This window comes from Fringilla coelebs (genome assembly GCF_963513975.1).
Source record: "Fringilla coelebs genome assembly, chromosome: 1".
NCBI lineage: Eukaryota > Metazoa > Chordata > Aves > Passeriformes > Fringillidae > Fringilla > Fringilla coelebs.
The window spans coordinates 75,345,107-75,489,285 of record NC_140028.1 but is presented as its reverse complement, the minus strand read 5'-3'; the positions used below and the strand labels follow the sequence as shown (position 1 = coordinate 75,489,285).

Sequence of the window (144,179 nt, the reverse complement as noted above, 5' to 3'; positions counted from 1 at the left end):
TGGAGAAGAATTTTCTGAACAAATAAAACTGTTTCTTGTACATAAGAGGTGGCAGAAAATGGTGCTACCTACCTGAATCAAGACTACTGTAGCCATAGGTGACCTAGGTGACTTCACTGCCATGTGGCACACACCAGACATGGCTACAAATGGCTGTTAAATAAATTAACTTTGCGTCTTAGGGGGTTTGAAAGCAAATCTTCCAGCCTAAGGAAACAAAGCAAAATACTACCTTAATGCATGTGGACACCACTAGGAAATAGCAGGATTCACTTCTTCATATCTCTTCTTTAACAGATCAGACATAAGGGAATCAAAGTTACTTCCATTTTCATACATAAGGGAATAACCCCATAATCAAACTGACAGCAGTAGCTTTTGAATGTATAACTGCATCATTTAAGCAGCAGCTGAAAGCCCCTGTTTATTAGATATACCTGCACTGTCAGTCTCAGATACATTAAGCAGAAACAATTTCTTAGCACTACTCTTTGCTCATCTTAAGGAAGATGTTGCAATGGAAATATGGACAGTAGTAACTGCTGTATAGTGGTGACTGCTGACCTCACAAGATCAATCACCTCTGTCTGCCCAAGAAAGAGCAGGAGAGGCAACACTTAGAATTTGATTGAAAAATACATATTACTTCTCTCATGAAGGTCAGAGATCAACCTTCCTAAAGAAACACTGTGAAAATACACACTCTCCTCTCTGCAACAGAACCAGTGAACATCACTTGTCTTCCAAATCAAAGACAGATAAGCCAAGCACTGTCTTTCCATTGCAGTCACCTTCAGGGATTTCTCCTTTCATATCACAGTTATGCAGGTAGCTGCTCAAGGATAAATCACTGCAGTCCATATGAGGAGGGAGAGGAAAAGCATTGCATCCTTATTTCCCTCAGTCTCAGTAGCAAAAGAATAGGTGCTGAGACTTTATTAATTATTTATGCAGCTGCCCATTAGTTCTTCTGCTCATTATTCCCCAGAATGAAATACCTCTCTCTCTGGACCAAACTCCATCTTCAATTATTCATTCAATTAGACAATTTTTTTTCTTTTGCTCATTTAAATTCTTTTTTGTTTGTTTGTTTGCGTTGAACTGCTGGAACAGCAGTGATTTGTAGATTAGATAATACTGAGTTTGAAAGTTAGCCAAGAGCAATAGGGTGACCTGCAAAGTAAATCATCCAGACTTGGAAAGGAGGATGAGCGAAGAATATTGCTATGCCTGCCTTGGCCTTTGCTTCACATCACAGCCATGCTAGTCTGATCCATTTGGATAGTGGCACCCCTAACAACTGGATAACTAGCCCAGCTGAAGTACCTGTGCAGTTTGCAGAATTCAGAAGTTACAGTGACCTCTGTATATGCAGCATATAAATCCCAGATAATTACACAAGCAACAAGTAAAATACCCAAAGAAACATGCCAGACAGTTCCCAGTGCTAAGATTCCAGGCTACAGTTCACTCTTTCATCTTCAGAAGAAATTTCTTATTTTGCTAAGAAATAAAATTAAAACTGAGCCAGCTTTTTTAAAAACTAGCTCTACAAGCATGTCCACATTTCCAGCCTGTATTACACATGCAGGGTACTTTAAATTGCCAGAGAAGCTAAATAAAATTAGAGAAGGATTTTAGTTTCATTTTAAGCCCACAAAGTCTCCACATCTTCTCTAGAAAACTCTTTGAGACTGAATTCGATACTGAACCTGTTATGCTGTTAGGGCCTCAGAAACATCACTTATGCATCTTTTTGAGGTTTTGCATGCCATCTTTAAAATAATGAAAGCATAATTTTTTTTTTTTTAATACTCAGGAAATAATTTTTCTCTCTTTCTTTCCCATTCTTTGCATGCCACTTGAAAAACCTTGTTATTCATATACAATCATTTTGTCTCCTATTTCCACTAAACAAGACATTAATACAACTAAATGTAGAATGTGAAAGTTGTGAAATGAGAAGGAAAAGCACCAAGAAAGCTAAAGACTCTCATTACAAGGACAGCTGTTAATTATGGAGATAACAGTGGTGACACCATGCCTAAGGCTCAATCAAAAGGCTTCAAAAAGGTGGATTTATTTACATGAAGTTCTGGAAATTTAAATATGTGACATATAATCAATCCTTCCTATATTATATATTTTTAAAAAATAAAAAATAAAAAAAAGAGGAACCTGTCTCATTGTCTTAGAGATTTTGTTTAGTGGTAATTTCTCACCGTGCTGGATAGCAAACAAGGCAAAATTTCTGTCTTCTGGCCTACTCTGCATCATCATGTTCTACTAAGCAGGAGTTGTTTTCCCATCCAACATGGTCCTGTGGAAACATACTAGAAGGGCTTATACTGTCTTATGCTAATGAATTCTCTGCTTTAGATCCACTGCACCCTTCAAATATGTATTTTCCAATGCTAAACACTGAGATAAATTGGCCAGATAATGCATATCAACATTCACATGACACAGAGCTCTTTGTTGACAGAGCATTACTGCTACACCCAGGGATTCAGTATTTGGAGAAGACCAATCACCAGATGAGAGAAGGCTGGCTGAAACTGAAGCTGAGGTAGGTGAAATGATAGTCACACCATCAGCAGCCTTATTTAGGGAAAAAAAAACCAAAACACCCGCAGCTTCTGGCTGACAGCTGGAATAGATCACCCTTCCTTTGTGACTGCCATGAGTATCTCCTGGGGAGAGGAAGGAGGGGGCCAGGGAGGAAGAAGTGCTGGCTGTGTAGAAGACAAAGTCTCACATTCAGCCTGTTAAATAAATATCCGACACAAACCTCATCCGCAATTCTTTGCTTTGTTTCTTCTATAAAACTGCATGTAGTAATTAAAAATAAATGGGAAAAGCCACACACAGGGCAATCCACTGCACTTCCACCTCAACAAGGTGGGAGGAAAAATCATGACAGATAGTTGGTACTCTAGTAGAAGGTGATAAAGAAATATGCAGGGCAACATGCATAGAATGCAGAAGAATAAGACAAATGAATTCAAATGCTCACTAAGTGGCCTACATTCAAATAAAATTATTTGAACCATTAATTCTACAATAAAGCAACATTAGCCAGACATTAAATGCCTAGGGATTTGTATTGGTATAAATCTGATGCAGAAAATAAGTAAAGCCAAAATAGATATATGTCTAACACTCATATCCATTAAATTGTTTCTATTTCACACAGGTTTGATTCAAATAAATCTGTCTTTAGCTTGTATCCCAGATAAATTTTTATAAATTTTAAGGTGTTATTAATATGGGTACTACTTTAAAGTTACTTTTATGCTAATAACAAACTAAAACTGCTTTACAAAAGATTCAGTGGGAGCACTAGTACATATTAAAGGCTAAGTGTGTAACTATTACACTCTCCCCCACATGGCTTGAAAAAGTATTTAAATAGACTCACTTCAAACACCAAATCACAAGCCCCATCCATTCTGACAGGACTGATGTATTTTGTGCCACTCTTTGACTAAAGCTTAAACACTAGGTTAATCACTATCACCTGGAAATTATTTTATTAAAGAGTTTTTAAGGTCTTCATCTAGTATCTTTCACTATTAGGTACTTTATGCCATTGCATAGATAAAACAGTCCAACCTTATTTGATTACAGCAGCACTCAGCTTTCATAAATAAGGAGAGAAAAGACAGAAATAATTTGCTCTAAACCCTCAGCAGATCAGGGAGTATTTCTGAAACTGCTAGTGAAGTCAAAGGGTTGTGATTGCAGTGCATTCATTTAGTTTCACTTGATTTGCGATTCTCCCTTCTCTCCTCTCACAGAAGGAGCAGTAGCTCACACAGTAACTTCTTGGAGTTGCTGAGCCCAAGGCCATCAAGAATAACAGGTCTGGGTTCTTAGTGTCTTGAGGAAACCCTCTATCTAATGTTGAGACTTGTTCCACATGCAGTGTCCAAGCAGGGTGTATGAATGTTAGTACCTCTCTCCCTCCTCAATGAGTCACAACCATGTCTACCCTACAGGAGCTCAAGAGCAGCTACTTATGTCAAGTTGCCACTTGAGACAGCTTCACAAGAACATGGTGATGTGAATTAGGAAGGTTCTCCCTCTCTCCCTGCTTTCCCCTCAGGCAGTAATTCCTTCCTACAGAGAGAGAAGGGTGCTGGAGGGAAATAACATGCCCATGAAATACTACTGCAGGCAGCACTTTAACTTCTGCATGCTCTGAGGGTGACTGATGGACATTTCAAATTCCATGTTGACAACACTTTTTATTAATTCTGATGCTGTCAATTAACCACTGCTATGACTTCAGTGGATACATGCTCACAACCTTTTAATCTGTGAGGGGTTCTGTGCTGTGGTTTCAGCTGACCATTAAAACAGCAGTCCCTTCAGAAAACCTCAAAAGACAGTCTCTTCTTCCCTTTTTAATTCCATTCTGTAAATTTAATTCCAGTTATTATGTGCATCGACAATGGCCTTTCTATGCTGTTTGTTTATAGAAAGTGACATTACTCCTTTTGAAAAAACAGGAGGTGGAATCTGTGGAAATGAATGTGCTGCAGCAGGGGACCACTTTGGAGTCAGGCTCCTTCACACAGGGCAAGCAGCTGGACAAGGAGCTTGCTGAGGGACCGAGTCCTTCACAACTGCAAACCACCAGCAGGAAGCAGCCTCTGTGTAAGGAAGTGATTAGGTATTTATATCCTTCACTGTGGCCAGTAAACAGAATTAGTGTGACTTGGACCAAGGTTTAATTATACAGGAGCTTAATGATCTAAGCTGTTGTGGGAGGAGAGCGTGGGGGAAGAGAATGAAGGGTCAACAAAGTGCATCTGTCTGTTTTCTCTCCTTCCCTCTTCAGAAATGGCGTTTACAAGGCTGCTTTTCTGGGTTTTTCAGGTGTTTTTCCCCCCTTTTAGTCCAAAGGATACTAGATTCACAACTGGCTCCTGAAGAAATGAAAAGCAAGGTGATGTACAGTCATATTTCAGAGTACAACTCCTTACCAGCCTGTGAATCACTAGGCTTAAAACACCGGCAACCTCATCTCTCAACACAAATCCTCAAACCTGCTGGGCAGGTGAGAACATCCTCTCTGAATGGCCCCGACCACACTCTGGGAGGTGACAAAGTTGCTCTGCTGCCTTGACCAACAGCACAACTAGGCTGTCTCAGTGAAGAAGCAGTGCTGATTATATTACTGCCTGCTCTAATTAGAGCTCTCAGAGAGAATGGGTCAGTTCCTCCCTGCCTGAAAGGAAACTAATCTCCTGCATACTTAACTACACTTCAGGAGCTGTAATACAATTACATTCGACTCCTTATTTTTCATACATCTTCACAAATCAGAATCATACCAAAGCAAATTGAATTGAACATTACTGTTTAGTTCCAGCTACCAGAAAAAGCTCTGAAAAACATGCACTTCAGTCTGAACATTTTGACCCTTTCTGATTTTCTTGTGCATAGAGGGAAGAGCCCATGAAAATACCCAACACTTAGCTTGCCTAGGAGTTCTCCTCAGGTCTTTTGTTGCAGCTAGCATGGCAGGGAAATAAGAACACTTGCACTATAAAACTCATATTTTGCATTTCTCAATGTAGTTAAAATCAAGGCCTTGGCTGTTCTTCCTAGACAAATGGAATGCCTGTACAGGTTCAGACCTTACGAAAGTTAATTTAGAGGGATGTCATTAGCCCCTGACATTCATTTTTAGTCTGGAAATAAGTAGCAATAACCAGAATACATGCTAAAGTAGTTAAACTCAGACTCCTGTTTTTTAGTCACAAATACTGATATTTCCGTTTTTTGTCTTTCAAGTGCTAATTGCTACACCAGCTTCCAACATGACTCCAAACTGACAGAATACACATTACTTTCATAAACAAAATATAGTGCCACCACATTAAAAAAAAGGCCCTTGCATGCACTACTTGCATTAAAATAAAATGCTTTTATGCAAATAGTTTGCAGTGCCCGAGGAGTAAAGGTGATCAACATCATAATGCCTATTGTGAAGCTGAAAAGCAACCTAACAATAACATTGATCTAAAATGTGATTTTAAGACAAACAACCTATTTTCTTTTACATGTGGACTGAGTGAGTACTGAGGTATCTCTAAACAGAAAGGTACAGCACAAAAAAATTCCTATTTATTGCTAGCCTTTTTCATCATTGGAGCTCATTATGATCCTGACTAATAAACCTCCCTGTCAGCAGGGGCAAACCACTGCTTTGTCAGCTCAATTGCCACTCACCTGACCAGAGCACAATCCTGCAATCCATCAACCCTGTCAGGACAGAGGCACCGAGCTAACAGATGGAGGGGGATTTGAGTTGTATCAATTTGCCCCGTGAATGCTCAGCCTGAGAAATTTCAAAACAGAATTGAATTACTGCTCACCTGTGCCTGTGCTGAGAGGACACGCGCTGAAGTACTTGCAAGCAATACGCAGAGCACAGATGTGCGGGCAAGGCATTGATGCATTGCTCAGGTAAAGGTTACACAGATTTAACAGCTGCATTTACAAAGCAGCTATTCAAGCACTTAAAGTGCTCCTCACCCTCTGCTGAGGCTGCAGAACACTGCTTCATGGTTCCTACACTTCTACTGAAATCAATTTATCAAAGGTGGGGTTTGCTCTTCAGAATGGCTGGTACTAGTTTTCAGCCTAATGAGGACTATCAGCCCATGTGGTTAAAAGAACTTTAAAGCTGAAGTTACCATTTTTAATGTAAAGAGATTGCTAAGAAAGCAAAATACACTATTTGAGCTATCAAGCAGATAGCATTATTTTGATAATTCAGCTGATCATCATTTAAGGGATGGATTCAAGCGCCAAGAAAAGAAAAAAACTCCGGTTATGCCACTTGAGTACACAGTCTCATACATCATCATCTGAGAGTCATTCACCATGGAAACCCAAGTTTTGTTCAGCATGATAAAGTTTGATACAGCAAAAAACCTGTTTCTCTATGCCTAAAGATAAAAAAAAAGAAATGTTGAAAATAAATAAGGGAGTTTTATTCCGTAAGAGGCTATCTATGATTTTAAGCCAGACTTTTGCAATTTATCATTCTGAACAAGACATCTTTTGCAATTAAATTGGCATTCCTTTAGGCTATGCTGTTGGTAAATATAATTTGTGAATATGCTAAGTACAATTTCTGCAGATTCCAATTTCTTCACGAGCTGAAGCAACAGAGGGGAATATCACTGATTCACCTAGCGTAAGTGCCACACCAAGAAGTCAGCCCTTAGATTTCAAGGAAAATAAATTCTTTTAAAAACCCACATTGTTTACAGGTTACCTCCTTTCATAAAGCACAGAGAGCTACCTTCTCACAGACATTGTTATATATATTTACACAGAAACCATACAACACAATTGTTATCAGTTCCAAATGTCAGCTAACCCCATAACACCACCGTAAAAAAATGATCCAAAACTGATATTCTTTACTGCCTGAAGAGCACATGCATGGGGGTTCTGTGCTAACTCTATTGTGCCTATCAATCACAGGCACCAAGAACAGGGCTTTTCAGAGTTTCTGTTCTTGCACGTAACACCACAAGTGCAAATCTGGAGGGCAATGCTTCAACACAAAGCAGTCGGCAATGTGTACATCTGGGATTTACTGTATTTCATGACTCCCATTCAACTTCAGTGAATGACAGCTTAAAAGGCTGCAGTCAAATGGATAAACACGATGATGAGAGAGATAGAGAGCTTCAAAATGGATTGCTTCATATCATGGAAAGAGTTTTTACAAACAGAAAATCCCAAAGTGAGTTATTTAACTTTGCAATAGTAAGCAACACTTGACCAATATTTCCTAACTACTGATACAGAGTCAAAAGAAAGGTTTTAACTAACACAATTATAAGGTTCTAGGCCTTCATTCAGATGCACACAACATACACTGAGCCTGTGTAAAACAAAACATATTTGCTTTGTGTTATTTGTATATTTGTGGCTTCTGGCTAAAATACTTCTACATGTACCCACTTCACAGTCCAGCAGTGTGACTGGAAGAGAGCTTATTTCAAGTGAAACTGAAACACAAAGGGAGGAGAAAGAACTTATTAAGCAGGAAATGGAATTTACCTACAAATAACTTTTTCTTAAACAGGCAAATCTGTTCAAGAACCTTAAAAAAATAGAGTCATTCAACTCTAGAAGTTGAATAAGGAAGAAAAACCAAAGGCCACTTGAAGAGAGATGCTCTGCCATTACCTGCTACAATTATTCTATTTGCAATGAACTGGAATGCTCTGCAGTAATATAATGGGAGATGATAATAATATAGTAATAAAACAGGAGACTTGGAAAATATGACTATGCTTTCAGAATACCCATCAGAATTATTTTAGGCACCATTTTTAAAGCAAAAAATAGAGATTAAAAGCAGGCCAGTGTAAAGGCTTCCATTTTTTTTTTTTTTGACAACTCATCCTTTAGATATGTTTTTCAGAATGAAGAAATTTTTCTAATTTCAAGAGTTTTATCATAACACTTTGAGAGCATCAAGTATTTGACTTTCCTTTACAAAACTATTCACCAAACTGAAACTTCACTCCTCAAAGCTGTGTGCTCTATCACACACAGGTTACTTTAACTCTGTTAGGGTGGCCTTAACAGAGTTAAGGGCCAGGGGCAGGGCCAGAAGCCCAGAGCCATCAGAAAAAAAGGATGCTGCACAGGTTAAACCACAAACAGAGAAAGAGGGTAGGATGAGAAACAGGATGTCACTGGGAGCAGTTTCTGGAGAAGAAAAAAGCACCCAGTCAGATCATCTCAAGATAAAAGTCAGTAAAACAAAGACACAAGCAGCCATTAAACCATGCACTGTCAGTGCCACTGCACACTCCTCGTGTCACACAGACCTCACAGAATCAGGGAGGTTGTCCTGCTCACCAAGTGCTTACAGCACAGGCTTTTTCCATTATTTTTCCTTTAAGCTGAAGGGGGAGGGTGGTCTGGAAACTCCTAGAGTCAAATCAGGAAGAGTGAAATCACCATGAGTACTACCCATATAGTGTGGGTCTTTTGATGTCAGCAGAACAGAATTTTCCAGGGTTTCAGACAGTTAGTCATTGGTGATAGTGCAGGACAGCAGGCTAATTACAGCACTATTTCTGCACAGCAACTTTGTCTCCTTGTAGAGCTCTGTAATGAGGCAGCTGGCACCATTTTTAAGGTACAGAAGTGAGAGACAGCTGGTTTGTGATGCCCCTAGAAGCCCAAATATCACAGGGGCCTTGGAAACCATGGTTAAGAAAGGAACAGGGTAAATTTCTGTAAGATTTCCTGTTCAGAGGATAAATGGCAATATTAAAATATATTAAGGAGAATTTCTTGATTGGGAATCCATGCTCTCAGCATGAATCCCTGCTTTGGACAACTAAGCTTTGACAATTTCAAGGGAGAAAAAGATGAGAAATTGGGAAAAAATGAACATGATGTTACACAACTCACTGCAAATCAGGTAGTGATCCAACTGTAGAGTCAACCCACTTGAAGTAATAAACTAGCAAAACATCACAGATGAAAAAAAAAAAAGATGAGTAATAGTGTTTTAACACTTATCAGCACGGAAAAGAGACCATTTTGACTTCCATTCAGGTACAGAATCCAGACATTCGTGTAGGTTCTCCATTATTTCAAGGACATCAACTACCACACAAGATATGCTCTGAAATACCTCATTGAATTGGAAACCTGACTCCTGACAAATTGGTAAGATTTTTTTCTCTTCCCCAAGAGCTTCTCCTGCCACAGTTTTCCAACTCCACGCTGCTTTCTTTGTACCAGTTCTATTCTGAGTGCTTACTCACAGGTTTCTATCAGGCTCATGGCTCTACAGCAGCCTGAATGCAGGATGCAAACTGAAGCAGGCATGTATCAGTTAAACACCAATGTTATCTGAAACTCATTGTACAGCTTTGACTACACAATGATTAGCAGGTCAGACAGCAAAAAGATAAGAATATGTCATATAGGGTTTCTTACAAAGCTAAAATTTTAAGGAAAAAACCCCATAAAACTGCTTAGCTCACATCCACAGAAATGTGAACCTGTTTACAGAAGGTTTTGACTCAACTCATGGAGAGAACTTGTCCATCAGTGAGCCCAGGTTTTTACACTTCAGCTCACAACTCAACTTCCAGCATCTTACCAAGAGAAACAACAGTTTCTCTCATCCCCTCTGCGACACATTGCACAGCAGCAGATCAGGATCACATTTAGGGTCTCAGCCTTATGGCATAGAACACTCTCCCCTTCACTCTTGCCAGGATATCTTCAGATACAGGAATCTAGGCTCTTCTTATTTCCTTCCATCAGCTCACTCTAAGATGACAGGAATTCTACTTCTTCCTCTGTACACACACCTGCCTCCTGAATTTTAAGGGGTTCTTAAGAAACAAGAAATATTCAAACTAAACAAAAAGTTTGGCCTTTGCTCATCTGGTGCTCTGCACAAGGTAGAAATTTGCTTTCATAAGTCATCTTTAACTCATAATGAAACATCTTATCTATATCTGTTTTTTCATACTTGTGATGTTCAAGGAGTACGTTAGCAGCCTGCAGAAAGGAGACTTTAATAAAGATGCGCCACAAAGATCTCTGAAATGCAGCTCGTGGGAAGGAGGGCCTTTGTTAAGAATTCAGTACATTAAAAGAATATCTTCTTACCTGTGCTGTTTTCATCTACTGGTGCATCCGTTGTGGAGGAAGGGGGTGTACAGGATAACAGAGGAAAAATATGAATCCATTTCCTTTAAATATTTTGGGGTGCATTGCAAGATAGCCCTGGTCTGCCAGACCCTGAGTGCACTAACACACCATAAATAGCTGTGAGCACTCAGCTGAGGCCACTTCACACCCCTGACCCACGAGGTCTATTCTAGCTCAGCCCTGGGCCATGACAGAGGAGTGCTGCTCTCCACAGCCATGGCTGGCCATTGAAAATCCTTAATTTGGGCTCTGCCCCACACACTGTTTTCCTGGCTCAACCTAAGCCCAGCTTTATTGCTACATTCCTGCTGGGTGATCCTAACCTAGGATCCTGCCTATGACCCTAACCCTGACCTATGGATTGACTATGGATCTATCTTTGTAACCTCATGGAATAGTTCAAAGTGTGTAGTGAAAAAGATCTGCATTTGCATGCCTCATCTCGGTAGATGTTTTTGTTTTGGTTGGGATGTTTTGTTCCTGACCCGTGGATTGACTTCCTGGTTTGACCTTCAACCTGCCTACAGCTGTGACATTGTACAATGACCCAAAGTCTTGGAATTACTCGGTCACCACCTACAGATCTGTTGGCATTACATTGCAAAGGTTCCATATTGCTGGAGTTTCGTACCTCCTGGCTGTTTCTCGTAGGCAGCTCCTCCAAGCACTGACTCCTTCTTCTTCTCACAGTAGCCAACCAACTCCAGCTCCCCCTCAACCAGCCAACCCACTCTTTTATAGCACTCTTCTTCTTCCTGGCTAAGCCTGTTAGAGTCAGGCCTGTTCCTAATCTCTAATAATTGGCCCAGCTGCCACTCCTTAGGGGTAAGATTACTTTCTATACTACCTTCATTTTCTTATATTGTATCCCCCTACACAGATCTGTCCTGCTTGGCTCTAGTGGGTACTGGAGGGTGGGCTGGGACTAGTGAGGCCCTTATCCTGCCACTCCAGGGATCACCCTTGACTTCCATCTCCCCATCCTTTAGGGAGCAGCCCTGATCTCAAAACAGTTTGTATGCACAGCACAGTACAATCAATAGACACAAAGCTTACTTTTAGAAAGACGGTCAAAAGATGATTTGCTGCCAGAATACTCTCTTTTGGGAGAGCAGAACACAGGGGCTGAGAGTCCTTTGCCTGCCTTGTTTCTTTGAGTTCAGCATTTCCTTGGTTCACTGCATGTCTAATCTTTGTGTGCTTTAGACATGCTTGGCTCAATTATTTGAAGACAACAACCATCAGAAATACAAAGTAAAATGAACTTCAGAAGCTCATGACACCAAAAGTCACACTTATTCATGTGGAGTTCGGTGCCCAAACTCTGGTTTAGTCCCAGAAATTATTACCTGTAGTGCAATAAAGGCAACTTGCTGTAGCTTACTTGGCACCCCTTTGGCTGACCCATTCCTGGAATTAGACCTTTCTGTCCAGCACCATGATTAAAACAAATTATTTCTCACCACTCCACTGGGAAATTCCATTCCTGGAATTAGACCTTTCTGTCCAGCACCATGATTAAAACAAATTATTTCTCACCACTCCACTGGGAAAGAAAGTCAGTGGATGAGAATTACCTAGAATTTACCTTGGAGAAGCTGAAGTAATTGGTATGCAGTTGGTTTTCAATTCACTTCAGTTGTTGTAAAGGTGCACAACAAATGAGGGACAGACATCTCCCCCACAAGGGGAGAGGACAGCAGCACAAGAATGGAAATAAATAAAATTCATATGCAATTAATAGTTTTTATCACTTTAAAGTAGATACAATGAACAATTTATTTCAAAACACCAAAGGGAGAGTTACTTTTACAGACTTGAGGGATCATTTGTTACAACCAGAAATAAGATTTTCATATGTCAGATCATCAGTCCCTGTCCTACTAGAACAACCACCAGGAGACCTTGACTTGTACAAATGATCACATGGGATTTTTATACAGGAGACATATATCTGCCAACTACAATATTTTCCTAAAAAAAAGAAAACTTATTTGTACATTTAGAGCTATAATGGATTCCTGAAAAATAAAAGAATTTTAATTTTTTGGAAGTATGTTTCAGGTTACATTTAAGAAGCAGGCCAATTTGGGGTGCACTTACATAAAGGGAACCCAAAATAATTTTTTAATTGTTCACCCTTTCCTAAGAGCAGATTGCTGGACTTTATAGTGGGCCTTGTTAGACAATTTAAGAAAGTGTTGCCACCACTTGCATAAGAGTTGGATAAATGATTTATTGTTCACTACAATACAAAGGTCTTCCTTTTATAAGAAACAAACAAAAAACCCCAACCAACCAAAACAAAAACATCTACCCAAATGAAGTATACAAACATAGATCTTTTTCTACATACTATATACTTTGAACTATTCCACAAGATTACAAATATACATTTGAAAAAAAATGCCATATGCAGGAAATCTACATATCAAACAATTAATTTTAGGGTAAAGATACTTAATTTTAAAATAAAAACTATGTAGATTGCTTCGCAATTTTTTAGACCTATAACTTCTATTTCTTTTTACTCTCAGATGAGGAAGCTTATTATAGAAATAAAAAAAATATTATTTTGTACAATCTCTTCCTGCACTAGTTTAAGCTTCATTACACAATATGATGAAGTCACAGTCCTGTTTTCCAAAAGAAGGCAGGAAAGACCTGACCACAGCAGAAAGAATTTTGGGATGTAGGGGGCACAGGGAAAACAACATTATAAATCCCTTAAATACTGCAAGCAAAACAGGGGGAGTGAAGTACATGTTGAGTGAAAGAAACAAGCCTCTGTTTACCGATGAAGGAGAGAGTCATCTTCTTTTTCTTGTGTAATCTGTCAGGCAAGAAATGTTTGATTTGGGCAAAAGCCAGCAGTAGAAGAAAAAAGAGTGCTACTGATCAGTATCAAATCACCTTACATGTAGACCTAGACTAAACTTAGACTGAGACTTCTTGTGCACAAAATACATGAAAACAAGGGACTGTGTGTGTCTAAGTATTAAAACATTGATGTTTTGTTCATCACACTACCAAAAGAACTTAAAGTAATTAAACTGGAAGAAGCACATCTTTGGGACACACTTCTTAATCCACCTTATCTCTACAATAAACCTGGAGTTCTTGTTCAGACTTTGTTTGGATCCCTGTAAGTTTTCTGTCTCCTTTGTTCTGCTATCACTTAGTTCTATTTTTTTTCATACTGCTGCTGGTGCAATATGAGAAACACCCTTTGAAGTTCTTGACTTGAATTCAGCATTTTCTAGATTCTAAACAGGAACAAGTTTTGTGTGATACTGTAAGGCAAACAGCCATGCTGTGTAGCTAGTAATTTAGCCAGCATCCCTCTATAACCAGCCTCTTTCCTTGGTTACCAAAAGACAAGCTACATCTTCATTATTGAGGTCTTCCTTGACCTGCATGTTTTTGCAGCTTAGATTGACTCAAAATCAATTCTATAATTCCTAATAAGTAAGAGGAGCCTCCCTTCCTGATTTAACAAGAAAAAGAAAACCTCTCCTTTCTAAAAATCATACTCAGTGCTTTCCAGCAAGATATGAGGTCTGCTGCAACGAGATTACAGCCACAGGGGTAAAAGGAATGCACAATCACTGTGAAATCCAAGCAGAATACAAGTCTTTGTACTAGCCATAATCTGGGCTTTCAGAGCAGACCACTTCACTGCAAAGCTCTTATCTCCCCAAAGATTTTATCTGTACTATGTACAGCGAAACCTTTCACAGGCATACCTAGTGATTCTACTTGTTCCCTGGAATAAGAATGATGTGGAGTCAGAAGATGCAGCTGCAGGGAAAATCACGCTGAGGATGAGTGATCTTCCTTTGGGCAACTGGATACTGGTGCTGGAAAAGAAAATGATGTACCCATCTCTGACACAGCCCCCGTGGGATGTGGGACATTCATGCAAGACAGAAATTTCAGGAGTGCTAATTTCAGACTCTCACAGGGCCCCCATCAGTCTGGTTAAAAACTCTCAACATACAGAGCTGCAAATGAAGCTGTGGAGAGGGAGGCATGCTTTGAACATGTCATATAGTATATGTGGGCTTTTGACATTCAGATTTTAAAGGCTTTTCAGATCAGACATTTCAAGTCACAAAAGAACTTTGACTTTAATTTCTCTGTGTTTTGATTATCGCCTCTAAAGTTAGGACAATACAAGTAAATGTGTAATGTACTTTAATGCAAGTATCTGTGAAAGTTAATTTTCGTGGAACCCTGTACAAAGTACACAAAAGAAATGTGCACAAAAGTCCTGCCAGCAGATGTGGCACACTGTTATAAACAGGGTCCAGCATTATTAAGGGAATGGGAATAAGAGAACCTCTGGCAGCTTTGCAACAGCTTCCCATGAGCCCTGAGTCGCCCAGACACATCTCAACATCTCAACCCTTCTATCTGCTCATGGACATCAGGGGACACAGCTGTTTCCTCTTGCCCCACCATGCTAGCTCCTTACTCAGGCCCCATCAGGAGGGAGGAGAAGAGCTTGCAAAGTCTTTCATGAAATAATAACCTTACAGGGTTATTATTTCCCCTGTTACAGGGTTATTTTCATTTGTCTGGCTATTGAAGAACTTGCCTCAGTGAAGGAATTTATATTTTTTGGGGGGGCTTAGTGGCTCTCTTCTGTGTGAAAAGTGGTTTACTGTGGACATCATGTATCAATGTATATTAAAAAAGTACTGATTTGGTCAATAATACAGGATAGATATAACCTGATATATAGATATTTCATTACTGCATCAGACACAGCAGTATCAAGCCACTCTGGGATCACAGCAGTCTTGGGAGGGCTGATTCTCAGTTTTGCCTCAGAATGAAAAATAGGATATGATGAACTAAATAAAGATTGCATCAATGCCCACAATCAAGGAACCAAACTAAAATTGTTGACAGGAATGGAAAAAGGCTGTCTGAAGAATCCCCACACCTCTATTCCTGCCCCAATGACCTCACTTACTGTAATGTTTCAGTTTAACTGCCACAGACTTTCACACACATTGCCCCAAAAAATAATCAGAAGGGTCAGAGGAAGCGAAAGTTACAAATAATGGATTATACTGGATGTCTTCACTTGGTTGTCACAGAGGCTCAGGACTATGAAACCTCTTTTACTGATAAATTCCTCCTTTAGTACATGGCACTCAGCTTGTTTAAATATAAAGCACTACATTTTCAATAGGACTGAAACTCATGCTAGGCTGTCTCAGATTTCCCTGCCAGTGCTCTCCCCAGATGAGGACTCTCAAAGAAGCAGAACCCTTATTTCTCCTTTTCAGAACTGTGTGCCATTAGACTAACCAGAGAGCCACTCCTCAGTGTCAGGCCTAAGGCCAGGACACGTCACAGAAAGAACTCAGTCACTGCAAACACGCTCTGGGTGAGTATCTTCCCACAGAATGAAAGTTTGGCCCATAAAATACAGTGGGGAGAGTTTATATCAAGAAGCTGCAGATGCAATTGTCTCAGTCTCCCCTACAAATAAGGAGCCCAGTCTCTTTTGATAGATGTCTCCAGCTTTGAGGACTCTCATCTAGTTAAAGACCAAAAACTAACCCCATCCAAGCAGAATCACAAGTAAAAACTTACTCAAGAGAATAGTGCCTTTTTAGATAGATTTATTATAAATTTTTTAGTGCAGTTGCAAACGCCACACATCAAAATTCTCAAAGTAAAAAAAAAAAAAAATTAAAAAAGGAATCGTTGCATATTTCTGAAGTACAAAGAGCCCAGTGTATTATGTTTTCACAGACTTTATGTGTATTAGTGTTAAAATTTTCCCTTCATACAGGAGATTCCAGTCCCACAGTCTTACCACTGCTGTTTGAACGGAAGCTCCAGTCTTACTCAGCATGAGCTGTTTGGTTTTGTCCAGAGGAATAAATCTAATAGGATAACATGCTCCTTGTAGACACTGGTGACACTACTGAATGTAAACATCTGCATTTATTTTACATTTTCAATAAAATTACATATGTTATTTCTGATTCATTAGACAGTAAAATACAACTAAAACAGAGCTCCATATTTAAGCAGCTTTTGCTGTATCTTAAAAAGTATTTTATTACGAAATATACCTTGTCTCTCTCTTCCTTCCCTACCAACTACTTTCTGGTATTTATCATTTCTACAATGATCATAGCCAAAATCAAATTTTTTTTTCTCATTTGTATTTTTTTTTAAGCCCAAATGCCTTTGTTTTAAAAGCCACTGGAAGGGTTCTGTTCATTAAGGCACGTGAGTCACAAACTGCAAATCAGCAATGGGGGGCTGTCTGTAAATCTCTCTCTGCCCCATATACAATGGGGTTTTAGTGCAGGCTAAAGTAAAGCAGAGACAATAAGCTGTTAAGGCTTAAGTCACTTTATACCATATAACTTGGGATCACACAGGGACAAGCCAGACAACAATATGCAAGAAAGAAACTATACAACTGTAGAATTAGTTGTGGACTGGTTGTGGAAGCAAATTCTAAATGGTGGTACTTTCTGCTGTGCCAGGTGATGGGCTAGGTTTATATTTAAGCTACCTATCCACCTGCAAGACAACCAAGAACAGCAGCCTAAAAGCCAGCCTAGAATCAATCCTACTTCTAGCATTACTTGCAAAGACAGCTATTTTGTGAAATGCTGTACACAAGCATACTCACTCTGTTGTGCAGAAATCTCCACAAGGCCTAAGGGCAATGTTTCTGGACAATGTTTGCAGAGCACTCAAGCACACAGTTCCCTGTGTCTTGGGTAACATGAGCCTTTCAATTTGATCGAGTTACTTCTCTTACAGATGGAGACATTTATAATTTGTTATTGTTATTGTTAAAACAACTGAGGTTTTGAAGGCAGGAAAAACCCTTATGGAATGAGGTTTCTGAAACATGACCAAGCCAAAGCCACCAAAAATAAGTCTGGCCTGTCTGCAAAACAAAACTCTTAGTCTGTCTCAGTCCATTCCCTGTGTTGCAGCTATGCTTCTGGCAAAATGAACTCACCTTGTCACTTAATCACAAGAGGGAAAACAACCTCGACACCCCAAGGTCAGTAGTTGAACCCCAAGTAATTCACCAGACAGTCTGGAAAACATTAGGAGAATAAGGTTTTATTCTCATTGTATTCCTATTAAAAACAAATATACACAGAAGGTGGGGTTTAGAAAAACAATCTAAACAGCACAGACTACACAAACATGCAGTGGCTTCAGCCATAGGACTCTAGGTTTATGCCAGCAGAAGTGGGGGACAACACGAGACCAGCTGACACTCTGCAAACATTTCCAGGGAGCCAGAACGTGGGAGATATTGCCCAGATGCCCATGCAAAACTTAGTGAAGGTTCAGACTATTATAGTTTCCCTCAAATGGTTAACAGCAACCTTTCTTGTTCAACTCCTCTTTCTTAAGTAACTATTGGTTAGAAGTCCATCAACAACTAATCAAACTGTGTAGTACAAAAATAATTACATCAGCAGACTTCAGAGTGGCACCTGAAAGGCACTCCAAAGACTGTCTCAAAACATTGTCCCCTTTTCCCTTACATCCAAACCCCACAAAACAGCAATTATAGGGCAACCATGATAAAGAGAAAAGGAAGGGATCTTTGAGTCTTTCTCTGAAGGATCCCACACAGGATATTTACTTGGCCAGATGATGACTGTGGAGAGAGAATTCCAGATGTGTGGGTCTCAGCTAGGAAAACCTTTCTCTTGCCTACACACCCACACATATCCACTTTATGCAACTCTTAAGCAAGCTTTGGAATGAAAAAATAAGAATTATGGGTGAAATATTTGACATGAACATACACTCTTGGCTTACACAAGCCTCTTGATGGATTGTCAAGAGTAAATATGTACCATGCAATTTTCCTTGAATAGAAGGAAATGCCAGACACTTACACAGTGATCAAGCTGCCACCGAACCTCTCTGCTCCCACTAAAGAGAGCTGTATATTTGAGACTTGTAGAGGAGGTTTGCTTGTCAGGTTTTGAGCTGTGTGCTAGTAACCATTAAGAACTCCACATTTCTCTTGCAGCTCTTAGCTGATATAATGCCTTTACTTCTCATTCCAAACATTGGGAGCAACTGAAGGAGTCGTAGAAGAGGACTGCTTGATGGCTGTTTCATACTGGATGTACCAGTGTTGACTGTGACTCTCTCACACCCTGCATGAACACCAAATCATCATTTCAGGCTTCCTCCATTTTTCTTCAAGTTAGAAACTTTGTTTGAACCTAAGAAATTACCCAGAAGATAAGTAGGACTAAGGAACTATGATTTCTATACTAATAGGAGAAAAATAAATATCGTCATGCCTCTCAGAGCTGATAAAATCTATTTGTGTTCAAAGTATTAAGAGACCATGAGAGGCAGACAGTTTTGGAAGAGAGATGACATGACTGCAGCAGTTTTTACTGTGTTGAGCTTAAATACCCTGTGAACGTAGTGGCCTTTCAGTTGGAAACACTCTGTTTATTCTTTTTGGTCTGAGAAGCCAGCATTCACAGCAGTTCACAGCAAGTCATACGACCTTCAGGAGAATGAAGAGCTGATATTTGCACTTCATCATCATAAGTCAGGAAGGATGACTCCACTTCCCGATTGCCAAATTTACCATAAATCCCAAAAATTGACTGTGAAAAACAGAAGTTCCAGGAGCTCAGGTCTTCCCGAAAATTTATCACAATGGAAAAACAAAGTAGTTTACCCTTTTCCACACCCACACTCCAAAGGAAAATAATATTCTACCTACTGATCACAGAGCTCTGCCAGCTGGTCAAGCCATTCTATTGTTCTACTCTGGATTGCTTTCCTTGCTGGGTTTTAGTTTTGGAGAAAATTCATCACTGAAAAAAAAACATGAAAATAATTTCCTTTCACTTATGTTCAGAGAATGTATATGCATAGGCCAATAGGAAATTTAGACCCAAGATTAGAGTTTAATACAACACCTTCTCAGATGGCAAGCTCAGAAGAGACAAGTCCATGTTCCACATGGTCCCCTCATTAGTCCCCTTATATAATTTTCCTTTTGTTGCTATTGTAAATTATGGAGCAATTTGGTAGGAAGCATGCATCCACAGGCACTACAGTATCTGAGTATCACACAGACTTGATAGGATGCATGGCATTCCTCAATACTTTTAATCAAATGTACCAAAAGAAAAAAAAAAAAATCACTTCCTCTGGTAGAAAATAATAAATTTGAAACATAGGCTTTGCTTTTTCAGCTTGAATACTCCAATATGTGAAGACCAGTGTCTTTGGGAGTTCCTGTTTCTGGCCACAGGGACAGAAAGTGAAGCATGCATGCTTTGTGCTTGCAGGTTTAATCCACAATAAGATTTCTACAAATAAGATTTCTACAAATGTATGCATCTTGTAATAGCCACACATCAATCCAGATTCTGTCCCTAGTTACAAGGCTGAAGCTTCCTGAAGCTTGGCTGAAGACATCCCTCAATTCCAACTAAATAAACAGCTAATTATAGCCTATAGAGATCTGTCAATATAGAGTGACAGACAGATCTGTAAAGGAAGACTTTGGGAGAAAAATAAAATCAGTGGATAAATAAATGCTCAATTTCACTTTAATTCACTTTAAAGCATTCACTTTAATTGCAAGCTGTTGACTCAGTATTTTAGTACTGCACAGCAATGGCATGTGGAGATAACAATCATAACCAAAGAAATTGACCTAAAAATGCTTTTTTTCCCCTTAAATACTGAAACTACAAAACAAAATTTGCAACTTGTTTGGAAAAGCCCCATTATTTTTTACTGATTGCTGACCTTCATGACAGTTACCTCACTGTCTCAGGAAAGGCAGCAGCACACCATCATAAAGTGTTCTGAAATTTACTGGTATAGAAGCAAAGCTTGTCAAGATGGTAACATCAGTCACCTAGATTTTAACCCCTGCCTGTTTGTTGCCTTCCTAAAGAATGCAGTTAGGCAACGACACAAGGACTTCCCAGTTTAAAATTACTATTTGCACAGTCTGATGGAAATGTAATGACAGCTCTGTCCTTCTGGTCATTGTGGTTTACCCTGTCACAGTAGTTTTGCAAGGGATGAAGGCAGTGGGGGGTAAGTGGGGAGGATGTGGCCACCCCATTAAAAAACAAAGCAGTGGGAAGCTGTTCACCTTCCTGGGGATGCTTCTCAGAAAAAGTGACAAGCTGCTGAGATTCACCATAGAGGCCAGTTTATTTCTCTCATGGAACTGGCAGATATTCAGTGCCACCCTCACCCTCTCCCCAGCCAATATTTCCCCCATGTACTGTAAGATCTTGCTGATCAAGAACAGAAATAAAGTCCAGATTTTGAATGTAAGTGTAATGCCCCCCTGCAAACAGAAAGGTGTGACTGCATCCTTGATGATTAACATGGCTGGATTCCCTTATCTCTAGATAATCATCAGGGTGAAGCACAAACTTCAAAAAGGTGAGTCAGCCACATTTTGGAACTGCCTACCTATCTCTGTCCACCATCTCAGGAGAGGGGTAGAACAATTTTCATCTTTAGACATGCCTGGCATTTTGGAGGGCAGAAACTGATCTACCACACTGATGCCACAGCCAGGCCCTGTCCCAATTATCGCTTTTGAATGAGAATGCCAGTGACACATGAGAGATGCTTTCCAGAACAGTACTGTCTATAAAAACTCACCTCAATAATGCTTAAGCTTTCTGCCCAGAACACTTGAATAATCCTGAGAGAGTTCAGGACTCAGGACCCAACTTTCAGTGAGTCCTCTTATTCTGTTAGTAAGGCATTTATTAGTGTCGCTGTTTCCTGCCCCTGGAACAAAAGTAAATCATACAAGAGACCCTAAAATCTATTAGCATTTGACATTAACTGCATCAAAATGATGCTATTTTGTCAAAGAATAACCTCTCAGCCTTGCAGCATCAGAGCCTTTTTTGGCAGCACACAAAAAATTCAGATTTCACAATGGCAAAATGGCACATTTGATTTTAGCTGCAGATAAAAGCACAACACAATTCTTCAAAATTCAGCTGCTGATGATTATTAGTATAAGCTTTTATTATTAGTATAAGCTTTCAGATTGCTAAAGAAAATGAACCTATTATCCTGTCTCTGTAGAATTGTACTATCTTCTTCACCTAAAAGAAGACATTTCTAAATATATATTTTTTTTAAAATATTTTATATTGCTGCTGAGAGATAAACAACATACAGTGCAATCTTACAATGCTACAATTGTGTTTATAATTAGTGCCATATATTTTCATTGTTGTTAAGCGTTTCAATGAATGTTATATCTAGTATTTGGGGCAGAAAGTAAAAAATTACCCTGTTTCATCAGTGAGGATTTTTGTGTAGACAGACATTATCTATCTGTCTCATTCCCTGAGCTGATAGGGTCCCCATCTCTAGAAAGATGGCCTAAAGTGTTGTGAATATGCAGATGTTTCTGTTGAAATCCTTGCCAAGCATTTTGGCAGCTATGAAATAAATGCTCAGTGTGTAATTTTTGATGGAAAGCATATCTGACAGATGGATGAGCATCTTAACTTCATTCTCTGACACTGCTTTAGCCTAAATGTTTTTATATAATTTCTCAGAATAGGAGATAAGTACTCTGAAGAACAGAACATAAGAGAACATCACAAGCAATACATGAAACAATGGTCATTCTTCTAATGATCACAGTTCAGAGGTTTCTATGCATTCATGTCTTCACTACAAGAGCAGGAGACATTATTAAGTGAAGACAGCTGACAGACTCCTAAAATTTGCCAGCTTGGTCAAAAGCTTTAAATAGCATTTATATTGTCAGCACCAACCAATAAAGTAAAATCAAATATTTTGTCTTCCTATTTGCTTTCCAAGAGCTCATTTTCACATTTTCATAAAATCCACTAGCTGCAGCACAAACGATCTTTTTTGGAGCACTTTTCAATACCGGCAGGATGTCATCATGGAGGTAAATTGCAAAATAAAAATGTAACTAATTAACTTTGACAGAGCATTTATTTGATGAAGTATCATCTTGCACATCATAGAGTCAGTTACAAGCACCTGCTGCCAGAATGAAGAAATCACAGTTAATCTCCTTAACTGTGAGGCTCCTTTAGCTTCCAGACTCCTCCTGATGCAGACTCATGGGATCCCAGCAGTGGTATCCCCATGCCCAAAGCATGCAGGCAGCAAAACCTTGCTTCCCTCCATGGCAAGACAGAGAATGGATGTATTGATTAAGAAGAACTGTTCCTGCTTAGGACATGGAAGTGTAAACAATATGGATTAATAGCAATTTGCAAAAGATTAAAAATGGGAATCACATTTAAATCTCTATTCAATTAATTAATATTTACAAAGCATGTTCAGTACCTAGAAAATCTTGGATTATTTGCCTTTGATAAAGCAGTACCAAGGGGAGAGCCCTGTGCTGGGGCCCTTCTGAAGGTCTGGCTCCCTGAGGCTGAGGGCCAGTGTGGGCTGTCCATCTCTAATGAAAGCATTCACATTTAACACTGCATCTAAAAGAATAAGTATTTTCACTTATCCTGAGATGGGAAATAAATTAATTACTCTCAGCAGATGCTGCCTGCCAACAAGGGATCTGCCAAACTAGAGCCAGGTGCTCAGAGAGGGTACAGGCAGACTAACATCCTCCCAAGTCAAATGAGAAACCTAAAATGCTGCTGCTGCACAGAGTGGACAAACACTGTGACTGGGTGGCTGAAGCTCCATGCACGCAGGGTGGGCTGAAGTCAAACCAGGTATTATTCAGTATGCAGCTGCTCTTACCCACCCACCCCCAATCCAGCTGCTTCCACCCCTGGCTGTGTATCTGAGGTTGCAGGGCTCCTATCTGCATTAAGATACCCCAGATGGGTACTGTACACTCTTTCCCAAATCCCATATCTGTTTGCTTTGGAAAGAAGACAAGCCTGCCCTGGGAAATGGTGGGCAACTGAACTAATGAACCCTCTTGTACAGTACAGAACATTTACAGAGCTCACTTGGAGCAAGTTTTCACTAACTCATAAATTTTGGGGGCCACTTTTGTGACAGTGAAGAAGAACTTCCATTTTCAGAAACCAGAGAGAACAGCCTCCCCTTGGTGGAGTACCTCTGTGTCCTATGCCCTGGACTCCACTATCTTTAAACAAAAGGTCTTGCTTGCTTTACTGCAAAAGTGCTCAAAAGTGCAGTGCTTTCTAACATTCTTCTGGCAACAACTAGATGGAAGAAAAATTTGGAACAGCTTCAGCACTTGAAGGACAACTCCAGGTCAAATGTCCCCATAGCAGTTTTAACAGCCCATGGTGTTTCCTGCATGAATGAAAAATTTCACGGACTAGAAAGACCACACTTTACATGTTCACCCATATCCTGGGAAGATCACCATCTCTGGTCCAGACAGCCACAAGAGGTCAAGCCTCCAGTCATAGCCAGGGATGCAACCAAAATTGGAAGATTACTACCAAGAACAGCTATCACAGAATTTCCCATATGCTGCGTTAGCAAACTGAACTAAAAATGTGTTTCTTCCTCAAAAAAGGAGGCTTGTTGCAGACATGAGACAAAGTTGATAATGAAAAGAGAAGTTAATTTTAAGATATTTTGTTCCTGGTTATGTGGTAAAAACATTGACAAAGCAATCAAGGTAACAGCTGATCAGGGCTGAACAAAATCTTAATGTTAAGAAAGCAAAAGCATCCCTCAGGGGAAACTAGTAAACATCTTCATTTATATTTTTTTTTTCATTTAACAACAAAATAGAAAAAACTTTAACATGGTTTATCTGTACTATTGCTTATATACCAGAAGTACACAAAGAAATTTAATTCAATACATGAGTAAAAATAAAACCAAAATATTCTTGGTTTTATCTGTTTATGCCTTCATTCCAGAGATGCCCAGATGTGTATGAGAAATAATGAAACGCTAGGAAGAAGTATCAAGCTTTTTCAGTGAATTTTGCTGGGACTGGAAGTGTCAGACCTATTGAAAAATATACAAAAATTTAGTCAAGTTTCATACAGAGCATTAATAAAGATTTCAATGAAATCTGGCACCCCTGAATGACCTAACCAGTTCTGCAGCCACATCTGGAAAAAGTGGGAATCAGACCCAGGAGTTTGATATATGTTAGTAAATATTTCTACCCTCAAAATAAACCCAGGAATTTACAGTCACAGGACTGGCTATCTTGAGAAGGAAATGTTAAAACACTTTTTTTTTTTGCTAAAGTACTGCTTGATAGAGTAGCAAAAGAGGGATCCATTTCAGAAGAATGATCCGATTAGTGTGATAAGGGGGACTACAAAGGGCAAAAAACTGGGAAATCAATCTCAGCTCCATCTCTTCAGGGCAGCTGTACACCTGTATCTCCACCTACCTCGGTGATAACATGTTGAGTACATAGAGGCCTCAGGGTGAATAATTTAAAAGGTAAATAAAATAATAAAAGTTAATGTCAAGCCCTGTTATCAAGCAGCAAGTCTGCTTGAGGATCACATATACACACACAAATACCAAAGTTTCATAATTATGGATTTCCCTCTCAATAGCTAATCTAGCCTACACAGATCAGTATCATCAGCCAGGATTTGAAAGCACATTTTGGGGATCTGATCACCATGAGCAAGTGATCAGCTCCCAATTTAATGTTATTACACATAACTACTTCTCCTCAGCCTCAAAGTTCAGCACAAAATTTCCAGAGGTTCTCAAACATAGTAAGGAACCATTCCACAGTGCTGAACTCCCTTGCCCAGTTTAGTCCATATTTTCATGCCGAGGAGAAAGACTCAAAACGCAGCAGAAGTGTGCAAAAAAAGCACCAGAAGGAACACTCGCTCTGCTAATCCTTCCACAGAAGCCACCAGCAGTGGAACATGAACGCTCAGTGACAGAGAAATCCCACAGCTCTGCATCCCCTTCCTCTCTGCTCGTGCGGATTCTCACACAGAGAGACGACTGTAGCGTGGTAACTATTAAGTGATTAATTGAAATGAAGCATGCATTACACCATAAAATAAGATTAAAAGAGTTATTTTTCTATACTGAAACTTGTAAATATCAAAACAGAGGTACCCCCCAGCGGGAACAAGCAGCAATTGCTGGCTTGCTGGTCTTAATTTGTCACAGAGACTTGCAGGCAGCACAGTGATGTGTTTGCTCTCACGCTACAAAAGCAATTATTCTTACAAAAACGAATCACTTTACATTCTGGAGCTATATAAATAATTAAGAGTCAACTAAATCTTCCGAAATTTATAAGCACAGCACTCTAGGAAATTAAAGACTCTGCACTATGCAAGAAGTTTCAGTTCAGAGCACGTATTGAAACCTCATCATTTTGTCCAAAGGATTTCTGAACCCTGAGGAGCTCAACTCAGAGCTGGAAGATCAAATGGCAGGAACCTGGGGTTGGAAAATTACCTCATGGTACTTGTAACATCTTCCACTAACAAAGCTCAGAGTTAAAAGAAATTGTTTAGGCAGTTGACATGCTGTGAATCAAAGAATGCATAAACTTTACAGGGAGATTCATCTTCAGGCAAATAGCATTGATTCTAACTTTGTATTCCCAAGGCTTCATGTCAGTCAAACAATGTTCATGGGTTTTTTTTTTTTCTATATACCTTTTATCTGCACTAAAAGCTCATAGGGATCCATTACACCTTTATGAAAACCTAATTTGAATTTTTCCAAGGCTTTTGTGTAAGTTAATAAGTAGACAGGAAACATCTGATAAAAACTGGCAGGGGTGGGGGAGGGTTGAAGACACTTTTGAATTTTTTTTCAGTTTATTGAACAATAAAATTTTTCAGGCTCAGTTGTTACAGGTCATATTTAGCTGATTTAAGCACAGCAGGCAGTCTGATACTCTGTTTGCCAGTTCATCCATTTTTTCTTGCCTGACACTCTTTAAGCTATCTGACCACCTTCAACTATTTTTTGCTAGAGGAGATAAAGCCTTGGAAAATCTTCTGAGTTCTTCAGGGATTAGAAGTTAGGCATTTGGGAATTGTAAGAGCACACAATAAACCAAATTTTATTTTCTGGGCATTTAAAAATGACAGATAGCTTCCTGCTTGAAAGAAAACCAGACTTTACTGGGAAAACACAAACTTGGAGAAACCTGCAAAAATAGTACCAGAAGAGACTGACATCCTTCAGAATATACTGGTAAAGTTCCTGATCCAGTCTGACACTGTCTACAGTGATAGAAAATTATTCCTTCTTCATCCTGAGGAATACCAGACTCAGTGGCTATCAGGTGAATGGGAAGTAAATATGCTGCCTTTGATAGATATTTGGCTTTGAGGATGCGATTAGGGCACTAGGCCATGGTGCCTGTGACATCTGCTACCTGCATGGATCAACATCTGTCCATGCTAACTGCATTCACTGCTGCCTGTTTGTTACAGAACAGCTTCAGTGCCAAAGAGGCCTGTCATCGAGAGATTGAGGGCAGACACCATCCTCACAGAATCTGTGTTTCAAAACACCTTTCACATGGTGCCTCTTCCTATCTTTTAGCAAACAAGGAAAAAGCCATCCCACCCGCCAACAAAAATAACATTCTAAACAGCAAGTACCACAGCATCCTTCAGCAAATTTACATCTATTCTTCTCATCTATTCTTAAACAGCAAGGTACCAAGGCACTGCCCACCATCAATGCAATCTTGACCCCCTGCAGATGCTTTCACATATTCTTGGACTGATGGCCCCAAAATTACTGTCTTCCCCTACATCCCCATGAGATGCTGCTGCTCCCCCATCCTACCAGGTTTCAGGCCTTTAACCTCATCACCTACTCAGGTTCAGCTCCCAGACCCTGAGGGGCAATGCTGTTACAACCAGCAAAGGAAAGATCCTTTGGGGAAAATCAATCATTTACCCTGGTGTCATGCCATAAATTCACAGCAGAAGCCACAGAGCACTGCATCACTGGTTTTACCACTGAGCTCCACCCATGCAGGCAGAAGATGAGGTTATTGCTGTCATTGCCACTGACCAAACAAGCCCTGCTCCAATTGTGAGGCTCGTTCTGATTTCCCCACTCTCCTTCACCACCACTTCCAGCAGATCCTCATTCCCTTGCACCCAGAGCACAGTGATGGGCTCCTGTGCAGCTCTCTGGTGTCACTGAGATGTCTCTGCTGTTGGGATGCATCTGGCCAGCTTGATCCAGCAGCCAAGCTTCAAGAGAGGAGCATTCCCAGCTTCCTTCCATAACAACAGAGGTTTCCCAAACACACCAAGCCCATCCCTGTCACAGGTGGTTTCTCTACTACCTCCTTTCACCTGCTCCAGTCCATAGCATGGCTGCTGGATAGAGGATGGAGAAGGCACTTTTGCTAAAAAGGACAGGAAAACATCCTGATCAACTGCTGAATGCATTGGTGAGTCTAGAAGTTGTTTACACCAAATTCCTTACAGTTCATGACCAACTGAGACAACACACTTGTTACTTTTAGTAAGAAATCCATTCAGCATACAATTTTTACTTTCAGTAGTACATGAGAAAATAAACTCTGCTTTTCTCCATTGAATATGACACATCTTTTTTGCAATTTAAGGTAGTAACATGTTAATCTGAATTCTCATAAGCAGAAAAGACTGTGCTACAGTGCCTTTTCTAAGTGTGCTAAGTGCTTCCTCTTTTTTTAGGCTTATCCTAGCACAATGGGGTTCAGCTAATAAAGAGTCTCATTCCACCCACATGCAAGAAACAGTTCTTTGACGTTATCCAGATACAAATACACTGGTTTAGATGGTAAGCTGGACTCTGAAGGACTTAAAAAACTCATTGCACTGCACCCAAAAAACCAAGCAAATAATTCAAAAGTTTGATAACTTAATTAAAAATATTTAGTTTTTATGTCCTAGGAAGAATGTGAATTCTATTAATGAATTATCCAGAATGGAAGGTAAAGCAATTTTGAGAGAATCCTGCCTAAGACATTTCATGTCCACATGCAAATGACAGCCAGTGCTGTGCCTAGTTTCTTTTGTTTCTTCACAACACTGTTTTGAAACTAGAGAAAAAATTGACAGCAAACTGTTGGAAGAAGGGTAAATGCCAATAGCTATGTCATTTATCATCCTTCGTGAAATAAAATATTTCTACACTCCTTTAACTGGTGCACAGGTGCTCTCATAGCAGACTTGAAAGGAAGTGCAAGAAAGTACTTGAACATCATATAAATCTCAAACTCATCTTTATATCATAGATTCAAAGAATCACAGAAAGCTTGGGTTGGAAGAGACCTTTAAAGGTCACCTAGTCCAGCTCCCCTGCAATGAGCAGGGACCTCTCCAACAAGATCAGAGCCCCATCAGTCCTGACCGTGACTACGGGGAAAGGGTGGCATCCACCACCTCTATGGGCAATCTGCTCCAGGGTTTCATCACCTTCATTGTAAAAAAAATATTCCTTATGTCTAATCTAAATTGACCCTTTTGTAATTTAAAACTACTACCCCTTGTCCCATCGCATTTGATAAATACAAAATTTATCACTGGAGAACTTCTGCTGAAATTAATGCTCAGGAGACACTGGCTTGAGGCATGCATATACCACAGCATTTTCAGCCCGTGAAGCACTAATAAATAATGCTTATGCATTTGCATATTACTGCACTCTCACAAACACATTGCTATCACATTAGTTTGCTACAGGTTTGTATGGCAAGACACATATTCAGGATGGACGGAGGCCCTTCTAAATAAAACTGGAGAGGGTGAAATATGGCAAGTTTATAAGTGCATATTTCTAAAATGTTTAAACATATTCTCAACAATGAATCTAACAACCGAGCTCTACACAAAAGAAAATTGAATACAAGAGTTTAAAATGCAAAATCACCATCTCCCCCCATAAGTTTTAGTTAAATGGCATTCAACTGCATCAATAATCTCTAAACAGCTCAAGTCCAGTATTGATTACTGTTTTAATAAAACACAAAGCCAAAAAGGTTGACCTTTGCAACAGTATGCTGTTTGTGGCATTGTGTGTTATTAAATTTCATATACAGCATAGCAAGGGAAATTACACGTAGACTTTTAGTGGGAATCAAACAGGCTGCAAAAAGTACATCCTAATGCTAAAAGCAAAGATGCCAAATCTAAATTTAAAAGTGGGTTCTGAATTCCAGGCAAATCCACATAAATACATTTTAATTTATCAACTAGAAATAAGTTCTGGAAAATATTTTAAATTATTACTTGCATTTTTTTCAAAATGTTTGAATGCCCAAGTTATAAGCATTAAATAAACTGTAATTTAGAAATTAGGCAAGGTAAAAACCTACACAAAACGCACTAAGATTTAAGATAAAGGATTTAATTTCTTCCATGTGGAGAAATTGCAACATTTGTGCACATTTGCTTTGACAAGGAGAAAGTTTCTCTCCCTCTGATCATGAAGCTGGAGCCTCAGCCTGATGTGAGGGATGCAATTCTCTCTGTAGAATGCAAAATTTATAAGCATTCTGGTCCCTCAGAATCCCAGATACCACGCTACAAGCCCTTGGGAGACAGATACCTTTAACTTCTGCAATGTCATATTTACATTAATGCCATCCAAAACTGAGGAAGGAGCTGTTTGGATTAATCAGCCAAGAAACAGCACAGGATCATTTCCTTAGTGAGCAGGGCTCCAGCTGGGCATCCCTGAGCATCCCCAGCAGCAGCTCGAGCCCAGCTGCTCCCACCAGCTCTCTTGCGTCAGAGCTGCTGCAGAGTCACGTGCCCCAGGCTGCATCATACAGTTTTGGGCTCAGAACACAAGCCCAGAGAACAAAGAACACTAATAAGGCCAGTGCCACAAGTGATGCATGCTCTGGGATCACCCCAGGCCATGATCCTGAGTGAGCCATGGAACAGACAGCGTTGTAAAGATGGGGGCACAGAGCCAACACTCACGGGTGCCCCGTGGCAGAAGGCACGTCCTGGATGAATCCCCCACTGCAGGTGACCAGAGACAGCACTTTGAGTCTCATCTGAAAAATAAGTCAGGCACATCTGAGAAACCCAGGTCTCCTTGTGCCACTGAAACCCAACATCATTTTTGTCCTGGTCTACCAAGAATTAATAGGAAATTTCTTCTGCTTCATCAGATGGGAAACAATTTTGCCCGAAGCTGCCGCCAGGGCGCTTGTGCCAGCCAAAAAAGAAAGACATGGGTTTCCTGCAGGGGCACCATCCTTATCATCTAACCTGACAAGCCAGCTGCCTCCAGAGTAGACTGGTCTCAGGGAAGTGGCACAGGTTAGTTGTAAAGACCATTTTTATTCATCACACAGGGATGCAGCTAAATCAGAACTGTATCAGTCAGACTGACTGATATACCCAATTCCTTTGGCTGTTTTCTGATCTTTCAGTTCAACCCTGCCAATTCACAGAATAAAACACTACATTAATATTCTTTTCCTGCAGCATTTCTGTAGTCTTTCCAGTCTGAACTGCAACAGCCTAGAAGCCATGGTCAGGCACACAACCCAAGAACCTAGTGCCCCTTGATCCTAAGGCTGATGCACAAGGAGTGATAAGGAGAGTTCCATTAACCCTTTGAGGTAAAGGTATTCTGCACAGCTCCCAGTGATTGTAGTGATTCAGGCTTTGCTGACCCCTGGGTAAGTGAAAGTGTTGTGCCTCTAGCTCTCCTTTGTCCTGTCCTTTGCAGAAAGAGATACTAGAAACAGGCTTTCTGCAGAAATTAGGTCCACAGAAAGAAGGGGATCTTCAGTTGGATCCTTACAACTGTGTGTCTGGTCAGACCCCCAGAAAAATTAGTGTGTAGAATTTATTTGTTTTTATTCCTCAACACTAAATGGGAAAGAGTATTTTTCAATTTTCTGTACAACTCACATTCTGAGCATTCCTTCAATAACATTCAGTCATAGTTTGACATTTTGATATGACATGAATTTGAAATTTTAAATATCTTATTGTTTTAACTACTGTAGTGTAAAGAGCTGGAAATGTGCATCAGACTCAGTTCCAACTTTAAAGTTAAATGTGCAAGGGGCAGCTGTTGCTGGGGGAGGAATAACTCAAGACAGAAGCAGAGTATGACTGCAGAGATGTCCTTCCACTTTACCAGATAACAGAGAGGAAAAAACAATCACCATTTGCTCTCTCTGAGCCCAAGGCCATTCAGGGACCAGAGTCATTGGCCATTCTTTAGGGTAGGAAATCCAGCTCATCTGTCCTCTTATGGGATGACTGGCTGACAAATTTTGTTACTTGCTGGTTTGAGTTTATTATACAATGAGTGATTTTAAATCACCAGATCATAAGAAAAAAAATCTTATGTAGAAGAAAAGGTTTGAAAGAGACCCAGTAGCTCCAAAAGGAAGGGATGACAGCTAAACAGCCAACAAGAGATGGAAAGCCCAAGCACAGTGATTCAAAAAACAAACCCAAGCCCTGTTTTCTCTAGCAGGTAATTAGCAGTAGCCTCAACAAGGAAAAAGAGGCATGGTTCTGAAGTAAGGCAATACCACAGCAGGGTCCTTTCAAGATTCCCACCATATATTTGCTGTCCTTTAAGCTCAGGACAGCACTGGGTTCCTAACACATTAAAGCCCATGTGCTGATCTGCACGCTGGATTTCTGACTGTGTGAGTAAAAGTACTGCTCTGATTCATTTTGCTACTTGGGGACACCTTTGGGCTTTGCCCCCATTGCTTAAGCAGCAATTACATTTCATTACCAGGCACAAGGGAGTTTTGTGATACCTTTCATCATTTCTACACTGTAACACATTGCAGCACTGTACTCTATTCATACGGACTTCTCCAGTGAGATGGCTCCATTTGAGATACTCCCAGACCAGATGATTTTTCTGTAAAAAGCAGTGAGATTATGCCTAATTATTTCCTGCTGTCCTCTCTGTCTTTTTTATTCCATTAAACAAACAGACAGTGTTTGGTATATGAGTAAGAAATGTAGTGTAACAGAAAATATGTTAGAAAGGAAATGATTACTAATCACTGCTTTTGCCCAATACAGCTAAAATGACCTATTTCCTCAGCTCATCAGCTGAGCAAACTACTGACTTCAAGATGTGAGAAACCATCCTTGTTCTTTGGTTGCAAACACAATTTTGTTTCTGTAATGAAATCAAGGAGCAAATATGACCTGGGCTGAAAGAGAAGCACACAAAAACTACAGTCTGCCCACAAAAAAAAGACATGAATGGGAAGCAGAGAGACAAACATAAACATTGTCTAACAGTTTATTTAATTGGTCTAATGATTTTAAAATATGGAACTCAAGAAAGCATAAGTTAGGTTAACACTAGCCCAGGACATTCCAGTACATGTGAGGAGGTAAAATGTAAAACTACTCTTAAAATTAAATTATACTGCTTTGAGCAGCAGGAAGATAAAAAGTTAACCACGGCCCTCAAGTGACCAATCAGATGGAAATGAATTAAAGATGTAAGGGGCATGATTCATTATCTGGTGGAATTAAAAAGTATCAATTACCTTATGAACACATGAAAAAAACCCCAAATGGATATACTTCTCTTATACTACATTAAACTACCTGGGTTTCTCAGTATTTCCAGGACTGAACATGACTTGGGGACAAATAATCACTATGTATTCTTTACAGTTTGCACTGTGAGACACACAGTGTCCAAATGTTTTGATTCAAAAAGCTTTAATTTTGGGGTGGCTTGTTTTTGCCAGGAATTAGAGGAGGTAGTTCTCAAACATCAGCTCATCTGGAATTTTCAAATGGCAAGTTAAAATCATATATTTACAAGTGGCTTTGGGGATTCCCTTTTACTTTTCTCTGACTCAAAAACAGTACTAAAGGTTTCTTTCCCTTAAATAAAGAATTTCTCTAAATTGAAACAAGAGGCACACTTTGCAAAGAAAGCATTTTAAAATAGCAAGTTTTAAAAAATATTCTTCCATAGTTTCATCTACAAGTTGTTCTCAGACCCATGGCAGGGAAGAATGAGCTCAATGACAATAAAATCTAGTCCTGACAGGAAGAAATTAGTTACTGGCAATACAGTTATCTAAAACCATACACATTCTCAGGGAGAAGGAATGTAATATTGAATTAATGCTTCAATATATATCCAACCTTGAGTTCAAAAGGCACAAGGCCTGCTTCAAAGAAAAGGACCTGCAACTTACATCTAAGTGTACATAAAAGCTATGCCTAAATTGGCAGGCAATTCAGCTCGGTGCAAGCAAACAAGTAAAACAAGGCAGATGGTGTAAGGCCAAACAAGTAAAACAAGGCAGATGGTGTAAGGCCTCTGCATCTCTCAGAGTTTCTCCTTCAAGTCCAGCTTCAGTCAGGTTGGCTGGAGGACAAATGTTCCCTCTCACTGGACACGGGTCAAAGATGTCCGATGGATGAACCACTGGTCCATCTGGAGATGATTAGCTCTCCCTTAGGATGATGAAGACTTGTGCTGTTAACCCAAAGACACTCTTAGGCAATCACAAAAAACTTCTGCTTCCCTCTTCTTAGTTCAGTCCTCTCCTGTTTTTCTCTGCTTCACTCTCGGACACCATTGTAAGTGATCTACAGGATAAAGGCAGGTTTGCTCTCCTGGAAGCATTTGAGTTTGCCCTTCTGTGTCTCACAATGATGGCTGCTCCAGCTCAAGGGCTGATAGGTGAGACAAACTCCAGCTGTAGGAGGGAAAAAACTTCCAGCACAACTGGTGCTGACTTTGCCAAAACACGTCAAGAATCAAGAACTCCTTTTCTCCAGCCCCACCCCAAAGCTTGTCATTTGCCTACCAGAGATTTTTCAGAGCTCCCCTCCTGTTGACTCTCCAAATATTTGGAATGGTACTTGGTCACGGGAACATTTTAATACAGTTGTCTTTGGGAGAGGGAAGCTTTGCAGCACTCCTCTGCTGGCCACTGGTCCTCTGAGGATCACATACAGGTATCTGACTCCTCATAGGGTTCCACCTTCCCAAAATATTTGCCAACTCTCCTTGAAGGGGGCAAGGTGAAGATAACACCATAAACCTAGATGACCCAGCAAAACTCAATTACAATGAAACCTTGAAATCATCCTGCAATTTTGAAACTTCTACAAGTTGCTCAGAAGGGGGTTGCCTTCTCATCTTTCTCCCACCTTCAGACTGGCAAAACCTCGCGGTTTGCCACGGCCCTGGGCTCAGAAGGCAGCCAGCGCCCCAGCCAGCAAGGGCTCTCCTGCAAGCTCCCTTGGGCCACAAGCATATTCCCTTGCCCAGAGCTCGGGCACAGATCTTGAAAGATGAAGATGCTACACTGTCAAACGTTAAAGGTTAATTGATTTCAGGGTTTTGACCAGAAGAGCTGTGGGTCAGACACCCTGGCTGACGCCTCGTTCAGGACTCCCACCCTTCCTGCAGCTGTACGAGTGCCCCTGCCCGAGGCCCGAAGCCCACAGCCGGGGAACGCCTTCCCGTGCCCCCGGCTGCACCAGGAGGGCGGCGGGCGTGCGGATGGGGGGAAGAAGCCCAGGGCGCCCATCGGGACCCGGCGGGGGCAAGAGGTGCCGACAGGTGCCGAGCGCGGCCCGGCCCCGCCACGGCGGCGGACGGGGGGCGCAGCGCGGCCGCTCCGGCGTCGGGAGGAGCCGCTCGGTGCCGCTCTTTCCCCCGCCGCCGCCGCCGCCGCCGCCCGTCTGCGAGCGTGTGTCAAACCCACGTGCTCCGCCGGCCCGCGCAGCCCGGAGCGGCGCCCCGCGGCCGGGCCCCGCCGCCGGCCCCGCACGGCCCCGCACCGCCGCCGGCCCCGCACGGGCACCGCCGCCCGCGGCCGCGCCGCACCGCACCGCGGCCTGCGCCATCCCCGCAGCGGCGGCGGGGGGGAGGAGGAGGAGGAGGAGGAGGAGGAGGAGGAGGAGGAGAAGGAGGGCGGTGTTTTCCTGCGCGGCGCCGCGGCCGTCGCCCCGCCGCCGGCGAGCGTCAGGCGGGGGGGGGGCCCGGCCCGGCCCTTCCCCTGGCCCCCGCGCCCCGAGGATGGCAGCGCTGCCCGCACGAGTGGCTGGCGGCGGTGTCCCTCCTCTTTTTTTTTCCGGCAGCGGCGGCGGCGGCGGCAGCGGCGGCGGATCATTGTTGTGTGGGAGGAGGGCGGCGGGGATGGACTTGATCTCTCGGGTCTCCTGCTAAGGCGGCAGCACAGCGCGCCCCGCCGCCCAGCCAGCGCCGCGCCGGGCAGGGAGGGACCGGACCGGCCCCCCGCCCGCTCCCCGGGTCTTTATTTTTAGGGGGCTCTGCTGCTCCTCTCCCTCTCCCTTATCTCCCCCCCACCCCCTCCCCGCCCGCACACACGCACAGGGACACGCACGCACCCTCCTCCGGTGCCCTTTCATCCTTCCCCCCGCCGTCCTCCCGCGCCGTCTCCTGCCGCGGCAGATGCGCCGCGGGTCACCGCGCAGCTGGGACTATGGTGAAATTTCCAGCGCTCACTAACTACTGGCCCCTGATCCGGTTCCTGGTCCCTCTCGGCATCACCAACATCGCCATCGACTTCGGGGAGCAGGTAAGGCAGTGCCTCTCCGGGGAGCGACCCTCTCCCTCCCTCCCGCCCGCCCTCCCGCAGCGCCAGGCTGGCGCGGTCGGTGCCTCCGCCGGGAAGGGAAAGGACGGAGAGCCGAGCCGAGCCGTGCCGAGCCGAGCCGTCCTGCCCCGGCTCATCGCGCCGGGCGGGGACTGCGGCCCCTGCGCCGGCGGGGGCAGCGGGCGGCCGGTGCCGGCGTCCCTGCCCCGGCGGCCGCCCGAGACCACGGGCTGCCCCCACCCCCAGGAGATGCCCGGGGAAGGATGGCAGGGTTTGGGCTGTTTTGAGGAATTTTTCCCCCTCGCATTTCTGGATTATATAATCTGAAATTACATAATGCATTGGCCGGGGGCTGGCGGTGGTTTATCCCCGCGCTGACACGGCCGCTCAGGTGCAGCAGCCCCTAGCGCAGTGCAGCGCGGCTCGGCGGCGGCTGGAGCGGGGCTCGGGGCGGGCGGCCCGGCTGCCGCCGCCCGCTGCCGGAGGGGAGCCGCGGCCCCCCCGCCCCTCGGAGCCGCCGCTGCCGCAGCGGTTCGGCCCCCGCCTTCGAGAGCCCCCGCCGCGGCATCGCGGGAGGAGCGCGGCATCCCGCGGGGAGCCGCTCCGCGCCCCTCCGGGCAGGTGAGCCTCCGGCTGCACCCCTGCCCCCGCCGGTGTTCTGTGCGCCTCAGCACTGCTGCAGTTCTGTAGCGGTGTTGGTGACCTAAGGCTGTCCCCTGGCATGGGCACCGACAAGATAGCCCGGTGTACCCGAAGCCGCTGTCAGCCTATCTCCCTGACATGCCGCCACCCCATTTCGTCCTCCCAATCCCCGCTTGCTGCGTTCGCACCGAGAACATGTTCAGGGCTTGACGTACCCACTCCCCTGCCCAAGCTAGTGCTCGTTTGCCCCTGCACTGGGGCGTGGGGAATATCTGCTCTCACGTTTTGGTATTTATGACAATCCAGGCCCTTTCTTGTGTTAGGCTGCATTATATGGGACCTGTCATTACATTTTTAGTAGGATGGCATACGCTACTACTTATTTTAAAATGTTAAGCTGGGCAGCCACACTAAGTATTGCATCCCAAATAGCTTTATCCTTGTCCAAAGTAGCTCAGTTTGGCTAAGAAGAATAGACACTTGCTTCCGTGCTTCTTGAACAAAGATATCAGAAAATTAGTGGGCACTTTCAAGCATTTGTAAAGAAGAAAGTGAAAGGAAAAATACTACAGTGGGAAAAAATAGCTAACATTAATCATATGTTTGTCATGGCTGTGTCAATCACATTTTGATTCCTAGTCCTTTAAATAAACTGCAATACTAAAAAATACAATTCCATCCTTGTCTAACAGCTATGTTCTTTACTACTAAGTCAGTCTTCTTTAAAACACACACGGGGGGGGGGGGGAGGGAAATCTAAATTTAGAAATGACAAAGGAAAAGGAGATTTAAATGCTAATAACTATGCCATGTTAATATCATATAGTAGAAGTTAAGTTGAAAGCAGTGCACTCAGCAAACTGAGTATGACAGGTGCATTCATACGGTTTGCTTCATACAAGGTCAGCTCAATTCAAGGTAAATGTCAGCCTATAAAAAAACATCCCCATGACTTCAGTGTGCTCTGAACCAGGATTTCAAAATTTGCAAGTGATTTTATAAGCGACGGTCCTTCTGTCTGACTGGGTACCAGTGACACAGGAGAGATGTTAATCTGTGAATGATACATGTAAACACTTTAACAACTTTGACAGTGTTAGGGACAAAAATATCTTAGAAAATGTGTTTTGTTTGAAAGCCAAGTCATAGGATTGGATTTTCAGGAGAGTTTGGTTTATCCCTTGTCTCAGATGGCTGCCTGGGGAGATATTTAATTGAAAAGGGAGAAATCCAGCCTCCTAGTACTCTAGCTTCTTTCGGGAGCAGAAACCAGAAAGATGGTTTTTTAGCAGCCTTACCTACATGGAAATCAGGAAACTGAAGCAGGGGCAAAGCTGCTCCATGTCTGAAGGGTTCCTCGCACAGACAAAAGGACAGTGATTTTATTTTCCTCTACGTAATACATGAAGTTACTTTTTGCACTTGTATGACATTACTGTTGGACTTAAGAGACTGAAAGTACATTGACTTGCTGAGCCAGTCACCTTTCTGCTTTACATTTTCAAAAAATGCAATCATTTTAACATGAGGGATGAATGGAAGCAACATAGAAGAATGGGTGTGCCAACAGTTAGCTCTGCAAAGGCTGCAGTACCTCCTCCTTTGAATGTATCCTGCAGATAACACAGATTTCTAAGAATGATTAGGGAAGGAAAAATTGCATGAAGGAATATTACTTGCTCTGGACAATACTGTAAAAGGGACAGGAGAACTGCAGGTCAGAAGTAAAAGATGACTGTAAAAAAATTAGGGAGAGAATGGACCTTGCCTGGCCAGGGAAAAAGATATGCATAAGAAATGCTGTAAGTCAAAAACCCTTTTGATATATGATATTCATACCTTGCTCCTTCACGTGAGGAGAGTATTTGGAAGTAGAGCATTCAAAGCAGAGCCTTCTTAGCAAAACCTTATACCATTAGATACCTCAGATTGAAAAGTGGGAAACAAAGAGAATCACATTTTTTTTTCCCTCTTACCTTGAGAGGCATATCTGGGTGTTGAGTAGTTGTAGTCTATAGCAAACATCACTAGAAAATTACCAGATCCCTGGTATGCAGCTGCCTCTAGGTTTCTTGCTAGGTTAAGGGAAATTTACAGTAAGGCTAAAGATTGTTTGCAGAACATAGGTTAAGGCTGTCACCATTGCCCCATATAAGATGCTTGGCATGGCAAGTCAGTTTAGTTTACAGGAAGTAAAAACTGCTGGCACAGTGCTTAAGAACTAATAAGCTCAGCTCCTGAAGTCACTTTCAGAACCGCTACAGCCAGTGAAGAGCCTCCTGTTGACCCTGGACTCTAATCCAACAATGCCTTAAGACAAGACTATATTACAGAGTTACTCCAATCTAGGGAGCTGACCTCATTATTCACCTCATAAAATCTCTCAGACAAATACCAGATTTTTTTTTTTCTCTACTTAAAAAAGTAGAGTCCTGATGCATGACCAGGTAAATTACCAGAAGATTAGAGAGATAAACCATTTCTAACTTACTTTCTTGATTTCCTTCTGCAACCCATTTCCAGTTTATTGACAGTGCTACATGGCTCCAAATATTTTGGCTAAATGTTCCTTCTCCACTCAAATCTGTGTCTCTCTGTGTCAGTAACGTGTGTGTCCATGTGCACACATCTATATATATTTTTTTCTCCAGTTATATGAATGCTCTCACAAATATACACAACACTGCATTTTCATCCCAAGAGTTTACTATCACCAGAAGAGAGATAGTCTTTTTTTTTGCCATTGAGAGGAGCTTTCAACTCTCAACATCTTACCCTGAGATTCACAATAATTACTGTTGTCATTAAAGCTTAGTCATTGGCAAACAAAGTTTGCATTAAAAGTTCTGGCTTCCTTGAAAAATGTTGGATGTACTTGCTTAGAAATAAATAAATAAATGCCTCCTGTGTGATGGAGAGCAACACAACCTCAAACAACTCAACCAGCAAATAACAGCGCTGCTACTCCGTGGGCTCAAAAATCCATCACCACCCACATCAGTTTTCCTTTTAACACAGTTCCAGAGCTGCTGACATATATTCTGGTGGCCTGACTTGTAACATAAATGTGCATTTGCATCAGCATTTTTACAGAGGAGAAAGCTGAGGTGTGCATGAATTCACTAACTTTGTCAGAAGCACGGACTCAACCCTAGGCAGCACTAAAGACAGCTTGCAAGCGTGGCTGGGAACTCTCCCTGATGCTCATGGGGTGGCAAAGGCCAGGCAGAGAGCAGTGTTTTGATCTCAAGGTCTGTTTGCAGTGGTCCCTTAATTATCAATGGGAAGTACAGGTTTTTTGTTTGGGTTTTTTTTAAACTTTGTAGCTATCATGTAGCCAGCCCGTGGATCATTAGTTTGTGTCGCTGTCAGTAGCTGTTGGCCGGGCAGTTCAGCCTGCCAACATAACTTATGGATGCATCTGTGGTGTTCAGTGGCTTGTGGGCCCTTGGAAACTAAAACTGAGCAAGCACAGCCCTGCTGCCTCTTTCTCCGAAGGGCACTCAGGTGCTCTGGTCCCTGCAGAGAACTTGCCATGCATTGCCCATGCTGGAGTGTTTGAGATCCAACAGACGAGCCATAAAGGAAATGCTAAATGTTTTGGATTCCAAATTATTTTGCAGTAATTGCTGTTTTTTCATGTATTTGATTTGGGTTTTTTTGTTCTGTTTTTTATTGGGGTTTTTTTGTTGTTGTTGTTGTTGTTGTTGTTTGGTTTTTTTTTACTTAAAAAAAGAAAGTTGCCAGAAAAGGAGAACAAGTCATTAATAATGTATCAAAAAGAATTAGAGAGCTTATTGTCTGCCCATGCCATTTGCAAACTTGGTAGGGGGTTAAACATTTTGATTAATGCCTTATGAAGCTTGGTTTGGGGGTAAGCATTATTGTCTGGACGTTCAAAACAAGTAATGGGAGAGTTCACATTCCCAGCTGTTCACCAGGGATTTGTGCCAAGTTGTGTAACCTTTCCATGGCACAGTTTCCCTGCCTTTGAAGTGTGCCTAGACACCTACCTGTATGTAGATGTAATGAAAATTCATGTGTCAGACGCACTCTGAGATGAAAGGTGCTGTATGAGTGCAAAGTACCCCTGTTATTGATGTTGTAAGAGGTCAGGGACTTGTTTCAATTGTGTAGGACTTTAGTACCATATAAACAAGAAAGCTAACAGCGTCCTGTAATTGGTGTACAACGTGGCTGTATGTTATTACCACGACCACATTACTAATAGGGTAGGCTGACGGAAATGTCCTATTTATTTTAAATGAATGTGAACTACACAGCTTTTTAAATTAAATTTAGATTAAATTGCGTTGAAGAAGGAAACATATACAGAGTATGCTATCAACATAAATTTTTTGTTGTTAATATTTTTCATGGCATTATTTTGAAGTAGTTTCTCTTGCAGAATTCCCAAGCTAAATGGTCAGGGAAACAGCTAGGAATGGCCACTGAAGTATATCTAATTTTTCTGTTTAGACTGAGTAAATCCAAGTGAGACCATCTACGAAGGATTAAAATCCAGATCACACACACCTGAAGTAGTAACTTTCAGGATCTATACCTCAGTGCTGTCTCCAGAGACTTTTTTGTAAGCAGTGCAGCTTTTCTTCCCTATGCATGCCAGCCTGAGCCTTCCAGCCCTGGCTCCTAAATGGTCATCTGCCAGACTCTGGGGGTTTTCTCACCAGTGCTAGATGGGCTCCAGACCACGTGGCCATCTCTTGAGACTGCCCAAGAGATTAATTAGGCTTATATGTCAGTGTCAGTGCAGCGGGCGTTACACACCAGGCGTCGCATTCGCCCCTCACGCAGAGCATTTGCTGGCATTTCGCAGCAAGCAGTGCATGCTGAGATCTGGGAAGAAGTCAGAGATCTCAGAAAACATTTGCAGATAAAAGCCAAATCTCAGCAAAGCGCTAATGTCCTTAAAGATGACAAAGACTTACTCCTGGCAGCTAAACCAATATCTATTTGCGTTTTATAGCATGCAAGGTACAAAATAAACAGGTTCTGAAGAGCACTGGGGCTATCACCACTGGAGATTTCACATGGTACTAGAAATTATGAGAACGAACCTGCACACTACTAATGAGGTGTCCATTCCCTGCAGTGCTCCATGTTGCCATACTGTAAAATACATCATCTTGAGCTAGGACCTATTTTGCTTACTTTGTCAGTACCTTCCCCTTTTTTATCCTGCTCTTTCCTTCCTTCACAAAACCACCCGGTTCCCTGCCTCCCACCTCCCATGGCTGTGTCAGCTCGGCACTAAGGACTTCTTTGGACTTTCTTATGCTTCACTGTTAAGACCAGGCAGGTTTTGTACTTGATGATAACCATTAAGCATGTCTGAAGGCATTTGCTATCTATAGAGCTGTAGAGAGCTTATTGCTAGGACAAGTTGAAAGGGGGGTGGGGGGAGGGCCGGAGAACAACAACTCCATGCAGCACCAACCAGCCACTTTTTAATGAAGTAATTTAATTAATCTCAAAACTGTAAGTTCAGATGATATTTGCCTACCAGGTTGCTGGAAAATAAAACTTTGAGGTCTGGGGGGTGGAAATTATTCTCCCTACCAGAAGTCTAGCTCATGCAGTGGGAGACAAGGAACATTTACACCTTTGCCAATCAGTCCCAGTTCCCAGTCTCTAGGCTGGAGATACTCCAGTCATAATATCATTTGATAGCCGCTGAAAAAGTGCATGGGGTAACCAAATACTTCTCATGCTTATTTCAGAGATAGGGAAATTGGCTTCTCCTCCCTATGCCAGTGAAAATCTAGAAGACTATGCTAGAAATCTAGCATCAGGAATTGAAATCAGGAGTTGAAAATACCCCAAGTCTAATTTTAAAACATGGGTTAAAAACTGAAATTTTGAAAGTGGTTTGAACCACTGTATTCTACATTGTTTTGAGAAGTCCCCGAAGTAAAACTTTTGGATGTGAAGTGGACTGACCATTTGCTTTGTTTCGGGGCTTTTCTTGTTTATTTCTTTTTGCTGCCTTTTTTCAAAGCCAAGAAAACTGATTTCTCTTCACATTTGCTTTGGTCTGAACTGATTTCTTTTTAATCATTGCTCATTTTGCTGCTGCCTGAAGAAGCTGGTTGTATACAAAGGCTTATATGACATGGCCAATCTTATGACTAAGGATAAAGTGTCTTTTTATATTCAAAGAAGGCATACACTCAAGGCTCTAGCTCTAAAAGTGCAGATTCTATCTGTTCCTATCTTGATCCTAGACAAGACATTTCTCCTTGTGTGAGTTTCGTCAGTTCTAAAATTGTGATGTGTTTCACAAGGCAGTTACAAAGTATATTCCTTCATATTTGTAAAACATGGATGTAAGTTGTTGTATAAATAGAAAATTTAAATATATCTGCCAGCTCATGCAGAAAACTCCATGCATAAAACTGAGCAATTTCAAACAGATTTTGCTTTGCAGCTACTTTGAGAAATCTGTGATGTTTTTAAATAACAGATATTACTGCTTAGCTCAATTCCAGTTTAAATGACATATCAGAGCATGCAATTCTTTTAAAAAAATGGGTAATTTGTAACTATCTTATATTTTAGCAAGCTAATTTAATCAGCCATTGCTGCCTCATGCCATTTGTACTTGGAAACCTATGGATTTTGGGGTGAGGGAAGCAGGAATGTTAATATGCAATTAGATCATCAGATTGCACTTTCTGCTTGCTTGATTTTCTACTGACATGATATTACTGTAGCTATGGCTTTAGACACCACCACTGTCTTTTCAGATAACCATTAGATAGAGAATTAAAAAAGAACCACCATAAGAGATGTAAATGGCCTGTGCACTTCAGTCCAAAACAGCAAAGCTCTGCAGTTTTCCCATGTTCTGCCTCCTTTATGGCATCACCTCTCTTTCAGATTTTCCACAGGATGTCACTACCTTGCTATAGAGTTTTTCTATGTGTGCACTTTTTCTTGGTGAGTTCCCTCCCAATGTAATGCAGAATAAAAGAGCCTGCATGAAACATTAACTAAGAATAATTCCAGGTGTAAATATGCATTTTGTTCCAAAGAGGGCTGAAGTAGAGCATTGTTACTTGCAATGGCACAGTTGATTTCCACAGCCTTTGCAAGAGCATTCTAAAAAAAGGACAAAGGAAAAATACTGGAGAGAAGGGAGGCGTTTGTTGAAAAATAAGTGCCACAAGGGTGTGAAATCTCAAGTGCCATTTTAATTATTTTCCCAAAGATGATTCAAAAAATTCACTGTTCCTGTTTTGGCTGGAGTGTTACTGTTGGTGGTCACTATTGCCCAACCTGTCCAGTTTGCTTTACTGATGTAGTGGTTCAGCAAGAGTTCAGCTTTTAGTGTGGGAAGTGAATAAACTGCAAGACCCTACTTATTATCAAATTTTTTGCTTCACATAGTATTTCTGCATTGTTAAGGCAGTTTTTTTCAAACCTTTTCAATTTTTACAGCCCAGAAAATTTTCAGTGGAGTGCAGAGAAAATTCACATGCATAAGAGCTGGAGAGCATACATGGTTTTATGTTTCTTCATTACCTGTTTCCAACTCTTTGTAAACATTCCCTAAGGTACCGGGTTCTGTAGGCTGAAAGCTCACTGAACCAAAATATGTGCCAGTCTGTTTGCTGACAAATACATTTGAAAGGCTTTTGGCTGGGAGATGGCCTGTCTTCTGGCCTTCTTACCTCTCTTTTGCACTTAAATTAGTGAATAAAGTCAGATGCAGGGTGCACCTGAACTTTAATGTCCTGACATGATTATTGCCTGTACTGGCTGAAGAATGCAGCGGTGCCTGTCAGCCGGGACTGATTTTTTTCCTTCGTCAGGTTAGATGTGCAGCTTGTGTAGTTATAAGGAGTACAACCACACCACCCAGTGTTCTTCCCTTGTTTTTTTTAAAGATGATGTTTGGCATCTACCTTCCTCAAAATGCAGGGTTTATGTCTAGATTTTATTGGGCTCTTTTTCCTGTTCACTCCCTACTCACCCCTCCTTCCTTCTACTGCATACCAATGAGCAATATCTTATTTTTGTAACCTCTGTGTTAGTATACAGTAACTGCTGTTCCTGTAACTATGGATAGTTAAGGTGAGGTAGCCTCTGATGCACCTCTGACATCTTCAGTCCTCAAGACAAAGGCTTTCCTTGCCACAACATACCAGTGTGCTCCTAGAATTTGGCAGCCTTTGATCTCAAATCTGCTGTCCTGCAGCTGGAAGACAGATACTTGAACAAGTCCATCATTGCCATTTCCTCTGTCAGCATCTTACCAATTAAAAAACCTTTAGGCCATTTGAAAAGATAATGAATTGTTAGCAGCATCTTGGAGTGGGAAGACACTTCACATTTTTGGTTCTGTTGAGAATGGAAAAAATGTCAGTTACACAAGAGGAAAGATTATAGAAGTGAAGCATTTATAGCTTGGACGGAAAAGGGAGTTTGATAACCATCTGCAGTTGTATGAACTGTGGTGTGGTCATGAAGGAGAGGAAAGGGGAAACGAGGTTGGCTAGGTCACTGCTGTGGACAAGAATGTGGACAAGAGTGGTGAGAAAGACTGGGATGGTAAACACAGTTTAAACTGAAAAGACTTCCAGATTATTTTCCAATTAAAAAGCAGAAGATTTTCCCTCTCAAACTTTACTTCCTTCTAAAATGTGGCACAAAGAGTGCTGACCTTCAGACAGGATTAGGTGGTGGTGGTGGTGGTGGTAGTTGTGTTTTACATAGGCTCAAATTCAGTGGGTTACCAAAAAAAAAGAGTGTTGTGATTGCTGTTAAGCGATCACCTGATGGACCAAACCCAAAGACCACATTTTCAAAGCCTGAGAACCACATCCTCCTCAAAGGCGTTCAGTGCACTTTAGAAGGGCGCTGTAATTGTGGGCTCTTACTAAGGTGAAAAAAAAAACTGTGAAAAACCTGCAACTCAGAGGTGAGGAATTTCTTTTACTAATAAACGCTGGTCATGATACAGTTTTCTCACGGCACCCTGTTTTTCACACGCTGCCTCTCAGATTCAGCATACAGAGAGCACTTGCTGGGGGGAGAAACAGAGCTCCCTGGCCAGCAGAAGTATTGACTGTGAATCCTGTCTTGTTCCTTTTGGAAGCATTCACTGGAGGCAGCATGCCCTTTGCTGCCCGAGTGAGCAATACACTGTGTTAGGGTCTCCCTTGCAGAGCTGAGGGGAAAAAATCCAAACAAAATGAGCTTACCAAAATGAAGGAACCTTTCCAGTAGAGAGAAGTAGAGTGTTGAAATGTCCTCAGTGTGGAAGTAAGGGAGATCTTAACTCTGCTTTTTAGCTGGAGGCTTGCTGAGTTTTTTTAAAGGCATAAGCTGTTGTGAGACAGGTCTTGGCAAGCACAGGGGAAGTTTCAGTCCTGTGGTCCCATATGGTGTGTGCCCACAGCCCTGTACCCTTTCTTGACCTTCCTCAGTTACCCTTTCTTACTGCCTTTCCAGTTCAGTTCTTTGGGTCCTTTGCTTGGTTGTCCCATGGGTGCTGGAGTGTATCAGTCACACAGACATCTCTGTGGCTTTGTTGCCAGCCTGCAGCTGCGGTGCAGCACCTCTTCCAGATTGCTACCTGGGAGCCCATCCATTTTGCCCTCACTCTGCTACTGGCTTGGGTAATTTATTCTGTCAGTCATTCCCCTTCCTCCTCCACTGTGGCATTTTGGAGATGACTTTGAACATTAGAATTATTTCCAACCCACTCAGCCCAAGAGGCCAGCTAAGAAGATGAGTTAAAACTCCCCCCAACAGAAGTGAAGAGGCCAGATGATGTACTTGACATCTCTGGTCATTTTTCTCTGCGCTTAGTAGCACATAACAACTGGTAATGTGGGCTTCCAAATTTAGTGTGACAGCACTGTCAGCTTCCCCTGTAGTTATGTTGGGTCATAACGATTTTGGAATCTTAAGCATTCACTTTAAAAGAGGAGGAAAATCCAAACCACACAACATTTTTCAGCCCATCAAAACACCAAAGGCAGTCATCCACTGAAAGCTTTATTTTGACACAGGTAAACACATTTTTCACGTGCTTCTTTAAGAAACACATGCATATGTACGTGGTGTGTTGTGAGCAGGAGACTGCCTTTATAGGAGAATTATACACCAAGGGGTGCTGAAGTACTGTCTTGATTACTACTGACTTATATGCGAGACTAAATAAATGGTCGAGGAAATAAGGAGATGGTCTGTAGCTGCTCATGTACCTGATTTGTTGCTTATAGTTTGAGCCATCTCTGGTTACATGTTGCATGTGCAAATGCTGTTTTGTTTTTGAATCCATGCTTTTGTACATGGATTTTAGCTTTTCAAAATGTGATCTTGAGAGCAGTCCTGATCACTGCGCCACTGTTCTTTATATTCTTGTGGGCAGTCATTTTGCTTCAGAGTGTTTTATTTCTAAGCATGAAAGCATGACGACCTTTCAGCATTCAGAGTCTTGTTCTTATATGAGCTTTCTGAGATGCAGTCAACGGTCTGCTGGTTAGGACATGCTCCAGCATTGTAACAGTCTTGGGAAGAGCTTTCCTCAGCAGTGCCTTCTGGATCTAATATATAAGTAGTGTGGGTTTTTTTTCTGCTAATACTGTGCAGAGGCCAGTGTTTCTCTCTTTAAGTAAATTCACAATAAATCACAGCAGGTACCTTGCTTGACATTTTCTTATTCCAGGCTTGACCTGTCTGTGAGCTTTGAGTCGCTGTCCAGAAAGGGCCAGTGTCGTTGTGGGCTAGCTTTTCCAAATCACAGCCTGCAGCTCTTGTCAGCTGCAAGCTCCTACCACGTTGTGGGTGGTTGCATCACTGAGGAGAAAATAGCTAACGAAGGCACAATCATTGCCTCAGGACTTTGCCAAGGAAGCCTCATGTGAAGTTACATATTTGTGACTTTGAGCTCCAAGGGTTTGGTCATGCTTGCAGTAATCTGCAGATGTGGGGTCTGTTGTATTCTGTGTGCATCCAGAGATTTGAAAGGGGAAATGAGTGGTAAGAAAGAGGGGTTTAGATCGAGCTGTCTGAAAGGAAAAGGCCTGACATCCTCGGCTTTAGAAATACCACCACATCCCAGAAGTCCTGGCTCATGAAAGCTTTTCACTGCACTAGAAGGGCTGAAATGCTCCAGTCAAAGCAACTGCAGGGCCATCATTTCATCACTAATATCTTGCTGAATAACAAACTAGAAACTTTTTCCTCTGTCATTCTGCTGAAAGTCTGAAGTAGACAAAGGAGGCATGCCAGTGCAAGTTTAGCTTAATGAGAAGGCCGTCAAGTTCTGTGTTGAGACCAGCATTGAGAAGAATGTTAAATCAATACTTGCCAGCTGGTGATAAAGGATAACCTGCACTTAACTGTAGAAATAGAGGAAAAAATATGACTTGCTAATATTCTTGACCTTTTTTCAAGAACAGAGAATAGGAGCAGCTCGTGAAACCATTAGATATGAATACAGTTTCTTGAGAACTCTGACTGTGGAGTGCTATGACAAGAAATAAGCAAATTGGCTGGACAGCAGATTCTGTCTGCAACCATAAGAACAAAGGATACTTGAGTTTGTTGTTTTGGGTTTTTGCACTCTTAACACACTTATAGCATTAGGGAGCCCCAAGCACTGTTCTGCTTCTCTGTTGACACAGCATAGGGTGAGGGATGCACAGTGAGGTTGGAACAATTACAAGAAAGGATTAGGAGCTTATTTGCAAGAGGTTAGTATTGCAACTTTTGGGAGTTGGTTTCAAAGGCAACTACAAGCATGAGTGTCTCTTGTTTGCTTTCCTTGAAGAATAGTGCCTCTATAGTCTCTTGACATTTAGAATCAAATACCTCAATGCTTTCCTTCTTTCTGTTTCGGCCAGATAAGATTCTATAACCTCAAATCTTCTGTGTACATCCCTTTGTTTTGCAATTCCTTTGTGAAACAAAGAAAACAACCATTGAGAAAGAGAGAAACAGGATATAAAAATAGGGAGCTGCCCTCAATTCAATTCTTTTTTTGTCTTCCACTGAATCCCTCCGTGGCAGTGCAGTGATGCAGCACCATAACCAACAGTCTGGCATCTGCAGCCTCCCAAGCTGAACTCTGATCAATCTCATCTTTTACTATCTGTTTTTGGCTCTTTGTACATATGCATTTAAGATGGGGGAGTTTTTGGTTTCAGCCCTTGGCTGGGCCTCTCTTGCAGCGCTCTAGTTGGCAGCCCTGGACAGCTCCTGTCCCTTCCCCTTGTCTTCCTGCCTCCTATTTACTGCCTTTTTTTTAATCCACAGTAGTCTGTAAGCTTCAAATACCTGCTCCTCTTCTGTCTCTTCTGCTTTTCCTTTCCTGCTTTTCCTTTTCAGGTGCCAGTCCACAGGCTGCCTCCAAGGCACATCCCCTTGCTGTTTGCAGACAAGCAGCCCACAGTAAGCACAGCAGCAAGGTGCCCACTGCCTGCCCCCAACAGATTTCTTCCTTGCAAGAGGCCTGGTTCAGCAAAAGAAATGCTTAATTAGAAATCTTCTTTGTGTTTGTGGCCTTTAAATGTGGGCCTCACTTCAGCTGTGTCATATGAGACAGCCAGACTTCAAATGCAGAATGTGAGCTTTGTAAAGCTGCAAGACTTTCATCTAGCAAAGGGCCCGTGCTTGCCCCTCCCTCCTTCAGACATGCAGTGGTGGTACAGGCAGCACCTTACCCAGCTGTTTGTGCTCCTCCTCTCACATCCCACCGTGCCAGAGCCAGGTCCAGGTCAGTCTGGTTCAGATACTTTTTCTCTAGGACTGGCATGGCACAGTGCTGGCCAGGCATGGCTGTGGCTGCTTCACCACTTGACCCGTGGCTCCCTCTCATCCTCACCCAGGTGGCCTCTTTTGAATTCCTGCTCAGCATGATGCCATGTAGGAGAAGCAGTGAAATTTTTGTCCCTGCATGCTGATGTCTGGTGGCACATGGTAAATGCCTGGTGTCCTCATTGGTGGCTTTTTTCAAAGAACCTACAAAGCAAGGTCAGAGTGATTATTCTCACTAAGTCTTAAAGCCAATTTCTGGATCAGAGACAAGAATAACATTGCCTGCATTCCCCACATGCCTGTTCATCCTGCTGTTAGGTCTCATGGCTGTGGTTAGGTCTCATTGCTCCTGAAAACAGGAATGTTTTCTTACCTGCATGGCCAGAGATAAAGCTGTTGGAGTGCTGAGACAATCTAATCTCAACAAAGCCCCTTTTGGATCAGAGAGCATTTCTGCTCTTTGGTGTATTCTTGCACAGACAATCCTTTGAGGAAACCTGGGAGAAGCATGCCAAGCTCAGTCAGTTGTACATGGGCATGGATATAAGGTGAAGAGAGATCCAGGTGTTGGGAAGGTGATTGCTGTAGGCTTCAGAGAGAAACGTCCCCATTGTGAACCTGTGCATCCTTTGAGGGACTTTTGATGTTCATGACCATTTTTAACATTATAAATATTTTTTAAATGCTATATATAATTTGTCTGCAGACATTTTCAGGTCATATCTAAACTACTAGGCTTGTTCCAAATTAGGGATGGATGGCATGAATAGCACAGTGTGAGTCAGACCCATCACATGTTCCAAATTAAACTTGTGCTGAGCCAACATTGATCTTAAGACTCTTTCTGAAATGTCTCTACCTTACAGATATTGCTGATAGTGTTTCTACAGAGGTTGATAATGAAGAAAAATATAAAGCAGAAGCACAGAGAAAAACTGTATGATGGAAGGACTCAAAACATGCAACTAGGAGAAAGCATTCTGAATAAAAAAGTTAGTGGAATTACTGCTTCAGCAGCATATAGGTTTTGCCTTGCCTAGCACACTTAAAAGTTCAAATTGCAAACCTTTAATGTTGATGAAGCAGAGTTATGTCCTAATGAATACAGATGGGTGTTTTCCTACCTAGGCATTGCAAGCTGCCTGAAGTATAACCACAAAGGGCTCCTGTTTTCTGGGGGGTGGAGGGGAAGAGGAGTTATGAGGGTAACATAAAGATTAGAAGATAGAAGGTCTTGGAGGATTTATCTGATGACCTGTCCCCCAGTAAAGGTAATGCATGCTCTAAGTGAGATTTTGCCTGGGATACTTTGCACAGTTACGGCCATACATACTTAAGGCAGGTGAGTTCAAACTTGTTCAAAAGATTAGGCAAAAGAAACCCCAGCTATTAATTTATTTTTTTTTCATCATCTTATCTGTGAAGCTGAAACTGAAAGGTTTTGGTTTCTGTAGCCCAGCAAAGAAAGGTAGAGCATGATTAAGGTGTTTGTGAGGGAGATGGGATCATGTTTTCTGATGGGAGGATGGTAGCTACCTGCAAACAAGAGGAAATTGAGTAGCAACATATGACTGTGAACAGACAATGAGTGCTTTTAAACTAGAAATGAGGAAGGCTCCCAGCTCCCAGAAGAATGAGACTCTGGAAAGAGCAGGGTCAGGAAAGCTGACCAACTTGTTTTTAAGATTGCATTAATGAAAGTCGTGCTATTGCAGGTGTGCCTGGAGCACCACAAAGGATTGACTACATCCCTGCAAGTAGTTTCCATTCCCTTTGTGAAGGGAAGGTGGTAAAAACTTCTTAATCTGAATATGCTGTGGTTCTAAAATACTTGTTTTTCAATATTTCTACCTTCTTTAAAACAGGTCATTGCTCACTTGAGATCTTCCTGTTCTCTCACAGGAATGATTCCCAAAAATGGAAAGTGTCCCCTCACTCAGGTACACAGAGGCAGGGGGCTGCTTCTGCAGGGCTGACATTGCTGCCTCTGCTGCTGCTGCTGCTGAACAAACAGAGCTCTGTTCATTTTCTGCTCCAGCAGAACGAGCAGGGGGTGGGGACTGGGACAGAAGGAGGATGAGCTTGGGGATGGAGGTTGCTCAACAGAATGAGAAAAACATAATGAGAGAAGACAATGTATATTCTGTTTCATAAAGAAATTCATTTGATTATATGTGTTAAACAAAATTTGAAAGTGTTTGCCCTTTTATTGTTGTTCACGGGACAGCTTTTCTGTTCATTTTTTCTGTTTTGCACGCTAATGATAAATCCAAGCTGATCATCTTGTCATTGCCATTGACCCTGATTTAGGACAATCTAAAAACATAAAATACCTTCCATTTTTCTCATTGCTTATGTCTTCTCCCAGCATTCCAAACAGCAAGCTGCTGTTGTGATAAGAAAATCATTTTAAAGACTGAAGCATCCAGACTGTGCTGAGAGCACTGGAAGAGACATGCTTGTCTTCTGTTGGCCACTTTGTATATTTCCATACATTTGAATTATGTTGCTTTGGTCCTTCTGAAAGCAAAGCAACCATTATTACAGTAATGAAAAAAAAATCAATTATGAGTTTACAAGACACAGTGCTTTCAAAAATGTGGCATTTTAGAAGTGCGGGCATTCAATTTGTTGGCCTCTGCATGACTGGGCTACTAAGAAGCTGTATTGGTGTTGTTCTAGTAAGTTAAAAATGTGATTTTAAAATGTTTTTGTACTGTCACTAGAACAATGCATGACAAAAGAAGAGCAAATGCTGAAAATGAGACTCTTAATTCTATGTCTGAGAGATTCTGCATTTTCATTTGGGTGAGTTGAGGCTGAGGGAAGAGAGACTTTCATTTTGCTTGGGGACTTTTTTAGTTTCTCCACATACATGTGAGTGTTTGAGCGCTGATGAAGCACAGTCCAGTTACTCTGCTGACAGCAAATGGAAGCAAAAGGCCCAGCCAGGAGGTGTGTCCTCCCTGCCCTGACCTGTGGCCATCATCTGGCCCTACTCCTTCTTCAGCCTTCCTGAGGAGGGATAGCCAGGGAGAGGGGTAGGCAAAAGGTTTGTCTCACTCTGTCCCTGCTATATGTGCAAAGAGGTGAATCCTCCTGCCTTTATAAAAGCTGTTGACTTTTTATTTTTTTTGTTTAATCAGGGCAATGTTCAAATAAAGTGGCAGATCTGTTTGCTTGCTACTTACATCCTAGACATACATCCCATCCTATACTCATATCCCATCCTAGGGAAGGTTGAAATGTTACTGCATCATAGCTGCTCCCTTTTCATCAGTATGATCAGTCCTCACTGCTGGACTAATGCATGGGAAAATGGGTGCAGATTTGGTATTTCCCTAAATATCTTCACTCCTTGAATAATCATGATGATCCCTGCAAACATAGAAGATAACAATGCCTTTAGAAAGCAGAAAACTGATTTTCTTTCTTGCCCAGTCTTTTTAAAAGGCTGGTCTTTTTCATTCACTCTTGGTAGTGAATTAGGAATTTGCTGTATCATTGTTAACTAAGGGCAATAAAGACAGTCTGGAAATAGAAAGGGCTGCAGCCTGTGCAGATAGATGTCAGCTGTTGCTCAATGTCATTATGAAACTGTGAAGTCATCAGAAATAGTCCCCACAGGGAATGTGAATATTGGGCACAATACTGCGTTTCCAAACTGAAAACAGAGAGACAGAAACCTGGGTAAAAAAAAAGGAGTATCACATGACACAAAAACAGCTCCAATACTTTTTGGCTCACTGGCAGTTATTGGCTGTCTGTAATGTCTGATACCCACAGAAAAGATACATGAAGATCCATGACCAACAAATGCATTCTTCATCCAAGCTGGCCTGTAGAGTTTCCCTGTGCTTAGTGGGAACTTTGTCCACATTAACATTAAAACCATGCAAAAACATGACCCTTGAAAGTGAACAGGAGGAGGAGATTTTGGAAAGGATAACTTATCTTGTTAATGACACCAAGGAATAAGACACTCAAGAGAAATCCAATAGCTTCAGCAGTAAAGGTCCCGTAAGCACTGTCAAGGATGAAAAGGAAAACCTTTAAGAAAAAGAGGCAATAAATTTGCTTTCCAACTCCTTTATCACCCATTACATAAAAAAGCCTGAGGGAACAAGATCTTACAATTGGAAAGAGTCTTAATGGCCCAAAACTCAGCCCAGACATTGGAACAAAAGCTATAGTCATCACATTTCTTTGCTTTCTGGACAAAGAACTTATTATGTAAAAAGCAGAATAAAACTCAAGAGCCTGGGATATGCCAATAAGCAAACATCCCTTTATTCAGACAGTAAAAAACCAGCCTGTTAACCCATCAGACCAATGTGGGTTTGAGATGGAGATCGACCAGTTTTTCACCTACAGGAAATGACACTATCTCTGCCCTTTGGAGTTTCTCTTGTGACATCAAAGCCAAAGATTCCACGACTTCCATCAGAAGTTATTGCTGTTGTAAAAGTGGGGGGTATCTGCCTGTTCATATAACATGATTCAGCTTCTTTTGCTTTGTTGAAATCACTGCTGAGTGCTTTTTCCATAGTAGTAGTGATGTTTCAGAAGAAAAAGAAAAGAAAAGAGAAGTTAGTAGTCTAAATACTTGTTATTGTATTACTGCCTGAGCAATATTTCTGTATCACTTGTTTGCCATAGACAGAGAAGTCAGCAATGAAGGAGAAGGCAGCTGGCACTCATCATTGACAGAAGAGGAGACAGTGTGTGAAAAAAGTATTTTTATTTTTACTCACAAACTCATACCAGATAATTCTAATGAAGCTGCAGGATGCCAATTGTAGAAAGCAGCAGCCAAATCTCATAGATTTTCCTGAAACTTAACGAAATAAGGCAAGGAATGTTCTTTTCTTTTAATGGTCCAATAGCCTGGTCTTTTTTTGTAACTGAAGGGTACTTCTGTGAAGAAATCCTTGGTTAAGATGCAGAGCTCCCAGGAGAGATAAGGATACCACTGCATTTGCCTTCACTGAATACCCAAGGAATGCTGTCTTTGATGCCTCCATTGGACATAACTTTTGCCCACTGGCAGAAGGCTACTGCTGGGAAGAGCAAGCTCAGACCTGAGCAAGCAAAAAGACGATTTTCAGTATACAGAAGTGTTAGATGTTTTCTGGGAATAAAGCTCAGATCAAGCTGATCCCTCATAACATTAATCCCATGAAAATGAAATTTAAGGCAGTGATTCAGGCAAGTTTCTGTTTGAAACTAAATTGAGAACTACTGTCTGTCAATAGTTCTATTTTCCACAATTTTCTCTGGTGACAAAGTTTATGTTACGTGCAGAAGAATAACAACACAAATAGCTGACTAGACCCATTCTTAACACAGTTAAAGGAGGAGGGCTAGTTGAGGCCATGAAACACGCTGCTCTGAAGCTACAGATACATTTTATCTTCCTATTTTAAAAATACAAAAAGAACCAATGTTTCAATATTGTATTGTCTCAATTGTATTTATTAAACTAATAGCAGGAATAGAAAAAAAACATTAGTCTAGCCAAATCCATTGACAGATAGTGAGCAAGCCTCAGATAGCTCAAAATTGTGGGGGCTATACAAGAGCTGTAGAGAGCAAGCAGCATCATTTGTAGTATTATGTTTTGGAAAAAAATTAGACAAAAATGTTACAGGTTATAAAATGATATAATCCTACACAAATGTACAGTTACATTAAAACAAACAAACTAACAAACCCACAAATGGTTTACTTGATTTATCTACATTTCAGTAGCTTTTTACTTCAGCCTTTTACTATAGAATTTCAGTATCTCATAGGTAGCATACATGCAGACTTAGGGATACCAGAGCAAAGCTTAAGATAAAAATTAAGTGTGCTTATACAGTGAAAGGGAATTTCTCATTATAATGTCTTGGCTGCCTTACTGCCTTACCAGAGAATTTAGACTTGAAGAAAAAACAGTTTCTGTGTTTCAAACAAGCAAATAAAGAAGTTCAGTTACAGCATTCTGTGTTTTAACACCACGTTTCATTCTAGATCACCTACACTGTAGTTACTTAGTATCTCAAGCACCCAGCATATTCTGTTTAAAAAGAAGAGAAAAAAAGAGAAAACATTAGTTTTCTTCTAATGTTCTTTCTAGTTTGCAGGAGACTGCAACTGTAATCCCGTATTTGCAGTTACAGCAGTAGTCAAAAAAGATTGTTTTCTCCAGAAACCCAAAGACCCAACTTTTCAATGGAGCTCATTGCTTCTAATGTGTGTGCTTTGCCTGCTAGCAAACATCCACCTCCAATTTCTATACAGATGCTCTTGATCACGTGTATCTGAGTCATGTTTCTTCTGGAAATATAGGCAATGAACACTCCAAATACTGAGCTGACCTGATGTACTGAATGGCCACTTATTTGCTACTTCCTGTGCTGGGGTACAGCTGATGGCAGCAATGCTGCTGTGTTCTCAGCTTAGTTGTCAGCAGTGGAGTTTTTCATAGCCTGATGGGCAATAGCATGCTAGATAAAAAAGTGATAAATATATGTTTTTCAGAAAGCCTCACAATCTTAAAGAACTTATTTTTCTTCCATCAAAACACCTCCCCATTCTCTTCCCAGGTCTCAGCCCTTCTTGCTCAATCAGCACCTAGTTTCTTCCCTTCCACAGCCAGGATCCACGGGGGATTATTTACAGTGCTGACACTCTTGCTCTCACGTGGGTCCCGAAGGCATCTCTGGCAACTTCAGCATAAGAGTGCAGCTAAGCTTGGCAGAACTGCACTGCTGAACTGGGGAGCAGTGACAAACAAGAGGACTTAGTGACACCACAGTCCCCTGCAGCTACTTCCTTTTAGAAAAAAGCTCATTAGTGTTAAAGCTAAATTTTGCTTAAGTAATTGATATACTTTTGAGGTCATCAGCTGAAGAAGTAAAAGTTCAGGACAGAAGTGCTGTAAACAAATAATATGATAATTTTAATTCACTGCTGAATGTTTGTCCCAGTTAAGAACTCTGTGTTCAGATTTTTCTTCACTGTTAGTGACTGTCAACATTTCACCTGCCCTATCTAATAGGTGCAGTTCTGTGATGCAAGTCACTTGCTCCTTTGCTCAGTTATTTCCTCCCTGCTCAATGAATAGTTGGCCAATCTAAAAATAAATGTTAGTGTGTAAATACTATGTTTGGGCTGCAGGCTGTTAGGTAGAAGCAAATTCAGCCAACCATTGTGTATGTGTGATAAAATGAAATCAGTGCATTGATTTTTCCCCTGCTTTGAACTCTAGGCCGTCTTGTATTTCTGGCTGCTGCTAGAACAATGAGGCTGTATTTGACAACAGAAGTGGACTTTAAAAGGCAAAATATAAATATTTGGAATGTGCCCAGGGGGACGAATTTTGGATCTTCCTTTTTGCAACAGCAGTCAGTCCCACTTTTTACTGAAAATTTGCCAAAATTCAAGTTAGTGTTTTTGAACTGAAGAAACAAAGCAAATGAGAAAATGTGCCACCTTGAAAACAGATCTCCTGCTGTGAATGCCGCAGTTCAGGAGCCGGGACTTGATCCTGAGTGTTCTGTGATGTCAGGGGTAGTGGAGGCTCCTGCATGACTGAGCTCTGGAGATCCCTGCAGATGTGTTGCACCAGACCTGGTACAGGGAGGTAGCTCTGGAGCTGTCATCCTGCACCTGCTCATACTGTTGAGGGGCTCATTCGGATTAAAAAGAAAAACTCAAGTAATAAATGAAGTGAAAACCCTCCTTTCCCCGGCACACCAAAGGAAAGCAGGGTGTGCCTGCCCTGAGGCCAACTGTGGCTGGTGCTGCCCCATTGCTGTGTCTGCGCTTTCCTCGCGGCGAGTGCGGGTGCGGCTGCCGTGGGCTGCAGAATCGTGTCTCACCTGTTGCTGGCTGGGGCCAGGACAACTTGTGAGCTGCACTGAGAGATTGTGAGCTCTGGGTAAGCACCTTTAATGTCCACCAGGCTCCCATTTTGTTTGTAAGCCCAGTCTCTCCTTCTGCTATCTAAATTGCCTCCACATTCCGCATTTGGCTGCAGTTGCAAGCAGTGATGTTGCAAGGGTTTCCATAGAAGGTTACTAAACCTTGATGACCCTTGGTTATCTGGAAGAACTTATCTTGCCAGCTGTTTTCAAGAGAAGAACAGATGCAGAAGGCAAAGGTAGGTCAGTGAAGGTCCCTGATTACTTTAAAGGCCCTCAAATTCCTTGGCAAACAGTGATCAAAAGGAAAAATTTCCAAAGCTGGGAATGGCAAACAGCATTTTTTGTTTTGCCTAATTCTGTTCATTTCTTGTGCAACTGTAACAGAAACTTGTGCAGAATCTCTGCACTGCATCTCAGTCATATCTGCTCCTGCATTTGCACACCACCAAATGCTCACAAAGTGGAAAGTACAGTGCTCAAACAGATGAGGATGGTTGTGTATGTGTGTGTAGGTAAAGGCACGCATGTAGGATTGGGCAGGGATAGGAATTGCTCTGACTAGACGCTTGGACCACAAGGTTCTGCTTCCTTATGTTAAAAGACTGAATTTGTGAGTGAAAGAAATACATCTTGGGGCTGCTGGAGGGAGGGAAAAAGGTTCATCCCTAAACCTACCTCAGGCCAAGGGAAAATAAAGAACTAGAGGTCCATATACAAACTCAGTTTTCTGGCAGGCAAAAAATTCTAAACTTTATAACTCTGTATCATCATCTAATAAAGAAATGATACACAAAAGTTGACTGGGCACACAGGAGCTCTGCAGTAGCAGCAAGCAGATCCAAATTTGAAAGCCTGTTTATTCATTTTTTTCTCTTTCACATGTTGATGTTATCAGTGACTTCAGAGTCAGACTTTAGGTTAGTACTTATTAATATGTAAACCTGCATGTTCAAATAGGCCATCCTCAACAGTTAACTAATTAGCAGCATGGTGTGATTTGTGCAGTGTTAACATCACTTATGAAGATGTGCTGTACTCCCTCTTGTGAGGCTTTCTTTCAGGAGGTAGAGACATTGTCTGTGTATTTCTGTCATTTTACCTAAGTTCTTATTCCATCTTGGCTTAACCTGATTTTCATAAGACCCTGGTTTGTATTTTTCTGTTAGGACAACCTACAGCTAAATTAGTGTCAGGCAAAGTTCTGTGATGTTACATATTGCCTTAGGACTCTGAAAACTCCGTCACTCAGCATAAACTGAAGAGTTGCAGCTCCAAGAATCTGGAGGCTTTCTCCCTTGATAAGTGTTTTGATTGCCACCGCAGAGCCACCAGCATGCTTGATACCACTGGGCATCGCCATTCAAGTGAAGGAAAACACTTGAAATCTTAGAGATATAACAATATTAAGCTACAACCTTTGCCAATGAAGTCTAATCCAATAAATTGTGTGAAATTTCTACTTTTAACTCCCAAGTATCATAAATACTTCTAATGGGATAACTAAATCCTCCAAGTCCATGACTTTTTCCACACCATGCAAGAACCATAAACTTCAGAAATACTTTAGGTTTGTCTTCTACTAATTTAAAAATAGAAAGCAAAAAGGCTTTCCATGTGGTTGAGTGGTGTCTTACAAGTAGTCTGCAAAGTAATCATGGTCAGTGTCAGTGTGGTCCTGGTATGATGCATAGGAGCAGATCCTTGTAGTGCTCTACTGACTTCAAAGCAGCTTTGTGTACGCCTCAAAAAATTATTTCATGGTCAGGCTTGAAAAAACTTGGTAGCAATCAAGTGTTGAATGTGGTTCAGAGGTAAAATAGCAAAAAGCCCTGAGCAAAGTGTGGGGTTCCAGTCTCAGGTGAGCACTTCCTTGTGTCACAGCCTGGGAAGCCAAAATACATATTTTTCCTAGCATCATCTGGCACGAGTTTTACTGAAACCATCTTTCTTCTTTTTTCATGCAGCCCTTTCCACAGTACTTCCTACTCATCTGTGCTTCTCTGTTCTTTCCTTCAGTACCTTCACCTCTTTCCCATTTTCCTGATGACCATTGTATATCAACTATTGAACAAGCTGCTGGCCTGATAGTGCTCTGAACTGCTCATTTGCAAGAGCTGATTTGTCTAATGTCTTCAATTCATTAATAATCTCTCTACTGACATCAGTTTCCTTTTAGTGCAATTAATTTCATCTACAGTGACTACTGCCTGGCAAAGCTTAAAGTCTTGTCTCTCCTTTTGCATTCTTTTTTCCTTGGGTCTGTATTGCACTGCTCTTTACTGCATACCCTGTCCCTTGATAGTCTCCTTCACAACTTTTGTTTATTAATTTTCTGCTTTATCATAACCATCTGTTATCTTGGACACCTCTTTTAACATTTTCCTTTGTAATCATACCTGTTGCACGGGCTTTCTTATTCATACTGCCTGATGACTGTGCTTCTGATCTCTCAGCCTGCTACAGAAGAAACCCAGCATCTGCTCGTGCGAGTCTTTGCCAATGCTGTGTTTATTACTCCCTCCAAACCACAAAATTTTTCCTCGAAATAAATATTGTCAAAAGGGAAATGAGACCAAATGGGACAGTTGGTCAAAACAATGCATCCAAATGAGCATACGTTATTTTGCAGTGTATCCCGTACCTCATTCAAATACCTCCTGGCACATGCAAAAACTGCCCAGGACACAGGGCTCTGCTGCCTTGCCCTCTGCCCAGCTGCGTGCCTCTGGAGCCCGCTGGCCGCTCTGCTCGCCCTAGCGACAGTGTTTGTGTTGACGCTGCAGTGGCAGTGCCTGGTAACAGGATCCGCTATTTACACCTACTGCAGGACGGGACTCCAGCCCTGGCCCTGCTCTCTGAGTAGGGTCTCTTGCTCCATACACTGAACCTCTGCAATTATTTAGATGAAAGAGACAAAGAGTTGAAGCCTTGTTGAAAACAGAGTAGGTCGCTGTTGATTCAAATTTTTTTAAGTTAATGCTATTCCCAAGTTTCTTTTCGTCAGTAAGGAAAACATTCCCTTTGCTGCATCTGGGTGGAATTCATGGGGATAATCAGCAATTACAAGCAGATCACAATTACTAATTCACTGCAGCATTCCTGGAACACAGTTTCCATTCCTGGATTGTTACATTGGCATTTAAATTATTAAAGCTGCATATTAACAAGTCATATGTTCTCCCTGGAGGACCTGAAATATTCTGACATTTCTATTAATGAAAATGCTTCAAAAAGTTTTTTTTAAAAAAGTTTTTATTAAGAGCCATAGGAACATGCAACCATGTTAATAGGCAGCTACATGTCCACTCAATTTAGGAAAAGATTAGCAGCCTTAAAATAAAAAAAGCTTATTGGGATGCTTCTGAGAGCATTTTTCATTTCTTCATTCAGAGATATATGTGTTTATGCAGGCTTCTCAGGTCAAAATAAGTTCTCTTGAGTTACTATTTTTAAGGAGTGCTTAAGATTAGTTCTTGATTTAGTACAAATTCTTTACAGCATTGCTCTGCAATGTGTTTTTCCAGTCTTGCTCTTTAACCCCCATACAAACAAGTGCCTTGGTTTGGATGAAAACTGAATGCAATGTCCATGTTTCTGGTGTTCTGTCCCAGCCTTCTTCCTTCCCTCCTCCGCACGGGCGGGGTTGTTGTGCTTGGCTGGCTCTTGCAGGGGCTTGAGAGGCACAGAGGGCCAGTGTCTCCCCCCGGTTCCACACCTGTGGTGCTGGGGAAGGCAGCTCCCTGTTGCCACAACACCGTGGGGGCACGAATGCCATGCATGCTGCTTCTTACTTTTTCCACCTGAATTGAGGTTTATCACTATTACTTTTTCTGCAAATGTGGAAGCCACTCCAGAAGAAGTTCGGAAATCAGTTCATTCAGTGATAGAGGACCTGGTGCAGTGTCTATTGAGGCCAAAGAAATGTTTCCATTTACCTAAGAGGAGGCTGGATGTGAGGAGGAGGAAGAGGAGGTATTCCAGAGAGGGTGCTAGGCAGCTGCTGTGCCTGCAGCCAGCGAGGCCAGCCTTCTGCTGGGCAGCTTCCAGCATCTCCAGCACCAGTGCTGGGGTTCTCCGTCTCCATTTTTAAGGAAAGAGCAATGGTTGTTCATGTGCAATATGGCGATTTGCAAAAACAAAACTATTGTGCAAGACATGACATTTATTTTACTGTGAGATTTCTTGTCACACTGTATTAATAGGGTGCACATCAAAACATAATCCACTAGTAAGGGCCTGTCTTTTGGGACAGAGGCACTGTGTGATGTCTCTTCTTCCCTCAGGACCAGGGTTGTTTTTAAGCATACTTCTATCAGGTAGTTCCTTGCCCTGAACTTTCTGGACTGTTTGTCCATGCGGTATTTTTAGTATGTGTGCCTGTTGTCCTTCCTAGGGGAAATTGCTCAAGGTTTTACACTGTGAGCTGAGGGGAGAGGTGAGTAGAAGTAGTGATGAACATCTTGATGGGATGGTTCCTGCTGTTGAATGACAAAACACATCTGAGGTGAGAAGCAAACTCTGTAGGAGAAACCAGAACAAGCTTTGTTCTCCTGCCTGCTGATGGAGAACAACCCACCATGCCTGGGTTCAGCAGTGCAAGGAGAAGGAAAAGTTTGGGAAAGTAATAAATACCCTGACCTGGCATCATCTGAGGGATTTCAGCTGCCTGCTGCTGAGTCCATAGCAGCTGGTTGCCTCATCCTTGGGAGAATTTTTGGAAAAATATCTCTCTCCTAATTGCACCGAGGAAAACCAGTAACTGGAGCACCAGCCTGACTATGCACTATAAAACCAGATCAATTTGTTTGATTTGTTTGATGTCAATTTATGAATTTCTATATGCATTTTATTATTTGGTAGAAATTCTTTGGTTTGCCCATTCAGAAGGTATCTGAAAGCTTACAGATATAACAGTGTGATTAAGTGGCATTTTTAGCAAAACAAATTAACCCTGCAGATGCTGAATGATACAGGCTTGTTATTTTTCATGTCAGTATTGTATTCAAGCAGATACAGTTCCAGATATAGTTTTCTTCTTTTAAACACCTTTACAGAAAACAGATTACTTCCCATAAATTTAGCTGCATGTTTTGTACATAGGACTCTTATCTCAAAGCACGCCTCAGATATCAGTAACTGTTTTCTGAAGTAGAATAGTAGTATTTCAAATGATCTGAATAAGGAGTAAATTTGTGTTACCAACACCAGATCATCCAGTGCCCTGCTAGTTATCCATCAGTGTCCATCCACTTGGATGTCTGTCTAGTCTAGCAACTCCTTCAGATAGCTGAGGGACTTTTGTGTAATGACTTGTCCACTATGGAGGTATTGTCTGTCTGCAACAGTGAAACTGCAGTGGACATGGCAGATCACATGCTCCCATATTGGCCAGGAGGATCATCCTATTTCTTTAAAAGCTCTTATACTGCTTAGCAAAAGTTTCCTTCAATTCAGTAAAATAATAGTTTTTAAAAATCAAGATTTATATTTGATGAACTACAGTTTTGCTAAACCTGTGTTATGCAGAGGCATGCGCAGGTCATTTTTTTGTTGACTGCACTCAATTGTCTTTCCTCATGATGGTGCCATATTCCTCCAGCCAGGGTGAAAAGCCTCCAGTCATTCTCTGAAAATATATCTAGAAATTGGATATCTAAATCCACACAGTGAAGGTCAGCATGGGGTGTTCTTTATTTCTATGCTACTACTGCATTTCCCATTATGTGGTTTGTACATATTTAAATTCTCAATGCACATTGTGAAGATACCAATACAATAGAGGTCACTTAAGTCCACAGCTGGGCAAGAAACAGGACCCACTTCTTCACTTCAGACAGCATCCTTAAGAACTCCAGGCCATGTTTTGTCTCTGTTAAACATTCTTTGGCAAGGTACTGTCATTTTTTTTTAATAGTCTTTGCTTCTTACCACTGACAACAGAATGTGGGCATCCCTCCATGTCTCTCTCTGTTACACCCGTAGTGGCTGTGGCCTCTAACTGAGACTTGGGTTTTTCTCATCAGTGAAAGAGCCACAGAGCCCTTACCCTATTAAAACAGTATTTGAATTAAAGAGAAGCAAATGTCACTTTCTGGTGGAGATCAGCCCTTACATACAGAGCTCTTATTTTGCACATGGGGCCTAATTGGTTTATATGAGGGTTACCCCTGCAATGTTTGCACCCCCCTCTCCTCCCCAGGGCCACATCATGCTAAAGGTTTTAGTTGTGACAGCCACCACTGGCATCTCACTGCCTTTCATTTAACATTATGCTTCTAAGCTGTTGTGGTGTACTCAGAAGTGGTTCAGCTTGGATGAAAGGTGCAGCTCCGTCCTCCAGGACAGCTGTCTCATGGCTGTTGTGATTTTTTTTTTTTCTCTTTTGTCACCTACCCAGTAATGAGGCTTAGTTACCCAATAGCCATCATCTGTCTGCACAGAAATGCCAGACCAAGGAGAATGAATTCTTATCCCCACAGTTGTCAAAGGATGTTCCTGCTAAGCTAAGATGTAGCATAATCAATTACATCAGTAGCTATTTCTAGGCAGAGCTACCTTTACATGTAAACTACAGCCTGAGAAGCTTGCATGGAAGGTTGTTTTTTTCCATTATAATTTGTATTTGTGCTGCTGGTGCAGGCAAATCAATTCTGGCTCCTGATTTTCTTTTATCTTCTTCTTTCTTTCTGCTATGTCAGTGCCCTCAGTTTTTCAGACAATGTGCCAAACTAGAAATTAATCCAGTGTCAGGAAAGCAGTAAGAATTACCAACAAGAAAGATTAAAGCAAGATACAGTTTGTAAACATTGGTAGCAAAGGAAGGAAATTCACTTTTTCTTCCACTTCAATCTAGCAGGTCTCTTGGGTGAATTATTCATGCTGTTTCAACTCCTGGCTGTATTTAAAAAGGTACAGCAACATCACAGCCTTGTCTGAGAGTCATTTTATTCCTACAGCCTTTCACACATACTCCAAGGGATGGCTTCTTAGGAATGACCTTTTTTTAATCCTGTGGCCTCCTTTCATGCAGCTCAATCCCTGCAACTGCAACACAAATCCTATAGAATAGCCACCGTAATGAATGTGGCTCAATTTCTGATGTTACTGTGTGCTGTGTATCTGCTCCTTTTGCTTTTTCCCCTCCCCTCAGAAGGAAAGCAAAGCATAAAGACCAGCTGGGGAGACTCTCATCGCTTCATGTCATTTTTCTAATTAGCCCTTCGGATTCTTCCAGGAGTCTCCAGGGGCTGAGCCTAATCAAAGGCTGGAGATACTGTCAGGAAGCAGTGTGTTCATTCAGAGAGTGTGCTTTCCTCCTGACACTGCTTGTACTTCCTTTCAAGTTCTTTTAAGAACCCTTTTAATTCCCTTATTGCTCTTTTAACCTCCTTGTTTTCCTGCTACTATCAAGGAGCAAAGGAATAGGAAGTCTCAGCAGTTTCTTCACATGTGATCACAGTACCGAGGGAGAAAAACTGAAAAGTAATATGACTTAGAAAGAATATCCTTCTTCAGTCCAAGGATGAAGCATCTGATTATTCAGCCTTTGAAGCAAACTGCAAAATGACAAGCCAAATTACCCTCAGGTTCCATATATTTATATTAAAGCTGTATCTTTTGAAGCATATGTGTTCAGTGTAATGCCAGTGGTATGTTAAAGTTGGGTCAGTAAGATCAGGGCTCTGAAATTATCCACAGGGTTATTTTGCAAATATCTTTTGTGCGTAGAAGTCATCTCAAATCACACTTCAGATAAATATCATCTGATATATATTCTTGTCCCAGTACTCTTAGTGACACTTTTTAATTGTGATATGAAGAAGATTTAATGGCAATTTTGAATAAGATTTTATTTAAGAAAGACCATTACCGAAATGAAGCTTTGTCCCACAAAACCAATCTGGGTCATTTCTCAGCATGCACCGAAAGCAAAAAACGACGGACTTGTCAGTCAGGGAGCACAACCACTTTGAAAGCAAACACCACTTACCAAACTTCATCAGGAAGGAGTGATGCTCCTAAGTGACTAAGCACCATCTACTCAGTTTGGTCAAGAAGCACTCAAAGATAATTCTCATGCCAATTCAGTAATGAAATTGGGAAGAAATCTGTCCATTTTTTAAAACAAAATAAAAACTTCAGGGTAAAAAACTAAAAAAAAAAAAAAAAGGTAAGCTAAAAATCATGAGTTCCTTTTGTTATTGGAGGCTGGGCATCCATTTACCCATCTGATATCTTCTTTACAAGAAATCTTCCTACTTTGTTTTCCATCCTGCTTGTTTTATTTGCACTTTGTGCCTTGTCAGGGACAAAGTATAGGAGCAGAAAACTTTTTAATAGCAATCAGCAGTCCTCTCTGACTTCCTATTTTTGTAGTACTCTCTGTTTTCTGAATTTAGGAGGACTGATGAGAACATCGGAAGAGGTGTCAACATGTGCTACAACTCTTTGCAGAAGACTGAGTTTGTTTTGCACCGAGAGATGTGTGTGCTTAGGTAATCTTTACCTAGAGGCTGCCATGTTTTTATCATCATGAGCCTTTTGCATTGACTGGCTGGCATTATTTATTTATTAAATTTTTTTTGTTGTTTTGCATTCTCTGAAAGCCTGCAGCCCATAGGAAGGACATGACATAAGTGTTTCCTCTCCTAAAACAGGCACAGGCTCTTCTGCAGTAGGAGCCAAGTTTCCTTCAGCAACAGTAGCAATTCAGTTCCACATTTTCCCCTCAGTTTTCTGCATCACAAATTTGCACGCTGAGGTTTCTTTCTCCCTGGATTTAACCTCACTCCCATCTTCACCCATCACTTTTGGCTGTGTCTGGGAGGCTCTGGTATTTAGTTGGTGCCAGTTCCCTGTTTTGTACTGTTAACCTGCTGCAGACACCTGGTTTAGGGTATCAGCTTAATATGACACAGTTTTTATGCTGCCAAAAGTGGGATTTGGTGTTGCTACAGTTACAGCTTTAAACATGAGAATTCCCAAGAAATTATCAGTTTATTCTTATCTAGCCCTATTGTGCTTTTTCCCAAAGACTATGCACTCTATGCTTTTAGATTTTTACTGGATAAACATGAATCAGCAAAGCCACATATGCTTTCAATACAGCAGAAAGTTGTTGACAGTATTTTTATTTTTTTTAAATCAAAAAAGGGCCCAAACCCAAGTTTTAGCAGGCTCAGCAACAGAGTTGTTTAAATCACCATTTTGGGGCATCCTGCCATCTTTCTCAGTGTACGCTGCCTTCCTGTTTATGCCCTTCACTCCCCCAGAACCACTGGTGGTGGGTGGGGGGGGGAATTATGCCTAATTTGAAGCCAGCCTATGGAGAAATATGTGAGATTGAAATTAGCTTTGTGGTAAATACAGATGTCCTGTTTAAAAATAAATAATTTGTCTCAGCAATGCCTTTTGGGCTTGCTGAGCTTCCAGAGAGCGTTAAGGGCTATGATAAGTTGGCATTGCTGCTGCGGTATCGTAGCAACTCCAACAAATCAAGGCTGCACCCTCAAACAATGAATCATTCATTTAGAAACCATATCTTCTCTTTCCCTTACTTGTGAAAGATTTATTCCTTTCAGGAGGAAAATTTATATCCACCGTACAGACGTAGGCTGCACAATACCTCATGGAGCGTGTACAATAGCTTTGGAAGGATTGCTCGGGGCATTGCCTTCTGCCAAGGCAGTCATTTTAAAGAAGTCTGAAAAAGGCAGCAGTGGTAGCAGTTTGGATAGCTGCCACTCTCCAAAGCTGCTTGCCTTCAACCTCTGCATTTTACCTGTCTTGCTGAAGGGAATTAATCATTATATCTTTGGGTTTAGCTGCTTCTAGTAAGGTAGGTGAATCACCTAGTGAGCCAGCAGCTGAAAGTAATGATACTGCCAAGTTAGTTACTAATGATCTGCCTCTAACAAGCATCTAAGCTGTAAGCAGGGGGAAAAAAAGTAATTATTTTCTTACTAGGAAATCCAAGCTGAGCGCATTGCTAAGAAACACATCAAAAGAGTCGGCTTAAAACACCCTAAGTCAGATTTCCTAAACTCTGCTAGACAGCTTTGAAATCTAAAATGTCCAAGAACCACTGTAAGAAGCCATCTGAATGAGAAGGCTGTGAAGAAGAAAAGTGTCCTTCCAGGTCTGTGTCCAGTTGCTCAATTATTAACAGCATCAGAGCACAGGCTTTCTTTTTCCTTTGATGTGCAGATTGAAGAGAGGACTTGGCTTAGAACATGTGAGCCAGTTTAGTTAAATACAAATACAGAAGTGAAATGCCTTTGCACAGTAAGAAGGTCTAAAATTGTTCTAGCTGTGGACTTAAGCCCTTCAGAGAAGTTATATAATGAAGTTATTTGAATAATTTAATAAATACAGGCATATGCCATACTTAGGCTTGTTGACAACAAAGTAAATAAAAAAAAATTTCTAGGACATCCAGTGTAATGCTAATTCTTGAATATTAGTTCAGGTTTTTCAGAAGTGACAAACCTCCAGATTCAGAAATTGAAAACATGTGCTTCAAAGGGTTAAAAAAATGCAAACCTTTATTTTTTTAAGCTAATAAACATATCTTTTTAGATCAGATATAGATCTTTTCCTTATTGCTTCAGGAATTCAAAGGCACTGAGGCTGTTATGTTGCCTTCTTTTCTTGAATTGGTGCATGGCAAGTTTTTCAATCCTCATTGAAGGATTTGAAAGATAAGGTGAGGGAAAACTTGGCAAAAACATTTCTTCTGGCTGACATTGTCAATAAAGAAGTTCTCCTTTCCCCTTTCTCTGCCTCCAGTGTTTTTTCAGAGCTGTGCAGGAAAACAATGATGAGTGAATAAATGGATAGTTTCATGGCAAGTACTTTCTTTTCTTCACTGGACACAGAGTGCCAGGTAATTCAATTAAAGTACTTTACATGGAAGATCTTGATATCTGCATGTGCTGGTTTTGTCTGGGATAGAGCTAAATTTCTTCATAGTAACTGGTATGGGGCCACGCTTTGGATTTGTGCTGAGAGCAGTGTTGATAATTCAAGGAAGATGTAGTTATTGCCTACCAGGGCTTGCCCAGAGTTAAGGACTGTCTGGTTTGACTCCACCAGCCAGAGTCTAGGGGTGCACAGGAAGCTGGGAGGAGACCCAGTCAGTTCAGCTGGCCCCAGCTGACACACGGGATATTCCAGACCCAATGCCATCGTGCTCGGCACACAGAGGTCTGAGGGAAAAAGAAGGGGGGTATTTGCAGTGATGTCATCTGTCTTCCCAAGTTACCTTTGTGCATGATGGAGCCCTGATTTCCTGGGGATGGCTAAGCACCTTCCTGCCCGTGGAAAGAGGCGAATGAATTGCTGGTTCTGCTTTCCTTGTGTGTGTGCCTTTTGCTTTTGCCAATAAATTGTTGTTATCTCAGCCCCTGAGTTCTCTCCCTTTACCTTTCCCATTCTCTCCCCTGTCACAGTGAGGGGGTAGAGGGATCCAGTGGCTGTGTGGGCTTGACCCAGCTGATGGTCTGGTGTCAGACCACGAGCACTGCTCCCTCACAGTGTGCAAACTTTAAACACAGCGACTATTTGTGCTTTGTTTTAACCATGAAGCAGTGGAGAAATAAAATGACCTCAGTCATTCACTGCTGTCTTAAGGAAGCATCAGGTTATCTGTTGCACGTCACTGTAGGGAGGATAGTAGACAAGTGATAGATAAGCTCTTTTGAAAAAGTTCATGGTGATACCTTTCAAAGCTATAATGTCCCTCTTTGTTCGGGCTTTTTGTTCCTATTTCAAGATGAGGGAACTAATATATGCCGAAAAAGCCATGATTGGGGTTGAACCTACTTTAAATGTAGCACTTGAAAAGGACTTCTGATGCACACAGAACTATAAAGATCTGTCTCTGGTTATAGGATCATCACTGGTATGCAACCAAATTTCAGTAGTGCATTACAGCCCTTAGTTTATTTTCTCTCTTTCTATCATCAGAAAAGACTGGAAACAGTGTTTTTGGTCATCATTATGTCTTAATTAAAGCTAAATATGTGCAGCACTGCTAGGCAAATATAGAAGAGGCACTCTCTATGCTGAAAGGTCTCTGGTCCTTGAGTAGCAAGGAGATTAGAAGAAAATATTTATACAGTATTTGCAAATAAGTGTAATCTGACTTCCAGTTCCTTAGAGTTACATGGTGTATGTGCATTATTTTCTGCTCACCATCTGGAAAAAAAGTTACTAGCTTTCTAGGGAATTGCTTGTATCCTCACTCTTCTTTGGCAAATAAGCATGAGAGGTTTGAGAGGTTAACCTCTAGCAGAAAGGTTTGTAAAATTAGGACTGTTCACTACAGAAGGAGGCAAACCACCTCATTTTCCATTTCAGATCAGCTCAAATTGTTTAGTTGAATTTCAACCTTAGTTAAATAGAACTTTGCAGTAGTGGTTTTAATCACCACTGTCTGGTTTGGCTCCCAAATTTGAAAGTGCTGTTAAAATCCATGAGAGAATTGTAGTGTTTTCTTACATGTGGATGGATTTTATTTTTTTTAATTAATGCCATCCTTTATCTCTTGGCCTCTAGTACATTACAGTGCCACCTCTGAACAGAAGACAAGAAGCACTGAACTTCTCTAGCCAAAGGCAAAAGCAATTTCTCTCTGTGGAACCCATGTGACTGCTTAGAACATTCTACTGTCTGCACTGAGAAGGAGTGAATACTCCTTTCTCTCTATCAGATACCTTCTAAAGCTGTTTATGCTTTATGTCTCTGGGGAGGAGAATGGTAGGTTTTCATTCATCATCTGCCAAATTGGCTGTATCAGAATTTCAGGTCTGGCATTTGAAGTTATGACTGCCCTCGTGCCCATGAAAAACTGAGGGCACTTTGATAGATTAAATGAAATCTTAGTCTTGATGACCTTTTCCTTGTTAGAAGAGATTGTTTTTTTGGACTATGGCCTCTGGCCTTCAAGTGTAGTATCAGATTTTTCCACTCGTGTGCTGTGAGTACTTAGTCATCAGGAAATTCACTGCCAGACAAATCATAGCTCTGCCTTTCCTGTTGTCACTTTTTAGTACCATTCTTTGAACTATTCATGTGCTGATGAGTTTTTCAGCACAAAATACAGGAGAATAAAGTTCATGATTCCTCAGTGAACTGCCCACCGCATATAGTTCTTCAAAGGACTGCAAAAATGAAGAAGATAGACTCAGTTTTTAATTACTCTGAAGAGGTCCAATTTACTTCTCCTTCCTCCAGACATTTACAGGATGTTTATCCTCACTTTAGCAGTCATTCGCTCTCAGACATGCAGATGAACACCACTCCCAGAGGGGCAAAATGAATAAACTTTGGTTCATTGACTGGTCTGTGGTAGGAAGAGGAGAAAACTGTAAGAAACCTTTCCACCTAGGTCTATTTGGCAAGAAAGAAAAAGGAAAAAAAAATACATGAGTTGCTATCTTCAGGAATTCAAACCTTCCTGCCCTGAAGTATATTAAATTTAGAAAACATATTAGTGTACCGCAAAACCCACAGGACAGATTTCAATTGACTCCACCTAGATTTTGGTGGCAAAACATCCTGGCCACATAAACCAGTGGAGCATTTTGTATGGAAATGTTGGCTTCAGCAGTTATTACTCACAAGTCAAAACAGAAAGATTTATTCCATTTTCCATTTCAGTTTTCCTCCATCTTATAACCTCATGAGGAGAGTGTCCTTCTTTTCAGATTATTCAGATGCGAATACCTTTAGAAAGTAGAAGGCAGTGAAGAATTCTTCCTGAAGCTTCTTCCTGCTGCATTTTTCACAGAGAGGCTTGTTGGAAAAGGTTTTTAGAATCAGAGAGGTTGCTTGGGATTCACCTCTGAAGCATCTGCAGCTGCTGTGGAAAACAAATGCAGCCACTTTTATGATCAGGCATTTTGGCTAAGTTTGTTCCACTATACACATTTTCTCAAAGTAACACTTCAGGGCAGGTAAATGCATTGGAAGGGACTGTGGTCTAATGTGGTGAGGCTCTGCAGCCCTGGAAGATCAAAAAGTGTAATGCAAACAAAAGAAATTCAAGCAAAATAAAATGATGAAAACACAAAGAGGGGTGGTGTTACATAAAAGAAGACTTTCCAGTGGACTGAGGGAACAAACTAATTAGGGTCTTTTTCATTCCTAGCCTATTTTTTGAGCAAGGCTCAAACCATGTGGAGGCACAGCAGCTGGCTCCTACGCCTAGCTGGTGTAGGAGGTCTCGTGCCTTTCCCTGTCTTTCTGAGGTTTAAGAAGGTGAAGAAGAACACAGATCCTGTCACACACTCTTACCAAAGCAATCTTCAGACTCTGCACCCTTACAAGCCTAAGCATCTTATTAAATGCAAAGCTCTCAAGATAGCACAAGTTGAAAAAAAAAAACCAGAAAAAAAACCCAACAACTGAGAAGTCCTTAATCAAATTTCTCATAATCTGGACTTGCAGTGCACATACACTTATCTTTATTGTATCTTTTAATATATATTTATCTGTTCTCTTTGCACATGTAGTCAAGTAAGACAGTGATACTGGTAAAATATTGGTTTAACTGATGCTAAAGGAGATAACTTGGGCATGGCTAATAAAAGGTGAAGGCAGCATGATTAAAAGAAAAAAAAATAAAAGAAGATCTGTAAGCATAACAATATTGAATGGCTCTGGCTGGTGCAATGTAAGTGCAGTTCACAGAGAAAGAAGAGCTGGGGGCTGTGGTGCTGGAGAGCACAGGAAAGTAGGGGCAATATGGTTGTGACCAACCCCTCCCTTGCAGGCTTTTGTGAAAGACTATACATTTGCCCTGTTACTTGTGAGAGAAGGGGGACATGGGGAGGCAAAGAGGAAGCTGTAACCATAGTATGGGGTGAAAAAAACAGGACTATAAAGCTGTTGGCATTTCCCAGCCACCAAGTCCAAAACCTGCCCTTTTACAACAGAGCTGTTGCACACATGCACCAGGCTTTCAGCAGCACTGAAGCATACTGCCTCAGAGACTGGCCCAGCTGTTTGGTGTTAGAAAACAGCTGGAGAGCTAAGGGAAAACACCTCTGAGATGTAACCTGGAGGACTTAAGCCAGAGCCCTCTGCTGAGGTTGTCATTTGGAGCACCCCCTGCAAAAGGAGGTGAAGCGTCCTTGTTAGAGGTCTGATGTTATACTGGAATAGGAGGTGAAATGGGACAAGCAATCCAAGCAACATTAGTACCTGCAATAATAATTTTAAAATAAGGTGTAGGCACTCCTTTGTTTTCCAGGCTGTTTCCCTACTTACAAGTGCACAAGATGAAAGGGATCATGCCACATATCTTTTTGCCCTTGTTACCTTAGGAAGGAAAGTGGTTTTCTGTTTCATTTGTTAGACACCCATCTTCTAAGCTTTAGCCAGATTGTATGCAAGGCCTGTTTATACCCATTTCTTCTAAGGCCAGCACTGTCTTCTGAATTAAGAGACACTTCTTCCCTGTTTTTTCCATCATGGTTATGTTGAAACAGAACAGCTTCTCAGCCTTCCCTTTGCTATGGAAAACAACCTCTTCTGGTTTCCACTCACTTGGTCAGGTTTCTCTATACCCCTGGATCAACTTAGTAACCTTCCACTGAATTGGGGATGCTCTGAAAGCCTCCTTGATGCTGAGGAGAAGGAAATATTTCTCATTGTCTATCAGAAATGCCTCACCAGTTCTCCAGATGCATTTGCCTTTTTCCATGTCTGCATCACCCTGCCGGTCAGTCATTTGGCAGTGTGTTTGTGCACCTAGTCCAACAGACAAGTTCCTGGCTCGTGCCAGAAATTCTTGTCATTGGTCTCCAGTGTTTGGTTTGGCATTTTCAACTTTTTATTACGCAACTCTCAAAGCTATCTGTTCCTGTGATGCTTACTAGATTTGCATCCTTAGCATATGTAATCTGCATATTCTCAGTGTTTGTGATGTGGTGAATGAAAATTAATGAAAATGCTAAAGAATATCAGCTTGATCTTCAGCACCCCACCAGTAAATTCCTTTGAGGCCTGTGCATCTCCTTTCAGGGTTGCTGATTGAATTTCTCTTTGAGCCAGCCCTGTAAGCATTTCAGAAGTCCTCTTCTAATCCATGTAATTATTCAGTCTGATGAATCCTCTCCTATGTGATACCATATCAGATGCTGTTACCTAATCAGATTGTACAAACACCAGCATGACAAATTAATTAAACCCCCTGCAATTTCATGCACTGCTTCTTTTTAAGGTTTGCAGTGTAGACCATGGACCCTGCATAGAGCTTACTGAGTATGGCTTCAGTCCTCAGCTTTGCGTGTGTTCACTGTTGTTGCATTTGCTGAAAATACAGTGGGAAGTATTCTTTTGATTTTGGGATAATGTTTATAACAGAAGAAGGAGAATATTCTACTTCCTTGGCTGTTTTCTGAAGTGTTCATCATTACTTTCTCTCCTACGTATGCACTGCTTGAAGATTTTCTCTCTCCTTTTTTGTTTCGTTTTTTGTTTTGTTTTCACTGCTGCAGTATGCAAGTTTGGTTGTTTACTGGATGGGGGCAAAGTACGTCATGTGGTCAGAATGCACTGGAGTGGCAGTGCCAGCAGTACTCCCACAGACCCGTGCAAAGGCGTCTGCAGCAGACTGGGATTTTTTTGTGAGCTGAAACCAACAGTCCTGCTTCCCACTGCCTTGGTAGCATTCCACCAGGAGATCCACCATCTCCTTGAAAATGAAATGCATGTGTATGGCCAAATAGGCTTATCTAAAGAACATTTGCAATAGGGTTGCAGCTTTGTTTCTCTCAGGTGACTTTACAATCTCCTCTGTGGTTAATATTCTTGGAGGAGATGAGCAAGTAGAGATGTGTGTCCCAAAGGAAAAGAGAAAGATGATGAATCTCTGAGCCATACCTTGCAACTCTTTCTTGGCCTGACTTCTTCAAGTTGCTTCCTCTCCAAGCATGATGAGTCTTTTCTCATAGCATCTTTCAAACCTGGCCTCTCCCACTTTTCTACATCTGCTACCACAGGCACAACTGCCTGTATATTTCTGCATGGTTTGCTGCCTTCCTGCTACCAGCAAATTGCTCCTCTCTGTCACGGCCAAGTTTGGTAAGCATATCAAATTCAACGTGCTGAGCATCCCAAAGAATCCACTGATTTATCACGAAATCAACACATCTCAGTGTTCAAAAATATTTTAAATGTTGTGAAGCATAAGAATTTGGACTGTAAAAAATGTTTCAAAACAGAATACCTCTTCTTTCTCTGACCTAGATTTCACTTTCCTCTTTCAAAATCTATTTATTCCCAACTACTTTGTTGTGATAGAAAACCTTGATCTTGTGGCATGACGGAATGCTGGCACTGAAACAACCGATAAGTGTGTGATAATACCATCAGGTTATTTCGGAGAAGAGGTTTTGGTATTTTGGTCAAGGTCCACTGTAGGCTTGCTTTGCAGTTTATTAGTTTGCTGTAGGCAGACAACCCAGCCTGAAATCAGAAAGTTGGAAGGGCCCTGGGTAAGGGCTTGCAGGGTCACAGGGACAGTGGGTCCCTCAGCAGCCTCTGCGCTGCCCCTCACTGTAGCTGTGGCACTTTGGCTTGCTTCATATGTTGCACAGTCATACAGTACCAAACCTTTTATAACTCATGGGTGCTTTAAGGTACTTCAGTTCTCCCAGTCTCTAGAGAAGAACAGTAATCCTTGTCTGAAGCAAAATTTTAAAAATTAAATAAACGAGCAGATAAATAAATGTAATTTACAATTCTTCCATCATAGTACAGTGTAAACTGTGAAATACTGCAAATAAACATTACCCTGTGATGTAAACGTGCATGGAAGGTTACAGCACTTTTGTGCCCTCAAATATCCAACATAGGACAGAAAGCAAAGAGTATTACTTGACTGAAACTTCAAGACTGTTTCATCTAACAGCTGTAAGAGACGTGCAAATTGTACAAAATGAGACTTGTGGCTTCTGTCATCACCACAGGTAGCAGGGTTGAGGTTTGTTAGCACCCTTTAAACTATGCTATCTTTGGAATAGTAAAAGCAATACCAAATTCCATAAAGCCAAGCTTAGTTGCACCATGTAGAACTGTACCATACCAGTGTAGAGTTGCACTTCATGTAGAACTGTACCATTCCTTATTTCCATTGCTGGTATAATTTCACCCGTTTAATTTTGTGAAGGTGGAAAAAAAGAGAGAAGTCTTGACAGTCACTGCATCCTTCCATGTCTTCTGGTGATACACCAGAAGCACTCAGAGAAAGCTGTTCCTCAAAGAAAAAGCACTTTCTGATTTGCACCGATTTCAGAGTCTACTGGATCAGGTCCTACCACCTGCATATAGTAGCACTTTAAACACATTTGCTTACCATTCGTGAAATATGACGAATGGTAAGCAAATGTGTTTTGAACCAGCTTATATTATCACAGTACTGGTTGGAGCCCCATCTTAAAAGGGCCTGTGGCTCTTAAAAAATTCTAACCAAAAAAAATACAGCGGCCTTTTTCAGAGGCTTTTCTCTTTATTTTGTACGTTTTAGCCCTTGTTTCTCTCCCAGAGATGTTGGCAGCTGTCCCAGTGCTGGCTGCAGGAGTGCTTTCCCAGAGCAGGCAGCAGGGATGGGCCTGGCTGAGTAACTAGCTGCCCTACCGCTTCCCTTTCCCCAGGAATTACTGCTGACTGCTGCAGCCAGTCCGCAGGCTGGAGCGTGCCCTCCGCACCCTCACTCCCCTGCCAGTCTGGACCACGGGCTGTCCCTCCACCAGTGCCTGGCTGGGAGTGTCACCGAGGTGCCCTGTTCCCGGCTGGGCTGAGTGTTGGCACTGCGGGCTTGGTGACACAGGCGGGAGGAGACCCTGCCCTGCATCCTGCCACGGCTGGCTGGGCTGTAGCAGAAAGTGTTGGGGTTCGCTGCTGTTGGCAGAACATCCATCAGTGCTGTAAATCTTTGTCCAGAGCCTGAGAGCCAAGGGGGAACACAGCTGTGCTGGCCCAAAGCGGGGCTCAGGAGCTGATCCCCATATTGGGGGTGAAATAAATGGCATGACCGAAAGAGTTTCAAACAATTCTTCTTTGTCCTATGTTGTTTGGGTTTCAAGATAAGCATGCAACAGAGCTTGGGAGTAGAATTGCCTTTTAATTTTATAATGCCTATAATTCAAGGCTCTTTGGTTATAAATCCCACCCGTTTCAAGGAGAAAAGGCTTAATACCATTGTGACAAGCATCTGCTTCCTCAAAAGCATCTTTAGTAAAACTAATCAAGATAGGCTCCTGTGGGCAAGACATCACGAAAGCTCAGTAATAGAAAGAAATACCTTATTTTCTTATTTTCCTTAAAGTCTTCTGATCAACAGGCACAGATGTATTACAGACTTTTTGAAAAAAACCAAACAAACAACATAGAATTTGATTATGTAGTTGAGTGGGCTGGTCTTCTGTTCAAAGTTAAATAAGTCATATAGCTAACAAAATAAATTAAATTCTTCACCCAGATTTGAACTGTATTTTTTGAAGAGATTGTTGAGTTACAGAATTATTACATCTCAGTTCCTACTATAAAATAAGGTTTTTGGCACCCTTGCCTGGAGTTGAGAAATCAGTCACACTGTTGCTTAAATTTGCAGTGATGGCAACAGTTCTGCTCCAGTGTAACCTCAACAAAGGATTTTCTGCAATATCAAACACTTAAAAAAGGAAGTTGAAACATAAAGTCAGAACTTCTAAAAACAGAACGCAGTAGTAGTCAGGGAGTTGCCTCAGAGACAGGGAAATATACACAGAGAGATACAATAATCGCCTCTACATCTAAGTTTATGAAAATACAGTCCTTATATTTAAGGCAATTTGGTCTTACCCCACGGCAGAGTGGGAGGCAATTTGCTGGGCTTTTAAAGCCTGTTCAGCTTTCTGTGATGAGACCCAACATGTGAGGATAACTGGAGCCCACCAGGTTCTGGCTCAGATGGCAGGCAGGGACTGTGTACAGACCTGCCCCATGCCTGAGAGGGAGCTGCCAGGGATGCATCCAAGGATGGACAAGGCCAGAGGAGGAAAGTGGAAAGGTCTAAACCATCTGGAAGTGGGCAGCAGTGAGAAGCTGTGTTCTGTGATGCCATTTACTGCTCTTTATAAAGGGCATGGTGACCTAAAGAAGGCTAAAGTTGCTGTTAGATCAACCCACCAGGGACAAACCCACTGGGGTTTGTAAGTTATCCACCAGCAACAGGCAGAGAGATACATATTCCTGGGGATTGGGCCCCAGAGCTCGCTGGGGTTGGGAGTCCTGTCCCACTTTATCACAGTAGAGTCACCAATTTCAGAGAATTCACTGCCTGCAGTAAATCTGGGGTGATCTGAAAGAAAGGCTCTTTTTGGATCATCTGACCCCCAAGTTACACTATTCAAGAAAGGTGTCGTGACATCTGCATTCACTTTACTCTGGTCACAGTCATGGATTTGACTCTTTGGACCAAAGAGTTCCAAATAGAGAGTTTAGAAAATATATATGCTGTGCAGCATCACCTGGCCTAGAAAAAGATGCTTTTACAGTTGTAGTAGGCTGATTTTGAAGACCCACCCCTTTAGGATCCCAGTTGCCAGATTACAATCCTTTGGAGGATCATCCCACAATACTTCTACAGCTCTTAAACTGCAGTTCCTAAGCTAGATCATTTCTTGAATTCCAGCAGACTATAACCTTGTTTAAGCTCCAGGTATAAATTTTCCTTTGGGACCTGTGATAAGTATGAGGAAGTTTCTTCTAGGCTGCTCAGAACAAACATAAGAGATTATCAGCAAGAACATGACCAAAGGGAGTAGCAATCAAAACCATCATGGGGCATTATCTCAAAGAAATTTTAATTTCCTTTGCAAGTATACCTTCCAGTTTTTGTTGTAAGACACAACCAGCATTGGGTGCTTCAAAATATTTCGGATGCTTGCTCCCAGTATGACTCTGCAAGGTCCGTTTGAGGACCTCATTTCCCTGATGTCAGAAAAAATTATTTGTCAAGATCAGCATGGGCTGATTTGTTCCTGACCTGCACCTGAAAATATGGTAGTCTTAGTGCCTTCCTGGCACTTAGGTCCCAGAAGTGCTCCACCAGTGGCAGTTCATATCCTAATTTCAGTTTTTCTACCCTGCAAGTAGAAAAAGCAGAGTTCTGTCGGGATTGCTGTGTGCTGTTGGCTTCATTCACGTGGCTGCAGTGTTTGCATTCTGGTACTACACACCACCCCTACAAGAGCTTCAGCATTATATTTACTCCTAGGGCATATGCCACTGCAGTGCAAGTTGGTGGCCTTAGCATCATCACATTTCAGAGGCAGTTTTGGGAGCACTTAATGCTTTTGCCCAACTGCCCTGCCGGCCATGACCAAGCAAGCCCAACAGCCATATTTTGTACTTCAGTATTCAAGATTCAGCAAAGAATAAACTGTAACCTGTTTTTCTTGTAGACAGAGAAAGGTAGTGAAATATTCACTCAGGTTACAGGCTGTGCTACGCCATGAAAGCCAGCCAGCTCAATTTTTCAACCCCCATAATGGCAAGAGTGTGACAGCTCTCTCTCCCTGACTAAGAATCTTGGCAGGATGCCCATCTGAAGCCAATTTTGTATTTTGCATTGGAGCTACTCAGAGATAAATTATAGCTGTTCTGAATTAATGTTTTACATCCTCTGTACTTCCCTGCTCATCAGCAAGAGAACAAAAAACCTCACCTATGGAGAAGATAGAAAAGAGATTGCATCTCATTTGACTTTGTGGAAATAGGGGGATAAATGACTCAGAAAGTAGAACAAGGCTGGTCTGGGGGCTAGGGAGACTGTAATGGGAGGCTGTTCTCCTGATGAAACCTCAGCACAATGTAGAGTAGTGCCATAAAAAGAGTGGCAGATAGTCTGTATTCATTGCATTTCTTACTACTTTTGAAATCCCCGAGTAAGGACACACATTATTTAAAACCAGTGACTCAGATAAAGAACCTATTAGGCAAAATTACCTGTTGCACTATGGTGTACCAGGATCAGTTTCACTTCAGCTTTGAGAATTCCTCAGTGTTTTTCCTGAACTTAAAAAGTTGGACTCTCTTACCTGTATAAAACAAATGAAAATGAGTTAGTAAGTTTTACCTGTGCAATTCAAGTTGAGGAGTTAAAGGAAGCAGGGTGGTGGAAGAATGTTCATTGCAACTGAAAGAATCTGTTTTAGCAAGAAGGGATCACTGCATCAGGAATACAAGAATGAGAACAGATGTTAGTAAAGACAGTTTTAAGTTTAGAGTTAAGTTTGGTGGCTAAGAGAGCATTGAGTTTGTCAGGGGTGTCATGGTGACAAAATTCTGCTGCTGAAGGAGTCTGTAGAAATGCTGTTGGCAAAACCCAATTTAAGAATTATTGTGGCAACATTAGCAGTTCCTCAGTGGAGGAAGCCATCCATAGTATGTCTGGTCACCTCTTTAGCTGGAAGATGGTTTTTTGTTTGGTTGGTTCTTATGTTGTTTTTTTTTTTTTAATTTGTGTTTTGTGAACCTAGGAGTAGACACCTTTGAAATTAGATTGAGCATCAAACCGTAACACATATTTGGCATGTTATCAAGAACACTCACAAATTGACTTGTGACTGCACTTCTGATAAAGACTCACCCTTGCTGGACATATAGAAATCAAAGTCACAAGACTTGCTACAACTCCATGGGTGCTTCCAAGGCTCTCTTTCTCTGTGGAGAAGACTGCCTAGGTACTGCTTAGAGAATTCTGAGTAGAAGCACTAGCCAGGGATTTGCTGAAGGTATTAGGCAAGGAATTATTGCCAGGCATTTAAAGATTGCTCCAGTGGACCCCTGTCTCTGTGGCCTATGTGTCCCAGTATATTCAGAAAGAATGTTTTTTTTGACTCTCTCTATAAACTTATGTGTTACCAAGAGGTTAATGTAATACATTTTCCAAATCTCCCCCTTTTCATTGACTCCAGTAAGGACAGAGCATACCTAGCCTGATTGCATTTCAAATGAACTGGCATTTCACCTTATTTCATTGTCACAGAAAGCCATTTATTATAAGAGCAGCAATTTGGCTCCCAGCTGCCATGAGATAACATAAGCAGCAGTAATCAGGATCTCCCATGGCATCCCACTCTTCTAGGTCAGGAGGGTATTTCAGCCTTGCTTGTGTAGAAATATTACTGTGCTTCCCCTTGTGAAAGAGGGGGTGTTTGAAGAAGAGTGCATGATTTCTAGAGAAACTTGTTTGTTACTTGTGCTCCATATCCCGCCGTTTGGAAAAACCCATGTGCAATAATTTCATTGTGGGTTGGCTTGTTGACTTTGTGTCATTGGATACTGAGAGAACCAGCCGAGCTATTTTTAAAAGGAAATGTTAGCCAGTCCTGTCAACAACACCTGCAGGAACCAGGCAAGGAGTCCAAGGTTCTGAAAACTTAGGATGAGGACAGAGAAGGCTAGATTTTCTGAGGGAAAATTTTACTTTGGGGAAAGACTACGTCTTCTCCTTTCTGTCTTCCTTTACCCCATGTCTTTACCACCTACTTTCCATTTATTTTCAACAGACACATTCAATAAAATTCTAGAGGCCAAATTACTGATTTAGTGGGACTTCCACTTTCTGCAGATACTGAAGTATTGCAAAGTTCTGTAAGAACTGGAAATACTTTAAAGTGTTTCTTGCACTAGCTTTAGAGAAATGAAACCACTGCCACTATCTGCAATTTGTTTTCAAGTCCACTGAGTAACTTACATCTCGTCCTAATAAAGCTGCTACAAAGAATAAGAATGGAAGGGAAAAATAAAACAGATACAAATGAAAGGTTTTCCTACTGTTGCGGACTTTATTTATGATGGGTGTTTCCGGCAGAGGAAACACCGAGTTTGTATTTAGGCTGGTGATCTGGGTGCCCTCTATTTGTTGCTTCTAAGCAATTAAGACATGAGCTATTCTGGCAGCTCTACCCTTGCAGTCACAGGCACTCACACCTAACAAACTCAGCTTTGTGTAGCCGAAACTGTGCTTTGCCCAGCCGACAGCGTGCTGGAGGGAGCAGCTGCTTAATGACAGCCCTTAACCAGCCGTGCTCCCTGCTCCCGACACAACAGCTGAGCAAAACAGCAGACCTCAAATATGTTCTGCTCGGCTGAGGATGGGCAAAGCCCTGGAACATAAGTCACAAGTCCCTGCTGGGCCACATGGGCAGATAAATGCTTCCAGGGTAAGCTAATGGACAGCAGATAATTGCATGGTGCACTACGTACGTGTCAAGGTGGGGCTGTACTGCGTGTTTGGGGACAGCTGGCCAAGCTCCAGCTTTCAAAGTCAGGCACAGAAGCCTTGTTTCATGGTTATGTGCATTTTTTGTGATCACAGTAGCTTTGTATTTTGTAGATTGTTCAGGGGTTTTTGATGTACTGCAGTACTTAGGCTTCTTCCTAAGCCCAGTCTTGGACAAGTCGAGAATTTTATGCATTTGCTCAGCAGGCTCCTTACCTCTCCTGTCTGCAGTGAGAGAGAGAACATTTACTCATGCTGAGTGAACAAAACCTGCAGACTTGCTTTGGTTTGCTTTAGCCTTTCCTGATGTGCAAGAAATGTTAATTAAATAGCAGAAACTCACTCGCTTCATGTATTTTGCCTAGCTCCACTGACAGCAGAGGAGTTGCAGTTTGTGAGGTACGCTTACTTTGGTCTGCTGCTGGCTACTGATGAATTTGAGCCACATTAGGAGAGAGAAGGACAAAGAGCAGATAACAAAAGTTAGCTCCCCCTAATTATCACACTTTTGACTTCTGAGTAACAAATTTATTCTTCTTCTTTACATGAAACCCCCAAATACATGTTTGCATGGCCATACTCCAGTGAAGAACCCACCTCTCCCAGCTGACTACCAGCTCTGGCAAAATCAGTAATTCAAAACAGCAGCAGCAGCAGTAGGGTAATCTCTAGAGCAGCCATTAATTGGTAGGATATTATATGTGGTGATAATAAAAGGTCTTGCTGTAGTATTGATGGCCTTGAATTTGTTTGCTGGCTTTCACACAGTTTGCTGGGTGTAATTAATACATCCCTTAAAATCCATGCAGAAAGGGAATTGAGGGGATATGTCAATTATTTGTCTTCCACGTAGGAGGACATGGGCTCTGAATCATTAAAAAAGAGTGGAAAGTGTATAGAAATAAGAAAAATTAAGCAATAAATTTTACTGATCTTGCCTTTAGGGTCCTTTCCAGAGGAGGCAAAATAGGAGAATCAATCACCTCACGATTTCTGAGAGAAAGAATACATAGTAGGGTACTGTAGCTTCAGTCTGGGGAAAGAGAAATACTTTGCCCTTTGCTTTGAGCAAACATGGGTAGTGTTCTTGTCTCCTGGCTCCTTAAGGACTTGAACCTGTTTGGTCTCTGCTGTGAGTTGATGCTTGACTTTCACTGCTCTAAGCTTGATGCCCAGGAGCACACAGCACAGCTGAAGTATAGGCAAATTTCTGTGCAGTTAAAGTAGTTTAACAAGTTTTATTGACCCTGTACAACTTATATTTTGCAGGTGCTTGGCCGAGTTTTGCTCTGGCTTAAAGGCATTTTTGACAGTTTCTGCCAAATTTCAGAAATTTTCACCAAATGCGTCAATTTTTTTTATAATTTGAAAAATTTAAGGAAAATGTTTTTAAAAATCTACAAAGCCAGAGACAAACCCCATTAATTTTCCAAAATCCTTCAGCTGGAAAAAGTACTTTTGCAAGATAGATATGTTGAAGTGTTTGCTTGGATTTCTTTTCCCCCTATTGGAGTATTTTAATTTTTTTTGAGGGGAAAAATGGATTCACACTACATACAGGATCTTGTAATTATGTGTGTCAGGTGATCTTATTTGAAAAAACATTACTTAAGAAAGCTGCTTATGTGAAAACATGTGAAAGCAGAGTCCTGGCTTCACATGCAAGGCATGAATGTAGAAATACAAAAGAAACAAACACAACATCTAAATTACTGAAAAATACTGAGCAGGAGGGGTGGAAATTAGAAGACAAGTGGAGCTAAATATATTCTTGCCATGAGGTAAAAACCTAGGTGGTTTGATGTGGAGGACAAGATCTTTGGTGAAAGTGAGGAGAAGTGGTACTGAACAATGAAACAAAAGATCTTTCAGGGGGAGAAAGGAACGCGTGGGAAGCGGAGTTAGGCTGATGCTAGCAAACTTTAATGTGCAAGGGAGGCAGATGTGGACCTTCAGATGCCAGCTTTGGTGACATGTTAAAGTTCAGGATGAGAGTGGCCTCTGAGGTGGGTGTCTAGGGAAGGTGTGGGGCCTCCACAGCATCTCCCAGATGTTCAGCCTGGGGCAGCGCTCTAAGCTTCAAGCTTCCAACCTGAACCCATCCATGCACTTTGGAGTCTAGTGAGGTGTAGACACGGAGAAAAGGGCACTCTGCATTTCAGGGTGGGAGCCATGAGCAGTTCTGAGTTAGTTCTGCTGAGACTGAGTTAGTGCTAATAAAAAGGCAACATGCCAGAGTTGTGAGAGACTGACAGGTGCGGGACCTGCATGGATTAGATTGGCTGTGTGCATACGAACGAGCCTTAGAACAATCCTTGCAGAGATTTAATTTATAAACATGAGAAAAAGTGATTTTATGAAATTAGCAAGTGATAGTAAATCAGCTTACTTTTTACTTTGGGGACATAATGTGTGCAAGAGAACAGAGCCTACTTCTGTGGGAAATTAAAAACAAAAGAAGGAGAGCTGCTGTAGATACTGTATTGTGATTAGGGCAAATACTCTTTGTGTGTAGATCCATATGATATGCATTTGTATCCTCCCCAGTGTTTTCTAGCACTTAAAAGTAATCAAAATGGAATTTGGTGAAGAAATGATAGCTATTCCACTGGGCATTCTGAAGAGACAGGGAACCAACCTCCTCCTAGTTTTCTCTGTCTCAATTTATGTCTCTATTTTATTTGTCTGTACTCCTAGACTTAGAAACAGCTTTTGAGAGGAGAATGAGTCTTTGGCATGAAGAACATCTGAAGACAAATAACTTCAGCCAAGACTTTGCCATGCTTATGCAACATAATCCCAAATGCTTCTCACCTTTGTGGATTAGCTCCAGGGAAACCTGAATGAAAAGCTTGCACACTGCTTTGGGAACAAAGCATTCTCTTGCATGTTTCCCCTTGAAAACATTTTTGACAATTGATTAGCATCAGTCAGAGGATACCAGGAAAGTCACAATGCAGAGGAATATCTCTGATGTTGATTTTGTCCTGTTCCCCTAGAAGCACTGCTTGCCTAAAAAAGGCCAGGAAAAGTTAAAGCTTATGGTCTCACCTCAGGAGTCATGTTTCTCTGCAGACATCAGTGGAAATGGCAGTGGTTTAGGTCTCCTTTATGCTGGTGTCAGGCATCCCTGTTCCACAGAAGGATGTGTGTCCTGAAGGGCTTCCCACAGTCATGGCTCATAGCTCTCTTGGCTTCAGGATCAGTGTTCTCCAAATCCCATAGGGAGGCAACCATCTGCAGCAGCTGATTCACCTCTCCAAGATTGCTCCCTGTCATAAATATTCTGGAACTTTGTCAAATGTAATTTGAAATGAGCCACTTTTTGGCTTCACTGAGTCTGGTTTCTTTCCTGCGGTCCTGCACCACTATCATCTGTGGTTTCTGTATTATTCTCTGCCTCATTGTGCTGTAACCTGTTTTTCATGAGCCCGTACACAAGCAGTAGGTGCCCTAGGGCAGTGTGCCATGGCTGCTCCTCCCGCTCCCAGACGTGTTCTCCTCTGCCTAATTTTTGAACTGGGAAGGATTTTCCATTTTCACTGAGGTGACTGTTGCCACTGCTGCTGTAGTTATTCCTGCATCTCCTGGCTGTGCCTATTTAAAGGCACAGTTCTCTGATGCATCCCAGGTCAAGTGAGAGCTGCAAGTGCTCTAGAACTCTGTTATTTTGGATTTAGGGTATTTATTTAAAGTTCTCCCAGGACACACAGCCTGGACATTGGGCGGCAAATGGCTAATGTCAACAAGGGAAACTGAGATCCTGATCATGGTCACAGGCATTTCTGTTAGAGTAAGAACCTTGCAGAAATGTTCATTTTTGCTTTTCTTTGCTGCTCAGGAAGGTGAATGGCATTCCAGTTTCCATTGCAACCAATGGCATTCTAGTTTTCATGGTCTGATTTTTGTTTCACGTGGTATGCGAGTTTTCTTCTTCTATGCCATATTCTCGTTGCTTAAGCAGGCAGAGTAAATTGGACTGACATTTTTTTGTACACTAACTTTTTTTAAAAGATAAAATGTGACACTTGCCCTGCATTGTGAATTAAAAAGCAGCAATCAACAGAAGAATTTCAGCTGTCATTTTCAGGTCAGTCCTAAAGCTCTTCCAAGGACATCCTCTCCAGAGACAGGCCACATACCACAGGGATGCTGAGGTGTTCTTCTCTCAGGACAGGCATTTTGTCTTCCTTCAGATGGTGTTCAGAGCTCTGGTCTTTTGCTGAGGACTTGGATCATTTCTCTGGGTTGAACCAATGTCAGCACTTAGAGTACTGTGGACAGGGGTGACTGGCTGTTCTCCCACAGCCAGCTTTAGTAGGGAGAGCAGGGGGAAAGTGAAGTATTTTAATAGTGGGCTAATAGGAATTGACCTCAGATGGCATTTCAGACATCTGACACATGAGCTACAACAGATGCTGACCCAAAATCAGAGATACTGAATTAGGGCAAAAGCATTGCAGAACAAAACTAAACAAACATCACCTCTTCCCAAAAGACCCAAAAGAATAAACACTCTTCAATCGTAATCCTCAAGATATAAGGTCTGACTCCCTCTACCCTTGCAGGGCTCCCTTCATACAGTATGGGTAATCTTCTTGAGCCCAAATAAATGTGTGTGTGTGTTATTTTACCCCAGTTTTCTCTCACTTTTATACCTGTGTCCACGGAAGTCTTACACAGACCTGTGTCAGAGGTAAAAACTACCTGTTTATCTCAGATTGCCTGTGGGGGCTCCTGTGTTTATGAGAAACCCATCCAGAAGCAGAGATGCAGCTGCAATAGCACTCAGGTAACACCTACAGAGCGATTCAATTATGCCATGTTTTCAGAGCATCAGATCTGTCAGGTGTCTGTCCTTCTGGCAGCGCAGCTCCTGCAGCGGTGACAGCGGGAGGCAGAACAGCCAGAGCCAGCTGGTACATTTGATGCAGAAGATTTCAATGTGACAGGATTCAGTAAATGAAAACTCAGCCAAGAGTCATCAGGAGAGAGATTATTTGACACAGGAGATAGACTGTCCCCTACATCAGCTTGCTCTTTAACTGGATACTTTGGTTCTCTTCGTTTTCTTAGGGAATACCATGTAGGAAGAAAGATTCATGCAGGGAAGGGTAACACGTTACAAATGTTTGCTTAACCAAACATACATTTGGCCAAGATACTGCCAAACTGAGCAGGTTTTTGATGTCACCTGTAAGAAGATAACTAGTTTGGACAGACTTGAAAACATCTCAGGCAGAGTCCCAGTTTCAAACAAGCCATAGGAACATGCCAGCTTTCAGTATGTCACATTCTGCTTTTCTGAAATAAGCAACATTGAGCATTGACAAAAATTACATTTCTTGGATTTTGCATCCTCCTGTTTAAAACACATGCACTGAGGTCGAGTATTGACTGCACAATCAGTATTTAACTTCAAATGAAGTAGAAAATGTTGCATAGTTAGATACAGACTAGTGAAATGTAGGTAGTGTGTAGGTAATAATCAGTTTTAAAAGCTGAAGAAAACTTGTACAGCAGATGTTGCTTTCCTGGTGGATTTAAAAAAAAAAAAATTATACTTTTGAATCAATGCTATGTAAAATAGCCAGTAGTCTCTGGGAAGGGAGGATCATGTGAATAATGGGCAAACCCTATCGAGCCAGCTTAAGAGACAGCCTTTGAATTTTTGGCAACAGAGGTGTGTAGCCCTAGATTGGAACCAAACCTTTTCTGCCAACATTAGTGAATAGTGCTAAAAGTTCATGCAAAATAGGACAAGTTAGACCCTTGACATTTTCCTCACAATTGTTGCTTTTCAAATCACTGTCTTTGCCTGCAAACGTCTGTTGGATTCATCCATTATGCATGTCCTAGAAATTTGATAAGGATCTCATAGGTTCCTTCTAAGAGGCTAAAGCCAGCTGCAGTGCCCAATTGTAAGGACGTGGTTACTGGCTTGCAATGTTGTTAAGTGTATTTGATATTCCTCTGACTTGAATCTTCTGGATGGGAATTTAAAAATGATGGTCCTCTCTTATTTTAGTGAACATTAAAGACAGCCCACAATTATTCATGAAAAAAAGGTTTGAAGGGTTGTTAGCGATCCTCTAGCAAAGATTTCATCTTTCTAGTGGTAACAAATGTGTTATAGAAGACATTGCACAGAAGTAACAGTGCATCTTGGTGCTTGCTTTTTTGAGAAGTGTTTTAGGACTATGACTTACTTCATCTAACCTGTCCATGTGTCTACCAGACTGTGCTTTGCCTGGAATTGTTCTGTGAGGTTTTTTTCTGTTATTTCTAGAAGTGCCAGCAATATCTATGGTTTGTTTTAATCACATTTGATGAATTGCACTTTACTGTGACATTTTCACCTACCACTGTATTAGATTAGCGGTCCATTAAGAGCTCAGGCAAAGGTGATGTCACCAACATCTGTCTGTCTTCCAGCATCTGGATTGCCTAGTTATCCCATCAAGTATGGTATGAATAAGCCAGTTCAAAGTAGGATGACACCCAAAATGTGTGTGATCAAGCTAACATGCTGTGTTAAATATTGTCATTAGTATTATTGCTACCTAGTTCTGTGTGACTTCACCAACAAGCTGCACAAATCTTTGTAGAAGTGTGCTTTCTTTTGATACCAATGCTACTGATGAAGTTTCCTTATTGATTTCTGTTCACACAAAAAGGGTTCATAATAGAGTCAGATTAAAAAATGGAGGCCTTGCCCTGGTTTATATTGCCTTCCTTTATGACAGATTTAATTGGAAATCTAACAGGAAATTAGACTGGAAGTTTGCCAAGTGCATGGCTGGCATGCCATGAAAGATTAAGTATCTGTGTCTTTCATACTGCACACCAAAGCAGCTTTATCAGTTATTTGGGATTTCTTGTGAATTTTAGGATATCAAATATGGCATCAACAGCTTCAGCAGCAAAAATATTTGGAGGTGCATTGGGTAGAAAATCTATGCAAGTTTTCATAAGGAGTTTAAAAATTGAGGATGAAGAGTTTTATATTGACATCTTAAAGTGAAAAAGGAAAAGGATACAGAAGCTAAACCATATCTAAACACAGCCCTATTGACTGTTCATTTCCTAAGGATCTTTCCAAAGAAGCATTTAGAAGAGTTGCTTTTTCAGGGCTAGCCTCTAGAGCATTTCATCATGTCAGCAACACGTTCCACAGGAGTAAAATTAATGGCAACATATCTCTTCCACAAGTCCCTTTTGGATTTTGCCAGTTTACCTTACCTGGTACACAGGGTGTCTCCAGGGAAGATTACTCAGAAGCTATCTACTTGGCTGTCATTTGTTCATTCAAAAGAGATCAGTAAAACCAGAAAGTGAGTGAAAGAGGAGGGCTCAAGTCCTTCTGTCTGTCCTACTTAGATGGAAAAACTTAGTTACCCCGGGGCCAGAGTCATATGGAGCTGTTTTCACTGGCATGAGGTCCGTGCTAGCAAAGGTTTCTCTCTGCAGAGGGATCATAGTGCCATGCCTTTTGACAAAAAGTTATTTCTTAAAGCCATGTTTATCCTTGAGCCCTTCAGAAGTGGATTACCATCCTCCACAGACTCTGGTATTCTGGAGTTGTACAAAGCAGGAAGAAAGCACTTGTGCTTGTGAAACTGCTGAAAATAATTCAGCTGTTTACATGTGATGAGAAGTTTTTAAACTAGCCTGCCTGATATTGGTTAGATGTTCTCTTTAAATTGAAGCTGCCAGAAATATTTCATTCTTGATAGAAGAAAAGGAACCTTTTATTTGGCATATTTTAAGGCTACTTGTCTATTACTGGCAGCAGCAATTGGGACATTAGGCATCTTTTTAGCAAGTTTAAATTAGAATGTTGTAACTCTGTATACACCTTGAAACTGATTACTGTCACAAGTATCATCACAAAAGACAACTATGCTTGACTCTTCATTTCAGAGGCCACAGTCTTTCACAAATTGTTTCACAAATTGTTTGAATACACTTCCATGCACACACGAGTGCTTTTGGCATCAGCAGATTTAATATAATTTGAATTGATATCGATGCAATAGATGGAATTATCTATATCCCAGGAAAAGTTGCACATAGCAGCTGCAGCTATTCCGTATCTAACACATGATGCTTTCAGGAAGGAACAAACTGAAGTAAGACAGAGGAGAATATTTGGAGTTTCAGGCATTCAGGTCAGAGCACATTAAAAGAGAGAGATTTGGCAGACATCAAAAGTGGAGAAGTTTGTATTTTCTACAGCTTTTTGCTCTGTTGACAGTGCAGCTTTAGTTTCAAAATTTAAGACTGTCTTATAGAAAGAGTGGAAAAGAGCAGTAGGAAAAAGGCTCATTTCTACTTTAGGGATGCAGGTTCTTTTCAAGTTAATAGAAGTTTCTTGCTTGTATGATCTTTGGAAGGGCAAATAAAATCAAATAACGGCAATAAAAAGCTTGTGCTTACATTTGAATTGGAAGGACTTTGCCACAATTACCTGATGATACTCTAGCTGGTTTGTTCATTCAGATAAAGTGGCATTTGAGCTGTGTGTCAGTGAGGTTTGGGTGGTGGCTTGGAGAGATGTTCCTGGTTGGCCTCACTGCCGTGGTCCTGTCAACACACATCAGCTGTAACTCCCAGGAATAAATACTTGTTAAAACAAAATCATATTTCATCCTTCATGCTTTTTGAATCTAGTACTGTTTCAACAGTTTGCTGGGTGTACCGGATGATTGATGCTGTCACACTGCAGATAAAATTTGTCATTCTGTCATTTTTATTCAATACTTTAGAAGCATTTTGGTTCAAGCTGGAATCTGAAGGAATGTTACACATCTTTTTTACAGCTCACCTTAGTTATAAAAATAATCCATCTAATTCTCAGTAATTAATTGGCAGACATTTCCTAAACATAGACCTAGAATAAATTAGTAAGTTAGTTGTTCCTGAATATGTCTTGAAAGATATGTGCTGTAGTTATTTTTCAATTTCCTACAAGAGGATATAAATTAATATGGTATGAAATACAAACACACAAATTTGTATATACACAAATATATGTCAACTACATGAAAGGAGATCAGTTATGTTTATGTGCATATTTGGCCTCATTAAACAATGAAAGTTAGAGATTACTATCAGCTATTTGCAGCAATTACATGGGATATTGTGAAAAGCTTGTTACATGGAAAAATTTTTTTAGCTCCTCAACTTTGAGCGTTTGTTAGAGCTTTTGCCTGTAAAGATGAGCTGCAAGGACTATGCTCCATTGAAATCATGGCTGAAACCTCAGAGCAATATTTCAGTGTTTTTTGTTATCCATGACTGTTATCAGGTCATAAAATTACTCTAAAAAGGAAAGAGACTGATTTCTGGTATGGCAGAAGTTCCATTATATACTTCAGAAATAGATACTTACCTTATCTTTGAGTCTACTTGACTTGAATTTAGTCTATATTGAATTATTTTGCTGTGTCACAGGTCACAAGTTAATGCTGCTGAATCCAAAGAAATAAAGTCCAGCTTGGGGTGAAAACAATGACAGCTAAATTTGCTTGTTCCTTCATAAACTAGATGCAGGAGATTGTGTTTGGTAGCCTCCCACATGCTCTAAATCATTTGCTCTTTCTGTGTTTCAACAGGCATTGAACAGGGGCATTGCTGCTGTCAAGGAAGATGCTGTGGAAATGTTGGCCAGCTATGGGCTGGCATACTCCCTGATGAAGTTCTTCACGGGGCCAATGAGTGACTTCAAAAATGTAGGTCTGGTGTTTGTGAACAGCAAGAGAGACAGGACCAAAGCAGTTTTGTGCATGGTTGTGGCTGGCGCTGTAGCTGCTGTATTTCATACTTTAATAGGTAAGGTCACTTCATGTCCAGTTAATATGACTTTTAATTTGTTTCCCTCACCCATTCTTCAAACTGCTTAAGCTGTAGGCTTAATATTTCATTTTGTAAGTACAAGAGGAGATGCAGAAGAGATGAGCTCTCTTGGGCTGGTATCTTGCCTATCCACGCAATTTTTATTGCATTTTAAACAGGCTATTAAGGAGCAGATTCCAAGCACGGGGCTCTCCTGCCTGGAAACAAAACATGCTGCTGATCTCTTTCAGTCAGGTGTGTGAGCAAAACATTGATGAGGTTGACAGGTTGCCTGAAGCTGATAGCTCAGTGTTACTGTGAGGTAGTAATGATCAGTTAGCAGTACCTGCTGGGTTGGTTTGGCAGGACTTCAAGGTGTGCTTGGTAGGGCTGTTTGTCATTCTTGATGGCATTGTTGGTGTACTCCTTCTGCATCTATTCCTTTGCTACTTATCTCACAGTACAAAACTCTCAGCAGGCAGGAGCCAGCATCCTCATTAAACTATCTGTTAGTACTCTCTACTGCTGCTAGGCATCATCCACTTCTGTTGAATAATTATCCTGTGAGGAAGAGGTTAGTAAGAGCAATTTATACCAAACTGAGACCAACTCCCTGAGTGTACTCTGAAACAAAGAAAATACACAAGCAGACACAAACTGAACATTTAAAAAGGCAGCCACAGGATTTGCCAGGTTTTGAGAGACTACAAAAATGGGATATCGGCTCAAGCATCAGCTACAGCAATAAAAGCCATTTAACTTGGAAGATTTCCTACTTCATCCTCTCCAAGAACCCCACGAGATTCTCTGCACCTCCTGGCTCATTCTACAGAGCTGAAACCTCTGGACCATAGCAACGAGGAACAGGAGATTCTGGATGAAGAAGCAGAGAGTGCACTGCATTGAGCAGGTAAAATCCTGAAAAGCTGAGAGTTGTAAGGGATGGGAAGGAGGAGGTGACTGTGACAGCCTATGGAGGCATGTGTTGGTTGACAGGCATTGGATTGGATCGGCACCCGCAGGGTGTCATTCCATCCCAGAGAAATGGGAAATGCAAGTGTAAAGGCAATATCCTGAATTGCTGTGAAATCTCAGAGTGGCCTCAAAGGGAGCATTCATTATCAGGCTGTTGTTATCTCAAGGGCAACATGTGCTGCAGTTCATCATATGGAATGGAATGGAATGGAATGGAATGGAATAGAATAGAATGGAATGGAATGGAATGGAATGGAATGGAATGGAATAGAATAGAATAGAATAGAATAGAATAGAATAGAATAGAATAGAATAGAATAGAATAGAATAGAATAGAATAGAATAGAATAGAATAGGACTATTTCAGTTCCTGCCTGAGTAGGTTCAAGATCCATCTGGTAAACACAAATGCCCCCAGCTCTTACCCTTTTACTGGCTGCCAGCTATACTCACAAGCTCTGTGTGCCTCCCAAGCACTACAGTTTGTTTTGACCCTCATATCTCTTATTCCACCAGTGGTATGCGAGCCCTGTGCCCTGTAACATTTAGCTTTGCTCCATGTTACAGTCATAAAAAATGTTTACAGTTATGGCTCACTAGCCAGGGATTAGATATTGCTAATTTTATAAGCTGAATCCATGCATTCCAGTTAATATAATTCACTGATTTCGATTGGTCACTTCTTAAACATGTTTACATTTGGAGCTCTTTTATTGAGTCAGTGTTATAAATTTTGGCCCATTTGTACATTTGGCTCTCATATTTCTTTGCTTGGAATATTTCTTCATCCCCCAGAGCTGCTCTTCTAGTTGCTCACTTGCTTTTCTGCCAGCGCTGGTCAAAGTTTTTGTCTTTGCCAGCTGGATAAAAAGTTATTTTCTAGTCATACAGTATTTTATTTTAAGCTAGAATAGATTTTAAGAAAGTTTTAAGTGTAACTATCAGATTTCCAGGTGAAAGACAACTGGATTTTCCATATGGGACGTCTTATTGAAAGGAGGTGTTTGGAACAAAGGTTGGAAAACCTGTCAGCTAAGTTTCTTTGCCTTTGCCTGGAAGTAGAGCCCTGCTGAGTTCAGAACCTCTGAAATGCACTCGGCAGACACTGTGAAAAAAAAGAGGCTGTGCTTACCATGCTTTAAAGCCCTGAATTAAAGGACTGCACACAATCTTTCAGCTTTTTATGGTGACAGACTGCAAAATATTTTTTGGTATTTTAACTTGTCTATGCCTGAAAATATGCAAAGGCCACAGCAGAGACTGGCAGAGCGCCTGAGGGAATGGAGTTAGATTCTAGCACCAATTGCCTGGGTGATGTTGCCAAATTTTATGTTCCAAGTTTCCTTTGAACCTGTTTCAAGTCCTGATTATTTTGCTCTGACCCACAGATACACAGCCTGCCTAGCAGGAAGAAGAGAAGGAGTCCAGTGACAGGCAGCCTCCTAGGACCTGCAAGTGCTCCCCAGCAGCTGCAAGCCTATCCCAGGCTGTCTACAACAGACACAAATACGGGTCACTGGTGCCTGGTGGATGAAAAAGAGAAACAAATAACACTTAGGGGACTAATTTTTTTCCACATGCCATAAATATAGGGCTAAGGAAGATGACATGTCTATCTGCCATGGACTGTCAAAGCCCAGGAAGAAACAGAAAACACAAAGCCCAATGAAATAAGGAGTACCAAAAGGAAGAAAACAAGTGGTGATAGAAACACGGTGACCACAATGAATCACCACATCTCCAACTGTGATAGAGACTATTTGCAGTCTACACACAAAGCTCCTCACAAACAGTGGCCTCTAATCATGGAAAATATCAAACCAGACCAGGTTTCACCCACCTGACTCATGCTTCATTGCTTCAGCACCAACTTCCCACTGTTGCTTCCCCCCTGGGGCTCACACAATCCTCTGTGCCAGTGCCTGGCTGAGCTAAACCACTTGAACTCACAGCTGCAAGCTCTGGGTGCCTCAGGCATCACCCAGCCACATCCTTATGAAGGTCTGCAAAGTCCTCACCAGCAGCTCCTGTCACTCCCCTGTACAGGCAGCAGTAACAACTGAGAACCAAGTTGCCCAAAGGGAGTCAAAGCCACGTTCTCATCCTCCTTCCAACGCTCTTGGCAGTTCAGTATTCCTGGACTGGCTGTTTCAGGTGTCAGCTGGAATACAGTATTCTGCCTTCCTTCCCCGGGCTACTTTGAGGGCAGCTCCTGCCCCAAGTTAGTCTGCTGGTGGGAAGGTCCCTATGGAGCCAGGGTCTGAAGTGTCCTGGTATTCAGAGACTGGCTCTTTGGTAGCTCTAAGAGAAGGGATTCAAGACGCTAAGCCTGTCTCTGCATATTTTTGACATCTTACTAAATGGCCAGCTTGACAGAGGAGAAAAGTCATTTATATAACTTTATGCTAACATGATGCATTTCTTAGTGTTGCTGGTAAGCCCTCCATACTAAGTGAGCCTTTTAACATCAGTGTCATGAAGAATATGCAGCTCCGTGTCTGGAAGTAAATGGTGCCACTTCCTCTGAGAGTTTTTTCTTTGTGATTTAAGTATGACATGCTCAGTAGCAGTCAGCTCCAAAATAACTACAGTACAGGTATTTGAGATTGCTGGCATCATTAAGAGTGTGTTGTTTTAAGGGTGTCTGAAGTTTGTGTGGTAGTAATTGGCTTGCTAGAGAAATTGGTGTAGGGACCTGGAGATCCAATTAGGTATACAGTTTTCAGTGTCACTTCTTGACCTTCTGGGTCTCAAAACTCAACTGGAAAAACCAAAAGCAAGAATTCCTTAGCTTCTGTAGCAAATCTGATCCTTAGACATAGCAAAACAAATGAGGTATCAGAGAAGAGTAAACAGGCAGCTTGTCTTGGACTTGGACTTTTCTGTTTTAGTTGAAATGATGCAAGAAGTGGGAAGCACCATCTGCTTTAGATTCATGTAATACTCTCTGGCTTTGTTGTCTGTGTTATTAATTTTGTACCATTCTTCATAATAAGTTTGTAAGGTTGGCCAAGGTTAAGTTCTAATTGCATCAGCAATTGCTTGATTCATGGCTCAGTGACACATGCCTGTATGTTTGTCAGTGAATCTCAGCTTGCTAAATCCTTCTTTGTGAGGACAGAAACATTCATGGACATCAGTGAAAATGATTGTGTGCTTTCACTGACATATAAAATAGTTGACTATTTTGAAAATAATGTTTTAAGTTTAACCATTATGAATTTAAAACCAAAATCACATTAAAAAGGGCTGTTAAACTTTTTTTTTTGATGGGGAGAGAAAAAAAATGTTTCAAGCTTACAGAGCTCAGTGCTGATATTCCCTAGAAACCTTAAATATGTGGTGCTATGAGTTGTAATGGTATAAATGCCTTGAGGGTGCCCTGCCAGTAAACTATGACTCTGTTCTTTAAAGTGAGAGTAGTTCAGCTTTTGACCCTCTGATTCTGTGAATTTTTCTGTAAGAGTAAATTTTAGGTAAAAAAAAAAAAACAAACCAAAAAACAAACCCACAGTGGCCTTTAGAGACAAAAATGTTACTGCTTACTCACATTCTAAACACTTTAAAAGTCTCATTTAAAGCAGATGAAGGACAGGGAGAGCAGGGAAGGGTGCCTTCTGCAGCGTGCCGAGCTTCTGGCAGTGCCCTGCTGGAGGTGGCCCCTCTGCAGAAGCAGGTTCCTCAGCACATGGACTGCCATTCTCAGTCCCATGTGGAGGATAAGGTGGTGTGTTACCTGCACTGGTTTTGAAGTTTTTGTGCAGAAGTGTAAAGCACACTCAATGGAACCTCAGAGAAGTTCAGTGAATCTGACCTTCCCACATGGCTTGCTCCACAGGCCTTCCAGAGTTCTTCCCTTCATTGAAATAAGTTGGTTGAGGAACATCCATGTACTGCCCTGCCATAAAAGCAGCTTTCCACAAGGACTTACCAGGCAAAAAACCCTTTGCAGCTGAGAGTTTTCAAAACACCAAGTGAAGACTGGTGCATGGCTATTCGTGCAAAAATATCAAGAGGCTGTGCTTGATGTTTGAACTGCAACAAGCACTTGAGCACTTAAGGGACTAAACTGCCTTCTTAGGACTGAAGAAAAGTTGGAGTCCTGGTTTAAAATTCTTCCCCAACCCTCTTGAAAGGAAACAAGGCTGGGAGTGCATCAGGAAGATGGCTAAGCTACTTGGGATTTACTGAGTGAATTTGGAGACTGAGTCTAACAGTTACAGTTCAGGTGAAAGACATGTAGATAGGGATCAGCATAGGAAAAGGAGGAGATTTTAACATTTTTAGCATCTTTTGGGCAGTCCTGGTTATCTGGAATGAGGCTTGTGCTTGTTCACACTGCTGTCATACCACCTTCTTTTATTTTGCTATCTTGTTTACACTATCTTATTTGGACTCAAATAGTCTTTTCAGTTCTGTTAATCATTTAACTGCTGTATCTCTAAGCCATCACAAAACAATGACAACTTAAACTCCTCTTTAGATGCTTCCAAATATTGTTTACAAGTTGTGAAAGGCAGTTTTAGGCTAAGAGGATTGAATTTGATGACTAATGTTAGCATTTGTCAATCCAGTTATGAGACCTGCATTCATGAAAAGGATCTCTTTCCTGAAATACCCTGTATGAAGATTTGTACAAAGATAATAGGGTTGTTATAAATGGAAAATTAGATAGATGTTCACGTTTGAAATAGGTAACTTAGAAAATACACAAGTAGGAAATAAGGTTCCCCAGACACAAATAACTCTGCCATTGCTTGCCTTGGGGGAGATTGGCCTTACAGCCTAATAATTCTTTTAACATCAATTGCAAGTGTATAGAGGAAATCAAGTAATGATGTGCAGGTCTAGAGCATAGTTTATAAAAGGTTAAAACTGATTTGTATTATTTACCTCTGCATATTAAATTTGTCTCCCTAGTTCAGACTCCAGTCCCAGCCTTTGTTATTCCTGGTTATTGGGAGGACTTCAGGGTTTTTAAAACAGCTGGATAACATGGATACAAACAGAACTGTAAACAGTTCTGCAGAGAGCTGTGTGGGAACTTCCCCTGTCTGTGCAGCCTTCAGCCCAACACTCTGAGAAGAGAGGCCTGGAAAAAGAGAGTTGTCCAGCACTGAAATTGTCCTGGATTGAAACAGGACGGTGAAGAACACACTGGCAGGTAGAAGTGGAAACCCCCAATTTCCAGAGGTGCCCTGTTCTGACCTGTGGCTCTGGAGGTGCTGGCTCTAGATAAGGAAGGAACCTAAGGCAGGTCAGGGCTGCCCAGGGACTGCACAGCAAAGCACAGTGTCCTGACAGGTCCTGGCAGAGCTGGTCATTAGCAGAGTAAGGGAGAGACATAATGAGAGTGATTTGTTGCATGCCCTCACAAATCACAGCATCCTTTTACAGCTTTGGGCAGGTTTACAGGTAATGTCAGGAGAATGCAGTGATAATAGATGGTTTCAGCATTTATAAGGCACTATATCCCATGAAATACACAATGCCTGGTGAAAAAGCTTTTCCAACAAAGAGCCTTGATTTAATGAAGGAGCAGTAGATTTTCTGGAGTACCAGTGTGTTCATTTAGCAAACAGATGTGGCACTTACTATACTCATCTCCCAGTCCAGCCATTTGTTATCACGCCTCTGCCAAAGGTTACTTTAAAAAGAACCATGAGAGCACTTCTTAGTCATAAACAGCAGCTGGTGAGGCTGCAATATCTGAAGCCCTTGCAGCTGCTTGCTAAGTGGATGTGTGTCTGAGCTCCAAGGAATTACAGCCTTTCAGGTACTTCTGAATGTCTCACCCAACAGTCCATATGCAACCTTTGTTTTTCATTCTTATCTTGTTTCTTTACAGCATATAGTGATTTGGGGTATTACATTATTAATAAGCTGCACCATGTGGATGAATCAGTGGGAAGTAAAACTCGGAGGGCCTTCCTTTATCTTGCTGCCTTCCCTTTTATGGATGCCATGGTGAGTGTCTGATTCAGAACTGAAATTTAATGTTAATGTTATGTTTTTGTGGCCTTAGTTCACAAACTTTGTTACCTGATGGGAAACTGAAGTATGCAGAAGTAAGGTGTGTCCTTGGCAAGCAGTAATTCTGTACGTACCTAGACTCATCTCCTGCTACATGGAGAAATCGTCTGAGTGGACTTCAAACATCCAGAGATCATGACAAATGTCAGAAACCTCAGCTGCCCTGTCAGAGTTACAGGATGTGCCTGTTGGAAAGCACTGGTCACCTTGTGATGAGCTGCACTTGTTGTCTGTATGTGACCTCATTCTGGTTTGTAGTGAAAGACTTGGATTCGCCATGCATTCCCAGACCTGCAGTGCTCACAAGGAATACAATCAATAATTTCTCAAAGCAAATTTGTCAAAAATATGTTTCTTACCATCAGTTTTTGCAAGCACAGGTAACTCCAGTATATCTCAAATGCTTGGTCAAGAGAGCTGCTGCTTCCCAGATCACCAGTTTCATTGCTTGTGGCCTGCACAACAGGAAAATGTGGCAGCTCTCTTTAATGCCTCTACCTGTGTGTAAAACTGGGAAAGGAGAACCTTCTCATGCCAATGCCTCCACCAGTTTCTCACCACTTTGTCTGCTTGAAGCTGACAATAAAAAAGAACTGGGATTTCTTTTCCAGACTCAGTATAACTCAGTGGGCCAATGAATATTACACTTCAGAGGTGCATCCAGTGGGTGCATTTATTAGATTTATCAAATTTATGAGATTTACTATGATAATTCATCCTGTGCAGCATCTGATTTGTGAAGGGCTGCTTTCTTACAGGATGTGCTCAGAAATGTCTGTACAGTCTGTAAATTTATCCCTGTTCTCCCTGCCAGCCTGACAACAAGGAACTCGATGGGCCAGTACTTTCTCTGCATTAATGGCTTAAGGTTTGTAAGGTTCAACCAGCTACTGCTGCAGGTTGTAGCAACCAGAAAACAGCATTCTTGGACCTGAAATCATTCACTATATCATAATCACTTTCCAAACTTTTCTATCTTTTTTTCAGGCATGGACCCATGCTGGGATTCTGCTGAAACACAAGTACAGTTTCCTAGTGGGATGTGCCTCCATCTCAGATGTCATAGCTCAGGTAAAGGCTCCTCATAGAAGTCACTGTTCCCATTGGGTTATGGAGCAGATGCTTTCCTAAACAGGAACTCTCTAGGACAGTCTCTCTGTGCCTTCTCTCTCTTCCATAAGCAAGACACCAGAGGAGGGAATCTTGTGTGCTGCCCTCTGACTGTTCATCATGTGAAGGCTATTTGCTGGCAGCTGGGGTTTAGGACAGTCTCACTTGACTGGATCAAGTCAGTTCCCAGGGCTATTTGCCTTAGGGTCATGTCCTGGAGCACTTCCACAGCCCTGTTCCATAATGGCTGAGAAATAAGTTCTGTATGTACACGTGTACATCTGGGGAAAAGGAAGGTCAGGCAAAGAGACCACGGGCTGCTACCAATCCTGAGGCTGAGAGAGTGCTTTGAAATAGATCTTTCTCTCTCTGTACATTCTCCCCAGCACTTTGCACAGTTCCAGTGAAATACTGACTTGGAGGTGAAGGCAGGATTCTGCACATGGTGTCTAATCCAAGGAAATGCATTGTAAGCCACCTTGTGAGTACTTGTTACTGCTCCAGAAGGTGAAGGCTCAGAAGTGCTCCAGAAGGGGTCTGTGGTGATAAGCCCTGGGTGATTCAGAGAAGACAAAATGGTTTTTGAGCTTTCAAAAGGGAGGTGTTAACTATCCTGTTGCTTTGTATCAGGCACAGTGAAAAAACAGCATTCATACACTGTGTTGTAGCATTTAAGAAGCAATATACAGCCCTCATTTGAAAACATATAAAAATATTTAGAAATTAAGAGTCCCAGCAATTATAAACAGTTGCTGTAGTGCCCCATTACCAGCTGTATGGTGTAATGTCTGGGTAAGAAAGAGCATAGAAGAGTAAAACATCGAAGGAAATACGAAGTCAGTGGCACTTAGTTCAATTTTCCGTAGCGTTTTCCTTCCACTAAACATAAGGAAACCATAAACCAAGTTGAACTGTTCAGTCAGTCACTACTCTGTGTTTGTCAGGGCTGCCCCACTGCAGCAGTGCACTAAATCCCCAGAGATAATACCAATTACTGCAAATGACCTTAACCCTCAGGGTCTGCTCTTGTCCCGATGTGACCTACAAAGTTCCCTGGCCCTGGCTGTCAGGCCAGGCACAGCTAAATACAGAAACAAATTCTTATTTTGGCTGTGCCCTTTCCACAGCGGTTGGGGAGGGGATGCCAGGGTTGTGAAGAATAAGACACCTGTCATCTTCTCTCAGCAGAATACTACACAGAGCAGGAGCAAATCCTGAACACAAAACGTTGTGGCTGTCCTAGCCCAGAACTCTACACCTACATATGCACCCCACACAGGCAGTAGGGGCACAGGCAGTAGCCACTTTCTCTTTTTTTCTTTTCTTTTTATTTTCTTCTTTTTCTTTCTTTCATTTTTCTGTCATCAGCTTGATGTGCACACTCTTTGTGACTGACTTTATTTCTATCTACTGAAAAGCAATGTTTTTGTAGCTTTGAAAACCCTCACAAGCACTGTGGCCTGCCTCAGGGGCATTTGCAGAGTGGGGTTTTTCTTAACTAATTCTACAGCTCTAGCAGTGAAGGAGAGAACCTGCACCTGAACAATGTGTATTTTATTTCTTGTAACTCACTTGAATGCCAGTATGTCCTGGCAGGATTGTCTTGGTTCTGCTCTTCACAGCACCAAACACAGTTGGCTTTCCAGTCGTGCCCCCCATCCTGAGTCATTTAGAATTTTACAGGCATTTCATCCACTCTGTACTTAACAAAGAGAATAACATCATATTAATCAGTTCCTTTACATTTTATGGATTAAGCATTTAGTCTTAAGAGGCTGAATTATGAACTGTTCATTAGCTGAAAGTTTCCATTTGATTTACATTAATGTGGCTCTCAGCTGAAAAGCAAATAATGAAATAGTGAAATTTCACTTGAAAGAGCTGAAAATTAGGTTGACATAAGACTTCCTGCTCCTAAATGTTGAAGTGAAAAAAAAAAACCCAAAAAAAAAAAAAACCAAAACACGACAGTAGGGCTTAGAAGCTGACCCTAGGAGCATGTCTCCAGCCTCAGCCTGTATCAGAACAGCACATTCTCCTGGGAAGGGTGACTCTCAGCCACATGCTTGCTGACAGACCCTGCCAGACTTTCATGCCAGCCTTCTCCTATTTATGGGTTCTAGTCTGACACCTGCCCAAACTTCAAGTCCTGTGTCATAGAAGATGAAGTTAACTCCTGTTCTTCTCAGGCACATGACCAAATACTGGGGGCTCCTGGCTAAAGTTTCTGTAGAACTGTAACCCTGCAAGTTGTTGCTTAGTAGGAATCAGCCAGGAATCAGCCAGGAGGTTTGTTGGCCCTGCAGAAACACCCAGACAAATTGTTAATCATCTGTTTGTTTTCTCTGCAGGTTGTTTTTGTAGCCATTTTGCTTCACAGTCACTTGGAGTGCAGGGAGCCTCTCTTGATCCCAATCTTGTCCTTGTACATGGGAGCACTTGTCCGGTGTACCACGCTCTGCCTGGGATACTACAGGAACATACATGATGTTATTCCTGACAGAAGTGGGCCTGAAATGGGGGTATGTCTTCGTGCTGGTGGTTTTTGGAACTCAATAGTTTTACATGGGGTTTTTTAGTCTTGTGATACTGCATTAAACCACTGTGCATGAAGGGCCTTCTCTCTGTCCTGCAGGTAAACACATTTTCAGTTAAAGAGGCGTGGAACCAATTATTCCAGCAGCAGCACATGTGACACAATGCCTTCCATAGATTGGATGTGTCTGCTGAGGACCTCTGTACTGAGCTGCAAGACAGCACAGCATGAACTAAGTGAACACCTTAGTTCATATGGAAGAAGATATCAAAATTTCTCTTTTTCTTCAAATGTCATATTGTTTTTCATGGAGCTTTGTCTGCTAGTCAGAACAAATTATGCAGATAGATACCTTATGCATTATTTATTGAGATCCATGACACATCTTCTTTTGAATCAGTATTGCTACCATGAGTGAAAATATTTTAGACTCCTCATATTGAAAATTATTGAAATTAATGTACCAAACTGACAATGGATGGGAAAAGCAGAAAACCTTTCTCCGTGCTTTTGGTCCTGTGCTGCATGTTTTTTCCCAAACTCACTTCATTTTTGTTTTACCCTGTGTTGCAGGGAGAAGCTACAATAAGGAAGATGCTGAGTTTCTGGTGGCCTTTGGCATTAATTTTGGCAACTCAGCGAATAAGTAGGCCCATTGTCAACCTTTTTGTCTCCCGGGACCTAGGCGGTAGTTCTGCAGCCACAGAGGTAAGAGAGGCAGTGCTCTCCTTTCCTGCAAATGATCATTTCCATGGCATTACCTCTATGCCTCTCTCCTCAGCCAAGCTGACAAGAAAAAATTGTCTTAAGTATATTTCTCTTTAGTGCTCTTTTTATGCTTGAAAAGAAGATTGCTCAGACTCTCACCATGAGCCCTTCTGCCAGGTCTACTGGGACCTCACCCTCAACAAGTCTAGTAGAATTCTTTTGCTGAACAGTGCCTGCATCCCAGGCTTTCATGCTCTACACATAAGGACATATAGTTGGTAGCATTTAGATCCCAGAAATTTTAGGACAGTTGACAGTAGTCCCATGTCGTACTCTTTCCTGTCATGTATATTTTATGGCTGTGCAAACTGAAGTGAAACTACTGTTAGCAGTCAGTGCATCACACAGAACAGTGTAGAGACATAACAGAGCACATATTAAAAAAAATCTGCCTCCTGGCTGGAATATGAAATGCACCCTGTTTCTCTTGAGGAATTTCAGATTACTCTAGAAGTCTCCTACAGATTTCTGATTGTGATGTAGAGCCTTTACCAATGCTCCCCACAAGCTGACCCATGCTCCTAGGAAGTCTGGGGGACTTCTGCTGCCAGTTTCGTGTGAGGATGTCTGGATGCATATAGCCATAGGATAAGCAATGCTGTAAGATACTAAATTAAAAGCAAAGTTCAAAGAACTGCTGTTAATTTGCCATACATGATATGGTGTATTTCACTCACTCAGGAGGTGCCAGAGGCTGCAAATAAACAGCTGTGAGAAAAGAACTTGGGAAACTTTACACTTTTACATATGTGATTCAGGGGTCAGTCTATGTGTTAACAGTGACCTTTGTACAAGGGGAGCCAAAAATTTGCAAAGGTCAGTTTTACATTTCTTGGTGACTTTCAATTTTAGATGCATCACATTCCATGGCTAGCCAGTTCCATTTTGCTGCTATTAGGATGACTCCAAATACATGTCACAGCTGGGGATTTACTGGCAGTTTTACACTAACAGTAATGGTCACATCCCAACTTTCTCTGATTTCTGAAATAATTGCCTTTGCAAAGGGAGGTGCTGACAACACAGATTACATCAGTGTCTGGAGCATCTCTATCCACAGGACTTCTACAGGTCCCCTATTCAATAATAGCAGCAGCTTTCACTGTGGGCAGGGAGTCCCTGTGAAGGACTAGGCTGTAACATGTTCATGAGGACCACAAATCCACTTGCACTGTCTAGTTCTTTCTGCCTTTGTTTGGACTGCCAGCACAGTTGTGGTGCTTGGGCTGCCCCTTTGCTGGTGGCTTTCATAGGGGCCTTTCTCATCTGTCAAACACAGGTGCTAGACATTTAGGAAAACTTTCATGTATGTATGTTGGAATAACACTAACTGAGGAAAAACACTGGAAAAAAATCACTACTGAAAACTTGATAGTTTCATCCAAGCAGAATTTAGCAAACACAATGTGGTAGTGAAATACTTTTTCCTTTAACAGGTACTGTGTCTTTGCAGTCTTTTTGGATTTAACGATGAAAATAAGCAAAACAGCTTCTATATTCCTTACTCGATATAACCTAGTTAGGTTTCATACAGATGGAAATTCTGATGAAAATACAGTAATGGGAGGGTGTGCAATTAAAAAGGGTACTATCTTAAAATTCCAATTTGTTTTATTTGAACCAATTACTTTTTCAAGGTACATTAAACATTATTAATGCTATTATTAGCAGGGAAGGATCTATACCACTCTCTTCCTCCCTGTGGATATCACCACGTTCCACTCACTTTTCAAACAGCACAGGGAACAAATTAGCTTGCTACATGCTCCTGTGTTTGTATAGATCTTTTAAACAAGCAAAGATAGCAGTTACATTTATAATGGGAAAATGGGCTCAGATAATCAAGAAAGTGTATTTTGAAAGTTTGGGAGTGAAACAGAAACAGCAGTAGTTAAAAAAGTTCTTTCTTAACACTACCATTGCCAGATGTAAAATGAATCAGAAATATGTGGATTGTAACAGATCTGAACTTGCAGACAAAAGGCACCCAAGTACTTTGATTTCTAGATGCATACTTCAGCTCTGAGTGCTAGAAAATTTGGAGTGACAGTAGATTTACAAGTAGCCACAGGAAGAGCTCCTAAACACCCTTCCTACGTGAAGGACATGTATTTGGACCTTTTCTTCAGCAGCCAGAAAAATCACCACAATATTTCATACATTAATATGGGGGGGAGCTTATGTCTTTGATAAACCTCTTGGACTGTACTCATGGAAGAGTAAAATGGCAGGGAATTGTTAAAATTTCAGGTAGTGAATTTTTTTAAATAATATAATAATAATAATAATGATAATAATGATAATAATGATAATGATAATAATAATAATAATAATAATAATAATAATAATAATAATAATAATAATAATAATAATAATGAAAAAAATCTTATAATAAAAATGTTCACCTGGAATTGTTTTTGTCTGGTGTTCATTGAGGAGCACCAAAGTGGGCAGAGGTAGATTTTTTTGGTCTTGTTAAGTGCCTCCAAGCCTCCAAGCAGTCATATTGATGTCCAACCTCAGTCAGCCACTGAGATCCAATGATTTATATATAGTCTGCCTTACTTGAAGCTATTTTATTTATGGATAACCAAGTAAAATGTATATAAATTGAAATGATGTGGTATGATCCAAAACAACTGTGAGCTGCAAGGCATTCTGCTGCTTAGGTATCTGTAGTCAAAATAACTCAGGAGCAATATGGGAGGAAGGTGTTGGCCTGGTAAGGGGTGCACCACAGCTCAACTATTATCTCAAAATGACAAAGTTGACTTAGGTAACTTCATGGCCCAAAAAAAAATTCATAAGCTTAAAATGGCAGGCCAAATGATGGCCATTTTGATGGTCTTCCTGAAACAAAAATCTTCCAGTGCCTGGTCTGGTTTTGCATTGTGCCAAGGTCAATGTGGTGATACTGGTGGGCAGTAGCAGCCTGTGTTAGTTTCACCGTTGTGTTTGAAGATTTGAAGTTCACGTTTCTCTGTCTCTATTCGTAGGCAGTGGCGATTTTGACAGCTACATATCCAGTGGGACACATGCCCTATGGCTGGCTGACAGAGATCAGAGCTGTGTACCCTGCTTTTGACAAGGTGAGTGTCCCTGTTAGGGCTGTCATCAATACCTCTTGTGGGGTTTTGCATGTGTGGTTCTCCTAGTTCTCCCTGTTTGTTGTTCCACTGATAGGTTTTCTTAAAATCTAGTTAAAATTAATTGGCTTCCTGTGGCTTCAAGCTGTTGTCTGATTTATGATTTTAACCTTAGCTCTGTGTTACAAGGTATTAAGCTGCCTTTTGGATAGATAGGTGCTGTAATTTTAGGGATTAAAAAAAGTTCTTGCTATGAGGCAGCTACTCAGGTAATGGAGTGATTTCTCAGAAAGTGTCATCACTGAATGAGCAAGCTCACGTCTCCCCTCCAGATTTTGTGGTATCTCTCAAGTGGCTTTGGATTCATTTGCTTATGCTAATATTTAGCAAAGGGTTTTTCACAGACTGACACTAACAGAGATAACAGACATTCTTTTAGTTGTACTGATTTTGCTGACCAAGGCTATGAAGATTTTTGTTGGTAAATCATGTAATTATGTAAGAATGCAAGGACTGCTCCTGGAACTGAGCACAGAGCAAAAAATTAATTTTGTTTAGTCTCTTTTTTTCCTCTGATTTATGACTGGTACTCACTAGTCCATATATTGTGCAAAGAACAGTCCTGTCCTGTGACTCCAGAATTCAAATGCCAGATCATCTCCTTCCCTTTATTTACCAATTAGTAACTAAACTTTCTGGTTTCAAATACTCATGAAAAATGTTTGTTTTCTCTGGAATGTATTTAAGTGGAGCAAGCCCTGTTTAATGTCACCCACCATATTTCTGAGGAGAATTTAAAACCAGCGCAGAGTCAAATCAATCATAACCTCCTAACCTGCCTGTGTACAACTAAATTGACCTGTCAGATAAAATATCACATGTAGGCTTTCTCGGAGGCCACGCTGCTGAAAAGGAACTGCAGATGCACACCCAGTGAACTGCAAGATAAAAATAGTTTGGGACAGGAAACTCAGGAGCTGCTAACCTCATTTGATCCAAGCCACAATCAAATGCACTGTTCCCAAGCAGGAGTAACAGCAATTAAGACTCCTAAATTCAGGTCTCATTTCGCTGGTGGGAGATACACTGACAACTGCAGTGGTGACAGGATTAGACCATGATTTGTCCATTTGTTTGTTTCAGTTAAATGCCTTCTCACAGGGCTCTTGTGGCACAATGTGAAGAAGAAAATGCTAGGGTAAGGCACAGATGGGTACAGTTTATCTAACTGCTGGAAAAGCACTCATGGGAATTTTAGTTCCATGTTTGAAGAGCAATTTGTAATAAAATGTACAAAATGAGGTAGCAGCAGTATAAAGGGTGTCTCATCCTGGAAACCATATGTGTTTCCTTCACTGTACTTTTCAGGCAATAAATACCAAACCTGAAACCCACAGTGGGTTTTTGAAGATTGCTGTGAGAATTGCTTTTCCCTTAGTCATGCATCACCTGGTGTCACTGTGCCTTCCAAAAGCTTTGTTTTTGTAACATAAGTCTTTCTCAGAAGAGTCCAGATAGAAACAGTTTTTTATTTCTGGATCCCGTAAGGTGTCCATTGTGATTTTCAGAAGCCAAAACAGTGTGTTTGCCTGCAAACTCCCATTTTCTTTTGTCAGTTATTCAGGAGGCTGGCAATGCTGATGGCCATCAGAAGCACACTGACTGATGGGATTTGAGATGCCCCTCTTCAGGGGTTCTACTGGAGAAGTCATTGTTTTCTTCACAAGGGAAATCATTATCTCTCTTCACATTTGTAAGAGAGATGCAGGGTCCTACTTCAGTCTTCAATGAGACTTTGTGTCCAAAGCAGCCCCATGGCTAGCAATTGCATTCAAGTTAAGGGTTACTACTGACATTTTGGAAGAGAGCAGGCATATGCTAGTTCTGTGCTGTGCTCTCTGTGCTGTTTTATATGGTGACAGTGCCATTGCTCCTAATGGACCCTGCCACCTGACTCAGTGCAACACCAGTTTTGAGATTTGTGAATGCTCTTTATCTGATGACTAGATGGGAGTTCTTTTTGCTCCATAGTGTTTTGTTCTGAGGACTAAATAGTGTGGAAGAGTTATGACCAAAGAGTATGTGGTCAAGAGTTGAAGCAAAGGGCAGAGTATGCAAGGGCAAGGATAGCAGCAGTGAGCTACAAACAAATGAGAAAACTTTTTCTTTGCAGCCCTTTTGGATGCCTTGTTTTGGGTGTGCTTTATTTCCTCTTTGTTATTTTAGGCTTGTTAGAAAGTTGAGCCATGCAGCAAAAAATTCATTTATACCGTGGTGAGTGATGTAAGCAAAGCTTATCCTCATATCTGTGAAAACTAACAGCAAAGCAAAGCATTGCTTCAGAAACACAATTAATGGTAATAGATGCATGAAAAAATGTTGATAGGGAGTTTTCATAGCCTGTTCCCAAAAAGGTCAGATGGAGTGGCTTCCTGTTTAAGGTCTGGGTTGCCTCCATCTTCAAGCACCCAAACTTCCAAGCAGGTATTTAGGCAGGAACGTGGGGCTATCTAGGTGCAATTGCTGCAATGATCAAACAAAGACTTAAATTGCAAAATTCCATCAAGCACCTGAATGTGTGTGGAATAGTGTGCTGTTCACAGTGCTCCACTCCCCAAATGTGCCTGCAATAGTTCTATTTCTCCTACAAGTGACTCCAGTAGAGAAGGCTGATTCTGTGACAGGTGCTGCTGCCCTACCCAAGTTACACCTAGGGTGTATAAATGTACATCTCATGGTAGAGGTTTTATCAGCAGGTGCACAAACTTGAGTATCTCAAACAGTCCCAGAGTAAATGCAATATATGACCTAACAGCCTCTTCCTTTAGGACTCCTAATGGTAACCTGCTTTGATATCCCCTCTTCTCCTTTCACAGACCATTTCATTTGGTTTTATGCATTCCCCCAGGGCAATTTTAAATCTTCAGCTTCATTTGCTCTATTAGACATTTGGAAGAAGGCTTTTGTTGTTTTAGATAAAACTTTGCTGCCATGTGAGTACAGAGCCCATGTTCAAGGTAGAACATCTAATAGTCCTAATTATGTTCTGTTCATTAAACTGCATTAATGGAGCCAGCTGTTCTAGAAGCTTTGTTTATATTACCTGCTTGTCTAATTGGATCAGTAAGGATGCTTGCATTCTTGATTTGGTACCAATTTGTGGTAAAAGGGAATCAAATCCAGTTTTTCCTGTGAAAACATATTACAAACATTAAAATAAGGGTTAAAAAAAATCATGTGGTGTTTTCTTAGAAAGAGCTACCAAAGCTGAATTTATTAAATAGGACTTATTCTTTGGAAAAATAGGGAGATTACTCAGCCTTCAGTGACTGTAGCAGCAGTTGCTGTCAGTTTAGGCAGAAAATGTTCTGTAGTGGTACAAAGTACTCAGAAAGCTCTAGGTTATAAAGCAAACAAGCCAAGTCAGACACAGACAGGCACAGACAGTCAGGTCTAGCACATGACCCTGGTGCCAGCAGCTCCTGGTAGTCTGGAGCTAATGCTCACTCTCTCTCTCTCTTGCCCTAGAATAACCCCAGCAATAAACTGGTGAACACCAACAGCACCGTCACAGCCACACATATCAAGAAGTTCACTTTTGTCTGCATGGCGTTGTCCTTAACGGTAAGAAACCTTTCTTCAGCTCAGTGGTTTTTGTCTCAACCAGAAAATTGCCTCCTCTTCCTAATGCTAAAAGCACTAGCAGTTTAAGAAAGGTGAGTTATCTTGCCTTGGTCTTGTGAAGCTGTGTTGCTTTTATCTGGAGAAGGGAGTGTGATCATAGTGTTGGAGTAACAAGAAAATCAGCTGTCATTAGCTCAGGCTAGATATCTAAAAGTTGGAGTTACTCCATTTCATTTTCACTACTTTTCATTTCAAATCAGCCTCCCATGCAAAAAGATATCAGAGACCTGCTTTTCTTTTAATCTCCTTATGTTTCTTTTTTTAAATGAACAAAACTTCAGGTAACCAATGTGTCAGGAAGACAAGAGAATGCATTTGTGTCACATGCAGTGGGATGGCAGCCTGTCCCTGAGAATTTTTCATTTACTGTGAATGGTGAGAAAGGCAGCATGGATTGACCCTGCAGTAGCTGCTCCCTGCTGCTTCTCCTGGCACTGGGTTTTCATGTGGGGATACTTTGATGCACATTTGTTCTGTTTGCTCTCAAAATTAACTAAAAAGGGCAGTCTCAGAGATGATACTGATACTGACTAAAGGATCTAAATCATCCCCATTTCATGGGGATGATTTTCAGGGAGAAATTTTGCTGAGCCTGCCATGTTTCAAAATGAACAATTTGCACACATAAATACAGTGCATTTTCCCCAAGAACACTGTTTCTGCAGTCTTCTTAGCAACAAACAGGCAGTTGTGGAAGAAAACTGCAGCTGGTGGGAATCATAGCAAATAATGGAGCAGATGACCAGGGTGAATCCAATGTCTGTTTCTAAAAAGGATGGATTTATATTAGTGCTTAGGGCCAGGACATTGTCTCAACACAGTACCTGCACTAGAAGGACAAAAGAAAAGGAGAACCTAGAAAAGAAGCTTTCCATAGAACAAGTCCTTAATTGTGCTAGAAAAGTACTTTGGAAATGTGGCAATTGTTTTAGGATACAATGCTCAAAGTCCTACAATTGAATCTACTCCTACCCAAGACAGGTTCACTGTTTACCCTCATCATTGCATACTTTCCATGGGGTACCTGGCTGCTTTGGAACTCTTCTCCCTGCATTCACAAATTTACTATTGAGTATGGGAGCGCTGACAGAATTCCTTTGTCCCCTTCATTTTAGTGTAGAACCTTTATGTCTGGGTAGGAAATGGCTTATGCACGAAGATAAACTAATTTATGTCACAGGAAATGTTACAGCACACAGCCAGAAGTATTTGTAACCATGCCCAGCCCCTTGCCACAACCTGAGAATGCGGGATACAGAACTCTGTGCTATTCCACAGTTGAAAATGAAGCAGTTCAATCCATACTCGGCGGAATTACATTTCTTTTGCTCTTTATTTCCTGTGCTTTTTCCCTAAACAGCTACAACTGGCCACCCTCAAAGACAGAATTGCATGAATCAATATGGCATCTCCTCTGTCTTTTCACTTCCTTAAGCTTGACCTCTTTCCATGTGGCTTAGAGACCAACAGCTCTTGCTCTAACTTGTATTTCCTAGAGCAAGAAACAGACACATGCCTCCACTGAATTGGTTGTTGTCTGGAGACTTTCCATGAGACCCTAGCTCTGGTTATCTACCATCACATGCCTTGAGGTTTTCTTTTGTGTCCTGTTCCAGACCAAAGTTATGTTCTCTGCAGCTGGAGCCTCCCTCAAAGTCTGTCAGAGTTGTTACAGACCCACAAAGGGGAAGCTTTCCTTGTTCTAAATTGTTCTGAGAATGCTATTTCAATCTCAGGGTTTTCTCTGAACTGACTGTATTCTTAATCCCCCATGATATTTATCAGGTTACTCTGGTTCTGATAGATTACCAGCTTTTCACATTACCATCACTATCCTCTTCAGAGTAATTTTTAATCACCTCAATTAGCTTTTGTTTTGTGACTTCCTGGGGTTTTGTATCCAAAAGTTCTCATTTTACTTTCAGGGACAGTTCTTTCATGAGATCATCATGAGAGATCTGCCTGCAGTGAAATTCCAGAAACACTTTTGAGGTCCATAGCTTTTCCTGTCCCATTTCTATTTTTGGCTGCTAGTGACAGATTCTTAGGATTGCTTGTCAACAGACAGAGCAGAAAAATAGATACGAGCTCTAAAGATTCAGTTGCATTCAAAGGCATGATCCTGCAAATGCTTCAGCACACAAACTCAGTGGAGGTTGGAATTACTCCTATTAATGTGTGCCACAGGCTCTAAGGAAGTAGACTTCAAATTTGCCTCTGTTGTGGCCAGGTGAGCTCCCATGGCCATTGGTGATAGCTGTGTTTTTGTTCAGGGGCTCTACTTCAACAAATGGGAGTCAGACTAGTGGCATCACCATTGGTACCATCTTGTTCTTTCAGGTGAGAGGGAAGGGCTCCCAGGCTGATAAGACAAAATAAATCCAGTACTTAGACATGTCATGTGAAGGAATTTTCCAGTGGATGATCTGTAGAAGGATTCCAGAAGATGTAAAGATAAAGGAAGTCCATTAACCACTCGAAAAAATAACAGTGATGCTTTAAGTACAAGCAGCAGCCCTGCAGGGAAGTACCTTCCCAATATAAATCCTTGGGAAACTTTCAATCATCAAAGACATACTGCTTCAATAGAACTGGGACAAAAATGTCCTACCTCCAGCCCAGAAGTACTGCAATCCTACTACTGCAACAGAAACACCCCGTCACTGTTGTTGGTGGTGACAGTATTAGGTCAGAGTAGAAAAAAAGGCATAGTTTTGTTAAGAAACATAACTTCCTGGTTTGTTTAAATCCTCATGGGATCTGAAAGGCTACACCTGAGCCTTTCCAGACCAACTTTGCACCATGCACATGTGTTCTGTCAAGGATGATCATAAGTACTGTCTCATGGCTTTGAAGCTGCTATTAATGCTAGGGTATTAAGGCTGCCTCTTCAAAAAATGGGAATTAGTTGTACTGCTCAGTGAAAAATGTGTAGACAAGCTGTTTTATTTAAAGGCTTTAAGTAGAAGCCATTAAACCCCTCATAGGTAAGAGAGCTGTTGTGATTAGTCACATTGATGTGGTTTTTGTTGTTAGTGGGGATTCCTTCCAAAGCCATGTTTTGTGACTGTGCAACTGAATGTGAAATTTGTGTAGCAGAGGGAAGGGACTCAGCTGTCAAATTTTTTTGTACAAATAAAGGACCATTCTGATTTTAAAAAGTAAGTCATTGTCCTGGTTTAGGGTAAATTTGGGAGAGAATTCCCAAAGGGGGGGGCCTCCAGAAAGCAAACCCACACGGCCCCTCCCCACAACCGGTTTGGGAAGAATTCCTCGGAGAGCAGTGGAAAGAACCTGTTTATTTAACAGGCACAGCACCCCCAGCACACCAAATGAACAATACTGGATGGCAGCACTGTTTCACCGCTCTGAAAAAGGTGACAAATTCAGAAAGTCTCTCTGGGTGGTCGCTCTGGTATCAGTCCCTCCGGCGCTGGGGCAGCTGCTGCAGCCACAGGGTGCAAACTCCCGGTGTTCCCAGGTCCCAGTCCGGAGCAGGCTTGAGTAGGTCCAAACAGGAAAGGAGAAACAGTCCAGGACGAAATTTGGATAGTTTAGCTAATCTAACTAAAGAGAAAAAGCAAGAAGCGAGAGCAAGCAGAAGCAAGAGCAAAGCCAAAAGCCAGGCAAAAAGCAGAAGCAGCACTCTGTTCTGCCCCGTCTGTGTGTCCCACCAGCCGTGGGGGAGCGGCTGATAAGGAGCCAAAACAAAACATTCCCTCTTCAGAGCCAGTCTTGAAGGCACAGAACACAATATCCAGCATAAACTGCACACACCAATGGGGATACAAGCATCATAACACTGGCCTAGGACAGTCATGCTTGGTAATTTGCATGCAGTTTAAAGAGTGTCCATAATGCTGTTTGCCATTATCTGTTACTTCACTGCCATTAGGCACTTTGGGAAAAATGCTTCTTTCCATATGTAAGCAGAGATACTGCTCCAAATGCCAGTGCAGCTGCCATTGCAGATCAGGCTGTTGAAGAACTGAACGTTTTGGTTCTATGCTGTTTAGATGGCCCCGCAGATCAGCCCTGAGGCTGCTGCACAGTTGTAAACTCAGGGAAGACAGACTCAAGAGAAAAGTGGTACATCTGTAGCCCTTTGGTTGTGGGATGTGTCAGCCTCAGTGCACTGCAGAAATCCCAAAATAATTTGTCTGGGTGCTAATTTACTGCATTTCTCCACTACAGCAAAGGTTTGCTCTGTCAGGGGAGAGCCCTCCCTCACATATGAGCTGTGCATAGAAGAGTGAGCTACTCAAAGGAGCCCTGCCACACACAGGGGAGTAATAGCAAACAGGCTGTGCTTTAGCAAAGGCGTTTTCTTAGAATACCGGTGGTGTCTCTGAGCTTGGATACCAGAGTGCAAGATTCTGTGATGGGGCACAGATACTGACAAATTACCTTTCTCTCTCTTTTTCTCTTTTTCTTTCTCTTTTTTTTTTCAATTTTCTCCCCATTTCCCAGCTGAGCTCTTTTTTAAGTCTCCTGTGCTGACAGAGAAGTTGCAGTCAGTTAAGATCCATTTCCCTGACTAATGTTAGCTGCTGGCAGCCCCGTGATTAGCGTTTGGTCATCCGCCTCTCTGCACTGCCAGGCTGATTTGACATCAGCTGTTAGTGCTGCTGTAGGAAAGGAAGAGAGACCTCCTTTGTGAGGGCTCAGGCTGCTTTCCTGCAGCCACTGCATCCTCGTCTGTGCGGCCACAGCCGTGCCCTCACTCGTCTGTCTGTGTGCGCGGCCGTGTGCCCTGAGCCGAGGGGCAGCCATCGGTGGTGCACTGGGAAATGGGACAGTCAGCTCTCCCAGGGGGCTGGCAGCAGCAGCATTCACATCTCAGAATCATGCTGGAAGGCAAGTCACCTCTTAGTTGAGGAGGTCTGAGCACCCTCATTAAGTGGCTGCCACTGGGGTAAAAGCAGGGCCAGCTCAGCGTGGCGGAGTCACTGCTGGTCACTGCGTGGGGAGCAGTCGGGGTGCTGGTCAGAGAAAGCAGCTTCTCAGAGAGCACTGTGAAAGCTCCCTAGCTCTCAGCACTGACAGTGACCCTGAATAGTCTGCTCTTACTTGTTCATTTACAGCAGGGAAGGAGCAATCAGTTGTTACAGCAGAACTGCAATTTGGTTCAGCTTTGTCTCCCAGCAGCATCAGCCACAATGTTTTTTGGGATACAGTTTGAAACACCAGCTCCTGTTGCTGCGTGGTTCACGTTAGCTGAAGTGTTAGCAGGACACGTGGCCAGTTTTCTTCATTTTCTCTAGTGTTCTGTGGATTACAGCAGGTTTTCCCTTCCCAATAAAACAGGCTCAAGGTGCCAGGGTGACATGCCATGTGCACCACACGATGTTCATCCATCTGTCACCAGGAGAGCTGCACAGTACCTCTAAGTTTTAACATGTGTTCTATTAGAAACAGCTCAAAGCTCTTTCCAGCTATTTAAAAGGAATTTCAACCCTGCTTTGCTTTTTTTTTAAATGAACATATGGTTATGGACAATTGGGGAAGGTAGCAGTTTTCATAAATAAACAGACTGATTAAGGGGAAAGGCTAATTGTATAAATACTGTTTTATATTTAGTTAGTAAACACTGCTTAAGAAACAAAATCCAGATGTTGTTTTGCCCTGTGATTTTTCATTCCTTCCTATTCCAAAAGAATAAAGATAAAAGATAGAGTAGAGAGAAAGTGTTAACATTTACACTCATATGCATGTGATTTATGCAAGATTTATAAATTTCAGGTTTACATGTTACAAACATACTAATGAAAATTTTAAATCTCTTAAAAAATAAAAAAAAATAACCACCACATGAAGTTTCAATGAAAGTGAAAATTCAGGCACTTAAGCTGAACAGATTAATGTGCGTTGTGTTGTGGTAACCAAATTCAAATTCCAGGTCACCTGCATTAGATTTAAATCTCAGTGAAAGCTTAAATGCAATGTGCTTAGGAGCAGACAGCTGGTCAGTTTACTGGCTTATATGCTTAACCTGAGAGTTGAGTGTGTGTGTGTGTCCATACATGTCAAAATGTCAGCTACTTTACAGTCAGGGTTGGTTTATTGACTCCTCAATTATGTTGCTCATAACTGAGGAGTCTAATGATAACTTTAAAATGTATCTAATACTAGTAAAATTATTATCTATTTTATTTGTTAGGTAATCTCTTAGAGTCTATAAATAAAAAGCTTTTTTTTTTTTTTTGTAAATAGAGTGTAGTATTTAGATTCATAACTTGTTCTTTTGATGGAGGATTAAAAAGTACTGATTTCTAAGGACTCCTGCTGATGAGCAACTGTAGTTTGAGGAGTTAGTACTGGCAAGTGTTGTTTCTTTCATTTGCTGATAGTTATCAGTCCCTTAGGAAGAGCAGCACGCAGACATTTTGTCAGCTCTCCAGTGATTATATCTTGTAGCACAGCAGCATAAACTACCATTGCTTGGCAGTTGTATTCATCTCATAGATTCATGTATAATGTATGCACTGATAAGCATGTCATCATACTCGGTCCCATTCTAAGTGAGGGTTTTATATCATATTATATTATAACCATCAGAATGTTTAAGTTGCAGCATTTAACCTGTTTGCGTGTGCATCTTTTATTTCCCCCCAACCATGGGCAAAAAAAGAGGGACAGATGCTGGGAACCCAGACTTGCAAGATTCAATAGAGGGACCCCATCTCCACCTGAAAACAGGAGGGTGAGGTCCAGAGTCAAAGGGTTTCTCTTGCTGGATCCCTGTGATGGGATCAGCTTCAGCCTGAAGAGGGGAGGAGGAAAGTCTTTGTTCCATTTGACAAGAGTTTACTGCAAGCTATCCCATTATTTTGCTAATTCTCAGTCATCAACTGCTTGGTTATATTCTGATATTAATCATCAAGCACCTAGGAGATAAAAAAAAAACCCTGATCAAGAACCAGGAAGCCAGTGGAACAGGGAAAATTCCCTATATGAAAAAATAAGAAGCCAGAGTCTTGTCCAGAAGACAAGACTCAGTAGTTGCTGCTTCCTGCTTAATTCTGTTAGAGCAAGAGTCAAACCCTGTGGAAGAGTAGCAGCTGTGTTTCATCCAGGCTGAAAAGCCTTGTCTGTTTAAAAGACAACTTGAGATGCCTGAGCTTTTCCTCTCTGCTTTGGATTTGGTTGTGCCAGAGCTGCCAAGTAGTTACTGGCTGCTGACTCTTCTGTCCAGTTTATCAGCAAGGCTCCACCAGCCAGTGAAATGTAGCACTGGCAGATAATACTGGAGTCAGAATGAATAAAGGGAGAATATTCATACCAACTCAGTGTATTATTGCAATAGCATTGCCTTATTGACTTGTTCCCTGATGCTGTGCAAACACTCTATACTCAATAGTTATTCAATTTCCAGTTGAAGTCAGCAAATCATATTTCCCAGCCTTAAGTCTGGCAGCTGATTTTTCCCATGAGGGACACCAAAGACTACAGTTTTCATAGGCCCATTTGCTCTCAAATATTCAGCCTGTAGTGTAATAAATATACCATTTCATATCCCTTTCTGCACTTACAAATAAGTTCATTTTCCACATGATAAACTATCCTGTGTGAAGCAAGCTCTTATGTGCATTAGAGTGATGTATTTGATGTTTTCAACTATGCTCTCTGCTAAATAATGAGACATAAAGCAACTCTTGACAGAAGTTAAGGGAGAAAAGTTAAAGGATTCATTGCATCTCTGCAGCAAGCCTGACTGCTGGCCTACTAGGTACCCTTAGTTTGCACTCAGGATAACATGATTTAGGCTTGCTTGTTAAAAAATGCCAAGGAACATGTTCCCATTTCACTGAAATCTTTTGAAGGTAGGAGTATCCATAGCACAAAACAACTGCATGGCAGATCCCTGCAGTGCACAGCTCCCACTGGGTCCCAGGAATCCCGTGGCATTTATCCACCCTGAATGCACTTCCTGAGCCACAGTTGCTAGAGGAGTATCACACTCTCCACTTTCTTTCCAGTTTTGGAGATGAAATACCTGGAAGGTCAAGAGACAGAAAATTGCATTCAGGGCCTGACCCGAGATTAATTTTTAGATGCCTTAAGCAGCTTCACTGTAGCCAGGGGGTATGCAAAGGAGTGTTTTAAAATAGAGTTTGCCACAAGCAGTACATGTGAACATGTTTGCACAAAAATGTGGATAGTGTTTTTCTCCTTCCTGAAAGAAAATAAGCTCAGTTACCATTACTACTGTGAAATCAGTATTAGACTGTCAGGTAGCAAGAAAATGTAGAAATACTTGAATTTATCCCCTCACCTTCGTGAATTTAAGCAAACAGGGGAGAAGGGTTGTGTGTGCTCATTTGATTAAGTTTGGTAAGGATCAGCCTAGAGAGGAGCAAAGTGATTGGCAGTTCTGACCAGTGCAAGAAACTGTTGGGGCTTTTACTCCATTGTTCCTCTTACACTCTCATAAGGCCTTTAGCCAAGTACCTGCTGCCTTATCCCCATGCTTTCAAGTGATTCAGATGATGAAAAAGGGAGCAAGAAAAAATAAAAAAATAACTGTTTCTGTTTCCTTGTGACTGATGCCATGTATTTCCACAGTGTATTGAGAGGATTGCTACCAGAAAAAAATCCCCCAGTAATTGTAACTTGGATAGCTTTGGTAGCTATAAACATTCCAAGCTGCTAATACTGGTTCTTAGTTCACAAGCTGAAATCTGAACAAAGTGGGAATTTCTGAGATCCTTAATTTAGCCCTTCTCCTCTGTGCTTTACATCTAACCTGCATGCAATGCTAAAACCTCCTCACTTCCCCATCTCAACTCTTATGGAAATGACAGCAGGCATTCTGAAGATGGCCCACTAGGACCAAAGTCTGAATTCAGAAAAGGGGCGGTACTGGAGGGGTGTGTGGTGAAATTTGAGCAAATTTAATACTAAAGACAGAGCTAAAAATGTAGTCTTTGTGCATTGATGGTGCAGAAGAGCAGCCGAACGAGTAGGTACAAAAGGAACTGAAGTTCACAAAACCTCATTTTTTCACAAATTTTTGACTCATGACCTAGGGAATAGCATCATGGTCTGAAGATGACAAGCCATACGTTTAAGTTCCTTGGCATTTCAGATACTGAACATCTTCCCTGAAACTGGGAAATGCAATGTGGTGTCCACTTAGAAACCTCATTGATCTGTTCTGTCTTGAGGATTTGGCTGCTGTAAGCATTTCTGCCTTACCAGAAGAAACAGCTGTGCCCCACCATGAACAAAAGGATCACAATGATTTCTTTCATGTGAACAAGGAAATCTGAGGATTCATCAGTGTTCGTGTGCTCAAACTAAAACATTGCACAAACTAAGTTACTTTGTAGGAATCACAAGTTTGAATTGTGGAGCAAAAAGTTTCTGATGGCAATAATGCTTTTTAGTTTTTGAAATGCTTGTGTTTTGACAAAGCACAAATGTTTTTGGCACTATGTTTTTTGGTGTTGTAGTTCCAGAAGGTCAATTACCAACCACTGCACTAGAATTTATAAATGGAAGGTTATGTAAGAGCCAACTTTCTTAAAGTGGCTTGTGTTACTGCATTAACTAGGATGAGCCTTTGCTGTCTTTTAAGGCTGACCAAGGTTATAAGATTTTTTTTGGCGGGGGGGGTTTGTGGTTTTTTAGGAAGTCTGACTGCAGAATTTTAGAGTTTTAGTTATAATTGATTTTTTTGATGCATCCCACAGTGTCAAATTGCAGATTAATACTGCCAATCCTCATTCCCCTTCCCCATAGATTACAGCAGTTAAATTTTATAGTATATTGTCCAGTTCATCCAGGTTAAAGCAGTGGTGGATCCTCTCCTGTCTAAGGTCATGCTTACAGCTCTCCTGAACTGGAATTTTTCCTGAATATCTCCTTTTCTGCTTGTGAGAATAATCAGTTAGCCCTGAAGACCTCAGAGTAGCTACTGCAGTGTATCTCCATTTCTGGTATTTGTTGCTTACTTTCAGGAATACCTTTTTGTAACAAAGAAGAGCTTAGTCATGGCTAGCAATTCTTTAAGGAACAGTACAAACCGTATTTTTCTCAGAACCAAAGTCCTGTATAGCTTTATTTAGTCTTCTCTGCAGTTCTTCCTTCTGAGTTTAAAGATAAATGGAAGAAAATGAGCCTGGCTGAGTTGGTCAGAGTGCTAACAAAGCCAAGGTTGTGGGATCAATCCTTGTATAGGTCATTCCCTTCAGCACTGGACTCAATGATCCTTGTGGGCCCCTGCCAACTAAGAATATTGTGTGATTCTGTGAAATATATTTAGGAACTTTATTTTGCTGCCACCATATCTACCTGTGACATTCTGTGTCAGAAGTTGAAGCCATTGCAGAGGCCACTGGATTTGTGTTCATTTTTTTCTTATCTTTTATTGGCTTTGTTTTGCATCTCTGCATTGCTTTGTTGTCAAAGGTTTCAAAGCAGCTTTACTAAAGTCATGGCACATTTGGACTGAGAGACAGTAAAATCCAGAGGAATAAATGTCACAACAAAAATCTGGTCATTCTTGGGGGACACAACCCCAGCTGCTGACCACACCCTGAAATTCCCTGGCTGACAGAGTTGAGTGTCCTTATCTCTTGTGAGTATACAAAGAGCATGAAAGACAGACAACTCTCCAAACTTCTCCAACTCTCTCAGATCTTACTTCACCAATGGTCTCATTACAGCCTTATTGTATTAAAAAGATCTCACAAGTCTTATCAAGAATATCCATACTTTTACAAATCAGCATTAACTTTTAGGACTTAATCTGTTTTATTTTGACTTTACTGTGTAGACCATATGAAGGTCAAGGACAGCTTTTAGAGTAATAAAAACTTACCTACTCATCCAGTGGGGCAATTTGTTTTGACTTCTTTGATTTTGCCCATCTCTTAACTCCAAGACTGTTTTTTTAATCTTCAGGCTGCTGGCACAAAAAAAAAACAATTGGAAAATGGCATATTGGTAAAGAATAACAATTGGAAAAGGGCATATTGGCAAAGAATAACAATTGGAAAAGGGCATATTGGCAGATAGTTGCTCAAGAAGCTTTTCAGCTTTTCAAGGCCAGGTTTAGTTCCCCTTTCAGTAAAAATTGTTTCAGACATGAATGGAAGCATTCCTGCCTGCACAGGAAGATGCTGGACCACCAGAGACAGACTTTATGAAATCCTCCCAAGGGCCTTGTCCTATCCATGGTACTGCATTGAGCCTTTGTCCTGGAACAAAGGTTTCTTGTTTGCTCCAGTGAGGTGGAGACTAATCTCTCCTTCATGATTGTTCAGGTTTCACACAGAGGGTCTGTTTTGCATGAGTGACTGGAGCAGGCAGAAAAGGAAGCATCAAAAATTGTCCCTGCAGCAATGTTTCTGCTCAAGCTCCATGTTCACAGTAGGAAGAGCAGCACGGGGTGCAGAAAACTTGGGACAGAAGAAAGTTACTAGGTTGGGAGATGGACAGTTTTCAAAAAGAGACCAGAAATATGACATCTTTGGTTTGTCGAGGCTTTTTAGAAGTAAAATATTCTTCTTTCTGTAAAAAAAATTAAGCAGCATAATTCATTGGGAAGATATAATAACTACCTTAAACAATTTAGTGCTCCAACCCAGCCTGGAAAGTACCACCTAAGTACTTTCAGCAGCAGCTGGGGAGAAAGCAGATGTGGCATTGTGTTAATGCTATCAGAGCATCAGGGAATTGTGCAGCTGCTGGACGTGCCTTTATTTCTAAAGAACGCAGTGCTCTGTCACTCTGGAAAGCTGGGGAGGTGGGGGGGAATTTAGATATGTATAATCCAATTATGTCAGGAGGAGATGTAAAGTTAGGGCATGTTCCCACAAGCAGGCTCTGGTTCCCCTGCCACTTGATGAATTTTATGGAGGCTGATTGCAGCTTCACAGCCCTGCACAGAACACAAAGTGCACAGAAATCTATATTGCCTGGCATGTGCCTGAGGGATCAGCACTGTCAGAGAGTGTCCTTGTGATTCAAGGCATCAGCATTATCACAAATCAGTTTCAGATGTGACTGCCCTCTGACATTTTTACTGCTCCCACATCCAGGGCTTTTTGTTTCATGGGACCCCACAATTTTTCAGGTTGGAAAGGCCTGAGGAGTTCATCAGGTCCAGCCTTTGTGCAGAGCAGTGGCTGCTGTGAAGTCAGAACAAGTTCCCTGGGGCTTTGGGCAGTCTGTTCCTGAAAACTTAACATTTCCCCCACAAGGACCCAATTTCTGACCTCTTCTGAGTTACATGGCACAGGAACACACATCATAATGTGTCTCAACAGAGCGTCAGACTGCAGCAACCTCGGCTGAGATTTGCTCTGTTGGTCAGAGCATGGTGCTGATAACACTCAGGTTGTGGGATCAGTCCCTGTGTGGGCATTCACTGAAGAGTTGGACTTGATCATCCCTCTGGGTCCCTTACAACTCAGAATATTCTGTGGTCCGTGAGTTAACGCCTCAGAGTCTCACACAATTTGGGATGATGAATTTAGGTTGGTTGCTGTGTATCAAAAATTCCTCAAAACTGCAGGTGTGGCTCTGCAAAGACTGCTGTCTGACAGGGAATACAGCAAGGATAGCACGAGTCTGCAGGCTCATTCTGGCAAGGACCAGGTCATGGTATGCAGCAAGCTTCTGTAGCCAGGCAGTGATGCTGGCCTCTGGTGTTGTATGCAACCCAGTCATTCCCCCACAGATTCCAAAGAACTTTATGATTGTTGAAGCTGTGCTTCAAAAAAAGAAAAGAAAGCAACCAATAACCTAACTGAAAAAAAAAAACCCCTTAAGTCTTTAAAGCCAACAAGGTTTTTACTTGATTATTTTCATGGTAAATTAGATACAATTTCCCATCAACAGGCCATCATGCCTTTATGATAAAACCTAGACTTCATGATTCCTTGGCCCACAATAAAACATAAAAGCCCTTCTTGGTGTAAATCAATGAGTAGCTGCATCGCCTTCCTTCATAAGAACCCTGTTGAATTCTTTCTGTATTTCTCAACTACCTGAGAGGTGCATGGTAGCTTCAGGAGGTATTAGGACTTTGTATTCTGTGCCACACCTCTGTTCAACACGGAAGCACACCTCCAGGGGAATCTGAAAAGGGGAGTAACTATTAACTTTTCTGTTGTTTCAGTATTAGTAAGCAGTTAATAGTTACAAAATATCTTTACTTATGCTCTTCATAAAAATAGAGAAGTGCAGTTTCTTTTAACAATAAGATGCTAGAGTAAGATTTTGAGTGAAAAGCTCCAGTACTATGTAGTCATTAAGAGAACTAAATTTTCAAGGTCAATGAAGGTATGGATTTGAATAGTAATAAAAACACTATTTAGGACTAACAATTTAAACAACTTTTTTCCCCAACATCTTACAAAATAGATTATTGAACAGAGAGAGAAATCCAGAATTTGACATGCATGCTAGTTAGAAACAAGATATTATCTTGACTTCAAAATTGTACCTGTGAAATCAGCTCATCTTGGGCCATACAAGCTCTGAAAGGAGAGAGAATTATGGAAGTTCTGTTTATGTCAGAAAGAGGGAGACATGGAGACAATTGGCAAATCAGGAGATCCAACCACATAAGACTCAGGCTACTTTTTGATTTGTTTTTTGCACAGTTCAAAAGGCTAAATAAATTATGTGATTTATATTCCTCCATAGCAGTAAAAGTTCCAAACTTAGCTGATACTATCCCAAAGACCTGAGGTGCAATTCAAAGCTGAGATGTGTTATAATTTTCAGAGTAGGTTTCCTCTGCCCTCACTGGGCACCATGTAGCATAAATGGTAATAAGAAATGAACAAGGCATGGGTTAAATTAATGGGCTGCAATCCTCAGTACACACATAGAACAATAACTTTAGGGTAAAACACTTGACTTGGACAGCCATTCTTCTGCAAATATATCAGGTTCAAGAAATTGTATGAAACATCTGCTGAGAGGTTTTTTGCAGGAGAAAAACAGGAACTGCATTTCATCACAGAATAACCTTTACCAGGTTAACCATCTTCCACAATAAAATCTGTTATTCCAGACTCATTCCAGGTTGGCATGTCTAACCTATTTTTAAAAACATCCATTTTGGATTCCTTAATTTCTTTCTGAGGAACATAGAGCCATACCATGTCTCTGTCATCTGCCAGTGTTTCTTCCAACTGAAGACTGCACAAAGTCTAGAAAAGTTGTACTGTTGTTCATAGCTCACTGGGATACTATTTTGTGCTTTATATTTATCAATGAATGTCTCAAAAAATAGGCAGTTTTCTACAAGTGATGAAAAGCAAATCAGTCTGGCACCCTGCAGATTGCTATACACATGACAATAGCCTTTGTTAGCATAATGTATTATAATGCATTATGTAGTGGGTCTCAGAGGTTTAGTAATCCCTGTCAGCAACCAGAATAAATGGAAATAGCTTCCAGGAGATGCAAAGCCTATGAAAAGACTGTTATTTTTCAAGAACTAGAAGCATTCAGACTCACACATGCAGCCTTTGAAACAAAATCTCATGAACAATCTTTCATCACAATCATTTGTGCAAGTCAAATGCTATAATTGTACTTAAGAGAATAAAGAGAAATTGAACTGAACACTAGCAGTTCTGTACTTTCCCTACTGAAAAAAAAAATTTGATGCATTCTCTTAGGCTTGGTGGCAGCAGAAGTTTTTAATTTTGACTTTTGAATATGCTTAGACATGGAATTTGTTAGCTGAAGATAGCCAGGTTCCACATAAAAATAGGCACACCTCTTTGAGGAGAGTGTCTAAGCCACAAGTGAGAGCATTTTCTACTTTATTGCACAACTGTATTGAAAAAAAAATCACTAATATTAGCTAACAGCATAACCTGCATGGGATGAAGGTGCACCAGGTTTACTGAACTCCTGAAGCCATAATTCCCATGCAGACTGGGAAAGGCATCTCTTACACCACACTTGACCTGCTTTTTATGCCCTTCCCTTTGGCATCTCCCAGTGACCTTTAGCAGGGAGACAGTACTAATCTAGCTGGAGCTTTGATGTGAGCTGGTACAGCTGCACTGTGAGTTGTTGATATATTTAGTAAAGTCTTTCAAATTTTACTTGTGTGGGACAGTTAAAGGCACAATACCAAAACCCTTCAGATCAGTTGAAATTACTAAAACATCTTCAAAAATGCTTAGGTAACTGTGGTTGATACTGTAATTGATAATACATACTACTGTCTTTATGCAGAACTGCTTATTCTCTCTAGCATTCCACTCTGCTGTTTACACCTTTGTTTCTTCCTATATTTTTAAAGCACTCATCACTGGTCAGTTGAAGCCCCAGCTAAATAATCAAAGTCTTTAACAAAACTATCCTTTAATATCATGCTGCACTCATCCCATAAGGCATCAGAAAATCAAATAAGCTCTGTTGCTAGAATTCTCCAAGAAAAATCCCAAAACACTGAGATGCTTTGGCCTCAGCAGTTGCCAGGTACAACACTCAACAGCCAACTGCAATTGCAGCCTGCAGCTGCAGTGCCACTCTGCGTGCACATTGCTTGCCTCTGCAGAAGCTTTCACTGTTTAGTCTTCATCTCTTGATTAGATTAAATGAAGGTATAGCTGTAACCCTAACCAAGCCATTTATTCTATATTTAACCTTGCAGACGTGCAAAGAAATGCAAGTGGGGGGAGAAAACGGTGTTAAATCAGGAGAAAGATAGGAAACATCCTATTGGTAAATCTGCTTCCTAAAATCTTTCCTGATCTGAGTCACGGGAAGTTAGCACTGTGTATTCCAGTAGAGCCAGTTGCTAATTGTCTGTGCCATGTTTTCCTGGGCTACTGTTACCATCTTCTCCAGTCTTCTGTCAGGCATCACCTTTTACCAAGGTAATGGCAAATATCCTAAAGACCACTCAGAATCACAAAAAGCTGACTTCATCCTATTTTCAGAACACGCCATCTGTAACAAACTCAGCAGCTGAAATACCTTCCTGCTTTGCATGTTTAGTGTTATTCTTTGCCTGAAGTAGAGCCTGGGTTTTTTCCACTACATTTTGTCTTTGAAACAGTAAAGTTGCAAGCACTCTAGGATTTAAATTGCAGTGGGCTTGAATCATGCAAAGCATTAATTTATTTTCCTAATGCTTTGTTCCCTCTGGGCATTGAGAATATCATCTCATAAGATTATAGAGAGGGCTCCCTTAGCAAAATGAAACTAGTTATCAGTACTGCAACCAAAAAGATGGAAGCATGCTGAGACGAAAATAGAAGGTCCTTCTGCTGCCATGCCTCCCCTCAAACTGCTTATTCTTGAGCTTATCCGTCTTTACCCACCCGCTGCTGTACAAGTGCTCTTTGAAGCCATTTACCAGCACAACTCTGCTGATCAGGGGTGGGGGGAAGACTGCAGTTTGCCCCAGCTGAGGAGGAATGACCACACAGCCCCTGGGTGTGAGACATCCTCCCTGACTGGCAAACCGACCGTACTCCGGTGGGAGCGGTGTGGAGATGGACTCTGCTCCTGTTAGGGCCAGAAGGAAACCTTTAGAGAGCAGAATTGGGTACAGTGCCTTTGGTCACTCATTTGCTTGCCTGTCTGACCATATTCAACACTTTCTAGTGGCTGTTGAAGAAGGAAAGACTGCTCTGTTTGCCTTTTGCTGGCAGTGGGCAGGCTCTGCTGTTAGCATACACATGTGGAATCTGGCAGCAGCAGCAGCTATGCTGCTCATTAGGACACTAAATGGCATTGTGCAGTGCAAGCAGTGTAAAGGTCCTTGCTTTCATGAAAACAGCGAATTATAAATGAAGAGGGGGCATCTTTGTATCTTATTTTATTTATTGGGCTTTGAAAAAATATTTGACAAAATATTCCCTGTATCACTGCTTTACAGGTCATTTGCAGAGTGCAAGTGACTGCTGTCTGCCTAAGGGTGTCTCCAGCAATGAAAGAATTCACTCTCTTGTTGTACAGTTACTTTTTAATAACTGAATTCTCACAACCCCCTCTGCTCTGGATTGTCCCCTCTGCTTCAGTCATACCCTGTACAAGTAGATTGGCTCAAGAAGTGTTCAGTTCTTTTGTCTTCTGCTCTTACCTTCCTCCACTCACTGTTCTCTGTAGAGGTGATGGAGATCCACCACAAGACAGCACCAAATTAGTCAGGTAAAACATGCAATTGTAACAAAAAAAAAAAAAAAAAGTAGTTCCTACCCTAAGAAGTGGAGAAGAAAACTGAAGATGGACCTTTATGCAGGAATGTGAAATGTTTTGTTCACCACACAGAGTCAGAACACGGCTTCTCCCACAGGCCACCCAGTGACAGGCCTTGGGAAGCTCCTGCAGTCTGGGTGCTGGGAGGCTAAGCAGAAAGAGCAATTTCTGACATCCTACCAAAGAATGAGAATGAAATCCCAGCTGGCTTAGAGGTAGTAGGACTTCAGAGACTACTTTGAAAAGTCATCTGAACATGGAGGGGGCGTGACAACTGGATTAAAAGAAAAGAGCTAGCTACTATGATACTAGATGGTAGGTTAAATTGTAACAGAGCGGTTATAGAGTCCTACAGACTCTCTTGTACAGCCAATGTGCATAATTTTCAGGGTACACAGATTTGTAACCTTACAAGAGGAGTGCCAGAGCATTTAAGATCCCCAGTTTTGCACCATTCAATCAGCTTACTTTCTTATTCACTTCCTAAGATTCACTTAACAATAAATAACAATATAAGAATAACAAGAATAATCGTTACAAGAATATTGTTACAAGAATAACAATAAGAAGCCATTTTTAATATCAAAAAATCAAATTAAATTACAAAGTAGTTCTACCTGCAGGTATGCTTTCTTATAGGGAAAGTCCTGGAAGGACTGTCAGGACTGTTCTTCAGTGAGTGCCTTGAACTGACTGTTCTTCAGTGAGTGCCCCTTCAGCTCAAATGGAAACCTCAGGACTGGCCAAAAAAATTAAACAGCATGTACTACCACTGTGCCAATTGACATGGGTTTTTCATGGAAATCTTCCTTTCCTGTATGGACTAAACAGCACACTCTTTAATGAAAATAACAAGACTTAGTGGATTTGTAGCCTGAGAGCACCATGTCTGCAGGCCTGTGCTGAACACCTTTGCCTTGCTATCAGAATCAGACTTATTGCATACCAACAGTACTCTTTTCAGCAGCAAATTTAAACCCCTAGTCTTAGATTCAGGTCAGATCTCTGGGTCTTGGAGGACTTCAAATCTTTAGTTACTGAAAAATTTGATAATTTGTTTAGGAGCACAAGTGTTTTAACCAGATCAAGTGCCGTAAAAATCTGGGGTTTTACTGTTTGAATAACAATAGTCCATTCAAGTACAACCAGTTGCAGAAACCATAAAAATTCTTTCTCTATGCATCACACTTGGTATGTGAGGAAAATAAAGAGTAGGAATTGCTTCTGAAGTTCAGGTATCTCTCTTATGTGCACGTGTATTCGAATGCAAGCTAAATATAAATCTATAGTATGTATATTTACCATTAGTAGAGTTTTCTACTCATAAGTAAACAAATATTTTAGTCCAGGGGGGCCTAGGTTTTCTTGTGCTTCCCTTCTGAAATATAAAGGTTTTTTAATTTTGTTCTTTCTAGCTCTGTTTTGTGATGTTTTGGACGCCAAACGTGTCAGAGAAGATTTTAGTTGACATAATTGGAGTAGACTTCGCTTTCGCAGAGCTGTGTGTTGTTCCTTTGCGCATCTTCTCCTTTTTTCCACTTCCAGGTAAAAAAATATAAAGCAAATAAAAGTTCTGTAAGCTCAGTGGCTCCTTCAGAGCATAAGCATTATATCATAAAAGTTAATACTTCTATCAAAGAGCAAGACAAGCTGGACAACAGTAATGAAATTGTTTCAGATTTATATCTCTGTAATTAAATGCAACATCTTTTAGTCTTTTCTGCTTATGTGAGAAGACAGTTTCATAATAAAGGTAAACTACAAATACAATAATAAATACATGTAGATACCCTTTTTGTACCTGTTACACCATGTGCCACACAGGAGCCAGATGGAATTTTTTCCTTGGTAGAACTTCTCTTTAAGAAAGAGGATAGTTTGGAGGTTTTTTAATGAAGAAAACAGAATGGACTGACTAATAAATTGGTTTTAAGAGAACAGCTTTTAGGAACAAGCGCTGTCCAGAACTGATTTTTTTTATTTCTTCATTTTCCCAAATCAGTATATTAGAGCAATTTGAACATAAGACCTTCTTCCTTTCTAGTAGGGTGCGAAGGTACCAGCAGTAAGTTTTGCAGTGGTTATTTCTGAACAGTGCTCTCTGCATGGAAAAGCTGCATATGAAATGACTGACTTTATTTTTTTACTATTCTTGCCTCTTTTTCTCCCCTCTTTATGAACAGTGACTGTCAGAGCACACTTGACTGGTTGGCTGATGACTCTGAAGAAGACATTTGTGTTGGCACCCAGCTCAGTGCTGCGGATTATCGTCCTCATCACCAGTCTCATCGTGCTGCCTTACTTAGGGTAAATCATTATTCCCCATAGAACCCCTGGATTTGCTTTCATCTTCATTCCTCTTCCCTGTCACTTGATAGCTGAATTTGCATAGCTTGGAACATTTTCTCCAAACACTGACCATGATACAAAGCCTAAATAGTGTCACTATCTGGAAAAAATACATTTATAAATTTACAAGCATGACTGCTCTAGACAGGCACAATAGTGATGTCCCTTTGGAAAAAATACACAAATGTCAAAGGGGCAAAAACGTGTCCTAAGGAGAATTTATTTCCATGTTGTTAAACTCACTGTTAAGAAAACTAATGGAACAATATCTTGTTTATAAGCTTAATAATCTATTCTAAAGCACTCTGTACAAGACTTTAAATTCTTAGTCCATAATTTGATTCAGTGTGCTTCTTTTGCTAAGCAGTATAGTCATTAAAAACAAATGAGTCCTTTAAAATACCACTTATTCTCTTAGGCAGTGTACTGTGTCTTTGAAGAAAATATTTCTATCATCAGATTGGTTATATATGCCAGTGAAAATGTAATTATGAATCATGCATTCTCACACAACAATGACTGCTTTCTTTCTATGCCTCCAACAGAGTTCATGGAGCCACTCTTGGAGTAGGGTCCCTTCTCGCTGGTTTTGTAGGAGAATCCACCATGGTTGCAATAGCAGCCTGTTACGTCTATAGGAAACAGGTAAGAATTAGTCTCTGTGGCAGCTGATGAAAGCAGGTGGTGAATACAGTGGATTTTAGTTCAGATTAAGTTTCACTTTAGCAAGGTAACTCCCCAGAATCCTCACTTTGGTTTGCTTCCCTGTCAAGTCTCAGGAGTGTGCAGCTTGGAAAGTCTTTGGGTTGAAACAAAACCAAAAGGTGCCCTCCAGCTGTTAATGGGCATCTAGGCCATGGGACATGCTGGTCTGCAGTCAGAGAGCCTCTTGCTCCTCAAAACACATGTATTGTGGATATCCTGTCCTTACCACCAGCAGTTTTGAACTGTATATTTGCTGCTGCAGTACCGCTTAGAAACTTTATGTAGGCATAGGAACTACTCATCCAAGCTTACAATAGGTGTATCTATATGTATATAGAATCACAGAATCACAGAATGATAGAATGGTTTGGCTTGGAAGAAACCTTAAAGTTCCAATGAGTTCCAAGTTCCTTCCCATGGAAGGTGGTATCTAGTGTTACACAGTGTATACATTTACACCTGTAGGTATACACTATGTAGTACATGTATCTCTGTATATATACTTTTATTTCTTTATAAAACCAGCTCTGCTGAAAATCAACAAGAAGTACAGGTGCCTATGATTTTTGCCATCTAGAGGAGTGGCTTAAAACAAGACATACTCCTGCAGCAGTTGACAATAAGATCTTATAAATAATTAAACAAGTGCTTTTTTACATACTTTAAACACTATAATCCTGCATGTGTGGAGTAGAGGATGGATTTTGAAGAAGATTCCACTAAATTAGGTCAAACACAGTGTAAATATTGGCTGGGTGACTGGGTACATTGCAGTACCTGCATGTTGTTCCCTTTCAGTTATGTGTCCAAGGAACCGTGTAGGGCACTAGGTCCAGCTCCAAGCAGAACCAGCAAGGTGTGTAAATCATTCTGTAGTACAGAGGGACTCTGTGGATGGAACCAGAAAATACAATCTATGCAGTGACTTATTTTTGTCTTCTTACAAAGTGCCAAGTAGAAATACCCACCATTTTTATTTTTGAAAAAAAAACCCCGAAACTACAGAAGATGGATTATCTAAAAGACTTATAGCCTTATATTGGAACAACCTAAAATCAGTTTTGATAAGTGTTGACAGTACAGGCCATGGCAAGACTTCCTAGTGTACAAGGTTCATAAGACAATAGAAGAATCATAATGTCTTGTCTGTCATGATTAATTTATCATGTTTGCCTTGAGAACCATAGAGTAAAACTTTAGGACACTGAAATGGTTTGTCTTGACCTTTGGTTTCACAACATCCTTGTTGCTAGTTTGTTACCATAGTAGCTCACAGAGTCTTTCTGGCCGGGGACATTGTGCCTAATTTTTCTCAGTGGCGAATGCAGGTAGTAGGAGTAATAACTGTGCCAGCCTAATTTATTCTTTATTCAGTGTGACCGTGGCAGAGCCAACCAGTAGCTCTATTACACCAGGTTATTCTGACCTGCAGTTGGAGAGCTGCAGATCAAATGTTATGTAGACACCTCTGAAATTTTGAAACTCTGGTACACCCATCTCAGCTGAATCAATAATACCTGTGGGAATATTTTGTCAGCTGTACAATTGTTTTCAGTAAAATTAGTCAGCCTGCTGAGAAATGGGTAATAAGGAACAGATGCTTCAACTTGTTTTTTAGGGGCCTGAACTCTTCTTAGCTTTACTAATCCAGGACATCCTGGATGAATCATAGGACTCTTGAATGACCTCCTGCTCCTGCTGGCCAAAAATATTCTAATATTACTTTGCTTTGGTGAGGCAAGAGATCAGAGTGGCTCAGCAACACTAAGAAAAGCCGGAATGCTCACATCTTGTAAAAGTCCTGAAGTTTGACATTTGAGAAATTAGGTTGCCACCTCGCCTCCCTCCCTAGAGAAGCTTTTCTTCTCTCACATTTTGTTTCCCTTCCTTTTTTTAAATAAAAAGTCTGTGATGCAAAAGATTCCAGATGCTCTCTTCCCTCCAGTCTTGCTGAAGCCTGTTTTGGATGTCGCTTAGCATAAGAAATGCTTGATTGCATTTATGTTAGAAAGGAGAAAACTGAGCCCCAGAAAGGCTACGGAAATCTTCTAAGTTAAGCCAAGTCATTAGAGGCAAGCCACAAACATGACACAAATATTCTAGTTTTTAATAACATACTCTAACAAACCATATCCTCACCTCACTTCTCCCAGTGTCCAAAGCTGATGGGAGTGTGTTCATGCACAATTTACTGATAGGTTTCTGGATGCTTGTTTCAATCTAGAAAAAGAAGAGGAATGAGAATGAGACAGCTGCAGAAGGTGAAGACTCTGCAATGACCGACATGCCTCACACGGAGGAAATGACAGACATCGTAGAAATGAGAGAAGAGAATGAATAATAAATGGGATGCAATTGTTCTCTGCAGGGACGATTGGAGTGACGCTTCAGCATCTTGTCGTCTCTCATACTTTTTTGTTTGTTCGTTTTTATTTTTGTAATAAAGAGGCCTTGATTTAAAAGGTTTCAGATAAATTCTCTAGCATACTGAGTATGCTCTCACTGATGAGGGACCTAAAAAGAGGTCTTTGCTTCTTTTTTCTTTTTTTTTTCCAATTGAAGTTATTTTTTCTCACTCCATGCAAGCGTAAAAGATACAATTGCATCGCTGTAGAGTCTTCCTTATTATGCATCCACCTTCTCTGGACAATCTGCATTTGTCAACCAAAGCCCTGCTCCTGTGCGCCTGTGTGTGTGCGGTCCTGCGCTCGCACGCTCGCACACGCACACCGCCGCGTGCCACTGGCTCAATGCTACTGCCATAACCCCACTCCCTCCCCTCTCTCCTTTTCCTTCCTTTTCTTTATGAGAAATGGAAAAGAAGTTTGGAATACAGAGCTTTATTTTACTTGCTTGAAAATGACTTTGCTACATAAACTAATATACTATGGTGAACTATATCTTTTCGTTTGGCCTCATCACTAGAGCTTATACTGCACAGGGTACAAGACAGGGAGGAACGTGGGAGTCTCCCCATAAAAAGTGGAGAAAAACAGGTTCCTCTCTCATGTTGAAAGTGTGTGGATGTGTATATACACACACAGGTACATGAACAGAGACATACATATATATATATATTTGTATATATATATATGCATATGATAAATAAAATACACACAGGACAAGAACTCTATTTAGTTTTCATTCCATCAGAAAGATAGTAATCTTTTGAAAAATATAAACATTTAATTCAGAATTTTCTTGAATCATTAAGTCCCACCTTACATATAATTTTCTTTAGGAAAAAAACAAGCACTTTCCTCTTGTGAAGAGGGTGATGGCCACTGATGGACTTTGACTGTATTTGAATAAAACAAAAATAAATATTGACAAGCTTTACCAAAGTTCTTGTCCACTGACCTAACTTTAATTTTTAAAGGTTGATTTGTTCTCTATAATTATTTCTGGTGCCTCTATATTAAAAAAGAATAAGATCAGATAACGTATGCAGGATACCATGCTAGATAACATTACTAGACATAGTTCCATGAAATTTTTTATATAGAGATGTACACGTACTCCCGTGTGTGTGCATGTGCATACACGCTTCTATACACATGCACGCACACGCACAGAGAAATGTATGTTTTGCTAGAATGTATTTACCTATGCAGTAGATCAAAATCCATGTGGTGAAGCTCAAGTACTGATGGTCCTCCAAGCTGGAAATCAGGGGCTTTGATGATCGGTTGGCTCTCAAGGCAGCGTTGTGTGGGAGCGAGGAGCCGTCCGCATCAGCCCTGCGGAGCTGCGCTTGAGGCTGGAGTGCGCCTTAAATGACAGCGTGAGCTCGGGTGGGAGACTCAGGTTGGGGGGAAATGAAGGCTGTGTAAGAGGCGAGGGAAGCAGGGAGGTTTTGGGTGTCACCAATGCTGCTGTGGCAGCAGTTTGTGTTTCTGTGCTCTTCTGTGTTTGGCTGCAGGGCAGCGCTTGTTACTGGTCTGTAGTAGCTTGGGTCCTTTCAGATTTAATCACGTCAGAGTCTGGAAACCATTATCCTCCATCCTAGATCCATAAATCAATTAATTTAAACCTTATTTAGTAAAAGTATATTTTTCTAAGTTGTGGAAATTATTATTTAATTGTGGACAAATTCTGTTTCTAGATTTATTTGCCAGGTAGTCCCAGCAGTCAGAGAACTGATCAAAACTAAACATTACTTTAAATGTTTTATCAGTATATGTGTATGTAGACATACACATGTGTATAAATATATATATATATTGTATATTATGTACATTTATTTTAAACTACAATACGTTTCCTATTTTTCCAAGTACAGCTAAAAATGTCTCTACAAAACTACTGAGTTGACTAGTAACCAGTTATGGCCATCATGAAAGGCATTGTATCAATGAACTTTACATTTTATTGGAAAGATTTGTACCAATTTGTTACATATGCAAATACAATAAGAAAAAACATTAGAAATTACTGTGTTAACTGGCAGATTTGCTACATCAGTTTACGGTTGATGAGCAGTGGCACTAGGAGGGTAAGACTAAAACCAGTAACCATGTTTGCTGTGTCACCACAGGGTAAATGCTTTTTGACAGTAGAGTAAAACAAATTCTTTTTAAAAAACCCTCAGACAAATTAATGTGTGCAGGATGTAAACTGTACACATTCATGAATACAGGTTCTCAAACAGTCATGTGTATATAATGTGTATATAGACAGTCAGAGCTCACAGCAGCCATTTGAGGTCTCCTCTATTCCTGTAGTTTTGGTTTCTCCAATACATTTGTCTCCAAGTCCACAAGATGCAGTTTTTCAGGAACTGTAGAGATGAAGCAGGAAAATGTTTTTTGTGTAATGTGTGCATTTCTTCTGGTACATGACTAAAATTCAGACAAGAGTACTTTTGAAGAATTTTGAGCCTTACCAGTGTAGTTTTCAAGGTAATGATTGCACCAAAAAGTAAAAATCTGAAAACAAAGGATAACACTGAGGTTTGTACTTTAGATAAAAAAATTTTTAAAAATTAATTATTGGTCATACAGAGCTAAACTAATGGCACTGTAAAAGATAAATTTTCAATTATATGTCTAATACTAGTCCTTTACTTTGCAAGATACTGAATGAGCACAGGAGTGGTGGGATTTGGGCAAGAATTGAAGCAGTGGCATAAGGACATGTGCATTGCATCTCTTTCTGCTTCCTGCAGGTCATGCATTTCTTTACATTTCTCTGCTGGATTAACACAATGTGATGACATTTCTGCAGGGAGAGGGTCCCAGCCAGCCCCTCGTGCTGGTCCCACTGGTGGGCAGGCAGGCAGGGTGCTCAGCGAGGAGGGATTTCTCCCTCTGTCCCTTGCAGACACTGGGCCTGCTCCTGGGGCTGTTGGCAGGAGCTTCTGCAACCTGCTGAAACCTCAGTTTGCCTGTTCGTGGCAAATGGAGCTGGGCTGGTGAAGCAGCCAGTGAGATGGGCTACAGGTTGGGAGTGGGCAGACATCCTCTGTGGCCAGAGCCCCAGTCAGAGCATCACTGATGGTGTCTCTGTCAGGCAGATGCTGGCACATGCCTTGTCCTGCACTTCTTCCTTTCCAAAAGTACTTCCTTGAGTTCTAGTGCAGTGGCTTAGCTGTGTCTCTCTTGTGCTGTTGCTTATGAAATGGTTTTCTATCTCTGTGGTAATTATTTTGCAATAGAAACCCATCCTGTTTCTGTGTCAGAGAGCTGGAGTCATCTCAGTGAATTCATGTGGAGACTTGGCCTTTCCAGACTGCATTACACAATCGAAATTACAATAAAAAGAGAAAAAAAGTCGATCTGCATCTTACATCTTGTATTGCAGAGCAGCTCACACAGAGGGAAATAAGGGCAGCGCACCAATAAGCTGTGGATTAATGTTCCCCAGCTTTTAATAAGTACATAAAGTTGTGTTAATGTGTCTTGAGCTTTCCTTTTTCAGAATTAAGAGAAAACATTGCAGGTTTTTCCCCCTGCCTGCCCTAAGCAGGCTCTCAGGCTCGCCAAGCACAGGACTGGATGGACAAAGCTCTGCATCTCCCGGCCGCTGCCCGAAGCCTTTTGGGTGCAGCAGCGCGTTCCCAGGCGGGGGACATCCCGCTCCCCATCCCCCGGGCACAGCCGGTCCGCGCAGGAGGGCTCAGACCCCTGCTTGTTTAGATAGAGCCGCCCTAAGTGACAGGACTGGGTAAGTAACAGAGAAGTCTTTTTGTTTTCTACTCATTTTGCTGCTAAATTTTTCCTTTGAGCAGGAGATTTATATCTGGCTCCTGCCCGGTGTTCCACCGAATCTGCAGCCAGAGAGAAGCAGCCCCAGACGGAGGCTTGGCTGATGAATGCAGCTGATTCAGGGCAGGCCACGGCCCACGAACAGAAACCTTTTGAAGGCAGGAGCGCCTTCTTTTATGGGATGGCGCCGCGTGCTTAGAAAGGAGGCAGAAAGGATGCTTTCAGTCGCGGGCAGCCAGAGGCGTCGGGCACGGCTTGTGCTGGGCTGCAGGGTGGCAGGGGAACGGAGCATCCCTCGCTTTCGGCATGCCAGACCCCTGCTGGAGGAGTGCAGGACGCTTAGGGCACGGCGAGGCGGCAGGATGGGCTCCCCTCTCAGCCAGGGCTTGTGGTTGTGGCATGGTTGGCAGAGGCTAGAGTGCAGCTGGTTGTTCCCTGGGGACAGTGGCGGTAACCCTTGGAAAGCCTTGGAATTTGTGTTTGGGTGTGTATAGGAGAGTGCTGCGCAGACAAGTTCGTTATGACCTTTGAACAGTCCCTTGGAACGAGGGCTGAAGTCTAAACATGATCTCAACGTGGGACTAACACTAAGCCATTTTTTAAAATTGCAATTTAAGCGACACAAAAGAGCAAATGAAACAGCAGACCTTATACCATTAAGCTAAAACATTATTTAGATTAGTGAGCTGGAATAGGAGATAAAGAGGACATGTGGAAAATTTTTCAGATGTTGTATATCTCTCCTAAAGGCAGCAGCATGGTGTGGAGATGAGGGAATCAAAGGGCAGAAAACACCGTTTCCCTTTCAGCTGCCCTGGAGAGGGACTGAGGATGAGCAGCAGTGTGTCTGTGTAGCACAACTTCTGAGTGTGTTGGTTTCCCAGTAGAGGAGCCTTCAGAGACAGGGGTATGAAACACCTTTGAAGATGATTCAAGCAGAAATAAACCAGCATGCAGCTTTTATAATGTGCAGTAAGGAGGCGCTACGTGTCTTCCAGTTTCTGAGTAACTGACAGGGCTGCACTGGGGAAATGCCACTTAAGTATTAATTAAACATGAGAAAATCATCATAATTTTGGTAGCAAATTGGCATGTTCCAAATAGCAGCTTAACCATAAAATGTTAGGATTCCCTTCCCTTGTTCGTGTTTGGCCTTCTACTGAGTACAGCAAACCATCTATTTTGAAGGGAATTAAGTCCTGTGGAGGAGTTGCAGTGCAGAACAGGCTGTGCAGACTTGTGGTAGAGTCCCAGGTAGGAAGAGGAGCTCTGAATTTGTTCTGTGTCCTGCAACACACTGTGTTGCAGCCTGGCAGTGCTGTGAAACAAGGCAGAATTGTCAGCTTAGCAGCAAAGCGGCTCCAAGCATGGTGGCAAGCTGCAGCAGCCCTGCAGAGCAGCAGGAGGGCATGGGATGCAGGGTAGCCCTGGCTCCAAGCTCGGGTTTAGGCAGCTTGTGTGGATTTGCTTAGGAGAGCCAAGTTCACTTGTCAGTGCATAGATGCAATCCTCAGCAAAACCCCTGCCAGACTCTCAGTAATTGGCACCTCCTGAACAAAAAGGCCAAAGACAAAGTACGGGGGCAGAGGGATGGAGCTTTAGGCTCGGCTTGGAGCACAGACTCGCACAGAAGGGCATTCTGGCTGCAGTTCTTGCAAATTAATTGTAGGCTTAGAGAATGAGCTTCAGTCTCCACATTTCATAACCGTGACATCCAATCCATCTCAGTAAAACAGAAGGATGGCAGTATATTTCTAGGTGCTCTTTGTCTGCAATCCCGAGGGGAAACTTCTCTAGTTTTACCAGACCTTGTCACTGCTCCAATCAATTTATTAGTTTTACCTCATTATTTTCTGTCATTCCAAGTCCAGTGTCTTCAGATATTTCCTCATTTTCTTCTGAAGGTTCCTGCTAGGCTTATTTTGTCTGTTGGCATTTTGAGAAGAAAAATGTAATCGTCATGCTGACTGAATGTCAACTAATGCTGTGATTAAAAAGTAGCTTACTACAAAACTCTTCTTTGATGGACTGTTTTTTACTTCACATTTGCTAAGCTGAAAAGGAGAGTCAAGAAGTAGAAGGAACTGGGGGGAATCTTTATCTAAAAATCAAGAATTAAACGAGTTAATTCAAATTAATTTCTTAACTCCAGCCACCTTGTGACTTTCTAGTGAAATCCTTTACCCAGACTATTCCAGCAAAGTTAGCAGTGCATCCCCAGAGCACCACAGAATAGTTTGAGACATGCAGGTTTTGTATATTTCACAGCTGAATGTATAATGATTTGAAAAGTCTGATTAACAGGGGTAATCCATTAGGTTTAAAACTTGTATGGACATGAGCAGCCTGGTCCAGCATCAAAGGTGGCTCTGCTTTGAATGGAGGGGGACTTAGCAAGAAAACTGCCTGCAATCCCATTACAACCAAAATTGTTCTCTGATTCAACCAGACCTAGAGAGGTCCCTTCATCTTAAAGAACTTTAGATTGCTTGCCTTTTTTTAGGCTTTCAGTTCAGGACTGAGAGACAGTGCCTTACAGGGGCCTACAATGTAGATATGTGAGCAAAAATGTTGAGCTGCACAGATTCTTTTACTGATGACAAAACTTTGGTATTGCAGAGCCAGCTTTACAGTACCCTCCCACCCTCTGGGAGCCCACAATGAAAGCAAAGCAAAAATAAGCTATTGTATCTGCAGATAAAGTATTTGAGTACTGTACTGCACTTCTCTCATTAACTCTCTAAGCAAAACTGCCTGGAAACAGCAAGCAATTGCACTCATTACCTGCTCCTCCCACCTCTCTTCATGTGCATCATTCAGCATTTTAAAAAAAGCTACCCTTTCCCATAACTCCCCTTTGTAATCAAGGTAATGCAAAATAAATGCTTACATTTATGTAATAGAATGGCTTGGCCTATCTGTAAATGAGAGCATATAAATCCCCTCTTAGGAATGGATGCAAAAATTGGAACAGCAGCTTTATCCATAATTCATTAAAAAACCCACCCACAACAGAAATGCAAAATAAAATTGCAGAACTGGAAAAAAAAATATTTTAATTAACTTTTAAGGAGGCTACTGCCTGGGTGGCAAGTAAGGTGTAGGCTCACATGCAGAAAACAGCAGAGCCTGGAACTAATGCTCATTGCTCAGTTTTGTAGTTTGCCCTCCAAAGCAAATGTAACTCTGCTTTTGTGCCTATTATGATGAACAAAAAATCCCTCCTAAGCTATAATGAAACAATTGGAAGGCTACAGGCAATAAATTAACTGGTTACTTAGATCAACTGATTTTATCCACCAAGTTTGCAGGCACCACAAATTGCAAAAGCAAAATCTTGAAAAAAGTTAAAGATACCTATTTTTGTAGATGACATTTCCTTGCTTATTACCATCATAAAGTTTTTCACTTGGTTTAATAAAATCATTTGTAATCTTTGTATATTTTTAAAAAGCAAATGCCCAGGATGCAAGGCTTAAGCTGTGTTTCAAATGGCAGAACCAGCCCCCACTATCACAGAGGCAATCAAGCTCAAATCATGTGAGGTTTTGATCTTTCAGAACATTGCTCTGTCTGCTCCCCTGTTTTAGATAATTTAGGTTATTTTGTGGTGTTACTGCCTCTGCCTTAGTTTAGTGAAGCCAAACACCTCTGGCAGGTTTGTGATAAGGGATTTGAAGCTGGGATTGCAAGTAGTGCCAAAGCCCCCTGCGCTGCCTGTGCTGTTTGACACAGAAATCAAAAGTGGACTTAACTCTCTCTGGTGGAATGGCTGAAATGAATTTCATGGGTTTGGGCAGCACAGCTTAGCAGCATTCCCTCTGAGAAAGTCTTGTTTCCCCTACAGGGGACAGAAAGCTTCTGAGAGTGCCTGAGGAAGAGCACATGTGAGTGCAGAGGACTGAGTGTGTGCATGTGGACAGACGGACAGGTGGCTGCAAATGAATGAGCTGAAGTGTCTTTTGCAAGCACCCTGCACTGTGTTACCCTGCAAGGACCATACTGGAGGGCAAAGAGAGCAAGAAGCCCTTCATTTATCATCTTTAGTGAAAGCTTCTCTGGCATTTAGAGGTTACTGGGCGTCTTAGTAGATCCCAGTTACTAGAGAAACAGGAACTTTGTAGTGCCAGGAGCACAGCAGAGAGCAAACTTCGCTGCACCTTTTGCAGTGGAGGAGCCAGTGCCACACTCTCTCCAACCTTGCACACCTGAGCAGGACCAGCCACAAGGTCAGTCTAGAAGGAAATTACAAACGTTGAGCAGAACCTAGAGTACAGAGCAGCAGCTGAGAACTGCTTTGTCTTCCCAGCAGGAAGTCATCATGGAGGAGAACCAGACCATGTAGCTCCCTGGGTAACTCCCAGGAAGTCTCAGTTCTGATGCAGGTTCTGAGCAAAGATAGATTTGGCCACATCCTGCAAGGTCAGGCTGCACCATTTGTAACATGGTACTACAAGCACAGAGAGTTCTGCAATCTCAGAGGGGTGCTATAAGGGAAACGTTCGCTAGTGCTGGTGGAAGATGCTTGGATACTAGAGGGAACAGTGTCACAGAAATGCCTAAAAATACTGAATTCATATTTGCATGTTCTAATTGTGCCTTTGGGTTCTCTAAAATTGACTTGTTTTTAGTTTTATACAAATACTTTTAGAATTGAGAGTGAGAAGTAGTGTCTGGAAGCAGTACCCTAAAAAAAGGCAACCCAAAATCTGAAGACTCTTGCTCAGGAAAGTGGGGAAAGGAAGTTTGGGAGCCTCATCTCTTCCCAGCCTAGCCCGCTGACCATGGATTATTCTGCAGGACAACATCTTATTCTGCTCTCACCAGGCTAAGAGTGCTGAAAGAGGCAAAAGCAGTAGCTAGCCACACTTGGCCAGAGTTGTCCTGAGATTAGGGTCAACCCTCTATCAACACACTTCTCTAGAGAAAAGGCCCCCTTTTTCATTTGTTCCTAAAATTTGAAGGTAAATCTGAGAACTAGACAAATACGTATTTCACCTGAGAGGTATCAGTGGGTTTTAATTTCTTTCAGAATAACTTTCAGCATCAACATCAGACTCTTTCTAAGGATAAAGCTGTCTTTATGCAAAGCAGTGTGCCTAATAGCCATCCTCGACTACTTAAACAAGTCAATTTTGCAAGGACTGTAGCTGTCAAGCCAGAGCACTGTTTGGAACTACAGTACAGGGATCCTAGATTTTAAATGAAATGTTACCTCATGCATCATTTTCTATCATACTTGTAGAATTCCAGTTAGTTTATCTCAAAATAAATGTTGCTTTCTGTAATTTGTACACATGCTAAAGCTGCTGGTATGTTTTTTTTAATGACTGTTCTGCTTTGCTTTAAACATGTGGGTTTTCTTTAAACAAAAATGAAGGTTAAAACTTTGTACATTTTTAAAACGACTGCTAAGGTCAGAAGTATAAAAGTATATGTCGCATTAAAATTGAGTGCTGTTTATGTATTTAACATAGATGTATGTTTTTGCATTGTTAAAAAGAATGATCCATGCTTTCTTTGAGGGGGATCTGTGCTCCAATATCGTCTGATAGCTTTCATATTCTAATTACTTTAATTAAAGTTCTAACACTTTGCATATGATTCATGATTCTGATTTCTTCTGTTTTATTAAATCTGATAATCTGACATGGTCTAAAATGCTCTACTCATTTGGAACAAGGAAAATATACCTCCTGGTGAGAAATTAATCCAACACTCAAATTCTTTTTGAATTACTAGCATGATGCTGCCAGCTGCAAGGTCTTAACTTGAAGTTAATGAAATCCAAAGGTATCCATAAAATGATGCAAGAAAAGCTCTTTATTTCTACAAAGCCTCCAAGTGTCGTTGATATGGAAATACCATCGTCAGAATATTTTTTCCATACCAAATCAAATACTTTCGTCATTCCTGTTAAACAGACAGAATTTAGAGGGAGACCATTATTCTCATCCGGCCGGGGCAAACTCAAGTGTCAGGAGAAGATTCATCCATCCGGCTGGTCACCAAAGTTGTCCTTATGAAGCTGCAAAAGCATTCTTAATCAAAATTGGTTTTTTTACTTTGATCACATTCCTTAAGTATTCCCAAAAGACCAAATGTGAGCCACTCAGAGCCAGTGAGAAGACTGACTTTTAGTGTTTTGACACTCGAGCAGCCACTGGGTTTAAAAGGGTCTTGGAGAGGTACCGTGGTCAGACTTTGCCCATGACCCCTGGGATCCTGGTGCCTCAGTTCTCCTCACACTGGCCCCCAGCAGAGATCCAGCCTTAGGGTCTCCTGCACCTTGCTGGCCCTTCAGTTCCTGCCTGTTTCTCCTTGTCCCCTCCCTCTGGGGCTCCACGCCCACCCTCTCATGCCCCTGGCATCTGTGAAGGGCTGGGAACTGCCGCTCTGTTTCTCCTGGACCCTGGTGAAGGGCTGGCCAGGGGACATTCGGAGAACCCCGAACTGGCTCAGTCCAGCTCCCCCATCCATGGCTGCAGAGAGGATTGCCTTATGTCTAGTCACGTTCCTGTCTGAGCCCAGAGGGCTGAGCAGGGCAGAGCACACAATCAGGGCACCTGCCCCAGCAAACGATGTGTCTCTGCCCCGCTGAGGCACGGGCTCGCGGGCTGCTGGCACGGCTGTCCCGTGCACAGAGTGGTCCCTGACCTTCCCGAGCTCTCCCTGCCCAGAGCGCTGCCCTGGCAGGAGGCCATACTGAAAAAAAAATTAATAAATAGGAAAAGAAAAGGGAGTTTGGATAGGGCTAAGAAAAAGATACTGCCCTTGTGCTGCTCATGAGGCCAGGCCAAGGGAGCAAACATCCCATGGCTCGGAAGGCTGTTTGGAACAGCTTTGAGAATTGCTGCCACACTGCTTCCTCTTGAGCAGACTGAGCAAGGCCAAACAGGGCAAACAGAGTCACATGGTGGCCAGTTTGACATTTCTCAAATGAAGCTTTCTCTTTCAGGGACTTTTAGGCTTTATTTCACTCTTCCCAAGAAAGTAAGGGCCTGATCTGAAGCAGGGAAAATGTAAGACATGCAGTGTGAGGGCAAATAGCATTATTGCTTCACCTTCTTAGCTTGTAGTCTTGAAAGTCTCCTCTCCCTCACACCCATCAGCAGCCCCTCCTCTGACCTTCATCAGTAATGATGACAACTAGCTCTTCCATTAACAATGTATATTGAAATATAATCCATTTTCTTCCCCCAAAGGGCATGCACAGACCGCAGATGAGAAAGTGCCCAACTCCAGAGAGAAACCCTCCCACTTGTGGATGGTGCTGCACAGCATTACTTTTTGTGTCCAAAAATCAGTGATGAAGTGGCAGAATGAAGCTCTGCTGGAGGTGTACAGCATCTGTGCTGCTGGGGGGAGACCTGCTCTGTGCCAAGGAAAAGAGCTTCTGACTGCAGACAGGTAAAAAGCGCTGACTCTAACAGAGGTGTGGCACTCGTGGAGCAGAAGCCTTGCCATTGCCTGTAAACAACACTTCTGAATGAGGATGTGTTGGATGACCACAGCAAACACTCTCCCAGCCCCTGCAATGTTCATGGAGAGCCACAGGGAGGAAAACCAAAGTCTGAGTGCTGCTTGACAGCCCAGGAGAAGGCCAAGCAGCAGTTATCAACTCTCTACCCTGGCTGTTCTGCGCCGGTGAAAAATGGGCCTCCTTCCTCTAGGTGACGTAAAAACCATGTCTCATGAGCAGACATTTTCCTGGCAGCTGGAGCTGTGCTCCCAAACTTACAGCCAGAATAGATTGCTCTGTGCTGAGCCCACCTGCCATACACAGGTGGTAAATTCCCACATCC

General features: G+C 41.6%; 1 protein-coding gene across 1 annotated transcript; it reads left to right on the top strand.

Annotated features, from left to right (window-relative positions):
- Positions 1–35,864: 35,864 nt before the first annotated feature.
- ANKH (ANKH inorganic pyrophosphate transport regulator) lies at positions 35,865–139,910 on the top strand. Its single transcript, XM_084223205.1, has 12 exons — positions 35,865–36,253; positions 91,516–91,732; positions 98,559–98,677; positions 99,731–99,814; positions 102,205–102,375; positions 102,963–103,097; positions 106,154–106,246; positions 109,772–109,867; positions 128,530–128,659; positions 129,298–129,421; positions 130,009–130,108; positions 132,393–139,910. Exons 1-12 carry the CDS (start codon positions 36,158–36,160, stop codon positions 132,507–132,509), a joined length of 1,482 nt encoding a protein of 493 aa, XP_084079331.1. The 5' UTR covers positions 35,865–36,157; the 3' UTR covers positions 132,510–139,910.
- The last annotated feature ends 4,269 nt before the right edge of the window (positions 139,911–144,179 follow it).

Bases quoted from the DNA above. Each gene is read 5' to 3' on its own strand.
- ANKH (XM_084223205.1), top strand. From the start codon at position 36,158: ATGGTGAAATTTCCAGCGCTCACTAACTACTGGCCCCTGATCCGGTTC. The intron at 99,815-102,204 runs GTAAAGGCTCCT...TTTTCTCTGCAG, and splicing joins TCTCAGATGTCATAGCTCAG to GTTGTTTTTGTAGCCATTTT. The intron at 102,376-102,962 runs GTATGTCTTCGT...CCTGTGTTGCAG, and splicing joins GAAGTGGGCCTGAAATGGGG to GGAGAAGCTACAATAAGGAA.